Source organism: Chenopodium quinoa, unplaced genomic scaffold (assembly GCF_001683475.1).
Source record: "Chenopodium quinoa cultivar QQ74 unplaced genomic scaffold, ASM168347v1, whole genome shotgun sequence".
NCBI lineage: Eukaryota > Viridiplantae > Streptophyta > Magnoliopsida > Caryophyllales > Amaranthaceae > Chenopodium > Chenopodium quinoa.
In genome coordinates, this window is record NW_018743199.1 from 2405767 (window position 1) to 2534647 (window position 128881).

General features: G+C 36.6%; 10 protein-coding genes and 1 long non-coding RNA gene across 11 annotated transcripts; 7 read left to right on the top strand and 4 right to left on the bottom strand.

The window, feature by feature from the left end:
• Nucleotides 1–13862: 13862 nt before the first annotated feature.
• LOC110733459 (endoglucanase 13-like) lies at nucleotides 13863–21679 on the top strand. Its single transcript, XM_021913513.1, has 7 exons — nucleotides 13863–15004; nucleotides 19297–19422; nucleotides 19742–20155; nucleotides 20483–20569; nucleotides 20649–20801; nucleotides 20987–21250; nucleotides 21365–21679. The coding sequence occupies exons 1-7, from the start codon at nucleotides 14939–14941 to the stop codon at nucleotides 21677–21679; spliced, it is 1425 nt and encodes a 474-aa protein (XP_021769205.1). The 5' UTR covers nucleotides 13863–14938.
• On the top strand, nucleotides 14999–18117 carry LOC110733458 (protein ESKIMO 1-like). Its single transcript, XM_021913512.1, has 5 exons — nucleotides 14999–15634; nucleotides 15793–15964; nucleotides 16753–16952; nucleotides 17075–17233; nucleotides 17452–18117. Exons 1-5 carry the CDS (start codon nucleotides 15027–15029, stop codon nucleotides 17804–17806), a joined length of 1494 nt encoding a protein of 497 aa, XP_021769204.1. The 5' UTR covers nucleotides 14999–15026; the 3' UTR covers nucleotides 17807–18117.
• Nucleotides 21680–22140: 461 nt separating the features above from the next.
• LOC110733460 (anaphase-promoting complex subunit 1-like) lies at nucleotides 22141–46770 on the bottom strand. The gene is made up of 37 exons (XM_021913514.1): nucleotides 46416–46770; nucleotides 45625–45688; nucleotides 45050–45134; nucleotides 44495–44769; nucleotides 44160–44265; nucleotides 43903–44063; nucleotides 43442–43629; nucleotides 43300–43369; nucleotides 41560–41727; nucleotides 39820–40307; nucleotides 38161–38617; nucleotides 37655–37993; nucleotides 36622–36705; nucleotides 35852–35944; nucleotides 35609–35668; nucleotides 34811–34909; nucleotides 34558–34698; nucleotides 34226–34306; nucleotides 33230–33301; nucleotides 32603–32674; nucleotides 31806–31899; nucleotides 31650–31738; nucleotides 31494–31547; nucleotides 31294–31371; nucleotides 29278–29399; nucleotides 29033–29193; nucleotides 27724–27800; nucleotides 27539–27652; nucleotides 27358–27459; nucleotides 26140–26280; nucleotides 25239–25412; nucleotides 24976–25039; nucleotides 24734–24873; nucleotides 24492–24643; nucleotides 24156–24234; nucleotides 23867–23965; nucleotides 22141–23125 (listed from the first exon to the last, which is right to left on the bottom strand). Exons 1-37 carry the CDS (start codon nucleotides 46718–46720, stop codon nucleotides 22739–22741), a joined length of 5535 nt encoding a protein of 1844 aa, XP_021769206.1. The 5' UTR covers nucleotides 46721–46770; the 3' UTR covers nucleotides 22141–22738.
• Nucleotides 46771–53817: 7047 nt separating this feature from the next.
• LOC110733461 (clathrin heavy chain 1-like) lies at nucleotides 53818–69205 on the top strand. Its single transcript, XM_021913515.1, has 31 exons — nucleotides 53818–54315; nucleotides 54424–54510; nucleotides 54795–54999; nucleotides 57138–57226; nucleotides 57342–57420; nucleotides 57538–57665; nucleotides 58849–58947; nucleotides 59028–59136; nucleotides 59457–59536; nucleotides 59651–59878; nucleotides 59970–60035; nucleotides 60263–60379; nucleotides 61029–61226; nucleotides 61322–61438; nucleotides 61573–61632; nucleotides 61773–61859; nucleotides 62051–62134; nucleotides 62222–62356; nucleotides 62456–62518; nucleotides 62596–62700; nucleotides 63662–63774; nucleotides 63875–64127; nucleotides 64241–64377; nucleotides 64460–64738; nucleotides 64817–65819; nucleotides 66137–66622; nucleotides 66749–66919; nucleotides 67047–67232; nucleotides 67950–68072; nucleotides 68311–68421; nucleotides 68655–69205. Exons 2-31 carry the CDS (start codon nucleotides 54463–54465, stop codon nucleotides 68823–68825), a joined length of 5130 nt encoding a protein of 1709 aa, XP_021769207.1. The 5' UTR covers nucleotides 53818–54315; nucleotides 54424–54462; the 3' UTR covers nucleotides 68826–69205.
• A 920-nt stretch (nucleotides 69206–70125) lies between these two features.
• Nucleotides 70126–80984, top strand: LOC110733462 (GDP-Man:Man(3)GlcNAc(2)-PP-Dol alpha-1,2-mannosyltransferase-like). The gene is made up of 7 exons (XM_021913516.1): nucleotides 70126–70585; nucleotides 78504–78790; nucleotides 79069–79255; nucleotides 79566–79634; nucleotides 79748–79941; nucleotides 80264–80373; nucleotides 80468–80984. Exons 1-7 carry the CDS (start codon nucleotides 70295–70297, stop codon nucleotides 80707–80709), a joined length of 1380 nt encoding a protein of 459 aa, XP_021769208.1. The 5' UTR covers nucleotides 70126–70294; the 3' UTR covers nucleotides 80710–80984.
• A 795-nt stretch (nucleotides 80985–81779) lies between these two features.
• LOC110733464 lies at nucleotides 81780–84605 on the top strand. Its single transcript, XM_021913517.1, has 2 exons — nucleotides 81780–81944; nucleotides 83820–84605. Exons 1-2 carry the CDS (start codon nucleotides 81906–81908, stop codon nucleotides 84420–84422), a joined length of 642 nt encoding a protein of 213 aa, XP_021769209.1. The 5' UTR covers nucleotides 81780–81905; the 3' UTR covers nucleotides 84423–84605.
• Nucleotides 84606–87216: 2611 nt separating this feature from the next.
• LOC110733465 (transcription factor bHLH51-like) lies at nucleotides 87217–90771 on the top strand. Its single transcript, XM_021913518.1, has 2 exons — nucleotides 87217–89026; nucleotides 90136–90771. The coding sequence occupies exons 1-2, from the start codon at nucleotides 88760–88762 to the stop codon at nucleotides 90655–90657; spliced, it is 789 nt and encodes a 262-aa protein (XP_021769210.1). The 5' UTR covers nucleotides 87217–88759; the 3' UTR covers nucleotides 90658–90771.
• Nucleotides 90772–94760: 3989 nt separating this feature from the next.
• Nucleotides 94761–95465, top strand: LOC110733697 (myb protein-like). The gene is made up of 2 exons (XM_021913783.1): nucleotides 94761–94858; nucleotides 94973–95465. The coding sequence occupies exons 1-2, from the start codon at nucleotides 94761–94763 to the stop codon at nucleotides 95463–95465; spliced, it is 591 nt and encodes a 196-aa protein (XP_021769475.1).
• A 1401-nt stretch (nucleotides 95466–96866) lies between these two features.
• Nucleotides 96867–97408, bottom strand: LOC110733466. Its single transcript, XR_002513634.1, has 2 exons — nucleotides 97280–97408; nucleotides 96867–97142 (listed from the first exon to the last, which is right to left on the bottom strand). It is a non-coding gene; the product is annotated as an uncharacterized LOC110733466 (long non-coding RNA).
• Nucleotides 97409–98715: 1307 nt separating this feature from the next.
• LOC110733467 (RING-H2 finger protein ATL66-like) lies at nucleotides 98716–100808 on the bottom strand. The gene has a single exon (XM_021913520.1). It carries the CDS (start codon nucleotides 100532–100534, stop codon nucleotides 99992–99994), a length of 543 nt encoding a protein of 180 aa, XP_021769212.1. The 5' UTR covers nucleotides 100535–100808; the 3' UTR covers nucleotides 98716–99991.
• Nucleotides 100809–115743: 14935 nt separating this feature from the next.
• On the bottom strand, nucleotides 115744–118253 carry LOC110733264 (ethylene-responsive transcription factor ABI4-like). The gene has a single exon (XM_021913280.1). The coding sequence runs from the start codon at nucleotides 117857–117859 to the stop codon at nucleotides 116657–116659; it is 1203 nt and encodes a 400-aa protein (XP_021768972.1). The 5' UTR covers nucleotides 117860–118253; the 3' UTR covers nucleotides 115744–116656.
• Between the last annotated feature and the right edge of the window lie 10628 nt (nucleotides 118254–128881).

Below are 128881 nucleotides of genomic sequence, written 5' to 3' on the forward strand. Positions count from 1 at the left end.
AAAACACTTGTTGTCAAAAGCATTGTCGCCAAACTTTTCTAAAGGAAAAACATGTCTGAATCTATGAAACTGAGTAATTCTAGTGATATAAGAAAAAATAAGTTACAACTATGAAATGGTTAGTGTTTAGGGTAATTCTACCCTGCCACGTGGCCCAATCAGAATGTGACACGTGTCAGCCCCAGATTGGTTTAAAATGGACCAATCTCTGCTCGACACGTGACACTCCAGAAAATAAGGGAAAAAAGGGCGGCCTTTAGGCCCAAATCCCGAGAAAGCCGCAAAGCGGCGCAACCCACCACTGATTAGGGTACAGTGACCTAATCAGGGGCTCAAATCCCAAAGACCCTATAAATAGGGAGATGACCCTCTTTTTGGGGGCACGTTTTTCACCATTTATTACACATTTTACTCTTTGATAGAGACATCCTGAGCTAGGAATCCGAGCGGATCCCCACCTAAATTTACGCACCTTTTTCTCCCTTCAAGTTTCTAACTTGTGCGTCGGAGGCGGAGCACCACCCAACTGGTGTCTCCGTTTGTTTTGCAGGTACAACTCACCCAGGATCAGTCTTCGTGTTGTAACTCTCCCGAGGGACAAAAACACCCAAAACATTTGGCGCCGTCTGTGGAGAGAGTACCTCGAAGATGGTTCAAGAGTCTGTACCACCCCCTAACCGTCTGGGCGAAGACCCAGAAGTCTTTACAGACCATGAGGAGGATGAGGATCCTCAGGTCGAAACCTCTACAGCCGAGGACGGCTCTCTCAGAGTCAAGCGCATCCGGCCCAGAGAGACTCTGGAGCGGGGCGCCTCCCAGGCAGGTTCGAGCAGACCTACTGGCAGCCAGAAGGGGCAACCCAAACGGCAGCTGGATCGGCCCCTGTCACCCGAGACGAACTCATGAGGTTCATGACGAGTTTCAAGGGTGAAATTACAAAGCTGATCACCAAAAGCCAGGCTGGCCCAAGTAAAGGTCAGTCGGCGAAGAAGACTCCTCCAGAGAAGGGGAAGTCAGTCAGAAATCGGCAGCCCACTCCTCACCCAAAGGAGAAGGCAGCCGGGACCATCGATTGGTCGAAAATTCTCCTTCATGGGGGGAACACCAATAACCCTCGCCGACCTCATCAGCCGGTGAGAAGTAAAAAATCAACTCTCGATGCCCGAGAGATCATCAACCGGAAGAGAAATCAATGGCTGTCTGAGTCGGCTTCAACGTCGAACTTTCCAGACAGCTTCAACAATATTTCTGCAGGGAGTGCACCCTCCTTGCATGAGAGTCAGACAGGCGGTAATACCGTCCATTCTGGCCCCCATATGATTGGAAATGTACCGTATGTGCCTACTCAGGCTTACAGACAGTATCCTCCTCACTTCATGCAGCCGACCTTCTTTGGGGGTCAGGCGGCATATCCAAATGTCCAGCCATTGGACTGGGAGCTTCGTCTGCTGCGCCAGGGTGAACAACCTTCTGCGTTCACTCGGGAGATAACCGAGGCGACACAGCCGACCAAGGTTAAGAATGTGTTGGTTGGTACCTATGATGGTACCACCAATCCGGAAGATCACCTCATGGCTTACACCAACCTCATGTATCTGCAGGGTTTGGATGATGCCAGTTGGTGTCGATGCTTCCCGACTACATTGAAGGGCATTGCCCAACAATGGTTTGGAAATCTTCCAGCCGGGTCCATAGATAGCTTCAGGAAGCTTGCCTTCCTGTTTGCTTCCAACTTCTCAATGAACATCCCTGCTAAGAAAACAAGCCTTGATTTGAGCACTGTTAAGCAGGGAGAGAGAGAAGGGTTGCGCTCATATGTCAGGCGGTTCAACCTGATCAGAATTCAGATTCAGGGGCTGTCTGATGAGGTAGCCTTTACAGACTTTTTTAAAGGTCTGAGAGACGGGTCGAACTTTAAGTTCGACCTAGTCAGAAAAGGGGCTTTCACCCTACAGGCGGCCCTGAGGGAGGCGGAAAACTACATTCAAGCTACCGACCTCTGCTCGCCTGGTAGCCAGTCGGACTCCAAGAAGTCTGACAAACAGAAAGACAGCCGGTCAGCTCAGCCGGCTAAAAACAAAGAAGAGAGCAAGAAAAGAAAAGAAGTCTGGGCGGTTACTGACTTTGACCAGTCGTCCCAGAAGAAAAAGAAAGAATTTAAACTGTACGTCCCCAAGTACGAGTTTAATAAAGACTACAACTCCATCTTCATGGAGGTAAAGGACCGGCTGTCCATTGAGAAGCCGAATCCTATGAAGAGTTCTGTTCAGACACGGAACAAGAATAAATTCTGTCAGTTCCATGAGGAGGTCGGCCATGACACCAACGACTGCTTCAGTCTTCAGCGTACGTTGGACCGTCTGGCTGACAAAGGGCTGTTGAAGTCCTACATTTCTAAGTCCCCAGCCGGGGAAAAAAAGAAAAACAAGGGTCAGTCCTCCAAGACTACCCCCCAGCCTGCTAGTAGCTCGGATACCGATAAGGAGCCGGTCTACACTTTAGCAGGCGGGTTCTCATGTGGTGGCCCTACCATCCGGGGCACCAAGAGCCATCTTCGAAAGATGGACAAAGATGATGATGAACAGGCGGAAGCCAGCTCCTCCTTCCCAGACGTCTTGATCACTGAGAAGGATAGGGGCAGCGTTTGCCGCCCGCATGATGACCCGGTGGTCATTGAATGTAAGGTTGCCAATCAGCTGGTTGGACAGATCCTTATAAACACCGGCAGCTCATCAAACATCATCAGTCTCCGGTGCCTGCAAAAGCTGAAATACAACGTCAGCAGCATGCATCCGGTCACCCACCCCTTGGTTGGTTTTGGGGGTGGGATGGTCTACCCAGCCGGGAGAATTGACTTACCCATCCGGCTGGGAGAGAAAGGCCAGGGACGACATATTGTCGTCAGATTCTTGGTCGTTGAGGAGTTGACCGCCTATAACATCATTCTTGGCAGGCCAACCCTCAACGTAGCCAAGGCAGTAATCATCCCTTTCCTCATGCTCATCAAGTATGAGAGGGATGACGGCTCTGTTGGTTCCTTGAATGGGGATCAGAAGACGGCCCGAGAATGTTATCTCTCAGCCGTCCGAGATACCGTGGCCCCAGGCGGTCAGGAACCAATAGACCTTGACAACGTCAAGGATGCCGACCCAGCTCCTGCCCCATCAGCAGCCGGAAAGAAAAGAAAGGTTCCTCTGCTGGTGGAGGTGAAAAAAGAGAAAAAATAGCAATCACTGGCCGGTGAACGGTCAGATGAGCTCCGTCCCCAACCGGCTGGCGAAAGCATTGATCTCGTACTGGACGACAGCCGTCCAGAACGCACTGTTAAGGTTGGGACGGTTGCTCATGCTACCTTGGGTGCAAGCTTGCACCTTCTGCTGAAAGAATTCAAAGACATTTTTGCCTTTGAAGTGGAAGAGATGTCAGGCGTCAGCCCGGATCTTGTTGTCCACAAACTCGCCGTGGACCCCAAAAAGAAGCTCATCCGGCAAAAGAAAAGAAACCACGGTGAGGAAAGAAGTCAGGCGGCAGCTGCCGAAGTCAAAAAGCTGCTAGACGCCAGGTTCATTCGGCCTTGTAAATTCCCCGACTGGGTGGCCAATGTGGTCCTTGTGAAGAAACCGAATGGGACCTGGTGCATGTGTGTTGATTACACAGACCTCAACAAGGCGTGTCCAAAGGACAGTTATCCGCTTCCAAAGATCGACAGTCTGGTCGATTCTACAGCCGGTCACGCCTTGATGAGCTTTATGGATGCCTACTCCGGCTTCCATCAGATACCCCTGTGGAAGAAAGATCAAGAGAAGACGACATTTGTCACTGATCAGGGGCTATTCTGTTATACTGTGATGCCGTTTGGCTTGAAAAATGCGCCTGCCACTTTCCAACGGATGATTAATACGGTCTTCATTAATCAGATTGGGAGGAATGTGGAGGCGTACATTGATGACATGATAGTCAAATCCAAGCTACAGACGGATCACCTTGCTGATCTCCGAGAAACATTCACATCAGGCGGCATAAGGTTATGTTAAATCCTAAGAAATGCGTCTTTGGTGTTGAGTCTGGGAAGTTTCTCGGATTCCTGATTGATCAAAGGGGGATAGAGGCTAACCCCGAAAAGATACAGGCGGTGATTGACATGAAGTCACCCCGCTCTGTTAAGGAAGTTCAGAGACTCACCGGTTGTCTGGCCGCCCTGGGGAGGTTCCTCAACCGGTCAGGTGACAAATGTCTCTACTTCTTCCAAGCAATCAGGAAGAAGACCAGATTTGAATGGGGGGATGATGCTGAGGCGGCGTTCCAGAGGTTGAAAGAGCATTTACATTCTCTGCCTAGATTGGTCAGTCCTTTGCCTAGGGAGACGTTGTACATGTATTTAGCCGTCTCAGACCATGCCCTCAGTGCCGTTCTCCTTGCTGAGCGAGACGGCGTGTAGCTCCCGGTTTACTTCATTAGCCATGTTCTTAAAAATGCTGAACTCCGGTACCCAATGGTTGAAAAATTTGGCCTCGCTTTGTATATGGCATTCAAAAAATTGAAGCCTTACTTTTTGGCACATCCGGTGGTGATTTGCACGGACCAGCCACTCAAGCGGCCAATGTCTACCTTGGACTCATCCGGGAGAATGTTGAAATGGGCTATTGAAATGCAGAGCCTTGAAATCACTTACGAACCAAGAAAGGCAGTGAAAGGTCAGGCGTTTGCCGACTTCATTGTGGAAATGACTTGTCCGGTGGCTCCGGATAATCTTGATCAGGTTTGGAAAGTGTACGTAAACGAGAGCTCTACAAAGAACGGCTGTGGATTACTTCACAAAGTGGGTTGAGGCTGAGGCGGTTAAAAACATCAAGACCTCAGACGTAATTTCCTTCATCTGGAAGAACATTATCACCCGGTACGGGGTACCCATGTCTATGGTTTTTGATAATGGTCCTCAGTTTGAGACGCCTCAACTAAAAACTTGGTTGGGAGATCAGGGGATCTCAAGCTATTTCGCATCTGTTGGCCGGCCCCAAGCAAACGGCCAAGTTGAAGCTTTCAACAAACTCATCTCAGACGACATTAAAAAGAAAATAAAAAGAGCTGGTGGCTTATGGGCAGAAGAATTAATCCATGTCCTGTGGGCCATCCGGACAACAGCGAAAGGGGCAACCGGTGAAACCCCATTTCTCATGGTTTACGGTGCTGAAGCCATCTTGCCCATCGAACATTACGAGCCGACTCTCAGAGTCATGCTGTATGATGAAGAGGCAAACTGGGAAGCAATGCGCTTAGCATTGGATTCACTCCCAGAACGCAGGGGCAATGCCGCCTTGCGTCATGAGATTTACCGTCTGAGAATGACGAGAGCCTACAACAAAAAAGTACACAAGCGTCCCTTGAAAGTTGACGACTTAGTGTTACGAAAAATGGAGGCAACCGGTAGGGCCAATGAGCTGGGAAAGCTAACCCCAAATTGGGAAGGCCCCTACCGTATCTATGAAGAAGTAAGAGACGGCACCTACCGCCTGGAAACTCCAGACGGCAGGCGCTGCCTAGAACTTGGAATGTAGACAATCTAAAAAAGTACTACTTCTGAGAATGTAAACTTTTTGTAAACAGTGAGTCAGTTAATGAAGATTCAGACTTTGTTTGAAAAATTATCGTTTGATTATCCATCCGGGTAATATCCAGGCGGATTCCTCATTTACCTAACTAAGTTCGATACTTAGTGAAGGTTTCATTTGTTAGTCCGCCTGGGTAATACTCGGATCTCTTGTTTTTTAAGTTTGATACTTTGTTTATTCAACTGCTTGACTATCCGCCTGGGTAATACTCAGACGGATTCTCCATTTATCTAACTAAGTTTGATACTTAGTATGATCAAATATTTGTCTGTCCGTCTGGATATTACCCAGACAAACTCGTATGCTTAAAAAATTAAGTTCGATACTTAGTGTAAATTCAACACTGATTAAGAAACTAAGCACAAAAACGTTTAGTGGCTACACAACCGGTCTCAAACAGGACCAGAGGCTAAAATGGTCGGATGGTTGCTATTTTTATAAAATCGCCTGTCCCAACATGGACAAAGGCGTCCGGCGACACCCCTCCGGGTGCAATAGTCGCAGAGAACAGATTCTGTCGGTTCTACGTATCCATGCAGACGGCAAAAATTGAACAACCAAATTGGTCAACTCATAGCCGTCTGACTAAAATAACCTACGAAGAACGAATAAGTCCCTAAATACCGGATGCCCATAGGCATTAGTCGGTAACCGGCTGAAGTTCTCACTTAGGTTATTTATTTTAAAATTGCACCTCACCCCAATTGGGGCAAGAGTTCAATGGCTATGAAATCTCTACCAAGACGGGCATAAGCCGTCTATGTAGTGACTGAAACGCCTGTTGGTGTACGGCTGTGCACTTGGTTTGGGGCAATCACTACTGTGATTGATTGACTTACAAACATATCATGCTCTTTGCAGCATCAGACGTTTTCAAGTCAATCAACCAGCTCCAATTGAAACCAATCACACAGCCGTCCAGGGGCATGGACAGCCGGACTACTGATTAGTTAGGCAAGAAATCGCCGCATGCTTTTGATAAGTTAGGCAAAAATTAAAATTTGCAAAAAACAAAAATTCAAATGCTAAATGATCAAAACCGACTTAGTCGGTGCAATTCATAAAAGTCCATCCAACCAAACGGTTGTAATGGATCAAATGTTAACCGGACCCCGTCAAGGAGAAAGAAATTGTTAATTAACCCGGCTCCATAGCCGGTAAAAACACAAATACTCGGCACGCAGGCCGGAAAAAGCAAGTTTTGGCATACAGCCGCTGAATAAAAATTAAAAAAGCAAAGACTGGCATACTGCCGCTGAGGGGTCACTTCTGGCCTGCAGACGGAGCCTCCTGGTTCTCCCCCTTCTCCTCATCATCTGAGGGAATTTGATGCGCTTCGTTGGGACCAGGAAGCTCAGGCGCGGTTGGCTCATTGTTGCTGAGCCAGGCTTCAAAGGAGGCAGGCTCTGGCTCACCTTGCTCTCTCAAGTACACCACGTACTCGGCATAGCTGTGTGCCATTGCCCAGATGCTATAATCAACGTCTGGGTACAAGGCAGCCCAAGCAATTTTCATACGGGCGTCGTTGTCAGCATCACTCTCAGCAACAAGGCGGTTTTGCTCCGCCTCCAGGGTTGCTGCAAAGTTTTTCTGAGCTTGAGCAGCATCCTTCTCCAGCCTCTCAACCTTGGATTTCAGTTTGCCAAGGTCCGCCTGGGTCTTCTTGAGCGCCTTTTCAGCCTGTTTGGCGCTCTCGTCTGCTTTCTTCTAAGCCTCTTCCGCTCCCTTCTTGGCCGTCTCAGCATCCGTTACCCGCTGGTCGGCCGCCTTCAGATCTAGCTCCAGCTGCTGGATTTTAGACGCCTGTGTCATAATTATTGCTTTAGTTTCAAGTTCATTTACGATAGTTGAGTGTAAAGCAATATTATCAGCGTCTATGGTGGACTTCTTGACCCTTTTTACCTCTTCCCGTTTGCGGGAATAAGGACGTTTGTGCCCGTCCACCCGCAGCATGGCCTGCAAAAAGTAGGCGGTATAAGAATTACAGGCGGGATAACTACTTGGAAAAAATAACATTGAATTGACAAGTTTCTTACCTCAGCCAGAAGGGATAGAATGCGTTCAAGATTGAACGTCTCTATCCCAGGGATATTGTCCTTATCCCTCTTCCGGACGGTATCCAGCATGGCCTTGGTGTGCATCTGGACGTCTGGCCAGCGGGGAGATTGATCTGCACCACAATCAACATGTGATGAGTGCGAAACTAAGGCAGCACCTATCTGTTGGCGACCGTCTGAGGATGACGTCTGTTTGGAGTGGGATTTCACCCGTAAAGGCCACCCCAGCTCAAGCGGGGATTCAAAAGGGTTCTTATCTTCAGAGCCGGCCAAGCGGGAACCGCTTGCAGGCGTGGTGAATCCCGCGGCTGCTGATAAAGGGTTGTTGAGATCAAGGCATACGCTGCCGCCTACCTTCTCGAGTCGCCCCGCTATCCGCATCGTCTTAGCCCCAACTGAGGCGCCAGGAGTTGACGCAGAGGCGGACTTTTTTATTTTATTGAGAACGGCTGGGGCCTCCTCTCTAGCCCGTTTGAGATTCTTCTCAAACTATTTCCCAACTTCTCCCTCCTGTGAAAATACATAAGTAAAGGTTAGTATCTGGGCAAGAAAGTTTATAAAATAAACTTAAGAAAGGGTCAGGCGCTCAATACCTTGGCCCTGAGCTCGGCCGCAGCTTTCTCCGCAAGATCTTTGCGGATGGTCGCCGAAGACCGCTTGGGAGTTTTCTCCGACTGCAACATGTTTAGCGCTTCTTCTGCAAAAAAGAAAGAAATTGATCAGAATCATAAATCAATTCCGATAGAAAAATACTACAGACGGTGTAAACCTGATAACTTGTCATTTGGCATGATTTTAGGGTACTTTTGAACCTTGTTTTCGTTATTAATCGACATCAAAGTTCATTTTTTATCCTATTTTTATGCAAATTTTGTACCATCCATGCTTCACCGGTTGTTTGTATATTTGATGTAATGTAGCTATTTTTAGCACTATGGACATGATCAAGCATGAGTGAGCAAGGATAAGGGCAAGCTTGGTTGATAGAGCCATGGAGAAAGAAGGAGGAATGCCTTAAAGGGAAATGAAAAGCTTTTGGAGAACCTTGAAAGGTCGTTTGCGTAAGCGTCAACTTCAACCAACCATAACTTTTGATCTTATCAACCTTTTGAAGCCATTCAAATTGGAGATTAAAGTTCGTCTCAAGAGCTTTCCAACGACTGGTCACAAGTCCATTTCCGACAAGAAACGTAGAAGTTACAGCTTCCCAAAGTTAAGAAGTCTAGGCAGGGCATCCTGCACGGACGTGCAAGATGATAGCACGTCCGTGCAAGTCTGCACGTCCGTGCCAAAAGCTCCACGTCCGTGCAGACCTTGGCAGAATCTTCTGCCTCCATTTTGGCCCTCCTGCACGTCCGTGCCAAACTTGGCACGACCGTGCTTAGCCTTGCACGTCCGTGCCAAATCTGGCACGTCCGTGCAGACCTGCAGTCGAACTCCTTCCTTGTTTTCTCCGTCCTTTTTATTTGGGGGTCATATAAATACCCCTTTAGAGCTCATTTGTACGGGGATGCAGTTTTTTAGAGCTTTCCTCTTAGTTTGTAGTCTTAGAACATTAAATTCTCAAATCACTAGTTAGTTCTCAATTATTAGCTTGGAAACATTCAAATTCAATCATTGTGGAAGACAAAATCCACCATTGTTGCTCACTTTGAAGCTTCATAGTAACCATTTCTTACTCATCTTTTCTACTTCTCTTTACTTTGTTGTTAATTATTTGCTAGTTCTTGCATGTTTTGGATTGTTAATTAGCTTAATCCTTAGTTTGAACTTGTTCATGAATTGCTTGAAATCTTTAATTGCTTTAACCCCCATGGATTGTGAGTAGTATAAATTCTAGGGTTTGGGCAAAACCCTCAATGTAGTCACTAATTACTTGTTGCATGTGCTAATTTGGTTGTTGTGGGATGTTAATTAGTTGAGCTTAAGTGGTTTAATTGCTTAGTTCTTGTATATGGCCATTGCTAGAACTATTTATCCAAGCTTTCTCAACGAAGGATCGAGAGATGAACTTGAGTTAGCTCCCTTATGCTTGATTGACCCGAAATGCCATGAGAATAGGGATTACCGGTCAAGGGAATGTTTATGTCATCGTGATTATGCTTTAACACTTGTTTTATGCTATGTAACCACGAGAGTAGGTTGTATTCATGATTCAAGTAATCCCTCTAGCTTGAGAGAGTAGTTGGGTGCTTTAGATGACTTCCCCTAATTTATCCCATTAATTTACCTTGATTGTTGCATGCTAATTGTGATTTGTGATGAAATTGAGTGGTATAACCCAAGCCCTAGATTCCTCTTAATATTGTTAATCTCCTCTTAGCTTTAGTTGAGTTGATTTAGAAGAAGTTACTCAAAACCAACCCAATTTAGAATTCATTTAGCTTATTTAAACGGTAGTACTCGGTGGTTGATTCAACGCCTCTCTTGGGTTCGACCCTTTCTTACCCTTACTATTGTTAGTGAGACCAAGATAGGAATCATTATCTTTGGTAGGCTCGACGACGGCCTATCAAAACCCAGGCGCATACGTTTATTAAACATGTGCCCTAGCCCGCAGGCGGCTAGGAAACATTCATCCCTGAACCAGGCGCTCTTGGGAATCCAATTCTTAGGGACTTTTATTGTTTCCCCGGTTGACAGAGTTGCGTCTGTGAGGCCGAAAAAGTCTGCCTTGATTATTTTGTCAAAGTCTTCCTCTGGGATCCGGGGAAGAGCGCACTTCCTACCCAACAAGTCGGGCTTCTTATTGTACAGACGGAATTCATAATTTTCCCGTCTGGTTGGGGCAGACATCAGGTAGAACCTGTGCTTCCAGCCATCGAACTTGGAGACCTTGTCCAAGGTCATCATGTATTGCGGTTGTGTGGTTAGAGTATACCACGCCCTCCAGCCGCCTGGGTTTCTGCTGAGATAATGCATGCTTGCAAAGGCCTCCCAGCCGGGGTTAATCCCTTGGAACTCGCAGGCGACAACATACCCCAGAATGTTGGTCCAGGAGTTGGGGGTAAGTTGCCAGACCCCAAGGCCGTAGCCTCTCAAAATTGCCTTCACCTCCTGGTGAAGGGGGAAGCGAAGACCGGCTTTGAACGCCGCCTCATAACAGCCAAAATAGTTGTTGGCGTTCTCTTGATCATCCCCCCAAGCGATGGTGCCCAGCTCAGGCGGCACCCGGATCTTATACCCGTCTCCAAGCGGGTGCATTTTCTTAAAGTTCTCTAAGTTCTCCCCCATCTGGATTCGGTCCTTGGAGGAGACGTGGATGCTGAAGGGATCGTCCTTCTCATTCCACTTTTTCCTTTTTTCCTCCTCGCTATCCGGAAGAGGGGGCAAGTCATCGCTGCTCTCGGAGGTAGAGGCGGAGCTGTCGCTCTCCGTCTCCCCCTCGCTTTGGTCCATGGGGGCAGAGGCGGCCTCGTCGCCGCCTTAGTCACACTCTTCCAAGAAAGAGTCAGCAGGGGTTGAAGGGGCGCGCGGAGGGGATCTCTCCAGAGCCGTCTGGTCTCCCTGACCAGACGATTCTCCCTCAGGCGTTTGGTCGCCTGAGCCTTCGCTTCTATAATTCGGATCAGTGGCCGTCTGCATTGTCCGAGCCATGGTGTCCTGCACAGACACATAACTGGTCGGAATCCATGGCAAAGGGTGGTCCCAACACCCCGAGCCGGCACTCCCAGTCCTAGACTCAGCCGTCCCTGGTGACCGGCTGGACTCTAACCTAGGCTATGCCGTGTGTGTTGGTGATGCATCCATTTATTGCAAGAAATATGTACAAGCGGTGAAAAAAAGAAAAGAGCTGAAAGAGACAGAGACGGTACCTTTGGATTTGATATCTGAAGGAAGGCGGGTCCGGCTGGGTTGCGGAAGAACAAAGTTTCTTGCTCGCGCCTGACTCAAACTGATGACTTCTGCTCTCTCGAAGTTTTTCTCTCTAGAAAATTTTTGTAAACGTACAAAATTATGAGGGTAAAACGGCTATATATAGAGGGTAAATTTGGGGGCATTTCCGTAGTTTACCCGGAAGATGAACGGTTACTCTGTAACGGTAAAATTACCGCCAGCCGGAGCGTGACATGTGTCACAGATGCCACGTGGCGTGCCACATCACATCTGTGAGGGGAAAATGTTTAGGGTAATTCTACCCTGCCACGTGGCCCAATCAGAAGGTGACACGTGTCAGCCCCAGATTGGTCTAAAATGGACCAATCCCTGCTCGACACGTGACACTCCAGAAAATAAGGGAAAAAAGGGCGGCCTTCAGGCCCAAATCCCGAGAAAGCCGCAAAGCGGCGCAACCCACCACTGATTAGGGTACAGTGACCTAATCAGGGGCTCAAATCCCAAAGACCCTATAAATAGGGAGATGACCCTCTTTTTGGGGGCACGTTTTTCACCATTTATTACACATTTTACTCTTTGATAGAGACATCCTGAGCTAGGAATCCGTGCGGATCCCCACCTAAATTTCCGCACCTTTTTCTCCCTTCAAGTTTCTAACTTGTGCGTCGGAGGCGGAGCACCACCCAACTGGTGTCTCCGTTTGTTTTGCAGGTACAGCTCACCCAGGATCAGTTTTCGTGTTGTAACTCTCCTGAGGGACAAAAACACCCAAAACAGTTAGTATAGTTTAGTCTCCAACTAAAATACTTATTGATAATTCCTATCATGGTTAATAAATTCATTTATAGGTGAAAAGAATGGATTGTATTTTTTATTCATTTTTTTTTTCACTTTCTCAATTTATTTGAACTTTTTTTTTAGCATATAATCTTATTGAACTAAAACTGGTAAAAACTTATTTTGATTATAGTTGAAGTTTTGTAGCCTTTTATTAACCTTTATCTAAATGTTTTTTTTTTTCATGAACTTATCAACCCCAATTGATTTTATATATTTTAAAATAAGGGTCTATTCTCTTCAACTTAGTTTCATTTCAGTTTGATTCAATCAGTTCAGTTCTTAATTTTCTTCTCTCATAAAATATTTATTTTAATTTAGTTTAGTTCAGTAAATCAGAACAGATCTTAAGTGAATAATTTAAGGCAAATTATATAAGGCTTATAATGTATGTTACCCTTAATTTGGAAAAGGATGTTTCATATATGTTAATGAACTATTTTCCCTATCAAAACTCCCATTAAGTAATTCAACCATGTAATTAATCCTAGGAATTGAATCCAATAATAGTTAATGACTTAATTTCTTCATTTACCTAAATCTAGCAACCACTAATCTGGTGATTGATTTAACATACAACTAACTATATTCTCTTTATATATAATGGATTTTCAATGTACAAATAATTTGCTTGCCTTGGAATAAAAGAGATGCAATACTCATCCTTAAAAAATTGAGAGTGAACCAAGTATATGAGGGAGTAAACAATAAATTAAAGTAGGCAAATGGTCGAAGTATAAGAAGAAGACATTTGTTGGTGTACTACTAGACTACGCATAGTTTTGATAAAGGTGTGGGGTTTTAACTTAGTTTCTACTTTTCTCAAATAGAAAGCTACTCATTATTAATTAGTATTAAACTTATTAAGTTTGGTTAATTAGTTCATCAACCTAATCATTTCTCAAAGCTTCAACTAGTGCTTTTGACTAATGATGCCTCAACTAGCAATTAATAACGTTGTTTGATCTAATTAGTCTGTTTAGAATGTACTCTTTACTACTTATGGTATAAGTTGCTAGCTACTTGTGTACACTCTAAGCATAGTGTTGTAGTGGTAGAAGACAAGTACAATGTACAAGTAACCAAGTAGTACTTGGTAGGAGTTCTATATTATACCGTTAAGAAGGTTTGATCTATACTAATGATGGTTTTTGGGATGACGATTTTTCATACCATCAAGAACTCCCATGTCCCTTAAGTCTTAAGAGTTATTAATCCACTAGAATATATATATATATATATATATATATATATATATATATATATATATATATATATATAAAATATCATAACGATAAAAGATCAGACATGCTGTACAGATAACCACTATTTTATACTTCGTAATTATTTCTTCCTCTTCATTGGTAAAATAAAAATAGCTACAAATCACTTAGCAGAAGCATAATAAATTAATTATCAATGCACTTATAATTAGCAATGAATACTTATTGGAATAACATTATCATTGCAATATATTTCAAGTACTTTGTGCTTTGTAATTCCTAGTTTCCTACTAGTAGAAATCAACACACATGTACTCTTTCTATATAATTAGACGACACTTGCCGAAAATTTTGACAACTCATTGATCTAATTACAGACACAAAAGATGTGATGCATTCAGGGTTTTAGTTCTTAATCCCCATGCATATACACAATAAAATCAGTAATAAGAAGGATGATTTAAATATGAGCATTTCATCCACTTCTATGTTGGCTCTAACTTTGATATATATAATTAAACAAACATTTAATGAATTACTTTCACTTATTTAATGATCTATCACAAAAAAAAAAAAAAAAAAAAAAAAAAAAAAAAAAAAAAACCATAACTTGAGTCATTTTCAAATAAAGGAAAGATAAAATAAAATTCCTAACATTACTTATCTTGGAAATAAGGGTACTTTTCTATTTTATTTTTACACATGAAGAAGGAGGAAGGGTGCTTTTCTTTATCAATTTGGTGGCTCACAAATTTTTTAGAAATTTGAAAATTTATTATTTGATCATAAAAAATGCTCGTACTCACATATTTTATTGCCTTGAATAAAATTTAAACAGTAATGTTACCTAAAACATAAGGCCATCCAAGAAAACAAAATTACAATGCAAGGCCCACAGTCTTGTCTTGTGCTATGCTTCACTTGTCATACCAAGCTAGGCTCCTAATTTATGAAGGCCCACAATCTTTACTATTCATTACCTCATAATCTTTTAACCACAAATTTCAATATTTATAAAAAATTTTAATTTTAAATTTCTATCACCCTTTTAAATTATTTTCATAACAAACCAAACTTATTTAATTCTCATAATTTGGTGAAAAGAATTTCATAGAAAATGACCATAATGCTGTCAAAGATGAAGCTTCAAACAAACACAATTGTCCCCCTTTTTATTTTTATAATTTAATTTATTAAACTATTTATAATTATATATATATTTTTGAGTTAGTGCAAAGTAGTTAAGCAATGGAGTAGAAATAAGCATTGAGAAAGACAACTCTCCCAATAGTTGGTTCCTTCAAGACAAACCCTTCTCACCAAACAAAACCCTTAAACAAATTTTTACAACAAAATCTTCATCATAAAATCATAAATGATGCTCTGTTTTTCCCCTGTTTCTTTATATTTCCTCTGTTTTCCACTGTTTTTTTCAACTCACCATTTCTTCTCCTTTCAATCCCATGCGTCGAAAATCATCACTCCTTCTTCTCTCCTCTGACAATCCAATGAAGCAGAAGAAGAACAACAACCTCTCTGTTTTCGTCGTCGTGTTTTCGATACTTCTTTTCGGGTTTTTCATGTACAATGAGGATGTCAAATCGATTGCAGAATTCCCATTTTCTAAGCAAAAAGTTCAAGAAATGCAAGAAAACAAACCAATTGACATAAACCCAGTTCAAATAATGGAAAACCCAGAAATTTCAGCTAAAATTGGGGCCAAAACAGAGGATGTTTCGATCGAAACAAGAACAGAGCAAGAAACAGGGGAACTGAATTCTGAGGATAATGATGATGTAAAGAAGACAGTTTTAGAGAAAGAAAGTATTAAGGAAGAGAGAGAAAGTGAAACTGTAGTTGAAGAAGAAGAAGATGATGAAGAGATTGAATTACCTCCAAAAGAATGTGATTTATTTACAGGACAATGGGTTTTTGATAATGTTACACACCCGTTATATAAGGAACATGAATGCGAATTTCTCACTGAACAAGTTACTTGTATGAGAAATGGAAGAAAAGATTCAACTTACCAAAATTGGAGATGGCAACCTAAAGATTGCAATTTGCCAAAGTAAGAATTAATTTCTTTTTAATTACTCAATTAATTATATGATTTTTGTATTGTTTTTGGTATGTTTATATTATAATATATGAATATGGCTTGTTTGTATTTAAATAATTAAATTTATGATCATTTATTGAATTTTTATGGTTGGTGGATTGTGACAGATTCAAGCCAAAATTATTGCTAGAGAAGTTAAGAAATAAAAGATTGATGTTTGTGGGTGACTCATTAAATAGAAATCAATGGGAATCAATGGTGTGCTTTGTTCAATCGGTTGTTCCTTCTAGGAGGAAGAGTTTGGTCAAGACTGGATCGTTTAACATCTTCAGGGTCGAGGTTTGTCTCTTAATTTTCCTTGTTCGATTGTTGTCACGTCGATAGTGTAATTTGAATGACTAGTGATGCAAAATGTTATTCCGGACTAAGGTAGTATAAATGAGTCATTATCATGTTGAATAAGCTCAAGTCGGTGGTCTCAAAATATCATAATAATGTGATTTTGGTGGTTAGTTTTTTCAGCTTTATTTATAATGCAAGTCAAACAATAATCAAATCATATTCATAATTTTTTGTTTTTATGGTTAGTTGGCTATTTATAATGAAGGGAAACAGTATGTATCATTATTAAGGTAATATAAGAAAATTATTGAGATTTCTGTTTGATTAATTTGATTAGTGGTAAGTTTTACTGTTAAATGTAATGATGCAAATTAGCAAAATTAGGGATCCAAAGATCATAATTGGAACAACTTTTAAACAAAGTATTAAAAAAGAATTGGTTAAATTACTTTTAAAAGTTTATAATATTCCAATCAATTGTAATCAACATTTCTTTTCAAACCAAAACCAACACTTTTTTTGTTACATATTTTTTTTTTCTTTAACATATTGTAAGAATTTGGTCACCCACTATGAATAAAAGTGCAATTTTGTGGGCCATATGGCATGCAATTTATCATATGATATGATGAAATAATGTATATAAACCATAGTCTTAAATCATTTTGGTTGAGGATATCATATGTTATGTGTATATTCCTACTACTGTACAACTTTGCTTGAAATTTAAGATAAGAATTTTTAATTTATTTTATTTGTAACATTTGTTATTGGGTGTAATGCAGGACTACAATGCTACGGTAGAATTCTATTGGGCACCATTCTTAGTAGAATCAAATTCTGATGATCCAAAAATGCACAGCATTTTAGACAGAATCATCATGCCTAAATCAATCAAAAAACATGGTGTAAATTGGAAGGATGCAGATTATCTAATCTTCAACACTTACATTTGGTGGATGAACACTTTTAACATGAAAGTTTTGTAAGTAACTATTTAGCTAGCTAGCTAGCTAGTATTGTTTGGTTTAATTCATTGATTAATACTGTATTGAGTAATGCTTTGAATGATTAGTAATGATGGTGGTTTATTGATTAATCGAGCAGGCGAGGATCGTTCGATGAAGGGGCAACCGAGTACGATGAGGTTGAGAGGCCGGTGGCTTATGCAAAGGTGTTGAAGACATGGTCTAAGTGGGTGGATAAAAACATTGATCCTAATCGTACAACGGTTTTCTTCATGAGCATGTCTCCTCTTCATATCAAGTAAATTTCTATCTTATTCTGTTTAATCTGTTATACACAAACTAAACTAATTAGTACTTGTATAGTGAAGTATTTGTTTCGTGTTTGATTTATATTCGTATGCACAATTCATACGCACATGTCATATTCTTACGTGTATAGTGGTAGCATGGACTAATCGATAAGATGACTTAATTATATGTAGATTTTTAATGAGTACTTGTCATTTTTTCTTGTAGGAGTTTGGACTGGGACAACCCTGATGGTATAAAATGTGCCCTAGAGACGACACCAATCTTGAACACATCGATGCCAATAAACGTAGGCACGGACAAGAGACTATTTAGGATTGCACACAACATAACACAGTCGATGAAGAGGGTTCCGGTGAGCTTCCTCAACATAACGTCGTTGTCGGAGTATCGAAAAGAAGCTCACACATCGGTACATACCATTAAGCAAGGGAAATTGTTAACACCAGAACAACAAGCAGACCCTGAAACGTTTGCTGATTGCATTCACTGGTGCCTTCCTGGTCTTCCTGATACATGGAATGAGTTCCTTTACACTAGAATTATCTCTAGCCACACGTGACCTCTTATATTACACGTGACATGACCATTTTTATAGTTTTTTTTTTTTTTTTCTTTTTTTTTTTAAGTCCAATTTTTGTGAGTCGTCGATTATTGAAAATTGATGTCTAGGATTGCAACATTGCTGCACTCCAATGGTGTAGAAAGGGAAAAAAAAATGTTTAAATTTTTTTTATTTTTATTTGTTATTAAGATTAGGGCGAAAATCGCCTGCATGCAAAGAAAGAAATTTGAGAATGTAACATATGATTCAATGAAGAAGCAATAAGAAAAAGTGGTAAAGAGAAATGTATAGAGGAGTGTTTGCTCCAAGAAATCAATGAAATTTCCATGACTGGATTCAGTATGCTCCTAACTTTTTGCGTTGTATGTAAAGTTTATAGGGCTATATATATATACACGGAATACTCACTTTGTTCCTAAAACTCTAATCTCTTTGACTTACACAATATCTGTTGTGCATATTTAACCATTAATAGGTTTAAATTGTTATAAAAAAAAGTTTAAATCTTAAAAATTTACATTAAGAACAAGGTCTTGCATGCTAATTTGTTTATTTATACGTGAATGAATCATAAAATACGGTACAAGTTATTTTATTTTGACCTCGTCGTGAAGGTGAGTGAGTTTAATATTCTTTAAGAATGGAGAAGTTTGACTAAATTAAATTCTTTAAGAATGGAGAAGTTTGACTAAATCAAATTAGTGTACAATCATTGCATATAATCAAAGCCAAGGCTATACTCCTAACATATTTGGCTTGTAATAATTGTAATCTTTTGGATTCCCTTTTATGATCCATATATATATATCGATCAATTAACCAGGGAAAGACATTAATAATTTATTAAATACTTTTTCTGTTATTTTTTACTTGACCTGTTTCTTTTATCATGCTTGTCAATGCAAAACTTTAACAATCAACAACTTAAATTCTCCATAAATAAAAATTATAAAAGTTATATATTATGATAGTACTTATTGAGATGAATCCAAAAATATCATACATGAATATATTTTTCCTTACATATTATTCACAAAAGAAGGTCAAAGAAGGGGTGATGAATAGTGTAAAAGTCAAAGCAGATCAAGTAATAAAGAACGGAGGAAGTATATCTTTTAAGAAGCAGAAAATTAAATTGTGAAATTATATGATCTTCATTAAGAATATCAAATAATAAGAGCCAAAAATAGTATGATATAACAAAAATAAAAACTTTACATATATATGCATGCATGAAATCTTTTTGAAAAGGAAAAAAATATCGCACAAAATCAGTGGAGGTACAATTTATCATCACAATAAATATCTATAAGAGTTTTGAGAATGCATTGCATTTTGTAATTCATTTGTATTTCTAACACCAATTTTCTCCTTAGTAATAATTAATAATTGTTACAAAAAAAAAAATGGCATCAACTAGAAATAAATTCAGCTTATTACCACTAGTTGTGCTAATGTCTTTTCTAGTTAATGGTGTTTTATCTTTAGATTATAAACAAGCTCTAACTAATTCTTTGCTATACTATGAAGCTCAAAGATCAGGCCAATTGCCTGCTCAACAACGTGTTACATGGCGTGGTGACTCGGGTTTGAAGGATGGCCAGGATGCTGGTGTATGTAGTAGCTAGTATTGATACATCTATGCCATCTTTATTCCCTTCTCAATCTTCATTGCATGCATATACATACATTTGACTAAATTTTGTTGCTTATAAAAATATAAATTGTTCTACTCCTAAGCGAATCTAAGATTTATTAAAATTGCAAATGTAACGTACGTATAGTCATGTTAATATGTTTATTTCTTTATGAAATAATTGATTATTGTACGTGGTACATACCCTTTAAAGTCTGTAATCTTTATATTTTTTTGTTCTGTTTATGTCTTTTGTTGTTAATTTTGGGTTGAAATATTTATGATTAAATTAACAGGTTGATCTAGTAGGAGGATACTATGATGCAGGAGACAATGTAAAATTTGGACTCCCAATGGCATTTACAGTAACACTACTAGCATGGAGTGTAGTTGAGTTTGGCTCCCAACTTGAGGCCCAAAATGAGCTCCAAAATGCATTGGCTGCTGTCAAATGGGGCACTGACTATTTCATCAAAGCACACCCTCAGCCCAACCTCCTCTACGCTGGTGTTGGAGACGGGGACTCCGATCATCAGTGTTGGCAGAGGCCTGAGGATATGACCACACCAAGGACGGTCTACAAGATCGACGAGTCTAGCCCTGGCTCTGACTTGGCTGGTGAAACCTCGGCTGCTCTCGCCGCTGCTTCCATTGCCTTCCAGCATGTTGATCCTAAATATTCATCTTTGCTTGTTACTCATGCCAAACAGGTACTATGATACCAAAGTACTATATAGTATATAGCACATATGTGCCTAGATTTATTTGATTATATGGCTTGATCAATTTTATATGACATAAGTTTGTTAAAACACGCCGGGATATAATAGTGCTATACTCCTTCCGTCCCAATTTAAGTGTCACAAATTATGTATCAACCAAATTTTTTTTGTGCCTTAAAATTTGTGGCTGGAAAACTCATTTAATTTGTGACCTAATGGATCACTGTCGTGTTGTTATTATTATTTTAATTGGAGGGGTTAGAAAATTACAAGAATTATTTTTAATTTCATGATAAATAATTGTTTTGTGAACAGTTATTTGATTTTGCAAAAAGTCACCAAGGAAAATATTCGGATAGTATTCCATCAGTAGGACAATTCTACTCAAGCACTGGTTTTCAGGTATTAAAGAAATAATTGGTATATATTTACAAAACAAAAATAATAGGAGTGAAATTAACTGAAACAAAATGTTATGCAGGATGAATTATTATGGGCAGCTGCATGGCTACAAAGAGCCACTGGAGATAAAATCTACCAGGACTTCCTTGAGAGCTTTCAGGGTAATGGTGGTACTAGATCCATGTTCTCGTGGGATGACAAATTCGTCGGTGCTCAAATTCTTGTCGCCAAGGTACTCAAATTTACGCGATATAGTTATATTAAGAATATATGCACACCGTACAATTATTGTATGTTATACTACGTATATGGTTCCACACGTCCTAGGTACGTGACTCGATTGACTTAAAAATATATTTAATGTGACTTGATATCAATTGTGTTATACTTCGTATGCAGCAAATTTTGGAAGGGAAGTTTCCAAGCAGTGGGAATTTGGGAGCAAACAAAGATGAAGCAGAGCAATTCCTGTGTAATTGTATACAGAAAGGAAGCAGCAACATTTACAAGACAAGTGGTGGATTATTATGGTTTAATGAATGGGATAATCTCCAATATACAATTTCTGCTTCTTTGGCCATCACAGTTTATGCTGATTATCTCTCTGCCACGGGAAAATCACTAACATGCTCATCTTCCTTGGTTAATCCTCCTGAACTCATTGCTTTTGCTCGATCACAGGTATGATTCACCACATAACTTAGACGAGTTTTGATTCTAGATCTTGGGTATCGCCCTCTAAGACTTTAACCAACTTACCTTTAAGTCTTTAATCCTTTGTTTCGTGGTTACTAGGTTGACTACATATTAGGAGCCAACCCAAAGAGCACAAGCTACATGGTGGGTTATGGGTCAAACTTCCCACAAAAGGTGCATCATAGAGGTGCCTCAATTGTGTCTATCAAGAAGGATCCAACACCAGTTGGGTGTAAAGATGGGTTGGATTGGTTTCACAAGGATCAGCCTAACCCGAATGTTTTAGTCGGGGCGATTGTAGGTGGTCCAGATAAAAATGATAACTATGGTGATGATAGAAGTGATTTTCAGCAGGCTGAAGCAGCCACTGCGAACTCTGCTGGCCTTGTTGGGGTGCTTGCTAGGATCAGCTAAAATAGTATACGAATAGGAGCTTTTTTAAGCCTATGCTCATCGCATGCAACACTTTTAAAGATATTTATAATGTCATAAAAAATCGTCCACATTTTAAACAAAAGCTTGAGCCATTTTTATTAGATGGAAATAAGAGCTTAACTATCTATCATAATTCATAAACAAACATTAAGATATTTAAGTCTTCCGCTGTTCTTAGTCTATTACAACCATAAGAGTAGTTTTTTTTTTTTTCCCTTTGTATTAATGACAAACATGAAAGTCCAAATCTTATAATAATAAAGGAGGAAGTTTTATATTTTAGTCTTCACTGATAATGATAACTAAAGCTGTTAGTATTGACTATTAGGGAATAGGTAAGCCACATACCTTCTAGTTTTCTGATAAATCCTACAAAACTGTAAGAACGAAAGATAGCAAAAGGATTACAGTATTGCTCAGAAAATAAAAGTCCTCATTCATTTGATTGAATTGACTTTTTTTTATTAATAGATTATCGTAATTAAATATACGAGCAGTCAAAACAAATGCTAAAATTCACAATTAATTAATACAGTAGAGAAAAGTAGACTAGTACTCTAGTAGTAGACAAATATTTCAACCAAAAATGTAAATAACATTTTTTTTTTTCTTTCTAACTTCCTAGCTTCTTTTTGAAGAGTTGAATTACATTAGTCTCCACTTCTGGAGACAGAAGTCCTAAAATCATCAACTCCTACTTCCTAGAATACATCGGCAGCATTGGCCCTTGAATACAATGCACAACCTAAACTACACTCGAAGATACATCAGGGTTATGTACATTGTCAGGCTCTTGATCCCGGTCACCCGGAAATAGAAGGCATGCAGTTTGAGTCAACAACAAATTCGTCATTGTTTCAAACAGAAAATTTACCTTAAGCCTAACAAACTATACATATTTTACAAGCATATGTATTGCCTGTACAGAGGACAGCTCAGCCCCCAATAATGCTTTGGAACTTTGGAAGAGCCCATCTTAGGCTCACCACTTACAGTGACTAACTTAGTACGACATGGGAATACCTTGAAAGCCATGACCTAACCAGAAATTAATAATTTATCTATCTCAGAAATCACCCGGATATGAATCCGAGGAAATACTAACCTCAACAGAGGAGCTGCAGAGGATGTCTTGAGCTTAGGCTTCAATCTCTCCATAGTTGTTTGGATTACAGATGGGGACGGTACACAAAACCACTGAAGGTACCAAGATAAAAGTATTGAACATTTTTTACCCCAGAGCTTGTCATCTGGCCATTTTCCAGAAGTCAAATAATTATGTAAATCAGTTTGCATTTCATGGGAACAGCTGAAGAGCTCCTCTACGCGCTTCCTCAGAGACCCAAGAAAACTTGATTGAACAATGCCATCTCTTGAAGAGGATAATCTTCCTCTTAGCAAGGCCTCATTGTAAGCTACTACAAGCTGCATTGATAAGAAATTCGTATAAGTATTACATGATGAAGTATAAAGATCCATATTCCATACCATAGCCTAGTAGGCCTTAATATAAGTACTCTTGACAAGTTAGAGTGCCTCCAGGTTTAAAAGAGAAATAATATGTTCCCTCATCCACTGACAGCTCAGGGTGGACGAGAATATGGAAGATTAAAGATGAATAGTAGACAATATGTAAGAAAGGCTTATAAGTGGAAATAATGCCAGGGTAATGTGCAAGAATGAGCAGTTATTGGGCATATGGGCTGTGTAAGTGTGTAACAGGTACTCATTATCCAAGTTGCTGTACATAAGAGGACTCCAAACCAGGGAGAAGCTGTGCAGGATAGGGATTTTGCTCCCAGGAAACAGTCATAAGCACCTAATTATAATAGACAATTTGCTTTAACAGTGTCTAGGCATCAAATTTCCTACAGCAGGCTGAGCTATTATTTTGATCTTGTACAGGAAGAAGAGATGCATATGATTTATGTTCAAGAAGCACGGTTGCAGCCGTGGTCTATGCTATTTGGCAAGTCCAAAATGTAGCTCCTTGGAATGAGAAAGTAGACAGAGTAGAGAAAGTGATAATACACTATGAAATCCAGAACTGATTATCTCTTAGCAAAGTAAATCAGTAGAATGGGTTGGACGTGGCTATGAACAATCCCATAATGTATAAATAGTAGACACTGAGCGATAAACTGCAGTATCTGGTGAAGAGATTACCTTTAAGCTAGATATGAAGAGGGAATCAAAAAAGGTGACGATGTTGCCTGAAACCTGGTCAGTCATTGCTCTAATCATTGTATACAAAGACATGTAGACCTGCATAGTGTTCAGCTTAACTGATTAAAATACAACACACAACCAAAAAAAAAAAAAACTGCAACTATTCCTAGTACCCTGCCAGCTATAATAGTAGAGGTAATGGAAATATAAGCTGCAAATCCAAACAAAGTTTATTGTACTACAACTGTGATTTATAGTATGGAAAAAAATAGCAGACAAACTATACCTGCAAAAGAGCTGGTCTGTCCTTGCTAACACACTCAAATAAAACTTGCAAACAAAATTCCTGGAAATCAACATCTGACCTGTTGCCCAGACAAACAAGCAGTTAAATACCAATAACACATATTCCCAACTAAGACAAGGAAATAGGGACCTGAGAGAGACAGTCTTTCAGCCATCATAAGAGCAAGGTTAAGCATATTTACCCCAATAAAGAATAAACCAAATAGAGAAAGAAAAAAAAAAAAAAAAAAAGAAAAAAAAAAGGGATGATTTTGACAGATTAAATAAACGGTACCATGTACACACACTGTTACATCATTCACATGTACACATTTACCTTCTGTTCCAGGAAGAGTCACAGCAAAGCTGAGCAAAAGCAATTAAGCTTGGATCAGATGAAAATGTGCTGACCAGGTGATCAACATTGCTGGAACTTGGCTCACTATTGATTTTGGGAGTGTAACCTCTCATGCTTGTCAAACTAAATGCCTGCACAAGGATAAAGAAGCAAATGTCGAGAGTTGAGATGGGCTGATAAGGAGAAGTTTTTTTTTTTCCCCTCTCCCCAAAGAAAAATACCTTGTTCATGGCTCGTGATATTAAGGACTGACATCCAACAGGATCATCCACATAGGAACATGCTCCAACCTTTCTTTTGATATAAAGAACACCGGAATTAAATGGGTGATTTTTGTCACCAGAAAGCCACCAAGGTTTATCTGTGTGAAAAAAACACCAGCTACAAATTAAATTATTATTATTGAAATTATTTCAATAAATTCAATGTTTGAAAAAACTAAGCAAAAAAGCATACATACTACCTTCAGGAGTAAGCTCTATTACTAGGGGCCAGTACCGTGGACCACAAACACGAACACTTTTAAGCTGAAAGCAACAGAACCCTGAGGTCAAACTTGGGGCTTTCTAGGAATATTGTGATGATGAATTAGAATTAGTTAACTACAGAAGAATATTAACTCTAAAATGAACTTGCTTTTTTGAAGTTTTCCTTGTCTTGTTCAACAGCATCATTATTATTATTTACCAAGTTGTTAATAGCTAAGAATGATACTTGTAAACTTACAATGACACGTTCTGGAAGAAGGCAAGGCGTGACTTCACAAAAACTTGTCTCTGCATTATGTTCAGTTTCTTTAACAGTAATTTCAAGAGGGGCATAGACTGGTAAGCCAGTGTCAACATCAACTGTTTGAATCCAGCGAGCTTCAGTTGCAAGTACATAGAAATGCCTGTATGCCTGAGAGAAAGCAAGTGCAATATCTCAGATGAGCAATAATCTTGTTGAACAAATGCCAAAAATAATCAAGTAATACAAAATAATATAGTATTTTATTTTTTTGGTAAAAAAAGGAAAATAAAAAAAAAAATCAATAGTTGCATTGCATGCTGATCTGTAAGGTAGACAAATTGTGCCAATGAATCACAATATGGTTTCAGTTGAGTCACGCACATCTGATATGGAGAAATCAATGGAAATCCTATGAATGAAGGCATGAAGCTAAGGATCCTGAAGCCCAGGTTTATTTTTAACTTATGGCTGAACTGCTTAAAGATAAATTCTTAACGAACAAATCAGATGAGGAGGCAGTAAATGACACAGGAGCTAATACAATGAAGGGAATTATCTCTGGCAGAAATAGAGAGAAGAGGACAAAAAAGAGTTGCTACAGCTGAGCATAATGAGGATTGAGGTAAGGACAGAAGAGTGTTATTTTAGAACCCATTGACTGTCATTAAATGTATGTTTCAGGAATTTAAACATTCCAAATATGGCTGCAAATCAAAGATGGCAGACAACATGGTCTTTTCCTTTTCAGCAGATATAACTATTAACCTAGTAAAGAGTGAAGATTTTTCCAAGGCAATAGTTTGTGGTAGGAATATACTGCTCCTTTGTATTAGCCTGGACAGCATCAACCATTGCCATTGCAAAATTTTCATCCTAACTAAACCAACAAATTTACCTGGAGGTGGCAGCGATTGTCATTTGTTCCAATAGGAAATCGAGGATAGAGAGTAATCAATAAAGCTGCAATAGCACTCTTACTAGAAGAAAACGAGCGCATTCCTCCTCCAAGAAACAAAAAGCCAATTGCCAAGCTTACCTATATCAAGGCAGTGGAATAAGTATAATTAGTTTGAATATCTCGAAGACTACAACCACATCAAAAATATCTATCCCTGAATTATTTTTCAGATGATTAGCAGGAAGATACAACAATAAATCTATTTGGAGACCAATTCTTTAAATAACAAGATATTAAAGGAAGAAACATTTAGAGGACTATATAAAAAGGAGTGCCATTTACAGTGTCGACCAAGTTCATGGAACAGTACAAACTCAGGGCTTTAAGTGGCACTATTGCAAAGGTGCAAACCCCTCATGATAACTACACATAGTTTACTGAAAGTGTTTTACGGAGTCTCTAGCTGTACCATGAAATTTTTAAAAACATAGCATTTAGATCATGTAGAAAGGCATAAGATATAAATACCCCATTTTGAAAATACTGGCAAGTTTTTAATAGCCATTAATATACCCTTTCAAAACAAACAGTATGCAGTTGGCATACCTCAAAGGTAAAGATCATTTTTTTACAAAATCATATAGCTGCCACAATATGTTAAGATATGTCAGACTGATATGAGGCCAGAATTACTTTAAATGCTAATTGTCTAGTAATACAAATTGTCAATTTTAGTGATCGTACAGGCAAGAATGAAATGATCATTAGTCCTTGGGCATACAAGACCGTTGCAATACAAACACCGACCCTGCCTTTCACCCCTGAATAAAATCCCCAGAAAAAAGCTCAGAGAACAGAGCTCTAGCATGTCGAGTTAACTTACATTTTCATAACACACTAAGAAGTATCACTAAGAAGTATGAAGTAACAAGCAGAACATCTTATCCAGAAACGCTCCCCGACCGGTTGTGATGCATTGTTTTAGTTGTTTTCTATGAAGTATGTTTCTAAATTCTCATTGAACAGCTAAAATAACCGGCAAAGGCTAAAAATAAAAAGAGAGAAAAAAAGTGACAGACACAGATTCTCCAACAGGAGTGGCACTGAGAATGCAAACTCAGCAAATACAACAGCAAGAGGCCAAGAGCAACAAACGAGATACGTAGAGTCTACAAATATCAGAACATCAACTGCCAACAAACAAATAACACTTACAGCCATTTGAGTCCCAAAATTAGCTTGTCCATCAGAAGAATTTCGACTGCGCAGAAACCTGAGCAATCTAAATGTCTGCAGGTGCCCAGAACCAGCCATAACCTGCTTCAAAAAGACAGTATCACATTGCATGTAAAAGTAGGCAATACTGCAATCTCAATATAGAAAGTAAAATTGTTACCAAAGCCAAGGAAAGGACAGCAAGGTGGAGGCATATTTCTAATGTGCTCCGGTCAACAAACTTTAACAACCCTCTGGGAAACATACTTCCAGCTGTACCAGAAACAGACTTAATCTGCAAAATTTAAACACATGACTTAGAATGAGCTGAAAGGCACAGTAAAATATGAGAAATAAGATAAAGACCTCATTCAGGAAGTAAATAGCGTAGCTGTATAGCAACTCCTGAGCGTTGGCATTTCTTGATCCAGCGTACTTCAAACCTGCCATAAAAATAGGGAATTGATTTTACAGAGGGGAAAAAAAAAAGAAAAAAGAAAAAAGAAAGCAAACAAACAAACATCCCCCAGGAAAGGATATGACCAATTGACAATATAAGACATATTGGATAGAGTTAGAAATATCTTCGTGTGTCCAGGCAAGTATCAGAATATAGAATTCTAACATCTCGACAAGTCTTCATAACCTTAATTCACTTCTTCATTTCATATGGAAACTGCAGAAGTGCAGATAGTTTACTGTTCTTTTTACTGAGTCATTGCTGCAACACAAGTTCACATCAAGCCATTTTCATGAAGGATTTGGCAAATACTAGTTCCCTAAGATCTAGTGTAAAATTTCACTGATATTTCAAGAAGTGCTCCACGTACAAAAGTACTCCCTGTGTTCTTTTTTACTTATTTTTTATTATGCAACACTTCCCTTATATATATATATATATATATATATATATATATATATATATATATATATATATATATATATATACACTCATACTTTATTGATATACACTCATACTTTATTGATATTTGTGCTCTCACATCCGTTACTTTTAAATAAATTATCACCCACTATCTCTTATTTATGTAAAATTCTCCAACAAACCCCACTTACAAAAAAAATTTAATAAATTCAACTAAACCACAAAAAATTCCACGTAGATCAAAGTATTGCATTTAAAAATAAAAAATAAATAAATAGGAGTATACCACTATTGAGAGATACTGCAGATATTTAATATAAAGATGGGGCACAGCTGAGATAACTGGAGGGGTGAGACAGAAAAAGTTGAAACCATATTACGATACAGTTATAGATCATATGCATCCTATAAGATAAACTGATACAATAAAAAAAATATGCAGTGGCTCCAAGCTGACATGTTTAGCATCAGGTTTGTTCTTTTAATTTATTTTGTATCTTCACAAATAAATGAGCCCTGGTAGCATAGCCAGAAAAAATATAAACGACAAGATGAAGAAAGGCAACCAAAAAAAGCTAGAAAAATAGACACCCAAAGTTGATGTTAGTTTAAGAAAAAATAAATAAATAAATAAAAATTTACAGCATCATCAGAAAAAGGAGATGCAAAATATAGTTTACACCACCACAAGGTTAAGTGCAAGAATATGCCACAATTAAATAAGAAGTAATTTACAGCATGATATTCAGTTCCATATTAAAAAGGGAAGAAAGGATCATCAACCTAACTTACCAAGAGATATACATGATCCGGCTACAATATTCACGTATGCTTGGACTATTGCTTCTTCATCCACCTCATCCATATCATTCCGTTCATCACCAAGAGCCCCTATACCTTCTTTCACGATCTGAGGAATCTGAGACTCAACCCATTCTTTGGTCGGGTTAACCCTGCATGTGTTCAGAAAGACAGCTTGTTAAGTTTAAATGTATGATCAATCCTCCCATTCAAAAGATTCTTTTGTAGCATCAAACCTGCTCCACATTATCAAATTGTGAGCAATAACACGAAGCATAATGAAGTCAGGCCTCAGATACTGCAGCTCAAAATTTGTACAGGGAACGGAAAGTCTGGAAACTATCACTTCTGATTCAGTCTGAAAGAAGAAAAATTCAAGCCAAGTTATATGGTGTGGCAAGTTTGCAGATCATATGAGCAATTTTAGATTTTTCGACATATCATGTCATATATGTAAAAAAAAAAAAAAGTCGGTGTAATAGCTCCATTGCCTCCATACATATCTCCACCACAGGAAATAAAAACAAGATATACACACACAATCAGGGTCGCTACTAAAGCATCATCCTGAATGGAAATATCTTGAGCAACAGCAAAGAAAGGAAATTTTAAAATATTAATCGGCTTGGTCAAGTGTAAGATGAATCTATTGGCATTTTGGTGGTGCAATTGGAAAGACAGAAACCAAAGGAGCTTTCTAGACAAGGTTCTGAGAGATACTTGATATTTTTTTTAGGAAAAATTAGAAATAATAATCCCAACTTTCATCGATTTTGTTCAAACAATCCCAACTTTGGATTATTCCAGAATAATCCGAACTTTGGGGGTTCCTCTTTTTCTTCAATCCCAAACCGGTCAACGAAAGTCATTGACCTATTATTTCAGGTCACTTGACACATGTCAAGTCTTGATTGGTCAAAAACTTAAAAAAAAAAAAAAAAAAAAACAAATACAAAAAAACAAAAAATAAAAAAAAAACCAACAGCCTCCCATTCCCCCACCAGCCTATGCCGCCTTCGCCACCACTTCCCCCACCAGTCGTACGCCGTCGCGTCTCCCCTCCCACACAGAACCGCCGCATCACCCCTTGCCACCTAGGACCGCCGAATCGACATTTTCCCCCCTCCCCGAAACCCCCTCTCACAACCCCACATAACCACCAATGAAACCCTTCCCCACTGCCAAAAATCCCAAATTGCTCCTCCCACCACCTCGAAACCCTAGCGGCTAGAGTTTTCGATGGTGGGGGATGGGTTTTTGGTGATTTTCGAGGGTAGGGGAGGTGGTTTGAAGGGGTTTTCGAATAGAGGAGGAAGAAATTTAATTTCAAGGGAAAGAGTGGTTGCCAGAAAACGAGAAAGGGAGAAGGAGGGAGGTTGGGGGATCGCAACACCGGCTCATAAGGAAGGGAAACCGGCGGAAAGGAGGGGAATCAGCGGCGGAGGGGGGTGGGTAATAGCAGCAGCCGGTGGTTTTTGGGGTTTAGCTGGTGGCTGAATCTGGGTTTGGGTTTTCAGGGAGGAGTTTTATTGGTAGTTGCGTAGGGTTTTGGGGACGGTGGTGTAGAGCGGACGCCGGGGCGGCTACTCTGCTGGTGGGGGAGATACGGCTGTCGGCGAGGGAGGTGGCTGGCTGGGCGGGTTGCTGAACTGGCTGGGTTTCAAAATGGGTGGGTTTTTTTTTTGGTATTTTAACCAATTAAATCGCGACACGTGTCAGTTAAACACACACAAAAAAAATTCAACCCATTCAACCGGTAACCGGTATTTGGGATTGAAGAAAAAAGAAGACCCCCAAAGTTCGGATTATTTCAGAATAATCGAAAGTTGGGATTATTCTTCCAAAATCGATGAAAGTTGGGATTATTATTTCTAATTTTTCCTTTTTTTTATCAGTTAAATTGGTTAACTGCATATAGTTTTTGTCCTTACTCTCCTTAGCCTTCCTCTGGTATATGGGACACTTCATTGGTCTCTCTCAGATGGAATTCTTAAAATCCATGCACCCCCTGTGTGTTGCAACATTATGGAACAGAAGTATATGTTGTCCTCGCAAGTAACTAGTTTACATTATATCTAACGACAAATACAGCTCAAAATATTATCTGCAAATGAACGGAGTTGCAGGATATCGTAGGTTGTTCTCAATCAACTTGTAGAAAGCGAGATGCATTTCATGCATGATCATAATAAGACAATTTATCAAGACAGTAATTAATCTGGCTCACTAGATTGAGTTTGCGAAATTCATACCTTCAAAAACAACAACGCTAAAGCAATTATAGCCCCAGGTGCAGTGACATCTACATTGACAGGAACACCATCCAACATCTGCTTAGATAACCCAAAGAGGAAAATTTAGCGTATACCTCAAATGTCAAGGCATGTACAGTTAAACAATGAAAAATCCCACAATTATGCCATCGCATCCAACGCCTTTTTTTTTTAATTACCTGTCCCATACCCCTGCCATGCTCATCTGTCACTGATGTCAAAAGAGACTTTTCCTGAAAAAATAGATTGGTAGCAAATCAAAGGATTAAAAAGGTTCAAGCTGCATCAGGTTTAGTAAATAAAGATAGAAAATCAATGTGGCATAAGAGGATTACCTGACGAGATACATCAAATTTTTCTCCAGCATAGTGGAACAATCGATCGACCAACGTATCCATGCAAGCGAATTTATCCTCTCCACGACCTAGAATTGGACAGCACACATAAGCAGGAATAGGTGATAAAAGAGAGCTCGGTCTAATTATTCATACCCAAAGCAACAAGTCCAAGTGCAAATCCAGCAGAAACAGCATAGCCTTCCCTCTCAAGCACATTATCACCGCCACTTCTACGGCCTATTTCAGCCTGCAAAAGAACCAATTAGTTATGGACAATAATATGGTTCTTTTGTGTTGGAGATGCATGCTTTTAGTGGTTCTTTGCAATTAAGAGGACTGGCTATAGGATGCAGCAAAGGCTCAAAATGTAAAAACAACCTTAAGTTACACTTCATATTTGAATCAAAAGAATTATCTCACTCTTCCCACCCCAAAGAAAAACACTCAGGACTTCCCTGACTCCCTGAGGTAGATCTAGGGACCTCCAAATTTAAGCAAGCTTACCCTAGCTGTTTGATTACAGTTAGAGATGCAAAGGACTAATCATCAACAGACACGAGCACGTACAGAAAACAAACAATAAGCACTTTTAAAAAATAGCAGTTCTGCAGTTGCAACAAAATTTGTGGAACCAATAAACACGACACTTTAGTCAAAAGGAGCCTTTGGTCAGTCCAGACAGAATTGGAACCAAAGGAAAGCGAGAACAAAATTACACTCAGTTAATGTTCTTATAACAAGAAGAGTAACAAACTTGAGGAAGATATTGTAACCTACTCTGGGAGCCGCGGCATGGTTAGTAAAGATTGGAAATGCATGCTACCTCAAAAGGGCGAAATAAGATCTTTAAGTAATCATGCCTCAACTGAATAGTTATACATATATACATATATATATATATATATATATATATATATATATATATATATATATAAAGATGATGTAATTACCAGAAGAAATTGCATAGTCTGAGGATGAGCAGATCCTTCAAAAAGGAGGCCGAGAGACATCAATGCAGCTGACTGTGAAACCATATGAAGAAAAGAAATGAGGAAGCAAAAAACTAAGGACCCACCAAAAATATTAGCAACTACATCATTCAGGAACCACCTAAGCTTGGTATATGCAACTATAGTACTATTTGTGGAAAGAATATAATACACAAGCAACAGATATCAGACACATGTCTGTAGTGCAGTACATAAAGAATTTGTATTTTCAGCAACCTAAATGTTGTACTCTATAAGCTAGTTGCACTATGTCAAATATAACTATCAAGGTTTTTTTTTCACCCACAAGAATAAAACAAAATAACTATTAACTCATCTACTTTTTTTTCAAAAATATCAAGGAGCAGCCTCATAACAAACTTAAAGGACGCAATCAGGGATGCACCAACTATTGTAAACAGATTTATTTCATCTATGATCTTACTATATACATTTTATTGTTTAAATCAAATGCTTCAAAGGGTCATGATACCACATCAAATTTCCAGAAATATAGGTCCACCAGCTACAAACTGTAGAAGAATGACATATATCCTGCAAAGCATAATATAATGACAAGAAAAATACCTGCAGAACTGTAGGAACTTCTAGCTCTGGAAAGGAAGACGGATGACGGGCAGGTAAGTGAACGTAGAAGGACTGCGAAAAACATATAAGTAGCACCATAAGTCCATAACATAATAAGATTGTTCAACGTCTATACATTCAGATGCAGATACAACAGCACAATTCAAGATGGGGAAACCACAGAAGAAGATGGCGTAAGAGATTTAAAATGTTAACTTAAGAGTTAAATAGCAATAAACTTATTGAAGTAGAGTCCATACTAATCTAAAGTATGTCAGTATATGCAAATGCAGTTGTACTTTCGATTCTGCAAATTCTAGAAGGGATGATTAATGTTTCAGATGAGAACAACAAAAATGAGTATTTAACATCATTAACTAATTACAAGCATCATGATTAAATTAGCATGGATTAAAGAATAAAAAAACTCGTTAGAAATGTATTGATTAGGAAGATGTCAAAGGAACGTATATGAAACATCTGGATGGAAACACTTGGATATTTCAGAAATTTTACACCTTCATGGATGCTACAGAAGGTGGCTTTTGCATTAGGGATCTATCTGGTGTCTTTGCTTCTAACTTCTTTTAAAAAGATATTTGTATATAGATGCAATGCACATTTTTTCCTTTTTAAGAGCTACATAAGGGGATTTGAACATCCTGAACAAGTCATCCATGTCACTTAAAGAGGTTCACTTCTCTAAATTCTAGTTATTCTACCACTCCACTGGGCTCATTCTAGAAACAGACTAAGGGGCAAGGGCTCTGCACTAGGATTCATTTTTTGTGACTAGTGAGCATCAGACCTTGTGCTTCTAAGGCATCTTAATAAAATATTTTATTGCATGCAGGGTAGTATATAATTTGTTTTACTATGACTTTCTTTACTGGGGGAGGTGAGTTATGAATCAGTGAATTCAGAAGATCAACAGAAGCATAAAATGCATATGAATAAAGAGTCCATTAAATTAATTTATTAGTTAAAATGTATCACCTTTGACATTGTTGGCTCCATAGTGCCCCTGTATGATGCTGCAAGGCCAAGCATTAGCCCCACAGTTGTGCTTTCATGTCCCTAACATGAAGCAAAATTGTGGTTAGTAAAAATACTGTACGGTTCAAGCCGTTCAACCATCAACCTGGTTTATATTCTACAGCAGGCAAAATCCTCAGGAGCTTAGGCCCACAAGTCATACTTATTGGATACTTGCCTCATGCTGCCTGAGCATGGCCTAGTTTTGACATAATAATATTGAGTAACATTTTTATAGTACAAAAATAAAATAATATTGCTAGTGATTTAAAAAATTTACCTACATAACATACCTTATTATAGTACTGAAATATGTCATTTATTGTTAAAACAGTTAAGTGTCCATGCAACCCCAGTGCAAAAAGAAGACCTGCATGGATAGCATTTGGCTCCTCGGGCCTGTTATATATAATCCAAGTCCTAGACACTCTGCCCTGCAATAAGAAGTTTATTATATCTATATTCGTACTGCATTTTATAAGACCCGTACATCAGATATAAGTGATGAGGAAAAGACATCTCAGGGAAGGAAAATCTCAAACATACCTGAAATGGTGCAAGCCTTAAACCAGCAGCAACTGCATTGTGAAACTCAGGCCAAGCTCGAAGTTCTTGCAAATTCCGTATGTTTGGATCTAAATTGACCTGACAAAAAAAGGTTTTTTTGTAAAAAAAAATAGGGTAATTAAGAAAGCCAAGATTTGCACAAAATTTAGGGAAAATAAGAGCCAACTCATTAAGGGGGCAGCACTTAAAGACAACAATTCCAATATTTCATGCTTCTAGCAAAAATTTGCAAAACGTGAAGAAAAAAAAAAGAAGGGTGACAGAGAAATGAATATGAACCTATGATGACCACCCAATGCTAAAAGATGTATATAATTTCAGATTAAATAAGCCAAACATATAATGAATCAATATCAAAGATCCTTAAGAATACAAGTATCACATTTATGCGAAAATATTTATTTATAACAGAAAAATTGGGCCATATGGCCCAGATGGGCCAGATCAGTCATTGTTATTTTGGAACAAATGATGACCTGCTTCAATTGAAGTTCCAAAGCTTTTTAAACAGTAACATGGCAATTAGAAGAGCAATCATGTAATTGATAAGCAAAGCCTTGCAAGAAACATGAAAAGTTATATCGCTAAGTGAGGCAAAGACATGGCTGCCAATGGATTAAAAAGCAGCTAATCACATTTTCATGGAAATCACCACAGAGAACACATCTGGAAAGAGGTATATTTGAAATTAAATCCTCTTCAAAAGAAAAATAAATGAATCAGCTTGCCAACAAGAGTTTGGAAAAAATTATCAAATTTAGTTTCATCACAGCATACAGTGGCATTCTGCTGAGCAGGCAACCGTCCAGCCAAAACAAGCTTTGGTACTGTGAGTGCCTGCAAAAGAATTTGGAAAGTCATAAACAAGCAACATCTACCACAAAAGAAGGGAGTAACCAATAACTACAAAAACTAAGTATTAAAAATATATACTAATTCAAAAATAGAAGAAAAAAAAAATGAAGACTTGAAAACTATAACTACAGCTTTTATTGATCTTCAGCATATAAACATAAGTACCTCGGTCAAAAGGGTGCATGAAGTTGCCAAAGTAAATGCTCCACGTCCAAGTGGAAGTGCAGTCGTCCTTTGGGAAAACTGCCATAGCTGAGCCTTAACAAGGATAATGAATAAATCAGTCTTTCTGAATATATCTTAACAATATAATAATTTTAGAAAGAAAGGTTGTGAATTGTGTAGAAGCCATTGTTTTTATGAGAGAGAGAGTATGCACAATGCATTAAACAAATTTGACCAGTGTTGTTATAGTGTTAGAAAAGCACTTTTTTTAATATACATGTGACACTAACAAGATTCTACATGACTTATTTCCTTGTATAAAATTACTTAATACGGTCAGTTAGAAATTTTTGACATGATCAAATGGAACTAACAAAAAAACTATGTTCCAATGTCACCTTAGATACAGCACCTTGCTCCCTAAATAATGCATCAAGAAAGGAAACTTAAAATAATACCCAATAAGCTTAGCCTCAGCATTCAAAAAATATAATTCTTAGCAAACAGTAAATGGTGTGCCCATAAGAGAAACATACCACCCCACTTATACATTACCAGAACCCTTTTGATTCCAAAACCACTCTACCTAAAAAAGAACTGGAAGTTGGCACAGAAAGACTACATTAAAGGATATCCCGAGAGTTCCTCTATCCTTTTCAAGGTTACCATTTACTGGTATTTTGAAATATACTCCTTCAAAGATTTGAGTATTTGGAACAGCATATGTGTTTAATAGAGGGAATATGTATTATATGCTAGTATAACCTTACCTGTTGAAGCTCTTGGTCTGATGCAGTGGGATTAATAGATGTTTGAATCGCAACAGGTCTTGCAGAGCACAGAAGACGTCTGACCTGGAAGAGATGATTCATAATTAAACATATCATCACATCTGAAGGGAAAACAGTAAAAGGACTGCATAAGCATATACTACTTCCATTGTTTCACTATGCATCTCATATATTCCTATTTGTTGTTTCAACTTGTAATGTGATGGATGTAGTTACTATTTTCTTTATGCTTTTAAAGCACGACTCCATTGAAACATATTCCTTATGTTCCTTGTTCACTTCCGTATTATATGTCAACTACTAGAATAATAGTGAAGCCAGAGAGTATATAGGAAAAATACCAGTTTTTCTAAAAAAAATAACAATTAAATAATTACCAGAAGGTGATAGGGATAAAGAGGATAGTTCCCAACATGCAAAATTAGTTCACATGTTTCACCTTCTTTAAGCAAAAAATTAACATAATCAGACCTTAATCTCCATTGAAATTATTCACTAAAATGCACATCCCTAAACCTTCAGATCTCCTGAAAGAGTATGTAAAAGTGTGAAAACTCCGAATCGTTGTAGGAATCTCCCGTGTGCGTACTAACCCAGTCCCTATGACTATCATCATAGGAAGAAAATGAACAACTTCAAAAAGAGAGGAGAATTACTAGTAGCCTGTAGGCAATCTACATTGAAGAGTTGTCAATTATGGGAATAAAAAAAAAAAAAAAAAAAAAAAGACCATAATGGACAGCAACCTTATAGATCAAGTATTGAAGGTTCAAGTAATACTGTGGCAATCCTAAGGTTAACTATCTTCATGAAGACTATAAACTCAGTAATATAGCAAGAAAAGATAGAGATCATGGCACGGTCAGAAAGGATTCACATCAAATTACTTTCCGGTTACGCAGATAACTAAAGCCATCTATTCTGTGCAATAGAATTAGAGCCAGTTCTCATAACCCCAACACAACGGTCAAAAGCCATGTCCAACCACATTGCAGAAATTTAGATAACTGACCTCATTTAAGCGTAGGTCCCTACCATACCGCAGCTGAGTGCTAGAGTTAAACAAATGCTCCATGCCATCTATTGGACAATCATCAGAAGAATCTATGTTGTCAAATTTGGAAGTATCCATCGCAATTGTGTCTAAGACGGTTGAGGGAATTGTCACAGGCTGTAGATGAAGCATATAAGGTGCAGACATTGAAATCAAATGCCTATTAGATAGAGTCTCAAGCTGTTCAGATTTCTTCAAGTTAGCAACGCAAGACAAAGCTAAATCTTCTCGACCAAGAAGAACGTACGCAGTTGCTGGCCACCCAGTAGGAGGAGACTCCTGGCACTTATCAATAGCCTACAGATATGACATATAAGTAAAACCATGTCAGTAAATTGGAGAGCATGAGAAAACCTAAGATGATATTAGAAGTGCACAACCGCATTAAATACTGTGGTCTCAATGTAAACTAGAAAATAGAATGAAGAAGATTTCAGCATTATTTCTTAACAATACAGACATACATGTCTTAATGGTAATGAGACTCCAATAGGCAATAAATCAAGCTGTTGCAAACCAAATCCTTCAGCAACCATTGCAAGGACCATCTTCTCCTCGAGAGTAGATGATGAACCTGAAGCAATCTTACAAGATACACCAGAAGAGAGCTTCCCTTCCATGCTTTCTGCACCAGATAATAAGCTATAAAATGAAACCACTTTACGAGACCAGCTGACAGCAGAGCTTCCATCCTTACGAGCCAGAGGTGGAATGTCATCACGATTAGCAAAGTTAAGTCCATGAAGCAAACAACTTTCAAGCCATCTATACAAAGATGGGGGGGATCTTGGTGAAGAAGTCCGATTTCCCCTTACTATCTTGGAAAGAAAAGGAAAATCACGTACATAGTGATCAATATAACTCTCCTCTCCCAAAATATTAGCGATTTCACATAGAAGAACAGAAAGGTGCTCCAAATCTCTGCAAGAAATGGCTAAAGATTAATAAAGAATGCCACACTCCTGGTGACAACAAAGAAGGTAACCATCACACATAACTAGAAGCCAATATGTAAAGAAAATTCCACAATCCAACATTTAGCACTCAGTCTCACAGGCGATTTAGAATCAAGTATAAAAAATTTCCCACAATTAAGGTACATGATAGCCACTAAATCACAAACGCTAGGAACTTCTCGAGATTTTGTACACTTGGCAAATTTCTCAAGATTTTATACACTTGGCAAACTTCTCAAAGATTTTATACACTTAGCAAACTTATCAACGGAAATGCCTGCTTTAAACAAAGTCACTGCTCATTTGCTGAACAGAGACTTATCACAGTTGCAGTCATGAAAGCGGTAGCAGTAAAGCATCAAATGTATATTGTTACGATTACTCATACAGGTCACAGCAAAATTTTATAAAGCCTTGATAGGCCTTTTATTGGATAGTATTGACCAGTAACTGGCCTTTAGGAGTCAAACATCAATAGGCAAGCTAAAAACAACCTTACACTCTCACAGCGTGAAATACGCAATGAACATTACCTACCTCATAACAAAATAAGAAGTTCATACAGATTACAGAAAGTGAACATATAACTTAGTTTAAACATTATTTACCTGAATTAAAGTGGGTATTTATATACATTAGAGTGCAAGATGAACCCATCTGATACTCAAGACACAATTCCACCTTTGAGACTAAAATATAGGAAGTAATTCTTTGAGATCACTTTTCTTATTAAAATAGACTACGGCCTTATTCTTTTCACCTTCAAAAATATTTTCAGGAAACTAAGTTCAGATAAGTAGAGATTGCAATTGGTACTATGCGACAGATCCAGGTCGAATCAATTTGGGTGATGAACTATTCATTCGGCTTCAGATCAGCACATATTTGGCTTTATTGTCAATTAGCTTATTATGATAATATATAATTAATAGAGCAACAGACATTATTTTTACATTACATAAGCCGCAAGTATGCAGAAGTACCTCAATAATGCGCAGAGTATCTCTCTGTCCCTAATTGTTTGCTCTATTTGCTTTTTCCTGGACATGAATAGTGACTACAAAAAAGGAAATTGAGCAAACAATTACGGACAGAAGGTGTAGTTCACAAAAGACCTCAAGTCACAGAACACAAAAGGGTTGAGAAAGTTAAGAATTCAGAGTTTACCGCTTTCGAAGATTGATAAGTTTAAGATTTTCATATACTGCATGCAAAGAATCCAGGCATTCAATTTGAAACTTGAAAGAGAAAAGTCCATCTGGGCTGTGCACTTCTTCCCTCTTTGAAGAAGAAACATGATCTTCCAATCTGTCATCCAACCCCTCAGTTGAGATTCCAAGGAAGAAATTACGATTGCAATAATTCTTATGAAATTCACTTTTGACCAGAAACTCCCATGATGAACCGGACACAAGAACAGATTTCGGCTGTGAAGTTGACTGAGACTTCCTGTAAATTTGCATTATGACGCTCTCAAATGATTTCCACTCATCAGCACCAGAATTAGCCTTTGATAAATCAGCAGTCTCAGAATTACCCCAAAAAAACTGCAGGAATAGATTGTAGAAGGAAAAATTAAGGCCTTCAGCCATTGCTGTGATGCAATCATTTGCCAAGGAACTCGAAGGGCTTCTTCGCAGCGCACATCTAAGCATCTGAAGAAATTGGTACACGGTAAAATATCACTTAGAAACTTTAAGAAAGCCAATGTGAACTGAGAAAAAGAATAGACCAGAAGAAACAGGCAATTCTGATACTGCAGAACTGGACATAACAGACACCAGTAAGTTAATAGTTCTCACTGCCACCATGTAGTTTAGATTCTTATTCATGAAAATCTAAGTCTCTTAGTAAGAAAGAAATTATTCTTGCAGAAAGTCTTGCCTCAAAGATCTCAAACAAAAATATAAATTTACATCATTCCATGAGGTTGTAATTTGTAAACAAGCAAAACTGCGAAGAACACAAACTAAAGAAATAAAAACTACCAATCGAAATAAGTAAATTAGATTGTATAGATGATGGTTGTGATCTTAGCTCTAGTAAAATCCACTCATTCTTCGATAGGTGAAAATGTGAAATTCTTGATCAGCTTTTTTCTCTCTAATCTCTATTATTATCACAATGAATTTCTCTGTTAAGCATTCACTCTATTTATTACATCATAAACACATCTTAATTGCTAGAGTTGCTACCCAATGCATCCTCTAACTAACTTTCTATTAAAAGACCCTTCTGCCCTTCCCCTAAATTCTGTATATAGCTTTCATGCAGGATTGACTGCCTTCTCGAATAGGTGAGCTCTTTGCAAAGACCTTATTACGTTCTCAGACATTAGAGCTGCCTCATACATAAATATAAAAAATAAAAAAAAAAATAAAAAAAAAGGTTGGTATCAGCTTCAGGAGTTCATCAACGGATATTTTGATATGAAAAAAAATAAATAAAAAAATAAATAAATAAAAAAATGAAGTAACCTAAGAAAAATGTAATCAGAGAAGCACAACAAATTATCTGTAAAAATCCCATTAATTAACTGACTTTCCATGATAAATAATAAGAACTTTTGAAAAATAAAAACTATCTGCCACAACGTGAATTCTGGAATCCGGAGAAAGACACGTGAGCTTTTTCTGTTCATTTTCCACATATATATAGACTCCGCCAATGACAATATAAGACTTCAATGCCCTTCTAACACTACACAATATGCGTTGTTACTAGTTAACTTCAGCTTTAGCAGAAAAAAGCATGTGCATAACTCCAAAATAGATAGTATCCTATGACCATGCATTCACAAAATAGTAGAATGTTCTAATGTTCTATGCATATTCACTATTCAGAGATTCCATCTGTGGAAAGATATTAGCATATGAAAATACTTTAACATAACAAACTTCTGCATACCTGTCCATTGCTTAAGATCACATTTACTCTTGCCCCAACTCCATCAGCCAATCCTATAATCTTCACATTGTGAATAAATCTTCTCTTTGGAGGATTAATAGTTTCTTTAAGCTGATGATTGCCTAGAAAGAGAGGAAGTGTATATTTACAAAGGCACTGCTTCCCTGACTGCCATTGCAAAAAACAGTAATACATCATAGAGCGCAAAGTAATAATAAGAAAGGATGTAAAACATACAGGATCGAAAATGTCCCTCATAAAAGAAAAGTAACCACAACAAGAAGTCCTAATTTTATTTAACCATCAGTCAAGGACTCAAGGACCCTAAAAAGAAAATTTTGTTTCCCAAAAAATATAGAGGAATTTATACAACAGAAACTCAGGAACAGATCCATTTCAAAATACTCTGCTGTTCAAAAAGCATCTGGAAGAAACAAAACCAGACCAGAACAGCAAACGTTATTTACAGAAAGGCTCGAATAAGCAATTTGTCAGCTAAAGCAGAGAGGAATGTTCTGACCCTGTAGAAGTCCAGAACAAAAAAGTCCTCCACCCTCAGATTAAGTAGTTGTGTTACTTGTCTATATCACATAGTTTTCTAAAGGTCTTACAAATTCTCTTTGTAGATGTAATATGGAGAAAACCTCCATCTAGAACATCAAAAGAATTTTCCAAAGTTAAACTCTTCTAATTCTCACCTCCCTTAATCTTCTCCTGTCAAAATGATATGATATACCAAGCTTGGCATTTAATACATCCTCTTTTCTTTCTAATCCATTGGTATACTCCCCACAATTCCCCTCTTTGGTGTCATTCTTTGTCTGTATAGGGATAATGTATTAGCTGAAGAACTTTTAGTTAAAAATGGAGCACTTAAAGCTTGAATGTTCCCATTACAGGGATGCTTCGTACCAACTCAGTAGCAGCAATGCAATGCATTGAGTGCATATCAAACCATAACACAAGAAATCTTCACTGATCTAAAGACGATGGACTCTAAATGATACAAAATGGGTTATACCAGGTGAATTTGCTCCCACACTACCCCATCTATTTCGTTCTACTCTATGAATACATTGCACTACAGCAGTCGATGAAATGAGACAATGACCATTTGCTATCACCTCATAGATCAGACTCTTAATCCCATGGAGTACATATTCATAATAAATGTGTCATTTCTTCTCTTGCTCCCGTACCTTTCCTTAGCACATTCATCTCAAGCTCCTTGACAGTGAATTGAAAGTTGAAAGTTTGAAACTAGTACAGCCACTATACTGTTTTATTCCAATGGATCTAAATTGTCTAACATCTATTTCTAGAATGCCTTCTACAATAATCCATACATGTTAAACAGTTAAATAGTTATTCAATTTAACTGCTCATCAGAAACTCGGCTTTCAGTCTGTCTGAGGACACATCTTCTCTATGCTTTAAACTGACAACTATCTCATCATTCAACATTTCAACCTCTTTAATAACACAGCAAATTTATAGTACTAATGTCCTTCATGTGGACGCAACCAGCCAGAGTTGAAGTTCACACTTCCACAACTAATCAAAATGACCATATGCAATTGAAAAACAAAGTAATTGTTTCATAAAACAGATCACAAAACCAGAATCATTGAAAGCCAAGAATTACAGGAAACCCAAAAGCGATAATGATGCCAACAAGCATATACTACAATAAAAGTAAATAATAATACTTGAAGGCACACCAAAATACAAGCAACTTACATAAAGAAAAATACTGTTGTCTGAATCCAGAACAAGAATGTCCATTAAAGGAAGCAGCCCGACCTTTGCCCTAGAAAAGACTTGCAATCAAAATACAATACAATATTTAAAATGAACTCATTAGTGTTAGGATATAAACTACCTTGGGCGGGTGACAGCAACAGGTTCGGCTGCAACTGCTTGTATGCTCCAACTCATGTCTGCTTTGACGTCAAAGAGTATATCATCATTAATTTGAACAGTGTGAAGCCTTATGGATAATAACCTTTTCTGTTCTTGGAGAAGGAAACAAATAATAGGTGCTGCATCATCATCGGTGGCTAAAAAGACCTAAAGATGACAAAGATTTAGTTTGCAGGAAAACATAAGATAAGAAATTCTTAACTTCTTCATTCTCGACTGGTGTATATCATTCTATGCTTTTTTGCTGGAAGACCAAAAAATTATCAAGGCAATAAGCAGCATGGTAGATGTATATATTACACAAAGAAGGAAAAGAATCTCTGTGGTGACCATTTTTGCATTCTTTCTTTGTTTTTCATAATGATTAGCTGCACTCAGTTCAAAAGAGCATTTAGAATGGAGAATCAACAAATAAGCAACCTTGGTAGCAGCTGCCTGGTAGCCTTTTGCTTGCCAAATTCTTCGGAATGAGAATTGACATGGGAACACTTCAGTGTGGGCTTCCTGAGAACTAGAAATTACATGCTCTCCAACACAAGTACTGACACTTTCTGCTACCCAAAGAGAGTGTTGTGTCTTCTCTGCAAACAATAGAGTAAAGTCAGAAAACCAGCGAGGTGAAAGCTATTGTTTGTTTATAAATTTAGGAATAAATGAAGAGGCACAAGAATAGAAACCTCTATTATAGGAGGCAATAAGAGGAACACGGTCACTAGTCCAGATTGTTCTCTCATCAAAATCCTTCAATATCTTCAATCCACCTCTTTCATCAACATACACCGGCTGGGTAGTATAAAGAGAATATATTAACAAATATATTACGAATGCATACATGAGGAAGAATCTTCCAGCTTATGAATCACATCACTTAGCCGATAACAAGAAAAGAAAAAGGATAAGCAGGAAAAACAAAAAGGCAGACACAATTAAAAAATATATATATGTTAAAAAAAATAAAAATAAAAACTATATATAATATTAAATGCCAAGGGGTGTTGCCCATAATGCACACCTGGGGTTCTTCAAGTGGATCATTCAATATTAAATGAGAAGACACTGAAGCTGAATTCCCTTGGTCATCAGAGCTAGAAAAGCCAACGATCTGTTGAGGACTTTGTCGGACTTCTCTTTTTAAAAATGTATCCCTGGAACTTAATAAAGGAGCAGAAGATGAGAGAGGCACATAAGTTGGACGATTCCCTTCTGCCGCTTGCTGCACAAGCAGCCCAAATGGAAGCGGCCATATTGAAGTAACTATGCCCGGAAGTGGGACTGATGTCAGCTCCCCTGCAGATAGAGATGTACAGTTAATTCAATTTTCCTTTTCATGTTCAGCTGGAAAACAACAGTTATTTTTCTCACTATTTTTGAAAATCTCATTCAATCCAAGACAGAATGCTTTACTCAGAATCCAGAAGCGCAGTACCAATTTGTTTTGTTGAATTAGTAAGGCTATCATATGAACCAGCTTAATGCTATCCGTAACAATCACATGACTACTTTCCAGATGAAGGCTGTATAATATAGATATAACTTTGAACAGCTAGCTTGGTTTAACAACTCTTACCAGCTGTATTGAAGATTGTCAAGACATCAACTTGCAAAATACACAGTACAGCCTCAGATGAATGAGCCATATGACACCAGCAAGCCTGAGCAATCAGTTTGGACGTCAATTCAAACAGATGTCAGTCCTCCACAAACACACACAAATGAGAGGGGGGTGTGGAAGAGAGAAGAGTAGGAGATGTGAAGTACAAGACTAGTGAAAACTAAGATGTCATACAGCATTGACTGATAAAAAGATCAATGCATCCCAATTCTTAATACTAAAGTCAATGTCCATGTCTCCACGATATACAAGTATACAACATGTAGAAAACAAAGGATTTCAAAGGAATACCTCCATATATATACTCAGCCAGCAATACAGCGTCTTGCAACAAACAAGATAAGACTTTATACCAGACCAATTTGAACATCAGAAAACTTCTAAGCTCTTGCGCTTATATTATCATGTGCTTAATTACAGATGGCTTTGTGAAGCTAAAAAATTTTGCATCCCACTTAAACTAAGAAAGAGTGTTTGCTTTGGTTTAATATTTTAAACAAATTTATAGGAACAGAGAATAGAAAAAATACCATGATTACGGAAGAACTTAGGGTGAATCTCTTGTACACTCGTGAACCCGTAATCCACATTATCCTGTACCCAATAAGATGATTCATTCAGTTACTGCAAAAGGCATGTTTCCAATAATAGATCCGTTGAATCATATGATCAAATGAACGTACAAACCAAACAAAGCAATAAAACTTCTTATTCAGCAAAGGAGATTGTTGTCCACTTTTACTTCCCAAATCATAGCTAATTGTGTCATTCTTCCCCGCTCCTTAACCCCTCTTAACACTCCACCTTTAAGTCACTTTAGTTACATCAAGAGCGAAAAAAAAAGAAGATTACCATCCAATAACAAGCTTCCAATTAACAATTGTTTCAAAATTCTGCTCAACATCATAACCCCTTCCTCTCATAAGTACACCATGAGCTCCCCGAACGACATCAATTGAAGATACTAAGTAAACTTAACAACATTTTCACCAAAACCTTACATTCTATAATTATGAATAGAGAAGTCACTTTTGTTGACAGCTCTACAAATCATCAATGTTATCGTCAAGATTGTTTTTTATGCAAATTGAAATACACCTCGGGTTCACGCTAATTCTAAAGACAACAAATGTTAGCTACTCCTCTTCCTCTGACTTATCCAGTCATCCTACACTCTCTACCATTTATTAATTGGCAAACAATTTGAAACAAAATTACACAAAAACATCTGAATTTTAAATACATTGCAATAAATCAAAGAAACAATAAACCTAACTAAAACCAAAATTAAAATTAATTGCAATAATCTGATTGAAAATACCTATTTCCGCGGATGAAAATCTCATGATCACAACCATCAACCGAAATCGAAGACGAAGCGGAGGAATCGATACCATCGAATTGGTCTCTCTCCCTAGTAACTTCTGGATCGAAGAGGAAGTAATCATACTTATCAGATACATTATCAATTGGCTTGCCATCGAGAGATTCGGCGATTAAGCCAAATGGTTTGAATTCTCCGAGCATAGTGAGTTCTCGAACTCCTTCCGCCAATAATGGTGAGCTCTCCTGCTTGCTCTCCATCTCTCTCTTTCTCTTTCTGCCTCCGTCTTCTTGCTTCAGCATAAATTTTTCGGTGTATATGCTCCCGCTCTTTTTCTCAGTTTTGATTTTTTTGCGTAAAACCCTAATGTTGTGGGTTTATGACTTTTTTTTTTTTTTTTTTTTTGGTGGGGGGGAGGAAGAGACCAAATTATCTCAAATGCAATTTTGACCATCTTATTATTGTTGATCAAAGCATTTTGTTTAGGGAGATTAAGTCGGTCCAGGCCAACAAAAGAAAGGAGCATCATCCTCAAATTTAAGATTAAATATGGTATACATTTGTTGTATGGTCAAAGGAGATAATTATCTTCCTAAATTATACACTATAGTTTCCTAGTATATTGCCATATATATTATAGTCAAAGAAACTAATTAGCTTGATAAAAATGATAATTACCTATTTATAGTTAGTTGAATTCGAATATGACCTGGCTTGGAAATGACCCGACCTAATTGCAATCTGCAAATTATTGACTTGAACATAACCCGACTTGAATCCGAGAATGACCCGACTTGAAAATGACCCAACTTGATTATAACCCGCAAATTATTGACTTGAACCGAACCCAATAATTACGCTAACTCGTTTTAACCCGTGAAAATCCGAATTAAATCCGACCTATTGTTCACCCGACCAGAATGTAACCCGACCTGTATTAACCCGACCCTAACTCGATAACAAGTATGACCTGACATGACGCGACTCAAACATGACCCAACCCAAACTCGACCAGCATAGACTGTGGAATTAATCTGAATTGACCCGAACCGAGTTGACCCGACCCACTCTTACCGACCCAAACCCGACTCGTTGACCCGAGTAGCTCTACCCGAAACCTCCAAAATTTCTCAAAAAACATGGATATTAACCTTCAATTTTGGATTTTTTACTTTTTTTTCACCCGGACATAAAAATTCACGAAATGTTTACCATGGTCCCTAATACCCTCCGAGAGTCCAATTGCGTTGGTGGAACAATACAATTTGTCTTTATACGACCAATTTACAGGCTTACAACTTGCACGGATTTCATTAATTCAACCCTACTACGAACACTTATGACAACATATAATGATCATATATGGTCCCAAACGATATTATATGGCCCCGAGATGTATCCCTAAAATATCAAGACTTTTCTACACCGGGCTCTGAAATCTCCAAAATTTCTCAAAAAGCGTGCATATAAGCCTTCAATTTAGAATTTTTTTGACTTTTTTCGCTTGGAAATAAAAAATTGCCGAAATGTTTACCATGGTCCTAATACCCCCCGGGAGTCCAATTGGATGGGTGGAACCTATAGGTGGGACTTTTCAAACCGAACCGTGAAACCGTCCGTTACCGAACCGAATCATCACGGAGCGAACCGTTTATAACCCGCTAATTTTAAACCGAAAACCGAACTGAACCGTATAATGTCAAACCGAAACCGAACCGAACCAATTAATGTTAACCCGTTACGAACCGTAAACCAATAACAAACCAAACCGTTTATAAACCGAAACCGTTTGAACCGATTAATGTTAACCCGCTAACTGTTTAAACCGAACCGTTTATAAACCGAAATCGTTTAAACCGTAGGAAAAAACTGTTTAAATCGAACCATTTACAACCCGCTAACCGTTTAAACCGAACTGTTATAACCCATTAAACCGATTAAACAAAACTATTTTCAAACCGCAACCCGTTTAAACCGATCCGATTACAAACTATTTAAACCGAACCGTTTACAACCCGTTCCATTCAAATTGAACTATTTACAGCCTTTAACAATTTGTTAGAATTCCACACCCACCACCGTCACCGTAACACACCCCACCCCACCCCATACAAAAAAATTGAAAAAAAAACCCAAACCCACCGTAACCCCACCCACCCACCCCCACGAAACCCAACATCCTCGAAACCCCCCAACTCACTCTAATTGCTCACCCACCATAAAACTCCCTCCCTCCCTCGAAAAATCCTCCCTCCCCACCCACCCGAACCCAGTCTAACCGCCGCCGCACCCACCCTAACTCGGCCCCCTCCGTTGCCCACAACTTGAAAAAAAATTAAAAAGAAAAACAGAAAATAAAAAAAGGAAGAACGAAAACACCTTATATATTAATCCTGAATTTGGCCTCGAATTTGGTTTTAAAAGGCCAAATTCGATCATGAAACAACTAGATTTAGAGTTTCGTGGTCGAATTTGACCATAAAAACCGTCGTGCGTGGTGCCGGTGGACGAAGACGGAGAAACGAGATGGAAGAAAGGAGAACATAGACGGAAGAGGGGAGAAGAAGGAAGAAGAAGAAAGGAAGAAGGAAGAGGAGATGAGAGAGAAAACGAGAGAGCAGTGAGCATATTAGCAGCCATGGCTTCAAAAAATTGATAATATTACAGAAGAGGATTTAGAAAACGAGAGAGAAATCAAAAAGAGTACTAAAGAGACGATGGTAAGAGTGATCTGATTGGTGGAAAAGAAAACACACAGATCGTGAATTGGAATGTGTGCGATGATAGGCCGTTAGATGACATGCAAATCAATGGCTGATATTTAATATAAGACGGTGACACGGATCATGGGATAATGGATTTGGATAGTATGTTTTTTTTTTATTCATAGCTACGTACTAATAAAAACACTACTGTACTCTTAACTTTATGTAACTTATAAATTGTAAGAAACACAAATGTTTGGAAATTGGAATTGATTCAATATGACATATTTAATGTATATTAGTTATATGTATATGTAATAAATAATAATGTATGGTACGATTGGTATCATACTATCATTGGTATGTATAGATAATCGATAAATGTATCTGATTATTAAAACTTAAAACAGTTGATGATCGATCTAATTGAATACTTCTACTTTCCCACCCGTTTTCTTTAAATTGCAAGTTGCAACATATATATGTTGCAGCCTTGTAGGCACGTAATCTTAAAAGGTGATTAGAGAGGGTAAGACGACAAAGTAATTCAGCAATATAACTTTAACACCAAAATTATGGAATAGTTACAAACAATTGTCAATTATTACTTTATTAGACTAATGGGAAATTGAATAATCGTGATTTTAATTAAACATCCAAATATGGTTCCGTAACATTAAATTATTAGTTTATTACAATATCAATTATCGATTTATCGTATTCAAAGTACCAATTCATCAAATCATGGTTATGACGCGATCTTTAAAACAATTAAAACAAGAAGCTGATAGCCTGATAATATTTGATAATGAAACAATAATACATTAATACTTATAAATTTGTAATAGACTAATATTTAATAAACAACAACAAGACTATAACCAAATTTGAAACATAACACATTAACATGATATAGAATGAATGAGAATTTCTGTAATTCTATATAATCTGATATCTGAATCGATTTATCGTATTCAAAGTAGCAACTCATCAAAACATGGTCATGACACGATATCTAAAACAATCCAACAAGAAGCTGATAACCTAATAATATATATTTAATAATGAAACAATAATACATTAATACATTATAAATTTGTAATAGACTAATATGATAATATCGAATAAACAACAACAAGAGTATAACCAAACTTGAAACATAACATATTAACATGATATAGAATAATTGAATAAATGAAGATTTGTGTAATTGTATATAATCCGATGTCTGAAAATAAAGTGACGAAGTCCCAACTTTATATAAAACGAAAATAGCTAACCGGTCAAAAATCTCTTAAAACCCAATTTCTACTCGATCCATTATTTTTTTTACCAACCTATGCCGACCCGCTAATGAAATGGAAATACTAGTCCCAACTTGATATAAAACAAAACGCGCTAACTGGTCAAAATCACTTTTTAGAACTCGATTTCAACCCGATCCAATTTAACCAATTACCAAACTAACCCGAACGATTTTAGCACCAAACCGAGTATAAACCGAACCGATATGAATCGAACTAGCATTAACCCGGGTAAACCCGCCACTGAACCGACCCATTTCAAAATAATTCGTTCATGACCCGAACCGATATGAACCCGGACCGACGTTGACCCGATAAAACCGCCCCTGAACCGATCCGTTTCAAACCGGTCAGATCATGACCCGAACCGTTTATAAACCGAACGGGCATTGACCCGGGTAAACCCGCCCCTGAACCGACCTGTTTCAAACCGACCCGATTATTAACCGAACCGTTTAAAAATCGAACCGGCATTGACCCGAGTAAATCCGCCCCTGAAGCGACCCGTTTCTAACCGATCTGATTATGACCCGAACTGTTTATAAACCGAACCGTTTATGACCCGAACCGAATTTAAATCGTACAAAAATAAACCAAAACCGAACCGACCTGTGACTAATCAAAACCGAACAGAACCGACCCGCCGTCTAAATGAAACCGTTTTAACCCGAACCGTTTCAAACCGAAACCGTTTCAAACTGAGGTCAAACCGAACTGTCAGACCGAAATCCCACCCCTAGTGGAACCATCCAATTTACCTTTAAACAACCAATTTAGCGGTTTACAACTTGCACCGATTTCATTAATTCAGGCCTACCGCGTACATTTATGACAACGAATAATGATCATATATGTTTCCAAACGACATTGTATGACCTCGAGATGTGTCCCATAGAATTTCAAGACTTTTCGACACCGGGCATCGAAACCTCCAAAAATTTTCAAAAAACTTGGATATTATCCTTCAATTTTTGACTTTTTTTTTGTAAAATAAAAATTGTCGAAATGTTTACCATGGTCCCTAATATCATCCGGGAGTCCAATTGGGTTGGTGGAATCATCCAATTTGCCTTTATACGGTCAATTTACCGATTTACAACTTGCACGGATTTCATTAATTCAAGCCTACTACGAATATTTATGACAACATATAATGATCATATATGGTTCCAAACGACATTATATGACCCCGAGATGTATCCCCTAAAATATCAAAACTTTTCTACACCGGACCCCGAAATCTCCAAATTTCTCAAAAAGCGTGCATATTAGCCTTTAATTTAGAAATTTTTGTCTCTTTTCGCCCGGAAATAAAATTGCCGAAATGTTTACCATTGTCCCTAATAACCTCCAGGAGTCCAATTGATGGGTGGAACCATCCAATTTGCCTTTAAACAACCCCAAACCCGACCCGTTTACCCAAATTAACAGTTGTAGAAGTAGGGAACTAAAGGAAGTTTGAATGGTTTCTATTTTTCTAATGAAAGACGAGTTGAGTTTAATTGTATATTCTTACAGTACTACACTCCTACAGTCCTACTCCATATAAGTGCTTTACATTTAAAGAGATAATTGAGAGAATTAAGGTTAGCCTAATAGTTGGAGACCCCCTTCCTATACTTTATTTGGCGAAGTCATTGGAGGACAAACTTTTTTTTTTTCTAGTTTGTTTAGTGACAATTGATAATTCCATTTAAGTGATGATATATTGATGATTAGGCCACTTATATGGATTTATATATCTCTCTTCTTAAAATTCATGTTTCATGACTCACATCCCCATATTGCAATATTTAAGGTCTGTTCTATTGACTGGACTGAGTTGAACTTAATATTTTATATACAAAGGAAATTAACAATTGAACTAAATTAAACTGAATTAAAAATAATCTGAAGAGAAAAGATCCTAAGAAAACGAAAGAAAGTCTTTGGTAAGTTAAAAGGATTGTTTACATCACACAAGTAACTCAATCCTTTCTTCTCAGGCTTAACTAACTAATTACACAATATTACTAGACTTCATAGTACCATTAATATCTATTATCTAATAATAGCTCAGTGATACAAAGTACTCCGCAATACATTATACATATCTACATTTTAAGGCAATCTACGGAACGTGATCTCATCAATGGGGAATCCTTCATTCTTCTTATCTCTCTCGGCACCGGACTTGTTATCGCCGGTATCTATATGCTCCTTACGAGTATTGCCTTGGACTCCCCGACTACGGCCGCCTTCAGCAAGGCTATCTTGACGATTCCTAGTGTCACCGCCAGCTATTACAGTATCTCCACCCCCTAGTAGCCTATCCTCCAGCGCCTTCCTCTCTTGTTCCGTTGACATCTCCACTCAATAACTAACAAAAGTGCTATATTGGTTGTGTAGTAATAAACGTGTGTAGATATTAGGTTGAGTAGTTGATGACGTTTAATTTAGTGGTTATTGCTGTGTTTATATTAAAAGGATTGTTTACATTACACAAGAAAACGAGCAGTTTTTGATTTTTAACGAAGTTTTTTTTTTTATGCTTTAAATTTTATCTTTGAGTTTAAAAGGGGTAAGAGATAATTTAATGTTTTTATGGATAATTTAAGTATAAAGATGTATTTTGATGAAGTTTTAAGGGATTTTTGATTAGTTTAAAATGTTGGAATTTTATTTAAAGTAGTATAATTGTGATTTTTAATAAAAGGGTGTGATTATCTATTAAAAAGAAGTTTAACTAGGGGTTTTTAAATAATTTTCAGATTATTATAAGTTATTTAAAGTGATTTTAAGTTGCTAGAAATTGTGTATACAAGGGTAATTAATATAGTATTATTGTCCCTTTATGTAAGAGACTTGGTTCGAGAATTGTTGTAGAGTACTCGGTTATTTTAAGAGCTTATTTGAGGTACGTTCGCGTACTTAACATATTTTGATGATGTAGAATCATGCTAGGCTTGATTTCAATCAATTACAAGTAGTATCATGCTAAGATTTATCTATGGAATTGTGAATTAATGGTGTTGGTCACTGAATGGTGAAGCATGAATTATTTGTGATGGTTTATGGATTGGGAAATTATATTTTTGGCATATTGTGTTTGAACCACATTTTTATTTATGGCATGTTAAAAGGCATGATTAATTAAACTACATGTTTAATTATGTTTGGAATATTGAAAAGGAATTTTATTATGGTTCAAATAATTTTTATTGATGCTTAAAGCATGAGGAAGGAGCTATATAAGTGTCTATGTACACAAGGAATAAATTGTATGTTGGTTCAAATAATTGTATGTTGGTGCCAGCTGTATCGTACACCCAACTAACTAATGTTAGTTTTTGCTCCTTATTTTGATGATTAAATGAAGAATAATCATCAAAATGAGTAGAAAATACCCATAAATGTACGGTACACTCGAATATTTAAAACAATCTCTCCCTTGTAGTAGATCTCTAAACAAAGAATAATGTATCATTTGGCTTTTCTTTTCTACCATTCTCTCAATTTCTCTTTATCCATCCACATAATGTTCTATTTTGAGAAAATGAAAAAAAAAAGCAAATACGGATACAAGTATACAACATACAGGTCTATACACAGGCCCGTTGGGCTATGTGCCTATGAGTACCTTCACCTCCAGTGCTTAGATCTCAGCCCAAAAGAGAATAAATAAATAAATAAAATAAAAATAAAACAGGAAAATAAAAAAGAATTTTTTTTTAACGAAATATAGCGCAGTTGCACTAATGAAGCACATTTTAACACGATCTCTCAATTTATTTTTTCCATTTCTCCTCTTCACTTCTCTCCCTTCGTAAAATTCTTCAGATTTGCCAACTCAAATTTGAATCGCCATTGTTGATCTTCATTAAGCTTTCTCTCTCCTCTTTTTGGCAAGTAAGGCCTGCGATCAACTCTTCTACTTGACTTTCAACGCTTTCTCTCTCTAATTCAATTCAATTTTCCACATTCAAATCAACATTTTTCCTTTTTTTTTTTTTGCAGAATCTTTTGATTTTTTTTCGACATTTCGATCTCGTAACAATGGCGGCGGCGGCGAATGCGCCGATCGTGATGAAGGAAGTTCTCACGGTTAGTTTTTTCTCAATTTATTTACGGATCCATGCTTTGATTTTGATTTCATGCTGTGATATTTGGTGATTTGATGATTTTGTGAAGTTTGGATTGAGTAATGTTTATACATTTTGAAAACTTAATCGGATCTGAATTGAATGTCATTTTATGATTGTGTGATTTGACGATTTGATGAAATGCGAGTTTTAGACTGCAAATTATGGATCAGTGAGATTGATTTTGTTGTAATTTGAAATGAGAGGATTGATCGAAGTGGTAATTTTGTTGTTTCGTCGATGCAGTTGCCTAGCATTGGAATTAATCAACAATTCATCACATTTAACAATGTGACCATGGAATCAGAGAAGTATATATGTGTGCGGGAAACATCTCCGCAAAATAGTGTTGTAATTGTTGATATGAGCATGCCAATGCAACCTTTAAGAAGGCCTATCACCGCGGATTCTGCTCTCATGAATCCGAATACTCGAATCCTTGCTTTGAAAGGTAGGAGAGATGTTTAATTATCTATGCAATGAGTAACTTTTGCATTATTGTGAATTTGTAGCTAGTATATTTGTTTAGTGGTCACCAAAGCGATTGTTCCTCTATATTGTTGATTTTTTTCATGGTGGGTGAAATTTTTAAAGGGGTCGACCAATGATGATGCTCACTCCTTTAAACTATAAAAATTTTCCTTTCTCTATTTCTAATATGGTTTGAAATTGTAGGCCATTGCCCCACTTTCTAAATGTACTAAGTTGAACGTTGAACTATCTTATTCTTGATGTTAACCTTAACCAAGAATGTCACGTCAAAAAATATAAAATATTATTCGAAGATGCATGTATGTGTATGTGCACCTCATAATTCGTATAATAGTTTTTCTTGTTGCTTTGAGGATGATATTATGAGATTTTTGATTTGTCATAAACGTTTCATCTATTTTATTATATTCATATTCTAGAAAAGTACTACTAGCCAACTCATGAGGCATGGGTGGGGTAAAGTACTTCTTCCATTTCATTTCGTCCACTTAAGATTTGGCACATATTTTATGAAAACCAGTAGAGGGTGGGCCATTTGAATGTTAGACACTACTTATACATGAATGAAATTGTTGGAATCAGACAGAGAAAGAAACAGTATTAAGAGATTGTGTAGGAATAGGAATCCTCAAGGAAAGGTTTTGATCTAATTGAGAGGAAGAAAAGAGAAGGTGGAGCCCAAGTTTATGTGTTGGGGATTGAGGAGGAGTTTTATCCTTCTATTGATAAAAAAATAATAATAATAAATTGGGATGAGCCAAAATGGTTGAGTGGAAGATAATTGGAGGGATCGAGGTAGTAGTATTGACATATGGTGCATTAACTCTTACTGCGAACTTGTTTAGAGAGTTAAGATAGGTGAGACCCTTTAGTGGCTTATTTGACTTTGTGTACTAAACAATTTCGAACCCATGCTCTATGGTGTTGACACTTCAACCGTGACAAAATAATATGGTTTTGTTTTTTGTATAATTGGCAAAATGCGGTTCATGGAGATGTACCTTTGCTAGATACTTCAAGCTTTTAACCATTCCCTATTAGCATATGTTTTTTGTTTTATTTCTTTATTTTTTATTATTATTATTTTTAAAAAAATAAATCTAGTCATCCCATATTTGATTCCCAATTTCTCATTTAGCTATACCAAAAGGGTTGTTTAGCTATATTGTGAATTTGTGATCCTAAGACTGCTTCATAATTTTTGGAAGCTTAGTAAGACTAACATCTCATACTGTCATACCTGCAAACGGAAAGACTTTGGCTTAATATGAATGATGAATGGTGTTAGGAAGGATTGGCTATGAATAGGAGATTCTTTATAGTCAGGAACATGTGGCTCTGTGCCTAACTGGGCTTATTAACGAAATCCTCAAGTTTATTTTTAGGATTTTTCTTTAATTAAGGTATATTTGAGTGTAAAATCTGAGCTAAGTTTCTGATGATTTAAAGAGTTGGCTCAAGGATATAGGTTTGTGATATTCCCATGTGAGGACTCAAATGTACAGTCAATGCTGAAGTGTATATTGATCTCAAGAGTGGTTATGTTGTTACCTCCGTGCTTCAATGTGCACTCTCATTGTAATTAAAATGAGTTTCTTGGATAGTCTTTGTGAATCTATGAAAAGGAGTTTTTGAGTGCTGGAAATTGCTGTTATGAGGTGACTGAGGAAGTAATGAATGAGACGAGGAAGTAGTTATTTTGTTTTTGCAAATATGTCTTAATATGAAGGCATGGGGATGTAGGTTCTTCATGAGTATAATGTGGTGCTTTTTATATTTGAACAAAGACTTAATGATTTTAGTTTGAGTTATTTTTTCAGCAACAAGTCTGTGGCAAGGTTTGGGAACTGTTGCGAAGACTTAAAAACATGCCTGGGTCTTAATTTGGTCTTATCTGTTATTTACAGCAGCTAATACAACAATCAGCTCATGTTTTTAGTCTTAATATGACAAGTATAGTTGACTAATCTCGTGAAACAAGAAATTTAAAATGGCTTACTTTAAAATTTTACTGTAGCCAAATGAGCTGGGCTAATAGCTGTTTGATCACCTTTGATGGATGATGAAATTTATGATTTTTCATGGTTTTTTGTGTAGCCCTACTTCCTGGGACCACCCAAGACCACTTGCAGATATTTAACATTGAAACAAAAACGAAGGTGAAATCACACCAAATGCCTGAGCAGGTAAATTCCTAAAACCACAATTAGGGAGTAATGCCTGGTTATATTGGGCTACACTGCATTTCCCTTTTTTTCTATTCATTGTTTCATTGGACCCATAATCTTTGCTTTTGTGTAGGTTGTCTTTTGGAAGTGGATTTCTGCAAAAATGCTTGGACTCGTGACTCAGACGTCAGTTTATCATTGGTCAATTGAAGGTGGGATGTAGTTTGCATGTTTGATCTACTTACCCTTGCTTTCCTAGCAAACATGTGCACTTCTGTTGTGGTTTATCTTGCCCTTTTAACAACCTTACTGTGACTTTTGAAATGCAGGGGATTCTCAACCTGTAAAAATGTTTGAAAGGACTGCTAACTTGGCAAACAATCAAATAATCAACTATAAATGTGACCCATCTGAAAAGTGGTTGGTCTTGATTGGTATTGCACCTGGTTCCCCTGAGGTAAGAAACTCATCTGGTCATATCTGTTGCACAAATATTGCATCTGCTAATTGCTGATTTTTGAATGCTTGTGAGTATCAACCAAAGCTGGTATTGGGCAGTGCCAGCAAGGATGGCCCAGCTCAGGCACGGTGAGGGCATGGCCTTGCTGATGCAATCTTGTTTTGTGTTGTGTCTTGGCCGTGTTTAAAGAGGTTACATGATTCTGGATTTTGTTGGTGGATTGGCAGTCGGCCCCTATATCTTAGTAGTATGTAGTATATGATTTCTGAAAATCCCCAATTTACTACATACTACATATCTTAGTAGTATGTAGTAGATGGTTTGATTAGCGTATCCTTTTAGTTATGGTCCACATGCTGTGTCAAATATGGTCTGATAGTATAGCCTTTCCGTGATGTGCCTTTTGTTGAGCCGTTGGCATATCATGTGGCCTCACCCAGCATGATTTGGTTTCAGCCTTATACTCATCCTCCCTTTTAAAATTGCAATAGGTCATAATTATCGTAACGCCCCGCATCATGATCCCTTGTTCTTAGTTTGTAACCTGAAACTTTAATATCTTGTATTGTAACTGCGCATGTAATAGTGTAATTTTACAAAATTGTTGTACCCTGTGAGAATGAGCTGTTTAAAGTATTGAAATCCATTTTGAAGTGAATAGCAGACTCTTCTTTTTTAGTAATCAGATTCTACTTTTTCCGTACTTGTAGATCATTGAGAGAAATCATGAAGCTCTGAGCTCTGTCGAGCTTATAGACAGTATTCCCCCCCTCATCTTTTTAGGTGTTGATGATTTAATGTACGCTAAAATTTGTGTTTATCAACTTAAAACTATGTTAAATACTTGATTTGGACTGGGCTTCTGGAAGTTGTTTTTTCAGGTCTTGGATTTACACAGTCTGCTGTTCTTTCCTACACTTTGAGTTCTGTACAAACTAAATTAGGTTTGCTAATCTGTCTCAATGGGTTTTCATGTCATGTAGTTGTTGTGTGCTGGTTTTGTTTGTTATCTTCTTTTGGTATAGTTATGCTATGTTAAGGATTGGCACTTTGGTAGTGGTGTGTTTAAATTTCTTGCCTGCATTAATTTATTTAATTATGGAGACGCATTAGTTTCTGAATGCTTCTCTGTTTTATCTCTGACATCATAGTTTTCTGATATAATTTATTCCTATTATAGAGGCCTCAACTTGTGAAAGGAAGTATGCAGCTCTATTCTCTGGATCAGCAGCGCAGTCAAGCTCTTGAAGCTCATGCTGCGTCATTTGCCTCATATAAAGTGTGATATTTCCCCTTCTTGACTTTCTTGGATATCTATTTTGCATTCAAAATTCTTTAATACTCCCTTATTTTTCATAGGTCCCTGGCAATGAGAACCCTTCTACTCTTATTGTGTTTGCTACGAAGTCCATGAATGCTGGCCAGGTTACTTCAAAGTTGCATATCATAGAACTTGGTGCCCAGCCAGGTTTGTACTTTTTTTTTGGTTGTTGTTCTTATCCCCCAATTCCTTTCTTAGTGAGCTTGTATGTGTTGTCATATCGATTTTGTTCTTGCTAGTATCTTTATGCCAAATTCAGGTCATTACTATTACATTTCATATAATATGTTACTAGAAATAATATCTTATATAGTTGTTCTCTGTTAAAGGCATCATTATTTCCTGAAATAATTCGGACCTAAGTCATTAGTGCATTAGCGCATGTAATCAGTTGTATTTCCTTGCCTTTGGTATGAGTATGGTGTGTAGTATGTTTCATCTGTTTTGACATAGTGCTAAATTGACAGGAAAGCCAGGCTTTACAAAGAAGCAAGCTGATCTATTCTTCCCTCCTGATTTTGCTGATGATTTTCCAGTTGCTATGCAGGTAGTTCCTAGATTATATTCTCATTTTGTGCAGGCACATTAAAGTACATGCTGCGTCTTTAGTTACTATTATCCACCACTTTTTGTTGATTAAATTCATTTATTGCTTCTGCAGATGTCCCAAAAGTATGGTTTAATTTATGTTGTTACCAAGCTTGGACTGCTATTTGTGTATGACCTTGAGACTGCCAGTGCTGTTTATCGGAATCGAATCAGTCCAGATCCAATTTTTTTGACATCAGAAGCCGCATCAGCTGGAGGTTTCTATGCCATCAACCGAAGGGGCCAGGTTCTTCTTGCCACTGTCAATGAGGCTACTATTGTTCCTTTTGTCAGCGGGCAGGTGTGTTTATAATAAAATTCTTTTCTAGATTTGGAATAAATTAATGAGCTGTTATTGAGTATTATAATCTTTATGGATCTGGTTGTTGCAGTTGAACAATTTGGAGCTTGCTGTTAATCTTGCCAAAAGGGGTAATCTCCCTGGTGCAGAAAATCTGGTATGTTGATTTTTATTTTCCCAGTGGTTCTTTGATTTGAGGTCATGCTTTATCATGGTTATGATTCTTATGAATCTGGTGTTGGCTGACTTGGAATAACTGATAAATAACCTGCCTAAGCCCTAAAGGATTATAAAAAAAATAAATCATATTTATATCATGCACTTTTCCTGTTGCTATTTTGATGATTGTTTATTTGCTAAATTGCCATCTTCTACTTATTTCAGGTTGTCCAGCGTTTCCAAGAGTTGTTCTCCCAAACTAAGTATAAGGAAGCTGCAGAGCTTGCTGCTGAATCCCCACAAGGGATCCTGCGTACTCCTGACACTGTTGCAAAATTTCAGGTTTTCCCCATGTGCATTTTTTTCATGTCAAATTGATGCCTTTTATCATATGTGCTATTTGGCTTCGTCCGGTTCATAGCTGTTCCTTTTAGCATTGATTGTTGTTAATTAGCATATGAATGGACAATTGCAGTTCTTATTTAGCTTGTATTGCTTCAGCTTCCACCTTTCATCTCCTCTCTTCTTTCATTTGTTTTGATCTAGTTATTATTTATATTCAAACTCTTTTTATGGCACACATCAGTTATAATGAGCTTAGAGTTAAACACGAGTAGGCCACTGTTGCATATGAGTAAGTTACGAGTTCTCTTATTCCTTGAAAATCATGTCAATTATATCTTAATGTTATCTTGGTAGATTTTATCAATCATGCTTCATAAGAGTAGAAATCAGACTCCTTTTTATCTTGGGGGCAAGTTTTAGATGCATTGGATATCTGGACACAGCTACATGCCTACATCTCATATTGTCTAAAACAGAGGCTTCATTAAATCATTATGCTCAATTTCTTTTCAGATGAACTGTATTCCACAACATGTGAAAAACATAGAAATGATTGTTATAAATGAAGGCCATGGAGCATGAAGCTATTTTGTGTATTGGTTTTCTGTAAAGCAGAATTTCATTTTCTGGTGGTTTGTTATTGCAGAGTGTTCCCGTTCAGTCAGGGCAGACACCGCCTCTGTTGCAATACTTTGGGACACTTTTAACTAGAGGAAAGCTCAATGCATTTGAATCTTTGGAACTATCCCGCCTTGTTGTGAATCAGAACAAGAAAAATCTGTTAGAGAACTGGCTAGCAGAGGACAAATTGGAGTGCACTGAGGAACTTGGAGACCTAGTGAAGGTATATTGATAGTTATTTTATGGTTATCTTTATAATTCATTTGCTTGTGACTGTTGAATGTTATTTGATGTTCCGTATACCTTTTGATTTTGCAGACTGTTGACACAGACCTTGCTTTGAAAATATATATTAAAGCTAGAGCAACTCCGAAGGTTGTTGCTGCCTTTGCTGAGCGTAGGGAGTTTGATAAAATTCTCATTTATTCTAAGCAGGTAAAGATAGATCTTCATTTTACTATATTCTATTTCTATATGCTGTTATGCTATAAGTTAGCTCTATTCACATTCGTTTTTTTACTCTCACTATTACATGTGCTGTAGTTGTTTACATTTTTCTTTTGATGTAGGTCGGTTACACACCAGATTACTTGTTCCTCCTTCAAACCATTCTTCGAACAGATCCTCAGGTATGTTTTCTGACAATTTTTTTTTTTTTCATTTAAAAAGACAGGTAAAAAGCCATGGTATACTTTATTCCATTAACTGTGTAGTAGGTCATTGAAGAATATGTTGTAATCTGTGCTTATTTGTCAAATGCTCATTACAGGGTGCTGTCAATTTTGCGTTGATGATGTCCCAAATGGAGGGAGGGTGTCCTGTTGATTATAACACAGTAACTGATCTTTTTCTCCAGGTGTGGATGTTTTCCTTCTTTACACTGTTGCTAGTTTTTTTGTTATATTTTCGCGTGGAACCTGTAAAATTTGAAGAATTGTATACCTATTACCTTCTTGCTATTTCATTTAAAGAAAGTGAAATTCTGTGGTTGCTGTGTTTGTTTGTCAAAACATATGAACCCTTTTTCTCTCTCTTTGTGTATCTCAGAGGAACTTGATACGGGAAGCAACCGCATTTCTGCTAGATGTTTTAAAGCCAAATTTGCCTGAACATGGTTTTTTGCAAACTAAGGTATGGCATCAACTGATTTAATGAATGGTAGAGGTATCTTTATAATCATCAACAATACTTGAGCATTTTGACTTGTGAATGATGCAGGTTTTGGAAATCAATCTTGTTACCTTCCCTAATGTGGCTGATGCCATTTTGGCTAATGGAATGTTTAGTCACTATGATCGTTCTAGAGTTGCTCAGCTTTGTGAGAAAGCTGGTTTATACATCCAAGCTCTTCGGGTAATTGGGCTCAAATTCTGTTCTTATTGATCCTTTTCAACCTTGTTATGAATTGAGGTCCCTTACTGACATATATATATATTTCAATAATTTTTGCAGCATTATACTGATTTACCAGATATAAAACGTGTTATCGTGAACACTCATGCAATAGAACCACAGGTTAAATTTTATCCGGTTGGTTTTATTTTATTTACTTAAATTGATTGGCTTGTTGCTAACTATTTGGACATGTGCAGGCACTTGTTGAGTTCTTTGGGACTCTATCACGTGAGTGGGCATTGGAGTGCATGAAGGACCTTTTACTTGTCAATCTCAGGGGCAACCTTCAGATTATTGTTCAGGTATTCTCACAATTGCTCTCTATTGACTTCTAAGCAAATATGAAGTAATTTTAATTTATACAAATGCAGATGTTATACCTCTTGACTTTAGTCCAAATATAGGATCATGTCCTTGTGTCTTAAATTTGTGTACATGTTCAATATTTGAGCACATATTATGGATATAGGCAATGACTCAAGGCTAATGAGATTGGACCATAGATGTCAAAAGTGGTCTATTATCATAGGGTGGTTTGATTACTGCTATTGCTTTAATAAACAAGTATTTTTCGTAGAATTATGGAAATTGAATTGGATATTATTACAGGGTGGTCTATAGTAGCTAGTGTGGAATACACCATTGAAAGTGGTTGGATAGAGATAAAATTGTATTGTAAAAAAGAGGTTGAAAGTTTGATAGGATGCAGAGAGAAATAGGAAAAGAACGTATGATGAAGATTCTAGGACACCACAAAATGGAATGTTGAGATGGATTTGGATGGAGGGGATGTGATTAATGAATGTAACTTAGTATGAGAAAATTATGAATGTTACACTAGATAATTATTATTATCATGTATTGAAATTGTATTGAAAATTAAAATAAAGGAAACTAGTACCTTTATACATGAATATAACTTTGGACACCACAAAATGGAAGTGTTGAGATGAATTTGGATGGAAGGGGTATAATTTAAGTATATAACTTAGTCTTAGCATATTATGGATGTTACACTGGATATTAATCTTACCATGTGTCCAACTTATATTAAAATAAGTAAGGGAATTTAACCTTTTTCAAGATTTTTTTAATCTGTATACATTTATAGAGATAACAGACTTAAATTGAACGTATCATTTTTCCTTTAACTTGAGCATGTCATGTCAAAATCTAGTTATTGCTTTCACCAGTACTATTAGTATGCTAGCAATCAAGTATATTGCCACTTAATTGGATGTTTATGCTGTGTGATATTTGCAGGCTGCTAAGGAGTACAGTGAGCAGTTAGGAGTAGATTCATGCATTAAGCTGTTTGAGCAATTTAAGTCATATGAAGGGCTATACTTTTTCCTTGGATCATATTTGAGCTCCAGGTAATATTCTACAAAGTGAAGGCCTGTTTAACTCGTTTATAAAATTTTCTTTGTTATTATCTTTATCCAATTGTAAACCTCAATTAATTTTTCTATGTAGTGAGGATCCTGAAATTCACTTTAAATATATCGAATCAGCTGCCAAAACCGGACAGTTGAAAGAAGTAGAAAGAGTGACTAGAGAATCCAACTTTTATGATGCTGAGAAGACGAAAAATTTCTTGATGGAAGCTAAACTTCCTGATGCACGTCCTCTGATTAATGTCTGTGATCGTTTTGGCTATGTTCCAGATCTCACACACTACCTATATGTAAACAACATGCTTCGTTATATAGAAGGTTATGTTCAGAAGGTATGACCACCATATAGATGTGTTTCTTTCTGTTGGAGCACGTATAGTTTAGATCCTTGAATTTTGATACTGTATTATAATATTGCTGACAAGGACTCATCTGGATGTGTTAGGTTAATCCGGGAAATGCTCCACTAGTTGTTGGGCAGCTGCTTGATGATGAATGCCCTGAAGATTTTATCAAGGGTCTGATACTCTCTGTTCGCTCTCTTCTTCCAGTTGAGCCACTAGTGGAGGAATGTGAGAAGAGGTGCTGACATGTGATGAATACTTTTACTTCTTGTTCTCTATTTTCATGATCTGCTTTGTCATTTTTTTCTTTTATATTTCAGGAATCGACTTCGCCTGCTCACTCAATTTCTTGAGCATCTTGTTAGTGAAGGAAGCCAAGATGTGCATGTGCACAATGCACTGGGAAAAATTATCATTGAGAGTAACAATAATCCAGAGCACTTTCTCACTACTAACCCATACTATGATTCACGTGTTGTGGGTAAATATTGTGAGAAGCGTGACCCCACCCTTGCAGTAGTTGCATATAGGAGAGGACAATGTGACGATGAGCTTATCAATGTCACAAATAAGAATTCTTTGTTCAAGCTACAAGCAAGGTTGGTGAATACCTAAGCATTTTTATCGTTGCGATGTAATTATTTAAAAGTGCTTATTGATTTATCCTTCTATTCCAGATATGTTGTTGAAAGAATGGATGGTGATCTTTGGGAGAAAGTCCTCAATCCTGAGAATGAGTATAGGAGGCAGATCATTGATCAAGTTGTGTCCACTGCTTTGCCTGAAAGCAAGAGTCCAGAACAAGTTTCTGCTGCAGTCAAAGCTTTTATGACAGCTGATCTCCCTCATGAATTAATTGAACTTCTTGAAAAGATTGTTTTACAGAACTCTGCTTTTAGTGGGAATTCAAATCTGCAAAATCTTCTCATATTGACAGCCATTAAAGCAGATTCATCTAGAGTCATGGATTATGTCAACAGGCTGGATAATTTTGATGGACCTGCAGTTGGAGAAGTGGCGGTTGAGGCCCAACTCTATGAAGAAGCATTTGCAATTTTCAAGAAATTCAATCTGAACGTGCAGGCAGTTAATGTACTGTTGGATAATATTGAAAGCATTGACCGGGCTGTGGAGTTTGCATTCCGGGTTGAAGAAGATGCTGTTTGGAGCCAAGTTGCAAAGGCGCAGTTGAGAGCAGGGTTGGTCAGTGATGCAATAGAGTCATTTATACGTGCAGAGGATTCCACTCAATTTTTGGATGTGATTCGTGCTTCTGAAGATGCAGATGTCTATCATGACCTGGTGAAGTATCTTCTTATGGTTAGGCAGCAAACAAAGGAGCCTAGGGTGGATAGTGAACTCATATATGCTTATGCCAAGATCGATAGGTTGAGTGACATTGAGGAATTTATTCTCATGCCAAATGTTGCCAACCTCCAAAATGTTGGTGATCGCTTATTTGATGAAGCTTTATATGAAGCTGCAAAGATAATATATGCTTTTATCTCTAACTGGGCGAAGCTAGCTGTTACCCTAGTGAGGCTTAAGCAATTCCAAAGTGCTGTTGATGCGGCACGGAAAGCTAATAGCGCAAAGACATGGAAGGAAGTTTGTTTTGCTTGTGTTGATGCTGAAGAGTTCAGATTAGCTCAGATTTGTGGTCTCAACATCATTATACAGGTACTTGGAAATAAATAATTATGGAAGTATGATTTATCTGTTTGTTTATATTCTTTATGCAGGGGTGAGGTGCTGTTTTTGTTAGATTTTACATTGATTACCTGCTTGATAATGACTGTTTACATGCCTGAAAATTGGTCTGATATGCTGAGAAGGGTTATATTCTTTTGTTTTTGGTTTAAGCATGTCACAGGTTTCTATAAGCTACTTCCTTATGCTTTAACCTTGATATGCTGTGTTTAGGCTAGCGATATGTATATTATCTGTTTGTGGAAGACTGATAGTTTGATATTGTCTTATACGTGTCAAAATTTTAGGTGGATGACATGGAAGAGGTCAGTCAGTATTACCAGAACAGGGGCTGTTTCAACGAGATAATCTCCTTGATGGAAAGTGGTCTGGGATTGGAACGTGCACATATGGGCATCTTTACTGAACTGGGGATACTTTATGCTAGATATCGCTCTGAGAAGCTTATGGAGCACATCAAGCTGTTCGCTACTCGTCTAAACATTCCTAAGGTTATCAGAGCATGCGATGAACAGCAGCACTGGAAAGAACTCACATATTTGTACATTCAATATGATGAATTTGATAATGCTGCTGTGACTGTAATGAATCATTCTCCCGAGGCTTGGGATCACATGCAATTCAAAGATGTCGTGGCTAAAGTTGCCAGTGTAGAGCTGTACTACAAAGCTGTGCATTTCTACCTACAGGAGCATCCTGATCTAATAAATGATATGCTTAATGTGCTGGCACTTCGTTTGGACCATACACGTGTGGTTGATATAATGAGAAAGGTTGGTTATTTATCCTTTTCTTATAAATATATTTCCTTTGATGCCTCAAAATGATTGTTGTCTGAATTAGTTTAGGCAATCTTTTCTTTTTGGCAATCTTTTCACTTAGTATCTCTTGTTTTGTAGGCGGGTCACCTGTATCTTGTGAAGCCATACATGATTGCTGTTCAGAGCAATAATGTCTCTGCTGTAAATGAGGCCCTGAATGAAATATATGTTGAGGAGGAAGACTATGATAGATTGCGAGAGTCAATTGATTTACATGATAACTTTGATCAGATAGGACTTGCACAAAAGGTGATTGCATTATCTCCTGTTTTTTCTATTATTTTGGTGGCAGCTTTGTTGTTTTCTTCAATTGACGGACGTTGATAAAGAGGGGCATACAATTTCTCTCATACTTACATAGTAATGTTGATGACAGATTGAGAAACATGAGCTTCTTGAGATGAGACGTGTTGCTGCTTATATCTATAAGAAGGCAGGTCGATGGAAGCAATCTATTGCACTGTCTAAGAAAGATAAACATTATAGAGATGCGATGGAAACGTGTTCACAATCTGGTGACCGTGAACTGGCAGAGGAGTTGTTGGTTTATTTCATACAGGAGGTACATTTTTTTCCTTGTCTTTCAATAATGGCCTGCGTTGTTGGCATGGGTTAGCTAAAGATATTCTCCTTGTGCCTCCGTTTTGGCATTATATGCCTTATTCTTTTCACTTATTATATACAGACTTAAATTATTTTTGCTGTATTTAAATTGTTTTTACTGATATATAAATAATTTTGTTGAACATATATTTAATTTTGCTGATTAAAGCTTATCTTTACTAATTTGTTATTATGTTTGTTCTTTGAAGTAATTGATTTTCACAGGGCCTTGTTAGTGCTTACGTTTTTTTTTTTTTTTTTTTTTTTTTTTTTTTTTTTTTGGGGGGGGGGGGGGGAGGGGGTACATGATGGAACACGGGATATATTGAAAAAGCAGTAAATATGATGTTTATTATTTTGTAACAATTCTTCTTTTTTCAAGATACTTGTGAAATACCCTGGTTTCTGTTGGAGTATTGATGTTGTTTTAAAAACCCATGTACTCATGACTGCATGAGCAACCTGATAGGCTGATATTATTCTCAACTGGTTAGACGTAATGCTATGTACATATCTGAACCTATTTGGAGCCTGTTAACTGTAAAAATCCAAACTAGGTTGCTACTGTTATGTCAGATGAGGCTTATTTAATCTATAATACGGGGATTGTCATCTTTTGTACACTGACAAGTACCATTTTTTTTGGGGCTAACTTTCATTGAATTTACTTTTGCAGGGGAAGAAAGAGTGCTTTGCTTCATGTCTTTTTGTTTGTTATGATGTGATACGGCCAGATGTTGCCCTTGAGCTTGCCTGGATGAACAATATGATCGATTTTGCCTTCCCATACTTATTGCAGGTAACAAATGTGGTTCTCATTGTAAGAAAGGATTGTAAGTGGGTTTTTTTTAAAAAAAACCTTTTCTAGTTCAAGTTTACCAGTATGCCAGTATACTAACTGGTTGCTGGGAGTTTGAGACTGACTATTGGTCATTGAATACACAAATCACAATAAGTTCAGAACATTTTAAAGCAAAGTTTTGTACTGCCGCATTTTGCATTAGAAGTAAATTTCTCATATCTGATCTCTCTTGCAGTTTATCCGTGAGTACACAGGCAAGGTTGATGAACTTATCAAGGACAAAATTGAAGCCCAGAAGGAAGTGAAGGCTAAAGAGCAGGACGAGAAGGACGTAATTGCTCAACAGGTATTTACCTATGGTCTTTATGTTTCTATCATATTTTACAACTTCCGTGTTTCTTATTTTTTAGTGTCCACATATAACTGGCTGCTGAACTCCCTTTTCACACGTCCGAATCTAATCTTTTAGAGGAAGTGCTTTGATATCATCATCTTTGCATGTCTCCTCTGTCTTGCGCACATGATCCTTCTACACTTTTTCCATTCCTGAATAGAAACTAATCTATACCTTTGATGCAGAATATGTATGCTCAGTTGCTGCCTCTGGCTTTGCCTGCTCCTCCAATGCCAGGTTCTGTACCTATGGGAGGAATGGGAGGTTATGGACCTCCTCCCCCTATGGGAGGAATGGGCGGTATGGGAATGCCTCCTATGCCTGCTTATGGAATGCCACCTATGGGAAGCTATTAGTTTGCATAGTTCGGGGAATTCGTTCTATCCTGAGCTTGCTTCTCATCATGCTGTTGAGCTGCAGTTTGAAATTTTGCTGTGCTAATTATTCTGACGGGAGCTTCAACACTTTCTTATGTGCTATACTCGAACTGGACAATGAAAGGTCAATCTGAGAATAATGTTGAATTTTTGCATTCTTTTTAGGGGATATATGGTTTATGTACATTTTTGTATCTTCATTCTTTTGACACAAACTTATTCTTTTTGGCTGCTGCTGCTTGTAAGCCAGCTGAAGTCCGTTTTGAGTTGCAAATTGATTTTGAACGGCCGTATTAAATCTTCCACTAATTTCCCAGTTCAATTTATTAATTGATTCCATCTAGAGCAATATTTTTCTCCGAATTGTTTGCCCTTTTGATTCTCTCTCTATTTCTTTTTGTTTATCCATTTTGACTATGTATGTTATTTAAAATGCTTCTTTGACCATTAATATCTTTGATTATATATTACTTGTATTGAATATAAAATCTTGCCATTATAAAACTATACATTGAAACTATTCTAACGATATATTACATGACTTCCCAACTCACATGAAAGAAAGACAAAGAGAGTGCATTTTTGTATAGGGCTAATAAAAAAACCGTGTTAAACCGGCAAAGTAGATTTGATCAATTCGAAATTGAAGATGAATTTCTTTCGGGTTTCAATTTGGTTTCGTTGAAGTCTAAAAAAAAGGTTGGGATCGGTCTGGACCTAATTTTGATTTTTGAACTCTCATTAATTAAGTACTACTTCTTTACTAATTTCCACTCTAAACATCTCTAATGCTTTTAATTGACTTTTTTAAACGAGAAGCTTTACAAAATGAGGAGAAATGTTTATCGACATTTGGTGGCACATTTAAATACTTTATAGGAGTATGTATGTAGGAAATTAACTTTAAATCTTACGTAATGAGGCAAACTAATTTTACATTTTGTGTCATTCAATTTGCTGGTTCATAAATAAAATTGATGAGACGAAAAATTTGCACTCTCAAAACATAGAGTACATGAATCATCACAATCTAGAATTGTAGACCAAAGTCTTATTTTTGTTGTTAAGAGAAGAGCCTTATGAAATAAAAACACGATTTTTTAATTGATAAGGAAAATTGTTTTAGTGGGCTGGAACCTCTCATATCCCATATCATAGCGGCTCAAATGTTGAGAAACCAAAGCCTAATTACTCCGTTCTGAAAGTTCTCATGTATATTAGTACTACCTCCGTCGTTGCATATAAACTGTAACGGAGGTAATATGAGAATAATATTCTTTGCAAAAGAGTTCGTAGACTCGGCCGGATCTAAGAAGTAAGAAAAAGCGGGTAAATCCATCTCACTTTTCTTCTCACCCTCTCTACCCACTGTTGTCTTTGTATCCCCTCTTTCCTCGCAAAAATCAACTCCCCAACTTTTGGGCAACAATTTAATTACAATCATACTAATGAAGATAATCTACCTATTAATCTCAACTTTACTATCAATTTTCCTGAAATTTCCAATTGGTGTTATAAATGGAAGAAAAAACAGGAAAAATGCAGTTGGGTTTTTCCATCCATACACCAACGATGGAGGTGGAGGAGAGAGAGTGTTATGGTGCGCAGTTAAAGCCATTCAAGATGAAAGATCAGACCTTGATTGCGTAATATACACGGGTGATCATGATGCTTCACCTCAGAGTCTTATGGCTCGAGCCACTGATCGTTTTGGGGTTCATTTGGCTAACCCACCTAAGGTTTGTTCAATCTATACTCTAGAAATTCCCTTTTTTTAATTGGTTTTGTTTAGCTGTTGTTGCTTTTTTATTTATTGATTGTTTTTGTTTTGAATTGGGTTTGTGTTGTTTGGTGATTTGCATTTGGTGCTCTTTAAGCAATTAGGGTTGTGATGAACTGATGTAGAAGAGATTTAATCACGGTTGTAAGTACAATCTGCAATACTATACCAACTTGGCCTATTTTGCTGGGATTTGCCAGAATTATATAAAGAATTTACACTGTTATGTTGATGTTTTTGGACCTTTTATAAGGGCAATGACGTAGACGAAATGCAATCCGTGTATCAATTACACTTTTATTTAGAGCCGACAATTCGGGTAAACGGGTCGGGTTTTGGTCGGGTAAGAGCGGGTCAGGTCAACTCGGTTCGGGTCAATTCAGATTAATTCCATAACCTATGCGGGTCGGGTTTGGGTTGGGTCATGCTTGAGTTGGGTCATACTTCTTATCGGGTTTGGGTCGGGTTTAGGCCGGGTTAACAACAGGTTGGGTTACATTTGGGTCGGGTGAACAATAGGTCGGGATTAATTCGGGTTTTCACGGGTTAAAACGTGTTAGGGTAATTTTCGAGTTCGAGTTGGGTTCGGTTCAAGTCAATAATTTGCAGGTTAGAATCATGTCGGGTCATTCTCGGATTTGATTTGTATTCTGTTCAAGTCAATAATTTGCGGTTTATAATCAGGTCGGGTCATTTTCAAGTCGTGTCATTCTCGGGTTCAGTTCAAGTCAATAATTTGCGGCTTATAATCAGGTTGGGTCATTTTCAAGTCGGGTCATTCTCGTATTCAAGTCGGATTAAGTTCAAGTCAATAATTTGCAGGTTACAATCAGGTTGGGTCATTTCCAAGTCAGGTCATATTCGGGTTCAATAAACTATAAATAGATAATTATCATTTTTATCAATCTAATTATTTCCTTTGATTATAATATATATGACAATATACTTGGGAACTATATTCTATAATTTAGGAAGATAATTATCTCCTTTGACCGTACAACAAATATATACTGTATTTAATTCTTAAATTTGAGGATGATGATTCTTTCTTTTGCTGCCTGGACCGACTTGGTCTCCCAAGACAAAATGCTTTGATCAACGATAATAAGGTTGTCTAAATTGCATAAAAGGTGATTTGAAATCGCGTCAGGATCAATTTGGGTTGAATTTAGGTGGGTTAATAACAAGTCGTGTTGATTTCGAGTCGGGTTAGTAACAAATCGGGTTGAATTTTTTGGTAGGGTTAGTAATAGGTCTGGTAAAATTCGGGTGGGGTCAACAACAAGTTGGGTTGAATTGGTTTATTTGAGGTCGGGTTTGTAACAGGTAAGGTTAAATTCGAGTTGGGTTAGGAAAGGGTCGGGTTAAATTCGGGTTTTGACTGGTTAAAACGGGTTTGGGTCAATTTCGGTTCAAGTCGAGTTCGGTGCAAGTTAATTAAATTGGCCGTTGTAAACCGGTGCAAGTTGTAAACTGGTAAAATGGTCGTTTAAAGGCAAATTGGATGGTTCCACCCACCAAATTGGACTCCCGGAGGGTATTAGTGACAATGATAAACATTTCGACAATTTTTATCGCGGGCGGAAAAAAGTCTAAAATCTCCAAAATTGAAGGCTAATGTCCACGCTTTTTGAGAAATTTTAGAGGTTTCGAGGCACGTTGTCGCAAAGTCTTGAGATTTTAGGAAATACATGTAGAGCTCATAAAATGCAGTTTGGAACCATATATGATCATTATATGTTGTCATAGATGTTCGTGGTAGGCTTGATTTAATGAAATCGGTGCAATTGTAAACCGGTAAATTGGGCGTATAAAGGCAAATTGGATGGTTACACCCACCCAAATGGACTCTCGAAGGATATTAGGGATCATGGTAAACATTTAGGCAATTTTTATTTCCACGCAAAATAAAGTCAAAAATTCCAAAATTAAAGGCTAATATCCACGCTTTTTGAGAAATTTTGGAAGTTTTAGGGACCGATGTTTAAAACCTTAAAATTTTAGGAGATATATCTCAGGGTCATATAATGCCGTTTGGAACCATATATGATCATTATATGTTGTCATAAATGTTCGTGGTAGCCTTGATTTAATGAAATCGGTACAATTTGTAAACCGGTAAATTGACCGTTATAAGACGCATTGGATAGTTCCACCCACCCAATTGAACTCCCGGAGGGTATCAAGAACCATGAAAAACATTTCGGCAATTTTTATTCGGAGCAAAAATAAGTCAAAAAATTCGAAAATTGAAGGCTTAAAATCCATTCTCTTTGAGAAATTTTGGAGGTTTCGGGGCCCGGTGTCGAAAAGCCTTGAGATTTTAGAGAAAACATCTCGGGGTCATATAATGCCGCTTGGAACCATATATGATCATTATATGTTGTCATACATGTTCGTGGTAGGCTTGAGTTAATGAAATCAGTGCAAATTGTAAATCGGTAAATTGGCCATTTAAAAGAGAATTGGATGGTTCCACTCTGCCAATTGAACTTTCGGAGGGTATTAGGGACCATGGTTAATTTTTCGGCAATTTTTATTTACGAGCAATAAAAAAGTCAAAAAATTCCAAAATTGAAGGATAATATCCACGCTTTTTGAGAAATTTTGGAGGTTTCGAGGCCGGGTGTCCAAAAGGCTTGAGATATTAGGGGATAAATCTCGGGGTCACATAATGCCGTTTGGAACCATATATGATCATTATATGTTGTCATTAATGTTCGTAGTAAGCTTGAGTTAATGAAATCGGTGCAAGATGTAAATCGGTAAATTGACCGTTTAAAAGGAAATTGGATGATTCCACCCACCTATCTGGACTCACGGAGTGTATTAGGGACCATGGAAACATTTCGGTAATTTTTATTTACAGGCGAAAAAAAGTCGAAAAATTCCCAAATTGTAGGCTAATATTCACGTTTTTTGAGAAATTTTTAAGGTTCGGGGGCCTGGTGTCGAAAAGACTTGAAATTTAAGGGAATACATCTCGGGGTCATATAATGTCGTTTGGAATCATATATGATGATTATTTGTTGTCATAAATGTTCGTGGTAGACTTTAGTTAATGAAACCGGTGCAAGTTGTAAACTGTTAAATTGGCCGGTGCAAGTTGTAAACTGTAAAATTGGCCGTTTAAAGGCAAATTGGATGGTTCCACCATCCCAATTGGACTACCGGAGGGTATTAGAAACTATGGTAAACATTTCGGCATTTTTCATTTTCGGGCGAAAAAAAGTAAAAAAATTCCAAAATTGAAGGCTAATATCCACGTTTTTTAAGAAAATTTGGAGGTTTCGGGGCCCTATGTCGAAAAGTTTTGAGATTTTAGGGGATACATTTCGGGGTCATATAATACTGTTTGAAACCATTAATGATCATTATATGTTGTCATAAATAATTATGGTAGCCTTGAGTAAATGAAATCCATGCAAGTTCTAAACTGGTAAATTTGCCATTTAAAGGCAAATTGGATGGTTTAATCCACCTAATTAGACTCACAGAGGGTATTAGAAACCATGAGTACATTTCGACAATTTTTATTTACAAGCGAAATACAGTCAAAAAATTCCAAAATTAAGGCTAATATCCACGCTTTTTGAGAAATTTTGGAGGTTTCAAGGCCCGGTGTCGTAAATCCTTGAGATTTTAGGGAATATATCTCGAGGTCATATAATGTCGTTTGGAACTATATATGATCATTATATGTTGTTATAAATATTCGTGGTAGGCTTGAGTTAATGAAATCGGTGCAAGTTGTAAATCGGTAAATTGACCATTTAAAGGCAAATTGGATGGTTTCACTCAGCCAATTGAACTCGCGGAGGTATTAGGGACCATGGTAAACCTTTCGGCAATTTTTATTTACGGGCAAAAAAAAGTCTAAAAATTCCAAAATTGAAGGCTAATATCCACGGTTTTTGAGAAATTTTGGAGGTTTCGAAGCCAGGTAAAAGGCTTGAGATATTAGGGGATAATTCTCGGGGTCATATAATGCCGTTTGGAATCATATAAGATCATTATATGTTGTCATATATGTTCGTAGTAAGCTTGAGTTAATGAAATCGGTGCAAGATGTAAATCGGTAAATTGACCGTTTAACAGCAAATTGGATGATTCCACCCACATAATTGGACTCACGGAGTGTATTAGGGACCATGGTAAACATTTTGGCAATTTTTATTACGGGGGAAAGAAAGTCGAAAAATTTCCAAATTGTAGGCTAATATTCACGCTTTTTATGAAATTTTTGAGGTTTCGGGGCATGGTGTCAAAAAACCTTACTATTTTTGGAGATACATCTCGGAGTCATATAATGCCGTTTGGAATCATATATGATCATTATATGTTGTCATATATGTTCGTGGTAGGCTTGATTTAATGGAATCGATGTAAGTTGTAAAGCGATAAATTGACCTTTTAAAGGGAAAATTGGATGGTTCCACCCACCCAATTAGACTTCCGGATGGTATTAGAGACCTTGGTAAACATTTCGGCAATTCTTATTTTCGGGCAAAAAAAAGTCAAAATATTCCAAAATAAAAGGCTAATATCCATGCTTTTTGAGAAAATTTTGAGATTTCGAGGCCCGGTTGAACATTTAAGGGATTTATTTCGGGGTCATATAATGCCGTTTTGAATCTTATATAATCATTATCTGTTATCTTAAATGTTCGTGGTTGGCTTGAGTTAATGAAATCGATGCAAGTTATAAACCGGTAAATTGGCCGTTTGAAGGCAAATTGGATGATTCCATCCACCCCATTGGACTTTTAGAGGGCATTAGAGACCATGGTAAACATTTCGGCAGTTATTATTTATGGGTGAAAAAAAGTCAAAAAATTCTAAATTGAAGGCTATATGCCTATATCCACGCTTTTGAGAATTTTTGTAGTCTTCGAGGCCTTGTTTTGAAAAGTCTTAAAATTTTAGGGAATACATCTCGGGGTCATATAATGTCGTTTGGAACCATATATGATCATTATTTGTTGTCATAAATGTTCATGGTAGGCTTGAATTAATGAAATCGGTGCAAGTTGTAAACCGATAAATTGGTCGTTTAAAGGCAAGTTGGATGGTTCCACCCACCCAATTGGACTCTCAGAGAGTATTAGGGACCGTGGTAAACATTTCAGAAATTTTTATGTCCGGGCGAAAAGAAGTCAAAATTTTCCAAAATTGAAGGCTAATATCCACGTTTTTTTAAGAAATTTCGATTGTTTTGGGTCCCGGTCTCGAAAAGGATTGAGATTTTAGGGGATATATCTCGGGGTCATATAATGCCGTTTGGAACCATATATGATCATTATATGTTGTCATAAATGTTCGTGGTAGGTTTGAATTAATGAAATCGGTGCAAGTTGTAAACGACCAAGCCAATTGGACTCTTATGGGGTATTAGGGACCATAGTAAACATTTCGGCAATTTTTATTTACAGGTGAAAAAAAGTCAAAATTTTCAAAATTGGAGGCTAATATTTGTGTTTTTTGAGAAATTTTGGAGGTTTCGGGTAGAACTATCAATTCAGGTAAATGGGTCGGGTTTAGGTTGGTAAGAGTGGGTTGGGTCAACTTGGGTCGGGTCAATTCAGATTAATTCCATAGCCTATGTGGGTTGGGATTGGGTTGGGTCATGCTTGAGTCGGATCACGTCGGGTCATACTTCTTATCGGGATTTGGATGGGTTTAGGTCGGGTTAATAACAGGTTACATTCGGGTCGGGTGAACAATAGGTCGGGTTTAATTCGGGTTTTCACGGGTTAAAACGGGTTATGGTAATTCTCGGGTTCGAGTCGAGTTCGGTTCAAGTCAATAATTTGCGGATTAGAATCAGGTCTGGTCATTCTCGGGTTTGAGTCGGGTTCGGTTCAAGTTAATAATTTGCGGGTTATAATGAGGTTATTTTCAAGTCATGTCATTCTTGGGTTCAAGTCGGGTTCGGTTCAAGTCAATAATTTGCGGGTTATAATTAGGTTGGGTCATTTCCGAGTGGGGTCATTCTCGGTGTCAAGTCGGGTTATGTTCAAGTCAATATTTTGCAGGTTACAATCAGGTCGGGTCATTTCCAAGTCAGGTTATATTCGGGTTTAACAAATTAATAGATAATTATCATTTTTATCAAGCTAATTATTTCCTTTGACTATAATATATATGGGAATATACTAGGGAACTATAGTTTATAATTTAGGAAGGTAATTATCTCTTTTGACCATACCACAAATATATACTTCCTCCGTTCTATTAATATTGCAACAATGAACTTTTTGCACTATTCATCACTCTTGTTTGACCATATAATATGAGTTATACGTTAAGCAAAATATAGTCAAATGGGATCTTGTTGGATCCGTCTCATATAATACTTTCACAATATCAACTTTTCATAATTTTTACTCTTACACAATTATAGGTATTTTGCATATAAAATGTGTTTTGGGATGCGTAATTTCCTCCTTGTTGCAATATTAATAGAACGGAGGAAATACTATATTTAATTCTTAAATTTGAGGATGATGCTCCTTTCTTTTGCTGGCCTTGACCGACTTGGTCTCCCTACACAAAATACTTTGATCAACAATAATAAGGTTGTCTAAATTGCATTTAAGGTGATTTGAAATCGGGTCAGGAACAATTTGTGTTGAATTTAGGTCGGGTCAATAACAAGTCGTGTTGATTTCGAGTCGGGTTAGTAACAGATCGGGTTTTATGGTCGGGTTAGTAATAGGTCTGGTAAAATTTGAGTCGGGTCAATAACAAGTCGAGTTGAATTTGGGTCAGGTTAATAACAAGTCGGGTTGATTTCGGGTCGGGTTTGTAACAGGTTGGGTTAGGAACGGGTCGGGTTGAATTCAGGTCAGGTTAGTAACAAGTCGAGTTAAATTCGGGTATTGACGGGTTAAAATGGTTTGGGTCGATTTCGGTTCAAGTCACGTTTGGTTTAGGTCAATAATTTACGGGTTACATTCGGGTCGGGTCATCTCCTCAGTTCATGTTTGGGTTCGGGTCTCACATACTCGGGTCAACTCGGATCTAGGGTTGGTTTTAGGTCGGGTCAGGTCGGGTTTGGGTCACCATTTTTTTAGGTTCAGGTGGTTTGGTTAATAATCGGGTTTGAGTCGGTATTTCGGGTCGGGTCAACTTTTGACAGCTCTACTTTTATTTGCCTGAATGGCTGAATTGTAGTGGGATTTTGAAGTTTTTGGTAGTGCTAGTGCATTGTGCAAGTGTAGCTGTGTATCTCCCCAATTTGCAATTCTGTTGTTTTGTGGTTTTTGTAAGGTTTTGCGTGATTTCTGATTTTGAGAGTTTATTATGAGAATTTTTTTAGGAGATGATTCATGTTATCTTATGGGAAGTGGATGTTATAGTTGAAGTTCGTTTTCTTGGTTATACCTTCACTATTTTCTTTATTGGCTTGACTGAAGTGCAATCAGCCAATTACAATAGAATATGACTGGTGTTATAAAGTTATGAATTTGATAGGTTTCATGTGGTTGACTGCACTCTAGTAGTCCATCTAGGGAGCTAGTATCCGCTGCTATGCCATGCAATGACTGCATTGAACTGAAATGATTAGTTCAAGCTGTAACAGCTGCAATCCATCTGCATTATTCCAGGTTGTCACTTTGATTATTCAACTCATTGCCATCAATTAGTTTGTCACTGTCTTTCCATTTTTTAGCTTATGATGTACCAAACTGAGGGTATTGAATCGTAAAGATCCAACCTGACTATATTATCTTTTTTTGGCTTGTTCTTTTTGATTGGCTTATTCTTTTTGATATCTTGCTCTCTTTGTGGCCTTGTAGTAGTTAGCAGTTGTAGAACATAGAAATCATTGGTAGTGTTCATCATTCCTGAATTAGTTGTGGCTTGGTTATCAGGTGGTGCATCTAAACAAAAGGAAGTGGATTGAGGAGACAACATATCCTCGCTTCACTATGATTGGTCAGAGTCTTGGTTCAGTCTACCTCTCTTGGGAAGCTCTGTGCAAGTTCACACCTATGTATTATTTTGATACCAGTGGTTATGCTTTTACATATCCACTGGCTAGGATTTTTGGCTGCAAAGTTTTCAGCTATACTCATTATCCAACCATCAGTTCAGATATGATCTCTCGGGTTCGTGCAAGGAGTGCTTTGTATAACAATAAGGACTTAATTGCCAAAAGGTTGGATTTCCTGCATTTGATTTGTATTTTCAGTCTCAATAAAGATTTGCCAAAGGAAACAGCGCATGGAAGACTTGGTTTTTTGAGATCCTTTATGTTTGCGATTGATCATTTTTACTAGAATCTCCATTGTAGGATGCTTGTTTGCTGCTCTTCATAAAGATTGCATAATTTTGAAATCTAGTTATTTGCTGGTAAAAAAGGAGGTTCCATATGATGGCATTTCTGAAACTCCTCTAGAGTTATGTTAATATCCTCAATTGTTCGTTCTGTGGCAGTGTTTGGCTATCACGGTGCAAGATAATTTACTATTCAATCTTCAGCTGGTTGTATGGCTTTGTTGGCTCATATGCTCACACAGTCATGGTGAATTCATCCTGGACTCAATCACATATTGTGAAACTTTGGAGAATTCCTGAGCTTACTAAGAGGGTCTATCCACCTTGTGATACTTCGGGCCTGCAGGTAACTGAAATGAAATTTTCTAGTCACAGTGCCCGTTATTCTTTGATGATGTATCTAACAACAAGTTAACTCTTCTTAAGTTGCTTGAGTAGGCGAATAGCAGAAGGCAAACAGTATAATCTGGTCTTATCAATTAAATAATGAAAAACAATACCATTATTACTTTTACTTTTAGATTTGACTAGCTGACAATCTGGCATCATATTAATTCAATATTTTTTGCTGGCTAGCTGATTTACCTATTACCTTTCATGTTTTTTTAGTATCTTTGATTTCATCTTGTTCTTACATCAATCTTTAACTCAACCAGGCTCTGCCTTTGGAAAGACCCACAGATGTGCCAACTATAATATCAGTGGCTCAATTTCGTCCTGAGAAGGTGGGCATTTCTATGTGTAATTCTGACGCAAGGTATTGTAGTTGTGGTTGACATCTTCAGGCCTTTGATGCCCACTAAAGCTCTTATTAAGATTATTTCTGTGCTTGTCATAGGCACATCCTCTTCAACTCCAGGCATTTGCAAAAGCCATTAGTAAGTTGGATGCAGGCTTGCCTAAGCCTAAGCTCCAGCTCGTGGGTAGTTGTCGCAATGAGGCAGATGAAGATAGACTACAAAAGCTGAAAGAGATGGCTGTTAAGCTGAAGGTGGAAAATGATGTGGAATTCCATGAAAATATCCTATACAAGTATGCAATTTAAGTAACTTTGTCAAAATGTCAGCGTTCTTATTTAAGTAACTTTGTCAAAATGTCCTATACAAGTTCATGACAGTTATAAGAAGAACAAAAAATTTAATTATCCTCTGATTAACTTTCACCCAAAATCTCAAAAGCACCCAGTTATCTTTCTCCCCCTGGCTCCTAAATTTATACCTGTTATATGCTCCATTTGAGCTCTTATTGATGCTGGATCGTTTTAGCTAACTCATGCTATACATGATGTGACATGACACTGACATCACAAGTGATGAATGATTGCTAGTTAGCTTATGTCTGACTGAATGTGCAGGGATTTAGTCAAGCTTTTGGGAGCTGCCATTGCAGGGATCCATACCATGACAGATGAGCATTTTGGCATAAGCGTTGTGGAATTTATGGCTGCCGGTGCAGTTCCAATTGGTAAGCAATATAAGGAACAATAGCTTTATTTAATTTTGCAAGTGCGATAAAACACCTAATGCATACTTGCTGTTGAATTACTTCATCTACCCAGCCCACAATTCAGCTGGTCCAAAGATGGACATTGTGTTGGAAGAAGATGGACATAAAACAGGATTTCTTGCACAATCTGAGGATGAGTATGCAGAAGCTATTTTGGAAGTTTTGTTAATGCCAGAGACAAAAAGACTTGAGATGGCTGCCGCTGCAAGGAAGCGAGCAGGCAGGTTTTCAGAGCAGAGGTTTTACGAGGATTTCAAGGCCTCAGTTCGACCAGTTTTATGCCAAACTTCCTGAGTAAACAAAATTAGTGAACCACACATTTGAGTTTTTGTTTCTTCTTACCATACACTGATTCAGATAGAGGAGTAAGCACTTCATAGTTGGTAAAATTAGTCTAATCTTGAGTTACATAGGGGACAGCAGATTTGTCTTACAGAATATGTTTTTAAATCTCATTACCAAGTGTTAGCAGTTTTTGATTTGGTTACATGTCTAGTTTTTATGGTTGAACGCTTTACATGAATTGGCACAGCCATGAACCAAGAGTATTGATCACGATTACTGCGTTATTGTGAGTGTGGCTTCATTGTTTTCAAAAGGGGAAAAAAATGATAAAAGAAAGAAGCTCAACTCAGAAACTTGAGTTTGGGTCACTTCAGCATGTGGGTCATTTGACTAATTTCATTCTACTAGAACATTGGGAGAGGATGAGATAAAAAAATAGAATAAAATAAAAATCACATGCTTCCTTCTTTATAAATATCTTTAGGGCTTGTTCATATTTACTGAATTAAAGCTAAACTGAACTTAATTGATTGAAGCTAAAATGAACTAAACTGATTGGAGCTGAACTGAGCTGGGCTGAAATGAATATTTTATGAGAGAGGGAAATTAGGAGCTGAACTGAACTGATTAGAGCTGAACTGAAATTAAGAAAATATGAACAGACCCTTAATTTGCACTTCGAAAATTTATGTTGCTAGCGTTTAATCACTGATATACTACGTATTTAACTATTTCTAAATTGAAAATTTAAAAAAGTTATATCAAGATGAATTTAACAAAATTTAAGATGAATTTAACCGCTGTAAAAAAAAGGTATGTAATGTTTGTACAAATAGGTCAAAATGACCCAATAACATTTGACTATACGTATCTTCCGTTTAAAATTAATTGTTCTTTTATTCTATACTCCGTAGTAACAATTACGGAGTATTATTGTCAAAGTTTTTGAACTTTGACTATGAAAAATAAAAATATGGAGCAAGTAATTTGAGACGGAAATAATACTAATACAAAAGAGAAAAAAAAAAAAAAAAAAAGTGATAATCACGCGCAATAGAAGTCGAGTAGTGGGAAGTGAGTGAAAAAAAAAAAGAATTTGATTCTATCAATAAGCTGAGAGAAGTTTGGTGCCACAAACACCATCACTACTCACTAGCTTCGAGAGCTCTTATGGTTCATCTTCAACCTCCGTCCACCTCCTAATCATGGCGGTTTCACTCAATTCCGTCGTCTCCTTTAACTCTGTAAGTTTTCTCTTTTCTGAAAACTTTTTTGAGTAATTTGTTCTTTGATTAATAATCTTGAAGAAAGGTTTCATTTTTATGTATAAATCTCATTCTTTTGGTAGTTTGGTAAATTGTTGTATAAATTTTGCGTATGTCTGGATATCTAATGTAGCTTTGTTTCAAATTATGGTTTATTGAGATTTTGAACTATTAGTAAATGCATAAAAAAAATTATGTGATGAGAATTCTTACATTTCCTTACCCTTAATTTTTGTATGTTGTTGGATAAGGTATAGTGTTATGAGTCCTAATTGGATTGATAGACCTTAAATAAAAAACAATAAAAGGTTAATGATAATTGATAGATTTATAATCTAATTAAGCTATTGCAAATTTGATTTACTTTCCAAGCATGATAGTGAAAATTATATAATGTGCATCAAGGGATGTTCTTAACTTGTGTATTCGAAGAACAGAACATCGTTTATGGATTGGTGTCACATTAGTAGGGAGTGTGTGCTCTAGGATGCCATGTACCTAATAGGAGCCATTACTTGTGGTTGAAATAAGTGAATTCTTCTAGGGTTGAAGGTTGATCCATCGGTCCATCCGTTTTTTTTTGCTGGTCATTGGTTTGTTTCATTGCCCTTTTGTGATGAAGATATACTTCTTCAAGCTTTAAGTGCAGCTAATAGAATTATAGAATTGGAATCTAGATAAAACCTGAAATTCTTTTTCATAGACTTCTATCATGAAGCATGTCAATTTATTGCGCCGTTTCAACTGGCCATGGATTGATGATTATCTGAGCCTGGATTATTGGTTAGTTTTTGTGGAACTTACTGATGGCTGGCTGGTCATCATTTCAAGAGTTCCAAACATTAGGTGGCTTTTATGATGTATTCTCTCCTAGATTGCTTAAGATTTGTGTGTGGATTTGCTTAGTGAACTGTCCTCATTCTATGATATTGCATCCTTCTACCTTCGGCTTTCCATATTAAAGGCTTATATCAAAGTATGATGACAGACACAGACACTCTTTATGATCCCTTGAGATTTTACTTTAGACATTAACATTATGTGATAGTCTCTAGTCACACTTTTTTGTAGTCACAATCACAACAATCACACTACTGATATTAGTTCGATTTCAACCCTGAAACTAAGCTATAAAGAATCATATATCTTGTAATTGCTATTGTCTTTAATTTCCCTCTATTGGATGCACTAGTTTCAACTGCTCAAAGACTCCCTACACTTTGTGTGACTGTGTGGTCTCACTGTCTGTTTCAGGACTTTTGTCTTCAGGATATATGTTTACTCTACTGTCAAAGTGAGTTTATCCGTAGTTCCCTGTACCAATTGTCCTACAAAGATCTTTAGTGGCAAATTCCAAATATATTATTATCCTGCTTCTTCATCAAAGTTGATTTATGACCTTCTGAGCCTCGACTTTAATTTTCAATGAGACTAAAGTTCCTTGATTTGATTTATGAACTTGGTGATGTGAAATAAAATCTACACGGTCTGAGCTTCAGCAAAAAGCCAAAAACTTCCATGCATTTATTTTATGCATTGTTTTGCAAATTCATGTTCTATGTTTATGTTGGTCACATTGCATAAGAGGTAAATCTCAGAAACACAGAACACTTCATGTCCTTAGTTGCAATTTAGTATTGCTAAACTTTAGCATAACAGGAAGAGAGATCAACACTTTAGGTTATAGGATGTTATCAGATGAATGCGTCAATTGCATGTTCTGGTAATCCTGTCTATATAGTTGTGGGAGTAGACTTTAAAAAATTAACCACCTTATCTGATGGCCTGCGAAACTTTTGGATGTAGTTTTAATTATGATAATTTCTGATGTCCTTTTCACAATCAACTATGCAGGTCTCTGGATCCTCCATTAGATATCCTGTTCCGAAAATTGGCCATGTTTCAGCTCCCTTTTCCCTTATCAAATCAAGGCAAACCATTAGTTTAAACAGAAGGCACCTACATCTATCAGTTGCAGAGAGTGACCGTATAGTTACAGATCGCGGTGAGAGTTCAAATCCTGAAGATTCTTCTCCTAATCCTGCTCAATCAGAAATAAGTGTTGCGGATGACTCAAAACAGGAAAACAAGATACCCTCATCTGCTGATGTGCAATCAATACAGAAGAAAGCACCACTAACTGCAAGAGAAAGACTGAGGGCGGCAAGGGTTCTGAGCCGTTATTCAGATTCCAAGCCTGCTAAATCAGAAATTGGGCGCAGTGTATTGGATGCTTTGAGAGAGAGTGAGAAAGGAAAGAAGGGTCTTCCACAAGCCCCTACTAACCTGTTTGATGACAGTAAGCGGGGAATGCCTAAGGCAGGCCTGACGTTCGACTTCCCTGGAGGTCTCGATTTGTTTCTGATTGCCTTCTCTTTTATTTTTATCAGCTCAGTTATGTTTGCAACCACATACATTGTTTGGAAAGTCGGCGCTATACATTACAATGAATTCTGATACACTATAACCGCCATCAAGGAGTATTACTTCGGTAATCTTTTATTGTATACTGGGAATGCAGAAATCATAGTTAAATGAGGCTCTTTACTACTGTATTTAGGTACTGAATACATACAGATGTATATGATTCTACAATGCTTTAAGTAGAACTCGAAACCAACTAGTACTTCTCGCTTGCTAGGCTTCATTTGCACCTATCAATCAGATTGGCTAACAACTGATTCAAATAGACTAAGCCAAAAATTGCTAGGTTGAGGAAGAGAGAATTAACATATTATGTGTAAGATAGATTATCCAGAAGAGAGATGCTCAACTTCCTTAAAATATCGATGGCATGGGATCACTAGGTCCGAGAGTAACATCATCTATCCTCATCAAATTACTATTTAATTGACGATCAAGCATGGATATCAACTAACTTAAGTGTTTACTCCATATATAAAGTCTTAAAAGACGATACCCCATATCTAATAATTAAATTATGTGGTGCCATTTTATATTAATTCACAAAATAAAAATTGAGTGGATGAACCAATCAAGTGTTTGTTGAATGGTACAGGAACACATTCTTGCAATAATCTTATGATACAATGATATCCCTATTTCCTCTATTATTCAGTAGCTCCTTTTTACTCCCTGAGGCCAACTAATTTAGCACCATATTACTGTATAAAAATGAGCAATCAAGGACCTGCTCTCTGCCGACAATATGGACTTTAAATTTTCTACAAGTGTCCTTTCAATTATGATAAAAGAAATTGTCAGAACAAATACATAATTATTTGGCCTAAGCTAGCTAGTCTAACAGAGATTGAGCACTAAAGAGCAAGAGGGCTTTATAACTTGTCTATTTCACCTCTTCATTTGCCTCTATGACCCATCATTTTTCATCACCAATTAAGACCATTTAATTGTGCTAAAATTTATTGATACCTTGGGCCTTTGGCTCAAAAAAAAAAAATAAAAAAAATAAATAATAAATGTTGTTTGGTTTTGGAATACAAAAAAGTTTGCAAGTTTAACTTTAACCTTCATGTTAGATAAAAGTTTTCTTAAAAAATATTCATGAACATGATACAATGCAGATGACATATATACAAGCACGTCAAACACAATTTAATACCCAACTTTTTTAATTTCTGATGTTAGATGAACTAGCATTTTAATCCGTTTAAGACCAGCTGTGTTAATTAAGGGATAAAGACATTTTAAAAAATCGAGAGAAATTAATTGCAACAATACATATATGTATTTTCAATTTGTGTTTTCGTAGATATTATATATTTCAATGTTGCACTGCTACAATTACATGCATGATGCATTCATTCACAAGTCACAAGATAGACTAGCTTACAACCATATTGTCCTTCTAATTCAGTTTCATTTATATTAAACAGTATAAATTTGGACGTAAATAGTGTACATATTAGATTAAGAATTATCATTTTCATGTACGCCAATCATTGAGATGAAGGACAAGTAAAGTGAGTAATTTGCATGTCCTCTGCCTTGCATGTGTCTTATTAGATAACTTCATTGTGTATTTCTTGTAATATTTGCATTCATCTATCTCGATCGATCTTACTTGTCAATAATTTAATGTGTACTTCTATATTACACGGTTTAGGTCTCTTTACAAACTTAGAATATGTCTTCACATGAAAGATTGGAAGCACCTCATTAATCTTCTTTCAACCTGAGCTGATTTCTCCTTTGCAATAATTGAAATGGGGTTGGATTTAACAATGTCATGAAAAGTTCTACATAGCTTGTTGAATTACATGCTTCATGAAATCTAGTTGGTGGTCAATTTGTCACTAGTAGTAGGTATTCGATCACTTTATCGTAATACTCTTCATCTCATGGAATTGTTTAGCTAAGCCTAGTGTATGACGAGACCAGAAAATCTGGACTCCATTCTAATCGACTTATTTTGTCTGAACTTATTCAAAATTATTTTTATTGTACCAAAACTTAAAAAAAAATTGTCGAATTTGAAGCTATCCCTAAAAATCTAATACATTATCATGTAATCTATATATTGGAGTATTGGATGGACCGACCAACATAAGAATTCAATCAAATGTTTGTATGAAATTTTTGCATGACACCACAATCGTATTAAGTGTTTAACCTTTATTCCCGCCCACAATTGTAAGAGCAATAAGATTAGCAAGTTGACACATAAAAAGACAAAACATCACATAGGATGCGTTGCCAATCAGAGTAATACTGTATCTTTGATGAACATCTAAAATCTGAGTAGATAAGTATGCATAAATTTTGTGGGCTCATTTTTGCTTTGTTTTCTTTTTTTTGTGGGGTGACGATCCGATTGTTTGTCCTCACTTCCTATCTATTCATATTTGTAATATCACCAAAGACATCTCCTATGTTGATTTGCGATGCTGGTGCTTTCAAATCCAACATCTTTGATTATGTTACATCCTAATTAAGATGGTTTGTTTAATAATGAGACGGTCTAATCGAATGTTTAGAGATATTATAATAGATTCGAAAAGACAAATTGAATTTATAAACTGTACCCTAAATTTACATGATTCTCTAATTATGCCTTAGCTACCTCCATAGTGTATTAAATAGATCAATTTTTATTGAATGCAAGAGGAAATTTTTACAAATCTTTTGTAGTACATATCAATAAATTGGGCGGCTACGTTAATAATTAAGAGGTGCATAAACGAACTACAAGAAATGATGTTTATACACCCCATGTACAATTCAAATGAATACACTTTTTTTTTATTATTACAAGAGTAGAGTGAGTTTGGACTACAAGAAATGATGTTTATTGGTGATGAACTAAAAATAATACTTCGTTTTAGATACTTATTCATTGCGGGTAAGGTTTTGTTCATTTCAGTTAAGTTGATGCTTTATTTGGAGTCTAATAACACATATGCATGGGTTGTAATGAGTAAAATCTACTAAATCCTTTTCTTTTTTTTTAAAGGAATATTGTGTGTGATGTATATTTGAATAAGTGTGGAAAAAAATCACCAAAAGTTTAGTTACTTCAAACATCAATGAATTTGTGTTTGATAGATGCTATAACTTATTAGCTTATTAAGTTACTTCAAACATTATTAAATAATAAGTTTTTTTTAAAAAAACAAAAAAAAAAAGACAATAAGTGATAAGATTGATAATTCTTGTGTTTAAATTTCCATAGTATAGTATAATTATCAGCAAGGACAACAACTAACACCTTGATCTAGCAATTTCACATATTCTTCTCACGAATCTCACTTACAAATAATGTCATCCTTGATCAAGCATTGTAAAAAATATATATTTTCTTTTCACTTAAATATAATTCAGGAAAATATAATTTGATAGCTGATAGGATTATTTCAATTCACAACTAATATTAAATGAATTGAAGCATTAGAGCTTTCAAAAATAATAAAATAAAAATAAAATCAAATAAAAAATTGAAAGACAAAAAATTAAAAAAAAAAAAATTGAAGCATTAGAAAAGTTTGTTTCATGTGCAAGAAAATACTCTATAACTATACAAAGCTCTTGATTAGATCAAATCTTATCCCTTTATAAATTAGAACCATATAATGTTGTCCTCATTTAACTTATGAAACAAATCTTTCACACACTTTGAAAGTAAATTAATTGCTTGATTACTACCAAGCTAACCATGGGCCAATATAGTGGAGACTGGAGAGTGACAAAGTCCAATTTAGTTACATTCACAAAATACATAGAGAGATTTCAAAAATCTGCTATTTTGTATTCAATGATGAGGTAAGATATATATATTTATAGTTTATATCTATCAATCCTAGAAAGATTTTCATTGGACTAGTTTAGTAGGAATACTCCAAAAAGCAAATTAGCTTAGGCATAGACAAATATGGCCCCCAATCACTAACAAAGAACCATGATCACAAATTGGCAAAATTTTAGAATAGTACACCAATTAAGTAAAAGTAATCCAACTATATTTATCTACCTATTATTATGTGGTCCAAAATCATCAATTATTTGTCATTTTAGTCAATAATAAATTGATAAATCTAATACACCATGGATTTTGAGTGGAAAATATAAATTTCGACAAAATATTATTCTCGTCACTTTATGGATAATTTATAATTTGTTCAGAACCATATATATGACATGGAAATCTCGAATCACTTAAGAATAAAGTTTTCAACATAGTAGATGACTATATATATATATGTAGATTTTAGACCAAGCAAAAAGAAAATCCTTTTTTTTATTAAGTCATATGTAATCTTCATATATATATATATATACACACATACATATATATTCTCACAAAAAGGTTTTATAAAATGGCCCAAAATAGCTTTAGCTATCCTAGATTACCAGAAGAGGAAACTATGAGTCATCATTTTCATGGTACTACTGCAACAAGAAGCATGCAGTTTTTGCAAGAATTACCTACAAATTATGGCTTTGAATTTGAAGGAAATGCAGAATTAGAAGATAAAACTGCTGCTAATTCCTCTCATAGCCACAGGCAAGCTGAGAAGCGCCGTCGCGATCGGATTAATGGGCAGCTTGCTAGGCTTAGAAGGCTTGTACCCAAGTCAGATAAGGTATGCAATAATTAATTAAGCCTCCTTAATCTAGATTTTATTAACATAATAATGTACTGTTTGTTATATATGTTTAAGTTTGTTTAAACACATTGTATATTTGTATGTATAAGAGATGATATATAAAGCAATGATCATTATCATCATCATATGTTATTAACCATCAATAGTTTTAATTTGGCCTAATTGATATAAAATTTAATAGTGTCCATAAAATAGTTTTATTACTTAATTTGATGATTTCATCTTGGTGCAAGATCGTGACTTTTCATATTTTGGAAAATGTTTTAGGCCCCAATGAAAGAATTGTTATTATAGTCCTAACTTCCAACCATTCAACTAATTTATCATTATCTTTTAATTTGTTATCGAATCGGGCCCTCTTACATGTTAGTCAGTACAAAACAAACAAAAAAAGGATCACTTTGTTGGTTATGGATGACAGTATTGTGGTACTCCCTAGTTCCCTATAGCCTAAGTACTCATGTTTATCAAGTTATTAGTGGATTCTTAAATTCTTATTCCCATTGATTAGTCTAATTAGTTGAGTCATTTATGCTTGTTTTCATCATAACCTCGAGCATTAAGATATATATCAATGAAGTCAAAGTAGGTCCAAAAACTTATTAAGATGTCTAGGGAGCTAATTTAGAGCAGTATCATTGCTTACATTATGTTTCATTTGAAAGATTCTCCATGTATCTTTAAAGGTGCTACTTTTACAAACATAATTCACATGATTAAATTTCTGATATAAAAAAAAAAAAACAAAAACAAAAACAAAAAAAAAATATAATTGTTGTGTTTCACAATGTGAGCAATGATTTTGCTTCTTCATCAAATTGCTTTAAACACATTGTGACATTATCTACCATATTATAGAATAAGGGAAAATAATATAACCAGATGTTATACTTTCTAAAATTCGAATGATATTGGATAGTCTCCTTCTTGAATTACTAAAATGCCCTTATTTTTTCAGTAATCTTATAGAAAGAATAATTGTCTATGTGTGTTATGAAAATAAAGTATATATTATCACGTGCATTTAGAATTTGTTTTGCAATATTTAAAAAACATCATGACGGTTTTCTAACTTTGTAAAACAGATGGACAAGGCAGCTCTCCTAGAAAGAGTAGTAGAGCAAGTTAAAGACCTAAAAAGAAAAGCATCAGAAATCAGCAAACTCTTTACAATCCCAACAGAAATTGATGACATTACTATTGAATGTCACACAAATAATATGCAAGGAGGCTTTCCAACGATTGCTCGTAATCAGAAAGAAAATCATCCCAACAACAACAACAACAACAACAACAACAACAACATAATGTTTTTGAAGGCTACATTATGCTGCGAAGACCGGCCCGACTTAATCCCTGAGCTAATCCGGGCACTTAAAGACCTCAACTTGACCATAATTGGAGCTGAAATTGGTTGTTTAGGAGGAAGATTGAAAAGCATTCTATTACTTTACTATAAATTAGATAATAATGATGGTGTTTGTAATGTTAGTGCAATTAAGCAGTCTTTAATGGGTGTTTTGACTAGAATTATATCATGGTCTAGTGCTAGTACTTCAAATTTTCGTGTCACAAGTAAGAGGCAACGCTTCTTTTTTTCCTCTTAGTTAATAAATAGGTATAACATTATTGAGTTTTACATTATTATATATATATAATACGTGGAAGTATATATATGAAATAATCACGTCATGTGAAGTCCAATGATAATGCATGCTTTTTCGAGGTTATAAAACATGATTTGATTTTATTATGGATCACGATGAAATATTTAATATACACCATGGGACATTGCCTAGATGTAATTTACATTTTTTTTGAACAATAGATGTAATTTACATTAATCACAAATATATATACCTTTTTTTATAAATACAATAAGGTACATACTTAATTGAAATAGTCACGTGGTACATTGTACCATGACTTGGTGCAATAGACAATATAATATATATGTCGATATATGACAAAATATGAGTGGGAAAGAAGCATAAAAACATACAAACAAAATGACATGAATGTAATGTTGGAGTGTAACTAAGTTTTAGCGCGTAAAAACAGTTGTAGCAAATGTTAGGAGTTGATAAGTGTTTACGGGTGAAAGCTGAAGCAATGCCTCCTACATGTTTCCTTATAACGCAACCACAATTCCAATCCACAAGTTTACTGTGACTAGTTTACTCTTTACCTACCTTAATTTTTCTCATTAACCTTTGTTATACTACTAACTTTTAATACTCTACCATTATAATAATTCATGTGTTGCTTGCATTATATTACCTACCTTTAGTTAACATTTATTATTAACATGCATGCCTTATTTATTTACCTAAAACCTTTGTATTTAAATAGGTTGAGAAATAATTTGGACTATGCAATATAAACAATTCAACATGGATAATCTAATCAGAATAGTTACAATTTTAGATTAAAAAATACAAAAGAGAATAATCTATCATTTATTGGACTATCCTACTAATTACAAAGTATTAAAAAAATTTAGAATGAAACTTTTTCCAAAAGTTTAAACTTCGTAGAATAATTAAGCTCTCCTATAACTGTCCATGGTTAAGGTTGCATTTTGCACTGCAGACCGAAACCTCCAAAATTTTTCAAAAAGTGTGGATATTAGCCTTTAATTTTAGAGTTTTTTTACTTTTTCACCCGAAAATAAAAATTGCCGAAATGTTTACCATGGTCCCTAATATCATCCGCGAGTCCAATTGGCTGGGTGGAAACATCCAATTTGTCTTTAAACGACCAATTTACCGGTTTACAACTTGCACCGATTTCATTAACTCAAGCCTACCACAAACATTTATGACAACATATAATGATCAATATATGGTTCCAAACGACATATATGACCCCGAGATGTATCCCCTAAAATCTCAATGTTTTTCGATACCGGGCCTCGTAACATTCTAAATTTCTCAAAAAGCATGGATATTAGCCTTTAATTTTGGAATTTTTTTACTTTTTGTCACCCGGAAATAAAAATTGCCGAAATATTTACCATGATCCCTAATACCCTCTGGGATTCCAATTGGATTGGTGGAACCATCCTATTTGCCTTTAAACGACCAATTTACCGGTTTACAACTTGCACCGATTTTATTAACTTAAGCCTACCACTAACATTTATGACAACATATAATGATTATTTATGGTTCCAAACGGTATTATATGATCTCGAGATTTATCCTCTAAAATCTCATTTCTTTTTGACAACAGGCCCCGAACCCTTCTAAATTTCTCAAAAAACATGGATATTAGCCTTCAATTTTGGAATTTTTTGACTTTTTTCGCCCGGAATATAAATTGCCGAAATGTTTACCGTGGTCCATTTTACCCTCCGAGAGTCCAATTGGGTGGGTGGAACTATCCAATTTGCCTTTAAACGACCAATTTTACGGTTTACAACTTGCACCGATTTCATTAACTCAACCTTACCACGAACATTTATGACAACAAATAATGATTAAATATGGTTTCAAACGACATTATATGACCCTGGGATTTATTCCCTAAAATTTTAAGACTTTTAGACACCGGACTCTGAAGACTCCAAAATTTCTCAAATAGGTAGATTATAGCCTTCAATTTTGAAATTTTTAGACTTTTTTCGCCTAAAAAAAAAATTTGCCGAAATGTTTACCTCTCCGGGAGTCTAATTGGGTGGGTGCAACCACCCAATTTGCCTTTAAACGGCCAATTTACCGGTTTACAACTTACACCGTTTTCATTAAATCAAGCCTACCACGATCATTTATGACAGCATATAATGATCATATATGGTTTCAAACGGCATTATATGACCCCGAAATTTATGCCCTAAAATTTCAAGGATTTTCGACATCGGGCCTCGAAACCTCCAAAATTTCTCAAAAAGTGTGGATCTTAGCCTTCATTTTTGAATTTTTTGACTTTTTTTCGCTCATAAATAAAAATTGCCGAAATTTTTACCATGATCCCTAATACCCTCTAAGAGTCCAATTGGATGGGTGGAACCATCCAATTTGCCTTTAAACGGCCAATTTACCGATTTATAACTTTCATCGATTTCATTAAATCAAGCCTACCACGAACATTTATGGCAATATATAATGATCACATATGGTTCCAAACAGAATTATATGACCCCGAGATGTATCCCCTAAAATCTCAAGTCTTTTCGACACCGGACCCTAAAACCTGCAAAATTTCTCAAAAAAGTGGATAACCCGACCTGATTGTAACCTGCAAATTATTGACTAAAACATAACACGACTTGTATCCAAGAATGATCCAACTAGGTTATAACCAGCAAATTATTGACTTGAACCAAACCCGACTTGAACCCGAGAATGACCCGACTTGAAAATGACCCGACCTGATTATAATCCTCAAATTATTGACTTGAACCAAACCCGAATCAAACCCGAGAATGACCCGACCTGATTCTACCGCAAATAATTGATTTGAACCGAACCCTACTCGAACCCGAGAATTACTCTAACCCGTGAAAACCCGAATTAAATCCAACTTATTGTTCACCCGACCCGAATGTAACCCGACTTATTATCTACCCGACCCAATTCGATAAGAAGTATGACCCGACGTGACCCAACTCAAGCATGACCTAACCTAAACCGGATCTGCATAGGTTATGGAATTAATCCGAGTTGACCTGACCCACTCTTACCCGATCTAAACCCGACTCGTTTACCCGAATTGACAGCTCTAACTACCATACACATAATAAGTAGGTGTCACAAATTGTATACGTGAACAGAAAGGCAGAAATTTACTCAACAAAATGTAAAATTTTATGCCAAGATTTTACAATAAAAATAATTGAAGTAAATCATCTAGAAGAAATAATATCTCCATAGTAAATCTGCATCAGCCTTACAAACAAGATTACAAATGTATATGTATGATTCGTTTATTTGACTTCAAACATTTGATTTGGTCCAACACTTCTGTTAGATAAGTAGGATTGGAACTTGTAACAGAATATAACAACGTAACCACTAATCTATCAAACGTTGTAAGTTTAAGAGTATTAATCCCATCCGAAACAAAATATAGACTTACAAATCCACAATTTTCCTCATAACTGATTCTAATCTACAATTTTGTTATACCAAACTTTTTAGACTTAAATTAAAAGGACAGCTATAATCTACCCTTAAATAGTATTTACACAACACCAATGCAATTTCACAATACGTCTCATAAACGTGTTTTTTACTCCATATCCAGCCTCAACGCTTAATCATCTCAAATCACATAAAAGTCATAATCTTACAAAGTTGACTAAAATGTCGTAAACGTTTGCGACATTCTTAAAAAGAAGAAAGAAAGAGAGAGAAATACTTCCCAACTGCCATAGTTTCGGAGTTTGGTGAAAACAGTCGTTGAATAACGTAAATTAGTAAATAAAATTAAAAAGATAAAATAGCTTAACTAACCCATAAAATTTGCCGTTAATGCAAAAAATAAAAATCAGTTACACCAAAAAATTTGTAACCTCCCACACCAGCAGCAAGGCAGTTATAACTTACTCCTTCTCTCTCCTCAATATAAACCTCTTTCTCATCCATTTTTTCTTCTTCATTAAAAAAAATTAAATTAACAAAAACCTCCATAAAATTTGAGAGTTTCAGAAAAATCTTCAACCAATGGGAACACAGAACGACGTCGTAAAGGATCGGGTGAAGGGATCATGGACCCCACAAGAGGATGCAACGTTGAAAAGGCTAGTGGATCAACATGGGCCGAGGAATTGGACTTTGATAAGCGAAGGAATTCCAGGGAGGTCCGGTAAATCATGCAGGCTAAGGTGGTGTAATCAGCTAAGCCCAGATGTTCAACACCGGGCTTTCAGCCCAACAGAGGATGAGATTTAATCCAGGCCCATAAGGCCCACGGTAATAGATGGGCCACAATCGCTAAGCTTCTTCCTGGGCGTACGGATAATGCGATTAAGAATCATTGGAATAGTACACTTAGGAGGAAACGGGACCCACAAGTGGGGGCGGAGTCGAAACGGCAGCGAGTTGAGGTGGCGGTTTCGAGTGAGTCTGAATCGGGGGTGATTAAGAAGGAGGTGAGTTCTGGTGTGGTGTCGGAGCAGGAAGAGGATGGTGGGGTTGAGACGGTTTTGACGCTTTTGCCACCTGGGAAGGTTATGGATGTGCCACGTGGAGGAGAGAGAGAAGGGGAGGATCAGGTGAGGAAGGGTGATGATGAGGGTGAGATTAAGAAATTGATGAGATGTACGGTGGGGAGAGATGACACGTGTTTGATAAATGTGATGCAGAATATGATTGCAGCGGAGGTTAAGAGTTATATTGATCGTCTTGTTCTTCAGCCCAAAAGTGGTGATGAGAATGCGCCTAAATCGGATTCAGCCCGTCATAGTAAATAATTATAGGTTTTTTTTTTTTTTTTTTTTTTTTTAAACTGGGGTGAGGGTTTTGCAGTTTATTTAGGGAAGAAGAGAACGTAAAGAATCTTCTGTTTCAGGGATAAGTGAAGTAATAATAAATAAGAGTTGGTTGTTTATCCTCCATATTGGTAAAGAAATGAAAAGTACCAGTAGGGAATAAATTCGATGTACATTTGTGTAATTAATAGAGTAATATTCCTAAGTCCTAACTTTGCCTAATGATCTGTTTTTGCGAAAGGTTAAACAAGGCATTCTGAGTAATCAAGCTTATCCGTAATTTACAGTTTTTTAAAAAAGTTTTGGTTGCATCAATTACGCCCTTGATAAAATTAGCGCCAACAGGTACTCATTAGATACGCTATTTATACTTACTTCATGCACAACGCTACTAACTAGTTTGTGTACCAACTCTCTCTTATGAAAAGGTCTGCTTGGGTTAAGGAACAATCGTGGCATAGCTTTGACAGTTTTTGAACTCAGGGAAATTAGAGGGATAGGCAGCTGAAAAAATATAAGATATGAAGTTTTGAATTGTTGCCACTTGATAATATTATAGTTTTATGATGATGGGTTGATAGTAAATTCACACAAAGAGTATACATTAACGACTCTTCAAGGAGAAAAAGATAAAACCTACACCAATATCAAAATCAGCACAAGTAATGATCACCAAAAAAAATCATGCCCTTTAAAAAAGATGATGTAAATTTTAAAAAGAATGACATGAATTATGTATTCATCGAATCATCATCACTGGACTACAAGTCTACAATAGAAAATAAAAATAACGGTAGCATCAAAAGAGCTTCCCATACCAGTATACCACTACCTAAAAAAAATACAGGTCAAATCATACGCAGGGGAGCAATGTTTACAAGTCCCCAGCACCAAACAACCTCCAAATTCATCATCACTCTTTACTTACATGGCTATAAATTACACGCAAAGGAAAGCAATGTTTAAAATACGAGCACAGGATAACCTTCCCAATTCATAATAGTATTAGTAAACCATAGGCTCCAAAATTTCCATTCGAATAACATTCATCATCTAATTGTTGCCACAAATCATTTCACCCATCATCAAACAAACCATGATAATTACAGTAGTTGACAATTTAAGATTAAGGCATCAAAATGTTCCGAACAAGTAACACAATTTCTTCATTGTATTTGGGAAAATTACTATACTAATCATTCCAGCATTTCCTACAGCTATGAATTTATCTTTATACAAAAGCATCCAAAATTAAAATTCGTTCTTAATCTTCAATTACTTCTGCATTTATCCTCAACAACATAGATCCAGCAATAATATTAATGAAATGCAAACAATATATATTGAATTCAGTGAAGTAGAAAGATAAGAAGACTAAAGAGATTCAGGTAAAAAGGTAGAAAAAACTCTTGAGTTACATTACTCCAAAATTCATGTTTATCAAAATGTATCAATTACATGACACGAAAAAACTTAGTACCTAAATCACTTCGATTGCCATAGAAACAGCTAATCGATCGACGAACTAAGATTTAACAATACGAAACAAAATTAAAAACTAAAGGAGTAACCATGAAAGCTGTAGATCCTCTTCTACTTAGATCTCTGTCTCATCTTTCGGCGCTTCCTCTTCAATCTCCTCATACGCTTCTTCTTCCACTGCAAAAATCAATCAAATCAACAAGTCGAACATTAACAATGGCGGAAAAACATTATTTCTATTGAATCGAACATATCAATGAATTTAAGAAAGAAACTTAAGTTAATCGATTGATTAATGAAGAAATTCAAAGTACCTTGGCCCTCATGATGAAAGGATGAAGAAAGTCGGCAACCTCAAAACCCTAATCGACGGATGTAGCAGCCGATGAGAGAAAAAGGGGGAGTCAACAGTTAGGAAAGGAAAGGATGAGGGTTTTGGGATAATATATAGCGAAACCCTATCGATGTTTATGGATTTATGGGCTTTTACTAGAAAATGTTGGGGTTTGGGCCTTATTCGTAAATTATGGGCTAAACTACAAGTTTACTATTCTGAATCGTTCTTTTATTTACGAAGGAAATGGGTGTGTCAATGTGTCATGTATCCATTTGTGGACTTGTGGTAGACTCCAATTATTGGTGCACCTAATAGTCAAGACTCAATGATATATTCTTTTTTTAACACATAAAAGACGATTTATTAATTAATTATAATGTTTACAACCCAAACAGACAAACCTAACAACTAAAGTCTCAATGATATATTCTATGCTTAATTTTATGACTCTTGTTCATTTGAAATATGTTTAAAAAAATAATAAAATAAATTATAACACGTTTGATTATAATAAGTGCGAGTGTGTATGTAAGAACATTCACATCAGTATAAGCATGCCTGACTGTTTGTTATAGATATTTCGTGTAAAACATGTGAGTGATATTTGACCTCATGAATTGGCTGCTAATGTACCACTTCTCCGAGAGTTTGACCAACTGAGTAAGTAACTTTTACTTGCTATGTATGAACCAACTCTGCATTCATAACATTATGGAGTGAAAATTATAACTGTGAAAATCAATGGCATAGTAATTTGTTTATAGTTTTAACTTTTTATTGTGGTGTAAAAAGGGATAGTATAATAATTGGTTTATTGTGGAGTGAAAATTGTGGTTGTAAAAAGGGATAGTATAATAATTGGTTTGTAGTTTAATTTTGTATATTGTGAAGACAATGGCTTTTAGTGTGATATAGATGGTGCACAAGGCTACAAGTGAAAGAAAGATGACTTTTTTCTACTTATGATTGGCTTTCACCTTCGTTATGAGACAACCTATCCCATTCTTACTCATAACAAAATGAGAATTTAGTTCGCATTTGTTGCTAACTATCTGAGAGACATCAAGCATTTCTCTTCCTTGCCATGCTCATTTTCAATTGAAAATCGAGATGGTCACTAAAACATAAAGAGGCTCAACACAACATGACTTACATGAGTGGTAGAACAAGGGAATATAAACTACGTTTGCAAAAAAACTGGCATGTCAAGAGTCGAGACACAATTTAAATGGCTCTATCTTTACCCCCTGCAGCCATGTCGTGCAGTTGTGCCATGAGGCATGAGCTGCTAGGCTCAACCTCTATGGCCTACCAACTTAGCCCATTGCCACCCTAAGTTAAAAGGTGCTCAAATCAGGTGCTATCTTGACAATCTAGTAGTTTTGCAGATGTACTTGCCAATATACACTTTACTGGAGTCTAAAATATCACTGGAAAAAACAGCATATCTAACACCTCTCCACATCTACAAATGTGATGGATTACATGGATAAGCGCTAATTGACATAAATTAGTACATTGAACATAACATTTCCCTTATTTGGTATGCAAAATTGATCTATCAGTATCACTTTTCCACAATAATGCAATTTGCAATTCTATCACCTAATAATTCATCATAAGCTAATATCAGTAGGATCTTTTAATAATATCTCTGTCGTAATCAGCCTACAAAATCGAAACCTTCTGCATTCACATCTAATATCTCTGTCGTAATCTCCCTGCTACAAAATTGTAACCTTCCGCATTCACATCAACACCCCGGAACACATCTATTCACGTCAACACCTAAGAATGAATATACTTTCAAAAATACTAGAATTCAATATAAGAAACCTTGCACTTCATTTTCAATTTCACATTGAACAAATTGGTTCAAGTATCGTACCAAAGAAACTAGCAATACAAATTATCCAAATGTGAAATGTCATATCATAAACCTTATCCAGCCGTCCGAAGTTAGTATGATACAACAACTTTTGAGTTGGGAAATTAAGTGTCTCGAGTCGTAAAATTAAGTCAATTTTCAAGAATCAATTCATAAATGTGACCCCTTTCCACTTATATACAACAAGTGGATTGTCAAGATACGGTCTTTGATCTGCATTTCAGCTTATCTATCTATCTTAGATGGGAATTTAAACAACAAAATATTAGTTGTACACCATTTTCCCATCTAATAATTCCAAATTCCCCATAACTTTTTTTTTTTTTTTTTTATTTATCCAGAACTTTCTTGTTCCCAATTATAATTATGCAAAAAAAATAAATAAATAAAACATTCAATATTTATATTGAGATCCCAAAATTAGGATTACAAACTACAAAGGGTTGATTTTTACAATTTAAAAGAACTGGAAAAAATTTCTGGTTCTCCATAATATACAACCAAATAATTTAATACAGTTCTGTCGTCTAAGTGACGCTGTCACACACTCAATTGATGGTACGACTGTCACACTTATTTACATTTTACAAAATATTGAAAAAAATATATATATATTAATAATCATAATAATAATTAAAAAAGAGAAAAATTCAACAAATCCGCTGAATCACGATTATGTGATTTTTGGGTTGTTGCATCAAAATCTTCCTCTCTAATTAACCAACTAACCCACAAAAAAAATAGAAGTGGGTAAATTTCGATCTGGTATTAAACAAATCAAAAAAAAATAATGAAAAAAAATCATACAGCTAATATTACCGACGGGTCAGAAGGCGGGTCAACTCGGAGAGAGAGTCGACAAAGTGGGCAACTGGATTGAGTACAAAGCCAACGATCTACACAATCTGAGTGAAATCGATGATCACACTTAGGCAACACTTTGACTTTATCACCATCTTCGAAAACACCTAAACAAATACAACATTCCATTTCATCTTCCCTTCCAACGGATGACCGTTGGTGGAGGAGTATGGGCATGGCCTTGATGACAATCGGATCTAGACCGTGGCATATGGCCGGGTCTGCCGACGTGTGTGATACGTGCGCTTGTGAGTTGTGGTAGTGCGCGTGGTGGGCGTGGCGAAAGCGGAAGTACCACCGCGCGTAGAGTAATAAGAGGGTGACGAGGAGGATGATGGAGAAGAGGATGAAGAGGTAAAAGAGGGTTTGGCCGTGGATTTGGAAATTGTGGTCGTCGAATTCGGAGTAATGCCAGTGGAGTAAGCGGGAGTTTTCGTCGGTTGTGAGTTGGGAGAGGTGGTTCAGGAGGTGGCGACTCGACATGGCGGCGGCGCGTGCGGTGGAGAGAGAAAGAGGGAGTAGGAGAGAGAAAGAGAGTGAGTTTTTTGTGTGTTTGGATTTTGAATTGACGAATTTGACTTAAGAAGAGTGTTTGTTGAAGGGGGGTTTATAGTGTAGTGAGAAAAGGGAAGAGGGAGATGTGGTGGGGGTAAAATGGGGATTGTGACCACGTCGATGGTGGGGAAGAAAAAATAAAATGATTTTTTTTTTTTTTTTTTTTTTTGGAAAAGGTGAGAAAAATAAAATGGGAATTATGGGAATGGGGTGTTTTTTTAGGTGATTGTGATTTATGTGAATAGTGATTGATTTGATTTGATTTGGGAAAAAGGAAATTATAATGGGGGGTTTTTGGTATTGGTTGTTGTTGTTTTAGCTTATGGGTTAAGGCTCAAAGACAAAGTGGTATGAGTTGGTAATAAGGAAGGGAAAGGAGGAAGCAAGGGGGTGTGTTGTTACTTGTTAGTTAGGTGTTACTTAGGTTTAAATGATTGTAAAGAAGCATTGTATTTTTCATTAATCGATTAATGAGGATGAGGTATTTAAATCATATTTGATAAAAGGTATGCAAATGAGAATACGTTTATGCATTTAGCTTATTATAGAGTCTAGACAGAAAAGATGAGCTTAAACAAAATACGATTATATTATGATTATATATTGAAAATAAACTCAAAGCTTTTAACAAAAATAAAGAAAATGTTCGCGGAAAATAAGTTCAAAAAATAAATTCAAAACAAAACGAAATCATATACTAGTAATATAATGTAAAATTCAAACAAAATAAATTTATTTGTGGATTGACTACGCATTACTTTGAAAGTTAATATAATACAACAAAAATAAAGAAAATGTTCGCGGATTAAATCGGTCAATTTCACCACTTCTTAAACTTGTTTGGTCCAATTTGGAATCAAAGCCCTTAAAAAACCTTTACCAAGAACATGCATCTTGTAGATTTGTACTCTTGTTTGCAATTTGGCATCCCAAGTCAGCATTCTCTCTTTCAATGGTCTCACTTCTTAGGCTCGAATGGTGGCCAAAGACAAAGCTTAATTGGGACCCTTTTGCAATTTTGTTTAAAATACTGTATACTAGGCCCATTTGAATTACATTGTACATAATTAATTAGTAACCATGACCATTCTCTTTGTGTCAAATAAACTTCTCAAATTTGCAAATTAGTTCTATCACATCAAATGCCTTTGAAGAAACATCTCACATAAATACTACTCCGTAAATAATCTCTCTCTCTCTCTCTTTTCTCTCTCTCTCTCTCTTTTTTTTTTTTTTTTTTGAGGATTCATTCTTTTTTAATTGGATCCACTAAGATTGATCTATTTCCTTTAACTAAGTCATTAATTCCCATATTCTCTCATTTATACTTCTTATAACATAAAAAATTAAAAGAAGATAACTTTATGTAATTAAAAACAATTTGGATTTTATAAGATTAATGTCCCCTTTAACTGAAATGAGCTAAGATGAAATGAATATTTTATGAGAGAAAAAAATTAGGAACTAAATTGAACTAAACTGATTGGAGCTGAATTGAACTGAATTGAAATTAAGCTGAAGTTAACAGGTCCTAAGTAAATGATCGAACAAAAATTGAGTGAATTTGTAATACCGGCAGTATCATGCAAGCTAATTTGATTTGGTGATAAACAACTTCTAATAATACTACACTTTTTTATTATATTCTATTTACAGGAATGGGTATATATTGAACTTATTTTATTTTATTTTATTTTTTGGTGAAAATATAGACTGAAATTAGTACTGGATTAACAAGAAGAGTATGGAATGAAACTAACAAGAATGAGAAAAAAAAAAAAAAAAAAAAAAAAAAAAAAAAAAAAAAAGAGAAAAATACTCAAAGTCGAGAATAGAATGGTCGAATAAGACTATAAGAGAGGATTTATAGGCAATGGTCCATGAGTCAAATAATGATAGGACAATAAGCAATATATATGTCCTTGGACGCTTCAATGATGATCTTTTTTATTTTTGGTAATTTGCTTTAATTTACTTTTGTTGTCACTTTGCTGTTTGCAAGTTTCCATGACTATAATTAGCTTTTTTTCACAACAACAATAATAATATAAAAAAGGAAAAATTGATTCTAATAATTCCACCTTTAGTCGGTTCGCTGTTAATAATCCCACCTTTAGATTATTATTTAATAATCCCACCTTTATAGGGGATCTTATTCTGTTGGTCACTAACCTGTTGATAACCGGTTTTTACAGGTTGATATGCATTGTGTCGTGTTTTAATTGGTTGAAAAAAAAAACCTAAAAAAAACTGAAAAAATAAAAAACAAAACTGAAAAAAAAAAGAATAAAAAACCCACCAGCCACCTCCTCAGCTCCACCCACCAGCCACCTAACCTTACCTCAGCCCCACAAAAACCGGCAGGCCGCCACCCGTACCCTTGAAAATGGCCGGACGGAACCCCCCATTACCGAAAACCACCCCGCCGAAACCACCACAGCCACCACCGACCAAAATCATCCCTAACCCGAATCCCATCCCCCGAAACCACCACAGCCACCACCTTAAAATCCCACCCAACCGCCGAAACCCCCTCTACTCACTGACTATCGCCTAAACCGCCGAAAACCACCGGAAATCCCTGAAACTCTTACCCAAATTCAACCTCAAGCCATCCCTTGAAATAAATTCATTGTTTTTTTTTTAAATTCCTTGAAATTAAGGGCTTTGATGGTTTCCATGGGTGAGGGTTGGAATCGGGCCAGTTTTTGTCGGGGAAAGGTGGGAACGGGGTTCAGGTGGTGGGGATGGGGGTTCGACGGTGGAGGAGGGGCTGCCGGAGGTCGGGTTAGGGACCTTAGGGTGTTCGTTGGGGCTGGCTTGGTTTTAAAAAAAAGTTATTTTTTTACCAATAATTTAGTGACACGTGTCACTCAATTTTTTTTTAAAAAAAGTTTACCCGTTGTTCAGGTTACCGGTCATGAGGGACCAATAGAAGAAGATCCTCTATAAAGGTGGGATTATTAAATAATAATCTAAAGGTGGGATTATTAACAGCGAACCGGTTAAAGGTGGGATTGTTAGAATCAATTTTTCCTATAAAAAATTACTATTATAGGAATAATTCTTGTATTAACTTGATGAGGATAATGGATCTAAGGGCTACTCAATTTTGTATGAGCACTTCACTCTAATTGAAAGGTGAATATGAAACCTACAATATAAGGTTTGAAGTGTATTTAAGATAACATAATTTAGGTTTAATAACATAATTAGGCTTGAAATTTAATAAGAACTTGATAACAAGGATAATGGATCTAAGGGCTACTCAATTTTGTACGAGCACTTCACTCTCAATTGAAGGTGAATATGAAACTTGAAGTGTATTTAAGATAACATAATTTAGGTTTAATAACATAATTAGGCTTGAAATTTAATAAGAACTTGATAACAAGGATAATGGATCTAAGGGCTACTCAATTTTGTACGAGCACTTCACTCTCAATTGAAGGTGAATATGAAACTTGAAGTGTATTTAAGATAACATAATTTAGGTTTAATAACATAATTAGGCTTGAAATTTAATAAGAACTTGATAACAATAAAAAGTATAAGGACTGTAACTACACCAACCTACTAAATCAGACCATTTTCAAATCAAAATCGAATAGGAGCTACACTTTTGTATTTGACTTGTTTCAATTGATCAAAAAAACGAATAACACAACTTCTCTAATCACCATGCATTTTGTCTACTCCCATTGTTTTTTAAATTCATTTATTGTACTATATTGATCAATCTCTGAGTATATGTTACAAGTTAGTACAACATTGATCTAAGTCATGCATGTACCTTAAAACCCCTTATTCCAACAACCAATGATACTCATACTACCAAAGCCATAATTTTTCTTTTCATTCTCTAATAAATTAACGTGATGTAATTATAAAATTAATTAGAAATTGTACGTCAGTTGTTATTGTCCATTACATTTTCATTGAGGTAAAATCAATTGACAATCCAAATGAGCTTTAAAACTTGAAATAAGGTGAATCACAAGATGTGACTTTCAACAACATGACTCGGTTAACTACATGATCATTGTTGCCATAATCTTGATTAATTAACAAAGGCATTATCCTTTACAGTACAAGTAGTAATTAAAAATAATCCTCCAATCATTCCAATGTAAAACAAACAACATGTGCACAACATTTGCATATCAACCAACAATTTCCAAGGTTGATTCCCCTTAAATGAAACCCACGGTTCTTGAAGTATTAAATTGCATAGTTTAAAACTTTGGTAATAGATATTTATATAATCACCATCACACATGCAAAACAAAAAAAGTTACCCAAATGGACCCATAATCTTGAACAAGATATATAGTTCATCCATGCATGTGATGATACTTTTCTAAGGCTGCATGCATGTTAAGGAAATTTAAATTCATAAAGGATGATGGAAGCATTCTTGATAAAATCCCAACATGCATCCTACTAGCTAGGCTACTATCAACTCTTCAATTCTTCATGTGCAAAGGGTTCTTGATGAAAAGACTATTTAGTCATGGAGTTGATATAGACCTCTTGCTACAAAGGAGCTATTGGTCATCACTCGGATACACCAAACTCGGATTTATGGTCTGAATTCAAATCTCATCAGCTGGCTGAATTTGTAAATATACTTCCGTCCCCCACATTGGACCCTTAACTTTATTGCTAAAAGAACCACCCTTGACTCTCGCAACTAACTTTTTTGAACCTATCCATAAATACATGTATATAGCTATAAACTTTGGGAGAAGTTTGTAGATTTTGGAAGAAAAATACATCTCTTAACATTGACAAGACGAGCCTTAACAAATATTCGTAACCCTTTATATAATGCTTTAATTTGAGAATCCTTAGTGACAATTGATTCATCTTTTGTACTACTACTACTACAAGCAATGTAGCAATAGGTCGACAATACAAAAAAAAACTAAAACAAAAAAGTGATAACTACATAAAGTTTTGTAGACAGCATAAGAGTAGTGGAATTAACTAGACATTTATTTGTTGCCTTCTTTTTTGACTAAAAAGACATAAACCAAACTGAATGGGAAAATATGTATTATTGGGTTGGAGAACACGTCGAATGTGGGGCTTAAAAAGAATAGTTCGTTGATGGTGCTTTCTATGACAACATTTATTTTGGAAGGAAAATTTAAAATGGTTAACTTATAGGTTAAGGAGCGAGGGTCGTCATGTATGTATTAATTTATTGGAAATGATATAGGCCAAGTATGAAATGTTATAATAAGATGTTGTAAGTGGTGCAACAAGGATTAATGAAGAAACAATATAGAGCACACATAATCTTAGTGGTTCACAATCCAAAAGCATGCAATCAATAGAAAGTTTTATAAATCTTGACAAATTACATATAATAAGGGCTTAGCTTGTTTGTTTTATCATATTTGAACTTAGTTTTATTGTATTATTTTAGGACAAATAAGTTTAGAAAATTAAATTTACAACTAATAAATAACTCCACATAAAATAAGTTTTTTTTTTCTTTCAAAAAACATCACACACAATTTCAGATAATTTAAGTCCAAACATAGGGATGGAGGTACTACGGAGTACTTGGTCATATAATACTTCCAAACACAATTAAACAAAAAAAAACAAAAAAATTAATAAAACAAAAGAGAGAAAGGTCCTAACAATAGGCCAGAAAATTGTACCAAGTAACTCAACATACCATATACAAGTACTATATATTGATATCGGAGATAATTATTGTAAAAAAATATCGTAAACACATTATGACAGGTTGTTTATGTGGGACAAATTAATTCAAGTCATATTCAAACCGAAAAAGAGAGTGAGGCATAGCTCAAATGATTAGAGCTCTCCTCCCGATTCCAAGAGATCTTTGGATCGATTCTCATCCCCCGTCCTTGTGGCTCTCTAAACACCAAAAAAAAAAATTAAATTGAATAAATAATATAGTTTAACTAAATGTTGAGTCGACCATGAAATCGTCATTAATCACATTAGTATAGTGAGTATTATTATTAAAATCATATGTAATGCTTGTACTTAGATTTCAAGGTAGTTGATTTCGATATTTATTTATTGATCAAAAAGACAAAAAGCAAAAAAAGTAGAAAAAAAAAAAAGTTAATGATTTTTATTGTCTTCTTGTTAGTGAGATGATCTGGAAAGGTTGAAAATCTACGTGGTTTTATAATGCTTTATTTAAAAATTAGACATTTAGGAAAGACACGAGTCAGTGTATTATATGCAAAGGCACCTTATGGCTTCGACCTAAGATTGCTTTTGTCACATGATTTTGCTTGCGTTAAGGAAGACAATTGTGCTATACTAGCATTATATCTAACTAACCAACCTAGTTCACGCTCTAATTCAGGCTATTCTACCAATAATTGAGGTTAGTTATTAGGGACTACTTACACAATTAAACCTTTACTAGATTAATTATATTATAGCTTATATATATAGACTTTAATTTTGCTCTCCATATTGTATGTTTTTTTAAAAAAAAAAAGTGATTTGGACCTCAAAATGTGCTTCTTTGAATTTCATATATTGATAAATAATTGAGCTAGTGTACCACCACTTATAAGAGGGTTTGATCAATGTATTTAGACTTTTAATATTTTTTAATCAAATGAGGACATACAAAATATTCAATATTTGCAACTTAATTTTGCTATTTTCAAATACTTGTATAGTTGTATTCATTTGACTTCCACTCTACTAAGTGCATCATTGCTATGTAAATCATATTTTCAGTACAATGATAGAATTTTTTTTTAATGGATACTATGAAAATGATTTTATGGAGTATATATTAAGACTAATACGACAACTATTAAAGCAATGTAATTAAAAGTTTTCATATTACGGGTAGAATAAAAAAGCATGTTTTCAAAGTTAATATATGTATGTGTAATGCAAAAAAATGAAATTGTACAAGTATTATTGTATTACTTTGTACTTGTATTAACTAACAAAATTGAAGTACATTGTATCAATTTGGCATAAAGTATCCAAATCTTAATCAACCTTTTATATTCCGTAGAAAAATGCAAAACCACCATTCCAAGTTTAAAGTGTTTAAAATCATCAAATTTTAGTCTTTCCTTTTTATTTGTAATCATAAGATATAGTTAGTTTGGAAATAAAATATATCATGCTTACTAAAACATGAAAAATATAAACATTCAAACTTTTGAAGAGCAAAAAAAAGTTGAAGAAAGTGAAACATACTAGGAAATGTGCTTTATCCATACCAGGCGAAGGTTAAATTATGTTCGTTAATTAATTCCATGTGATGATTTGAAGCCGTGAAGATTTCGGTACCTATAAAAGGGTTAATTACTTGTTTAGTAAAAGCAAAGGATAAATGCATATAAAATTAGTAAACTTATAAGCATGCTAGTATTACAAAACTTTTATTTTTTTTCTTTTTTTTATTTTTTTTTCTTTTTTTTTTATTTTTAATTCTTTTCTTTATTCATTTATTTATATTTTTTATACTCTCTTTGTCTCTAACGATTTTTATACAAGTTAAAATGTCATAATTATCCTTTTTGTATACGTTAATTTTTTTAAAAAATTGTACTTGGGTTTTACGCATCATTATGAATTAGACAATTAATTACCATGCATGTCTAAAAGTAATATTTCCTTCTTTTTTTTTTGGGTTTGTCTCTCTCAATACACCTTAGTTCTTAGACTAAAAGGCCATTTAAACTCGAATCTTAAATTCTAAATTAATTTAATTGCTTCAATCCTCAAAATTGAGAGATACAAGGTAAATACAAAGTAGAAAAATATGACGTATTATTTTAATTAAAGGTTATTATGAGTTTACAATTTGCTCACAAGCACAAGCCTGAGAAGGTTTGTAAAAATTTGATCTTTTCCGTCGGGTAATGTAATCTTTGTTTACAGTTTGACCTAAAGTTATAATCGATGATTTCTCAAACAAAATAAAAATAAAAATGAATAAATAAAGTTTCTTCCCAAGCGAACACGTGTAAGATACCTATTTATAGAATAACTAGGTTAATTCCCGTGTCATGCACGGTCATTATTAAATTTTACAATAAATAAATATGGTGTTAATTCAACAATAATTTATCCAAAAAATTAATTTGTAACAAAATAACTTAATTTAAATGTAAAGATTATTGAATTGGATTGTATAAAAAAATATATAGTAATGGAAACTTAGAAGATTTAACGTTTGGATAAGAAAATTAAATTATTAGCTTAGGTAATTAGGTTAGTACCCATATACGAACTCATATACATACATTTGTCCTTAAATTTTTGACACACTTTGATCGGCATAATATGAAAATTTATTTGAGTTCATTTTACTTGAGGATAATTAGTATTCCGTAATCAACTTTTTAAATATATTTTAGTTTGCGGATAATTAGAACAATTAGATTTAATTTTCCAGTATATGTTATATACGAAGTATACTATAACAAAATTATTTTATTCTTATAAACGTTATGTATAGTTTTAAGATTAATACTCCGTAAAAAGTATGCTACCAAAATAATTTTTCTTTAAAATTGATATTGATAATATTATAATAATCTTGGAAAACAATATATTCCAATATAATTTTTTTTAAACCTATGTTAGTATTTTTGTAATTAAAAGTTTCCTAGTATATATAAATATATGTAAAAATTTAATTGAGTAATATTGGATTAAATATGTTGTCAAAATGGAAATCACTATTATTATAGGTTATAAAGTATATAGATGTCATTAAAATATGGCAAAAAAATAAAAAAGGAAAGGAAAAAAAAAGGCGGGAAAATTTTTAACCGGGAAATGAAAAGTGTCATTCCTGATTTCGCCTTTAGTATAAGTTATTAAAAGTTTCCTAGTATATATAAATATATGTAAAAATTTAATTGAGTAATATTGGTTTAAATATGTTGTCAAAATGGAAATCACTATTATTATAGGTTATAAAGTATATAAATGTCATTAAAATATGGCAAAAAAATAAAAAGGAAAGGAAAAAAAAAGCGGGAAATTTTTTAACCAGTAAATGACAAGTGTCATTCCTGATTTCGCCTTTGGTATAAGTTATTGATGGGACATATAAGATGCCATCAAAAACATTGGGGCCATATTAACAGGCCAACACCCTTGGCCCAGGGAAGGTTATAATAGATTCCTTGAAGAATTGCAAGAAACTAGAAACACAACAAAGATTGCAATTGTATTATTGTAAACATCATGATTGATTGATTATACTTATTTATACATGTATGTCGAAAGACTTGAAAACCATTGTAGACCCAGTAGTGATGGCCCCATCGTAGAAAAAAATAAAATTGTTCTATTTTATAAGGTAAAAGAGTTACAGTTAGTCCCATCATCATCAAGTTGTTTATAGTATGAAACCTCTTTTAATCTTGTTTGGAATCGAACTCACTCCACCTCCTTAGTTAATTTTATACTCTTTAAAAGGAGAAACAAAATCTTGTATTTCAGAAAACCTTTATTTATTTATTTTAGATAGAAAATGAGTTAATATAAACCTAAATAAATAAAAAATAAAAAATTACAATAAAAACTCGTTAAAAAAAAAACACTCCAAAATTCATTAATAAATGGGCTATTGGGTGCCAATTATATCTGATTCATGCATTGGTCCAAAAACAATCTTGATTATGCATTTATGCGGTTATGCCTATTCTAGTGACATGCTTGTGATCAGACTAGTTTTTCAGGCCATAAAATCATTATCAAACTCCTCCGTATTCAAATCTCGGCCCATTTAAAAACAGTAACAAGAAGTTATGGGTAATTCAATAGACAACGCAGTGAATGTATTAACCTAAGGCCCGAAACTTCATTTTTCTAATTTGATTTTTTATAGCAGAAATTAGTGTTGGCAAATGTATTGATTGCTTGTAAATTTTTTAAACTAGACTATATTCGCGCTAACACATGAGATATACATACGATTAAATGTAGTATGTATATTTATTAAAAAGAAAAAATAATACGGAGTAGAAGTGAAAGTTATAGAAAACATTTTTATTTTATTTATTTTACTCGTATTTTTTTGTGAAAATTGGGGATTTTAAGGTTTGTGGTTGAATGTTGAAAAACAACTCTTAAATTATACTTCATACAAAAGATTCAATTCCATCAAACTATCTACTGGCATATGGAACACAATTAATTAGCAAATTACGGAGTAGTGTGTTAACATGTTGTATTAGCTAACTACTACTATGGAGGAAATTTAATAAAAAGAAAATTAGCTTAAAAATATTACTTTCTTTATTTCAATATATTGCAACAAGAATGTCATTATGCATCTTAAAACACATTTATATGTTAAATATTTATAATTGTATAACAATAATTTACCTGAAAAATAGTACTTCGTATAATAATCCCATTATTACAATAGTGATAAATAGTAATAATCCCACTATTGTAACTATTTACTAATTCCATCAAATAGTATAATAATCCCATTATTACAATATATAGTATAGTATAGAAATGGAGGAAGTATTATACGGGGCAAGGCAACATGCAAGCTAGCCTTTGGAGATAAGCAAGGTAAGTATATAAAAATAATGAAATATATTTTTATACTGGACAGATTAGGTTTCTTGAATTGAGGAGCATTAGCTACAAACTCATATTTCCAAGATAAGGTTTACAATTAGGAAGGGGAATAAAAACCTGTGTGAGAAGGAAAAGAAATTATTGGTTTAAGAGAAAGAATTAAAGTAATACGAGTACTCCATAGCACATTGACATATAAATATAGTCATATATACTCGTTAAATAATTGAGGGTAATGCTATACATTGTCCTCATAAACATGAAAAAAACTCTTGAAAATTATACGTATAAATTTATAAATTTATGACAAAATCACGCATAGATTATTATAATAAGTGTGTTTTTGTAAGATTTTTTAAATTTAAACAATTTTTAAGAATATTTTTTTAATACTTATATGTAGCCCTTTATAAGGGCTATGTATAGCATTTTTCAATTACGGAGTATGGTACTTTTTTCCTGCTCCTTCCGTCCCTAAATTACATTCCTACTTCTCTCTATTGTGTGAGAAATAAATGCTAGGAGTAAGAATGTAATTTAGAAGTAATATATTTATTCTAAGTCAAATTGAAAGAACTCTATCTGAGTTCAGGAGAAAAAGATGAGTTTGGGTGGAAGGAATTGAAGAAACCTGAACACAGAACAATAGATACGGTCATATGGAGTACAGTACTAATTTAAAGGAATACAAGTATAACGAGTAACATATACTCAGCACCCTTACCCATCACCCAAATGTCAAAGTGCCTAACTCGTTAACTCAAATCGGGAGGACTTGTGAGAGATTCCGACCAGGTAGTATATTTTAAATAAAAAGTATTGTAAAACGAGAAAAATAGGTTTTTTTGTGTGTGTGTGTGTGTGTGTTTAGAAAGTCATAAAGGTGAGGGGAGAATCAATCATATCCCAAGATCTCTTGAAATCGAAAGGAAAACACTAACCTCTTGAGTTATCTCTCACTCTCACGAGAACAATAGTGAAGTACAGCTGTTTCAGAAGAAGTATAAAGGCACATTTGTCGAAGCAAAAATTTGACCAATAATTTCTTTACCAACGAGTATCAAATATCAATAGAAGGAGAAAGTTAAATTTTAGTGGAGGACCTTATACTAAGGATGGCAATTTTATATGGATATCCATTAACCCGCTCTACCCGCTTAAATTAAATGGATGAAAACCCGACTTAAATGGATGAAAGGCGGGTGGTGGATGAAACGGGTGACGGATCGGATCGGATTCGGGTGGAGCTTTAAGTCATCCGTCACCCGATCCATCACCCGCTTATCATCCACCCATTTATTTTTATATAAAAAAAATACAAAACTTTTTAAAAAAACCTTAATCTAATGTACATACTACATACAGCTAGCCGCACATATCCATTCTCAACTCTCAAGTCCTCCTAACAGTCTCTCTCCTTCTTTAGTTCCTCACACTTAGGGATGGAAACGGGTCGGATTCGGATTGGGTGGAGCTTCACCCGCATCCATCCGCTACCTCCATCCACTCCACCCGATCCACCCACCACCCGCTAACCCCATCATCCACATCCGATCCACCCATCATCCGCGGGTGAAACGGGTGGATCGGATGATAAACGGGTGAAGATTAAACTTGTGTTATGAAATTAAACAAAAAAAATGATGCTAAGTAATTCCTACTGTGCCATCTAAATCGGCATTGCAAAAATTAAAAAAAATATAGCACTAGCAATTTAGCATTACAAGATCAATTACTAGTACCACCAACTATGAAATACATGAACTATTGATATGATTAAGTTAAATAAGTGATCTATGATGCCATTTTCCCTTCAAAAATTCATGAAATTAATGAGCTTAATTGCGTAAGAGGAGTCGCCGCCTCGCCCAAGAGGAGTGTGAGACGTTCTGGTGAGAAGTTGCCGGTAAAAATGGAATATTTGGTGGTGAGTAGAGAGTGTGAGGAACTAAAGAAGGAGAGAGACTGTTAGGAGGACTTGAGAGTTGAGAATGGATATGTGCGGCTAGCTGTATGTAGTATGTACATTAGATTAGGGTTTTTTTTAAAAAAGTTTTGTATTTTTTTTTATATAAAAATAAATGGGTGGATGATAAGCGGGTGATGGATCGGGTGACGGTGACGGATGACTTAAAGCTCCACCCGAATCCGATCCGATCCGTCACCCGTTTCATCCACCACCCGCCTTTCATCCATTTAAGTCGGGTTTTCATCCATTTAATTTAAGCGGGTGGAGCGGGTTAATGGATATCCATATAAAATTGCCATCCTTACTCACACTCTCTACTCACCACCAAATATTCCATTTTTACCGGCAACTTCTCACCAGAACGTCTCACACTCCTCTTGGGCGAGGCGGCGACTCCTCTTACGCGATTAAGTTCATTAATTTCATGAATTTTTGAAGGGAAAATGGCATCACAGATCACTTATTTAACTTAATCATATCAATAGTTCATGTATTTCATAGTTGGTGGTACTAGTAATTGATCTTGTAATGCTAAATTGCTAGTGCTATATTTTTTTTTAATTTTTGCAATGCCGATTTAGATGGCACAGTAGGAATTACTTAGCATCATTTTTTTTTTTGTTTAATTTCATAACACAAGTTTAATCTTCACCCGTTTATCATCCGATCCACCCGTTTCACCCGCGGATGATGGGTGGATCGGATGTGGATGATGGGGTTAGCGGGTGGTGGGTGGATCGGGTGGAGTGGATGGAGGTAGCGGATGGATGCGGGTGAAGCTCCACCCGATCCGAATCCGACCCGTTGCCATCCCTACCTTATACATTCATAAGAAGAGTGTGGTCTGTGTGACGTAAAAGGTAGTAATAGGTTCTACATAAAGAGTATTCATGGCATGGGTGCATGATTTGGGTGAGAAATTTTATCCATTTAAGATTACATGACACATATTTGAAGACTAACCAAAATTGTATGTACCACAATTATATGAGGACGACTAAGGTAGCTTACTAGCTTAGTATTATTTACTTGCCCTAGTGGAATTGTTACTGGATTAACCTAAAAAGCAAGATCTTCATAGGATTTTAAAGCAATTTACACTAAATGAACCAAATAGATTAAACAACACCTATAATAGCTAGAAAATAAAGAAAATTTCGGTGTCGATTTTATAACCACATTATATATAATTTGACAACAGTTAGGGGTGAGCAAATCGGGTACCCGGTCAAAATTTTAGGACCCGGACTTGGACTTGATTTGAACCGGATCCTAAAATTCGGATCCGGAATTGGAATTGGTTCAACCAGGTCCTAAAATTTAGGAATTGGTATTGGAACCACCGGGCACCGGTTCCGAGTACCCACTTATGTATGTAATTGTTAAAATATAATACAAATTATAATTCTTATTTTAGTAAGATTCATTTTTAGCGTTTAATATTTATATTTTTAGGAAATTTTGACAATTACCACCTTCTGTTATGTCTATTTTAGCAATTACCACCTTCTATTTTTTTTTTGAAAATTACCACCTTCTATTTTCAAAAACATCAAAAGTTACCACCTTCTTGCCCCCCAACTACCACGTGACGTCATTTTGGGCCCATTCTTTCCCTTCCCTCTCTATTTCCCTCACATTTCTCATTCCTAACTCGATTCTCTTCTCCCCTTTCACTTTTTCCCCCAAACAATAAAAAACACTTCAATTCACTCCTCCAAATCAAAATTGACGAACAATTATTGGTGGTTTGGGGGAAAAAAAGTGAAAGGGGAGATGAGAATTCACATAGGAATGAGAATTATGAGGGAAATAGAGAGGGAAGGGAAAGAATGGGCCCAAAATGACGTCACGTGATAGTTGGGGGGGCAAGAAGGTGGTAACTTTTGATGTTTTTGAAAATAGAAGGTGGTAATTTTCAAAAAAAAAAATAGAAGGTGGTAATTGCTAAAATAGACATAACAGAAGGTGGTAATTATCAAAATTTCCATATTTTTATATGCATGAAGCTATTAGTATTTATATAAGGTATTAATATTACTTTTTTAATTTACAAATTAGATACATTCAACATATTTTTATTATTTAAAATTTATTTAGTTTAGCATATATTAGATAACCAGATACCCAACCGGTTCCGATTCTAAAAAGTTGAGAATAGGAATTGGTTATAACTGGGTCCTTAATTTATTACCCGGAATTGGAACCACCAAGTCCAATTCCGGTTCCGGACCCGCCGGTTCCTAACCGATTCCGGTTTCAATTTCGGGTATCCGGAATTTTTGCTCACCCCTAGATAATATAACACTATCTTCACCTTGTGTAAGAAGGATAAAAGACATACATTAGGACAATGAACGGAAAGCTACATAACTTGACAACCTAATACGCGATACAATCTTTTCCTTGTGTAAGAATTCAAAGGATAATGAGGAGAAATGTAAGGTATACCCGAGTGTAGAATGCAAATTGTAAGAAAATATCGAAATTGAGTCTACGTAACTCAACTATCTTAGCTTGGATATACCGAGTACATACATAAACGATTTCGGTCTATGTTTAAGTTAGTACTCAATTTGATAAACTCATTTTCAATGTAAATATCCAGTGTTGATACAAAACAAGCTTTATGTGTCTACTAAGCTTATTCATCGATTTGATTCCATTCAGAATAACTTATGTACATTAGCTAAGCTCAATCACAATCATATGAAAAAAACAAGTCCAAATTAACATTATCATTGTAGATGCAGAGAAATAAAATTAAATAAATGGAATAATATTGGATTACCAATTTCCCATTTACAAAATAAAGGCAAGAAAACAAAAATTCGGTGTAGTGAAAGGATGATTCACCAATATATTGATAAATATATAATCCAAAAAAAACAAAAAATATTCATTAAATATCTTATTCAACAAAATCCTGCTTCCTTCTTTGAGACAAACGATTCCCAACTCAAAACCCTAACCCTAATTATCCTTTTCTTGGTTATTTCATCAATGAATACCAAGAACTAGAATAGAAAAATAATAAAAATATATATTAATAATACGGAGTAATAGTAGCTAGTAATAATACTCCTAATAATAATAATAATATATGTATAAACAAAACCAACAAAAAATTACTTCTAATTACTAGTCTAATACTATACCTTAGGCAAATACAAAATATTGTAAAAAAAAAAAAAAAAAACTTAATTATAATTGAAAGATCAATAACTATAATACTGTATGAGATAATTGCAATTAATTGTCCATTAATTGCAATTCTCAATATAATTAACCAACCTCCTTTGGGAATTCAAATTTTAGTTTTTGGGACATGGTGCAATTCATTCTGCATGTTGATTTTTTTCCCTTCTTTTTTTGACCATAATTCTTGAAAAAATCCCACCAAATTCCCAAGTAATTAATTAATTAATGAAGACCTTAATTAATCATGCTTACCTTGTAGATAGCTCAGATGCATGCAAAATGAAACACCAAATTAATTAAATTTGATGATGTTCATTATCAGAGAAGAACAAGAAAGGATCAGTACCATAATCCCAAAGACTGGTTGTATGATGCATTTGATACTCCTCTAACTCACCACTTAACGGCGTCGGCCATAACGGTGACCCGGGTAATAAGTTTATTAGACCCGGATCCGAATGCCCGATTACTTGCGACCCTAATGATAAACTTGAATCAACTGATCCAACCAACGAACTTATCTCGTCACAAAAACTCTTGTGATGATAATCTTGAGTACAAAACCCATTATTGTTGTTATTATTATTACTTTGTTGGTGATATTGCTGTCCTTGTACAAGGATTTGATCCTGTGTTACCCGATCCACTTCATCTTCCTGCACCCGAATCTGTTGAAGGGTCGGGTCATGATCCACCTCGTTACTATTAGTAGTAGTAGTACTACTACTAGTATTATTAATCAAATTAATACTATCAGTAGTATTATTATTTTCAACAAGAGGAGGTTGTGAGAAGGGTAAAGATGAAGTAGTACCGGCCCATTGGACCGGCCCATGAACGATATTCGGACAATACGGGTACTGCAAAACTGACGCCGACGAAGAGGTTAACCCGGACCCGGCCCCAAACCCGCCATAGGGAAAAGTGGAGAACGTAAACCCGAACCCATTAGCAGGCTTAGGGAGGATAGGACGGAGAGAGTGGGTGGTTCCGGAAGAAGAAGACGAAGATCCACGAGAAGATGAGGAGTTGGTAGTGGGTCCCCCGGTAGAAGGAGGAGGAGAAGGTTGTAGATTGAGTTGAGCCCTAGAGCCGTAGAGAATAATAGCAGCGCGGTCATAAGCACGAGCAGCATCTTCCGCTGTAGCGAAAGTACCCAACCATTTCCGAGTCCGTTTACGAGGCTCGCGGATCTCGGCGACCCATTTCCCCCAGCTCCGCTGCCGAACACCTCGGTAGCGGAACTTGTTGTTGTCGGGGCCGCCCTTGCCGCGGCCCCGCTTGTTGGAGGTAGCAGGAGAAGGAGAAGCAGTAGATGGAGAGATTGAAAGGTTGTTGTTGTTGTTGTTGTTGTTGAAAGTGGTGGAGGAGGAGGAAGAGGAGTTGTTGCTAGTAGGAGAGTCAAGAGAAGGGGGTTGTTGTTGTTGTTGTTGTTGAAGAATGAGGTTTTGTTGAGGTTTGATGATCATTTGATGATGTTGTTGTTGATGTTGTTGCATGGTAAAGTAATTGAGAGTGCCTCGGAGGGTGGAGTGGAGAGGGGAGAGGTGGGTTGGTTGCAAAGTGGTGAACAAAGGAGGTGGCGAGGAGGGTGAAATTCAGAAGCGTGGATGGGGTGTAAATGGTGGGAATAGGCGGTGAGATACTGTACTCTCTTCTGTTTATGCTTTTTTCATTTTTTGTTTTTAAATTAAATAGAGATAGATAGATTGTATTTATATTTATATATTGAATTGAATAATGTATGAGTCTGTGTGTTTGTATTGAGTATTGACATATTGTAAAGGGTGCATGAAAGAGGAGAGAGAAAGTTATTGCAGTGTCAAGGAAGTAATGGAAACAGGCCTCAGATCAACCTTATTACTCATTGGCTTTGGGGGCTACTTTTCTTTCAATTTAGACTTCTGTTTCCAATGCCTTTTTTTTGTTTTTTTTGGCTATAGATTACTAACATTACTTTGTTTTGGTACAACAATTTACTTCGTGTATCATATTACGAGTGGTAATTATTTTGATTGGTTTTTGGTTAGAATCAGGAATTATTATTTAGTATTCAAAGTTGGGAAATAAAATATTAACGTCCAATCCTAGGTAATTTGGAAAGAAGCTAAGCTTTCCTACAAAGGATGATATATTGTATAGAGTCTCTTACTCCGTATTAGATATGAAGTAATAAAGTATGTTGCATTATGTCTTGATATTTAACTATCTAACACAAACCATCAAGTTTGTAATTAATGATTTTGTAAGGTTATGCACACAAATTCTATTCCATGTATTATAATTTTGAATTGCTATTAAACTATTGAAATGAAATGAAGGACATATATACCAGTAATTTAATTTGAATTGATTTTTTGAGAGCATTTTATCAAATAAACAACAACAAAGTACTCATAACTTATATCTTCAAATTCTTTGATTGAACGTATATTATTAAAAAAAAAAGTTCAACATTCTCCAATAATAATACAATTGGGAAAAAAAAAAGTTAATTAGATCGAGATTGTCAAAGAGGGAAAAATCAAATTCCAAAATCAAAACTACTAGAACATTAAATTTCAACTTGAGTCAAAGATAAAGAATTAAAGATCATAAGTCATTTATGAGTTTCAAATGCCAAATAATTTTAAACTACTTTCTCCAATATTACCCTGATAAATCAAAGCATAACCTTAAGAAATTAACGATGGAGTAAATTGTTACACATTTTGTGGAAAGCCAGCTTTTCAAATCGACTGCAGTGCTACTTAAGAGTGGAAGACTTTACAAACTACGAGTACTATTGAATTAGAGATCCTGAACAAAAGACTTGCTTATTATTATATTACTCCATATTAATCAACGTATACATACTTGTGTATTTAGATTTTGATGTGGCAAACAAGGAAGTTGAGTAATAGAAGGATAATTAACATAACATCTAATTTATATTTTATTAGTAGAAAACGTTAATAAAAGTATGTTGAAACCCTAATTCTGGACCCAACCTATTCAACCCTTAGATTTAATTCAAAGAAACGTAGTAACTTACAACTAAAAAGGAGTTGACCTTTTGATGGCATACATATCCGGACGTTACTAGTGCAAATGATGTAACTAAGGAGTACAATTAGCGCTAAATAAAGTGCGCAGGAACTAAAGAAAGGCCTGAAATGAAACCACTGGAAATGCAGCAGAGGTGAATAGAGAGAGCAGTGCAGTGCAAAGAAGAAGACATAGATATTAGATATAGGAGCCTAAAATAGCGCACCAATGCAACATCGAATTACAATGGCAGATATGATCGATTTATTTAGTTTAATGGTAATGTGAGCATGATCATTATTGGTTATAATGGCTGCAACATCTAGCCATCTGAGTCAAGGGACCACCTGTTATTGCAATGGTGGGCTCCAATTAATGGTGCTTCAGAGATCAAAGGGATGCATGGAACTGCGCTATTATGGATATTGTTCAACCCTAATTTCTAATTCTGTGCTAGTCGGCACAAAACTTACAAATAATATCCTATTGTTAATTTGGATAACACTTTATCAGTTTTCCACATTTACGGAATATACAGAAACACAATATGTATTATGTAGAGTTATTGTAGACAAGAGTTTAATTTCAAGGCACCGAGCATGCATAGATTTTTTATTAATCAATTTTATGTATTCCGTACTATATATGTTATGGTAAACCAAAAAAAAAAAAACACTATATAGGTTAGGGAGTTTTTGTTGTTCCTATGGTTCATTGTCTATTTTCAAAATTTAAACATTTGTATTTGATTCAAATATTTGTCCAATATTTATGCATAGACAGTTTTGCAGCTTTTGAAGATCATCTTTATTTATATATATACTTCTATTATGTCAAAGCAAATTTCTCGTATATATACAAGATACAACTAGGTTATACATGTGTCCTCAGACATTGCATAAATGCATATTACTCATATTTGGCTACATAAGGCTATCTAATTACCGATTAATTAGCGAGTAAACTTAGTATGTAGTATGCCCGGCCCACTGAGATATCGGAGTTTCAATCATATACTATCAATCCAATGTAAGGTTAAGAGTGAGGGGTGAGCTCTCCTCCTGATTCTAAGAGATTTTGGGATCGATTCTCATCACTTACCCTTGTGCCTCGTTTAACCCCCCCAAAAAAAAAAAAAAAAAAAAAAACTATCTTCATCCATAGCCATTAGGCTCGATATGATTCTTTGTAACATGACCTCTAGTCCTCTACCATCACAGCCTCACAGGCCACCACATTCTGGTAGTACGTTAACTGTACCACCTACAACAATACAACATGGTACTAATTTATTAATAAATAAATCTTGTGTATTATGTGAAATTAAAACTACCTAGGAATTAAGATCTCATCACTGTACTAATTTAAGGTTAGCTTAATCTCATCTTAAATTAATAATACTACTTTCCACTGGATTAGAAACATTACTTTGAACATTAATAACAGCTTACAAGTGGGCTGATTAAAAGCAAATTTATCAAGTGGCATATATAGTTTACATCGTACGTGATAAATTTGTCAAGAAGACTGTGAACGGATAATATTACCAGCTGTTTCGGGTGAAAACAATGGGACCTTGTCGAAGGTCCGATGAAGTGGAGAAGACTGGATTCGGTCCAAGTGATGTTGGGCCGAAGGTTTCCTGCACAGTAAACACACATAAACTAGCCTCGGGGGTGTTGCCGAGGAAGGCCCCTCCGATGCTAAAGTCAGTACAGTGTGTAGAAAGAGAACACTATGCAAGAGAATTAATTGCTTGAGGCTTTGCTTGAATGAATGTACAAATGTAATATTGATGGCTTTTATACCTTTACATATATGGAGAAGTTGGGCCTTAGCCCAATTGGCTTGCCTTGAGGACTGATCTTTGACTTTAGCACAATTGGAGAGATGAACCTTGACCTTGGGCTTTTAATTGGATCATTTAACGCCTAGGCCCAATTGGACTAAATTGGACCCAAACAACTTGCCCCCCAGACCCGATTTGGAAGGATGACGGGTCGGGTTTGATTTAATCAGAAAAGGAGGGAAGTGAATGATTTAATTAATCCAAAAATTTGAATTTAAACCGTAATTAAACCGTAATTAATGAGATAACAACAGTTAAGGCGGATAATTGTGGAAGTTGGACGGATAATGGGCAGTTTAATCGCAAGGTCGTGTGTTTAACGGTTACTTAGTGGGGTATTTAAGAGAAATTGAAACGCGGACTCCCCGTATTCCCATTTCTGGAGATATAATTAGAGGCGCGTCATCTCTCCTCACTTATTCACCAACACAAACCCAGAATTCTCGAGAGAACCCAAGAACCCGCATCAAAACTTCGCAAATTCCCCGAGCATTAAGCTTAGAAACTGAGACTCGCCACTACAAATTCGTAAATCGGCAACTTTCGCTTCAGATTAAGGTAAATTCCTTTGATTTTAGTTTATTTTTCTTCGAATTTGAACTCTTTCCCCTTTTTTCGACTTTTTTCTTCGAAATTATCAATGGCGGGAGGAGTTAGGGGTAGAGCCCGTGCTCCAAGAAGAGCAAGGCCAATTCCCGATCCCAGGAACAGGATTGGGACCTGGAATGGACAAAGAGCAGAGTCTGACCCTGCTGAAGGGATTAGGGCGACTCCAATTTCTTCGGCTCCTACTCAAAGAACGGAGGGTCCGAGCGCTTCTGGGCGGGACGATGAAGTTCCCGCTGTCCTTTGGGATATCCTTCCCGGGTTTTCAGAGTGGGAGGATGCCGAAGTAGCTTCGGCCATGATAAAGAACCGCCCCTACTCATGGTGGGTGGAGAATGTCGAACAGTATCGGTTTGCCGAACAAATTGAGTTGCATTACGGCATCCTTGAAGCTGATGGGTATTGGTGCCGAATGCCCGTGGCATCCGATAGAATCCATCGTCCACCCCCGGGGTATGTGGGGGTGTACACAAGACAACTTCAGTATGGGCTGAGGTTCCCTTTGGACGTATTCGTCCGAGACTTGCTGATCCATTACAATATTTCCCTATGTCAGCTAACTCCTATTAGCATCCGAAGGGTGATGACATACTTATGGGTCTGCAAGTTCTTCAGGTATGTGCCGAACCTGCACTGCTTCAAAAAGCTTCATCAGCTAGTGCCAAATATTCAAAGTGGGCACGGAAGTCATGGTTCTGGGTGGTACCGGATTGAGTCTCGGCCCCAGTACCTAACCATGTGGCCGAACGACTCTTCAGACAAGGACTGGACAGGTCAATGGATTTGGGTTAGGGCACCCACGGACTCGGGCCACCCTTGCGTCTTCAGCGCTCCCCGGTACCTTGCTGAGACTGATCCCGACATGGGAAGTTTAGGTCCCCCCGCAGATAACGGCCCAGATCCGAACCTTAATCAACAGAATATCTTCGGCAAGCTGCCGAACCGGGGGGGCAGCGGCCGAATGCAGCATATCCCGGAGACTTGGCTCCCCGATACACATTATGTTTTCCAAGAGAACATGCTAGCAGTTGTCGGCCTCAGCCGAAAGTTTAAGGATGGTAAGCTTCTTCGGCTGGGGCCGAGGCCTTTTAATTATCTCTTTTTCTCCTCTTTCACTTCGCTTTTTTATGCTGTGCCAACCTAACTGAACTGACCTTTCCCCTTTTCTTTTTCATAGCGGGACGAGACCAACGTCGGCATTAACTACGCTCGTCTTGGCGTCAACCGAGAACGAGTTGTAACTGATCGGGCCCCCTCTATCACTGAACCGAGGCATAGAGAAGTTCATCTAGACTCTTCCCACTTCCAAATTGAGGTTGTTGCTCTGTATCAGAGGTAGAAGCCTTGGTGGAAGAAGAGAGATCCCCGGTTTCAGCTGCTGGACGAAGAAGCTGAAGCTGCCCGTACGGCCGAAGAGGTTGCACGGGTTATTGAAGCTTGTGAAGGAGGAGAAGGGTCCTCCAGGGCTGCTGAAGAAGAAGCTGCAGCTAGGGCAGCTGAAGAAGACGAGGCTTTGCTGAAGACCTCGGTGAGCTTTCAGACTTAATTTTGTCTGTTTCTGTTTGTTGTTTTGTTGTTTTTTTTTTTTTTACTCACATTCTTCCTCCCCCCCTATCTTTTACAGTCTGAAGAGAGTAATAGACACAGAGAAGGGAAAGCCCCTGTTCGTCCCGAAGACCAGATACAAGAAGAGTCCTCAGACTCAAACATGGACGAGCAGCCGCTTCAGAAAAGGCGCCGAAGAATGGCCATCATCGGCCCCCATGACTTTCAGCGGAGGCCGATGACCATCGGCGTCGAAATAAGGGAACCCGAGGAAGGCAATGGATCGCCGAGGGTTCCCCGGCCACCACCTCAATCACCTCCAAAGACCCCTCCGCCACCTCCCGAGATGGAGGTGGATCAGAAAACTCCCGAACCTAAGGGAGGGGTCCAAGAAGACGTTCAAGAGAGTGCTGCTGAGCACAAGAATGAGGATGTCGTGATGCCTAGTGCTGAGGGTTTCACGGCAGACATTGCAAGAGAGGTTGAGGCCTTCGTCCTCACCCCTGAAGATGAAGAAGTCATAATAATTGACTCTTCTGAGAAGAAGGAGGATGCTGAGCCATCCAAAGTTAAAGAAGCTCCATCGTCATCCTTTCCTTCCTTCCAGACTCTGCAATCTGGAGAAATGGGTTTCTCGGCCCCCCGAATTCCAATCCCAGATCACATCTGGGACCTCATATGGGGTCAGAACCGAGAAGGTGCTGCAGCCTACTTCGGCGATTTTGCTGGCATGTCCGAAGTAGATAGGGCAAGAATCTGGTCGCTGAAGGCCACTGTTGGGATGGGCGAATCCAGCAGATCAGTTCCTGACCCAGCCAGGTCTAACCAACTGCTGATGATGCAGGTGATTTTCCTTGCCTTTATCTCCTTTAAAATTCAGCTCTTCACTTATCATTATTATTATTATTTTTTATTTTAACTTGTGCTCCTGTTTTCAGTTTGTGCAGAATCAGAATCTCACTGTAGAGCTGATAGATACCCTACAAGATAGGGTGGACGCTGCCGAGCACGATAAAAAGGTAGCCGAAGAGGTGTTAAAGCTTGCTAAGCTGAAGCAAGCAACAGCTGAAGAGAAGCAGCAGAAGGGTGAAGAATATGAGAAAAAAAACTGCTGAAGCCCTCAAAACCTACTGCGATGCTATGGAGAAGGAAGTTTTTCCCCCACTGATGGAAGGGGAAAAATTCCTCCAAGAGCACATGGGAGTGGACATCTCCAAATTCAAGGCTACCATTGAGAGCCGAATCCAGGAAGGAGCTGCTGCACAAGCTGAAGTGCAGCAACAACTAGAAGCTCTTGAAGCCAGCAGAATGGCTGCTGAAGAGATGCTCCAAGCCAGGGATGTCCAACTCTCAGAGGTTCCTGCTGCTGCTGAAGCTCAGAGAGCTAAGCTCCAAGAAGCTGAGGATCAGCTGATGGCCAAAAACGAAGAAGTGGCCCAGGCTCAGACAGAGGCTTCCCAAGTTCAGCAGGAGCTGAATGAGCTGAAAGGTTCCTCCTCCAAGCTCGCCGATGAGCTGAAGAAATCCAAGGAAGACTTGGAGGAGACAAAGAAGAAGTTGGCTGATGCTGAGGCTCTACTCAAAGTCCGTGTCTATACCCAGGAAGAATATGAAATGGGTTTCAGAAACGGGTTCAGAGTGTGCCGAAGAGTCTGCCTTCATGCTGAGCCGAAGTTGGACTGGTCCAAATGTGCTGAATGGGTCCAGGATCCCGAAGACCCTCATATGAAGTATGTAACTCCATTCGAAGCTGAAATCCTTAAGGCTGAGGAAGCCGAAGAAGAAGCTGAGAGAATGAAGTTGGAGGCTGAACAGAGGGAAAGGGAGGCTCGGCAGAGTGCAAAGCCTGCTTCTTCTGCTGCTGGGGCTGAGACCACCATGGGGCCCAACAATGCTGACCAGTCTGATCCTCGGGCTGAAGCATAGGAACTCGGGCAGTCGTCTTCAGAATCTTGCGGTTCATCATGCGCTCAACTTTAGATTTGCCGCTTTCTTAATTTTTTGCCTTGTTTGTTTTTTGCTTCAGCTTGCCTTGTCGTACAAAACAGTTTATTTTTTTGCCTCTGTACGTATTTCGGCAGCTGTTATTTTCCGCTTGTGGGCGGCTGCCGATATAGTTTTTTTAACTTATTTGAACTTGTAGCTCAATTTCTGAGCATGAATTATTAATTTGATGTTCTTTTCTTCAGCTGCTTTGTTTTTTAATGCTTTACTGTTTCTTCAATTCTGCTGAACATAAACTTGCACTGGTAGTGCTTCTTGCCCCCCCCAGAAATGGAAGTATGGCTTCAGCTGAATAAACAATTTCTTTATTTCTTAAAAATGGATATTCGAAACACAGGGCCAACTGAAGGCAATGATTCGGATAATGGCTTTCTGGGATACAAGGCTCAGTTAAGGCAATATCCCAGAATTGTCCATGGACTCATGCCTTTGGAGAACAAATCTTACTGAAGCTTGACTTCAGTTGAAAGACTAGAGTTCTTTAAAAAGACGAGTTTGTCAGCAATTTGAAACCCAGTTACCCGAAGGCGAAGGTTTCAGACGAGGCTGAATAAACAATTTCCAACAGTTGCTGTTATCCTTGATTTTCTGTCTATCATTGAAAAATGGATATCCGAAACACAGGGCCAACTGAAGGCAATGTTTCGGATAATGGCTTTCTGGGATACAAGGCTCAGTTAAGGCAATATCCCAGAATTGTCCATGGACTCATGTCTTTGGAGAACAAGTCTTACTAAAGTTTGACTTCAGCTGAAAGACCAGTGTTCTTTAAAAAGACGAGTTTTGTCAGCAATCTGAAACCCAGTTACCCGAAGGCGAAGGTTTCAGACAAGGCTGAATAAAAAACCCTTAAAGAGTAGATAGAACCAAGAAAACTTTGAAAGGATAAAAAGTTGCAAATATTTATATAAATGGCGGCTCCAAGGCCTTTCATTAGTTCAAAATGTACTTACAAAGATTGTTCTGCCCCGAAGGATTTACACTGATATTTTTTCAGTACATCACCGTTCCAGTGATTTTTCAACTCTGTTCCATCCAACTGCCGAAGTCGGTATGTCCCTGGCTGAAGCTCATCACAGATTTCATAAGGCCCTTCCCATGCAGCTGAGAGTTTCCCATGGATTCGGCCTTTCTGAACTGCAGCAGCATTCCGAAGGACAAGGTCTCCAATTTTAAGAGGCCTTGCATGGATCCTTCGGTTATAAATTTTGCTGATTCTCTGCTTATAAGCAGCCATTCAGTCTCGGGCTGAGTCTCTTACTTCGTCGAGGAAATCGAGAGATTCTCTCATTAGTCGCTCATTCTCAGCCGAGAAGTGGTGCACTCGTAGGCTCTCAGAGCCAATTTCCACTGGAAGAACGGCTTCGGCACCATACACCAGTTCAAAAGGTGAATAGCCCGTTGCCTCTTTTTCAGTTGTCCGAAGGGACCAAAGGTTCCAGGGAGCTCCTCCAGCCACTTGGACTTTTGATCTTCCACCCTCCTTTTGAGGGCATTTAGGATCTGTTTTATTTGCAGCTTCGGCTTTTCCGTTACTTTGCGGGTGGCATACCGCTGAATATGCCAGTTTAATGCCGAACTGATCTGTATACCGTTTCAGTGGTAAGTTATCAAATTGCCTCCCATGATCGAAGACAAATACTCTCGAGATGCCAAAACGAGTGATGATATTCTGCCGGATAAATTTTCTGACAGTTTGCTCTGTAATGTTCGAGGCTGCTTCGGCCTCGATCCATTTACTGAAGTAGTCAACACCAACTATCAGCCATTTTTTCTGGTACACAGCCTCTGGAAATGGTCCTAGTATATCCAGTCCCCATTGGGCAAACGGGAGTGGATTAAGGATCGGCTGAAGATCCCTTGCTGGCTGGTGGATAACTGGAGCGTATTTTTGACATTTTTCGCATTTCCGGACCAGCTCCTTAGCATCTGCGATCATGGTGGGCCAGCTCCTTGTGGGCTAAGGTCCTTCCCCCAATGTGGTTCCCACAGATGCCGAGGTGAATCTCCCGTAGGATATAATCTGCATCTGTTGGTCCCACGCATTTCAGCAATGGGGCTGAGAAGGACTTTTTCAGAAGTTCCCCCCTGAAGACAATGAACCTTGAGCTGGTTCTCTTCATCTTGGAGGCCAAAGCTTTATCTTCGGGAGTTTCTCCCCGAAGTTTGAAAGCTAGGATGGGTTCCATCCAACTAGGCTCTGGGTCAGCGCAACACACTTCAGGTGCTTCGTCGACACTTCTCTCTCGACGCACTTCTACATATACAGATCTGTTCAGCTCGGTAAGAATTGAACTGGCAAGTTTGGAGAGTGCATCGGCTTGAGTATTCTGACCCCTTGGGATCAGCTGAACCTCAAAAGTTTTCAGCTTTGCAATGACTGATTTGGTCTTGGCAAGATAAGCTATCATGGAGGGCTCTTTGGCCTCGTAGCTGCCGCTAATCTGATATGCAACTAGCTGAGAGTCTGTTTTTCAGGCAGACATGATCGGCTTCCAGGGAGATGCACAATTCTAGGCCGGCGATTGCTGCCTCATATTCGGCTTCGTTGTTCGAGGCCTTAAAAGAAAATTTTAGTGCATACTCGAAGGATTTGCCTTCGGGAGAAGTTATCACTACTCCTGCCCCCGAACCGTTTTCGGTGGAAGATCCATCCGTAAACACGGTCCAGACTTTCTTTTCATTGTCTAGCGCTTCTTGGTATGAGCATTCGGCCAAGAAATCCGCTAGAGCTTGAGCCTTAATGGCAGCCCTCGGACGGTAGCTGATGCTGAATTCGGTGAGCTCAAAAGCCCACTTGGCTAGCCTACCAGATTTTTCAACCTTGCCGAGAACTTTTTCCAACGGCTGATCAGTTAAGACCACTATCTGATGGCAATCAAAATAGGGCCTCAGCTTCCGAGCAGCTACTACTACCGCGAAAGCGACTTTCTCGAGTAGAGGGTAGCGAGTCTCGGCATCCGTCAGTGTATGACTGACAAAGTAGATCGGTTGTTGACTTTTACTTTCTTCCTTCAGCAGTACTGCACTGATGGTGGCTGGGCTAACGGCCACATACAGGTACAAAGTTTCTCCTTCTACTGGGCTAGCCAGCGTTGGGAGTTGAGCCAGATGCTCCCGAAGTTGTTTAAAGGCGTCTTTTTTGCTCTTCCTCCCAAACGAGCTCTTTTGTTTTCGGGAATTTCAGGGCTTTGAAGAAAGGTAACCCTTATCCGAAGCTCTGGAAATGAACCTCGAGAGGGCTGCCATTCTTCCGGTGAGCCGCTGAACATCCCGCTTTGTTTTTCGGCTCAGGAAGGTCGAGCGCTGCTTTGACTTTGGAGGGATTGGCATCAATCCCCTCTTGCTGACTATGAACCCAAGGAATTTCCTGACTTCACGCCGAAGACACACTTCTTCGAATTCAGCTTCATTTGATGCTTTCTTAAGGTGGCGAAAGTTTCAGCCAGGTCCTTACATGGTCCTCAGATTTTTTGCTCTTGACGATCGA

Excerpts from the sequence above, each read along its gene's own strand:
- LOC110733459 (XM_021913513.1), top strand. The coding sequence starts at position 14,939 with ATGATGCTCTGTTTTTCCCCTGTTTCTTTATATTTCCTCTGTTTTCCA. Across the intron at positions 19,423-19,741 it reads AGGATGGCCAGGATGCTGGT|GTTGATCTAGTAGGAGGATA; the intron begins GTATGTAGTAGC and ends TTAAATTAACAG. Across the intron at positions 20,570-20,648 it reads ACTCAAGCACTGGTTTTCAG|GATGAATTATTATGGGCAGC; the intron begins GTATTAAAGAAA and ends AATGTTATGCAG.
- LOC110733458 (XM_021913512.1), top strand. The coding sequence starts at position 15,027 with ATGCGTCGAAAATCATCACTCCTTCTTCTCTCCTCTGACAATCCAATG. Across the intron at positions 15,635-15,792 it reads AAAGATTGCAATTTGCCAAA|ATTCAAGCCAAAATTATTGC; the intron begins GTAAGAATTAAT and ends GGATTGTGACAG. Across the intron at positions 16,953-17,074 it reads ACTTTTAACATGAAAGTTTT|GCGAGGATCGTTCGATGAAG; the intron begins GTAAGTAACTAT and ends TTAATCGAGCAG.
- LOC110733460 (XM_021913514.1), bottom strand. The coding sequence starts at position 46,720 with ATGCTGAAGCAAGAAGACGGAGGCAGAAAGAGAAAGAGAGAGATGGAG. Across the intron at positions 45,689-46,415 it reads ATTTTCATCCGCGGAAATAG|GATAATGTGGATTACGGGTT; the intron begins GTATTTTCAATC and ends TATTGGGTACAG. Across the intron at positions 40,308-41,559 it reads TGATCTTAAGCAATGGACAG|ATGCTTAGATGTGCGCTGCG; the intron begins GTATGCAGAAGT and ends CAATTTCTTCAG.
- LOC110733461 (XM_021913515.1), top strand. The coding sequence starts at position 54,463 with ATGGCGGCGGCGGCGAATGCGCCGATCGTGATGAAGGAAGTTCTCACG. Across the intron at positions 57,227-57,341 it reads CACACCAAATGCCTGAGCAG|GTTGTCTTTTGGAAGTGGAT; the intron begins GTAAATTCCTAA and ends GCTTTTGTGTAG. Across the intron at positions 64,739-64,816 it reads TTGTTCAAGCTACAAGCAAG|ATATGTTGTTGAAAGAATGG; the intron begins GTTGGTGAATAC and ends CTTCTATTCCAG.
- LOC110733462 (XM_021913516.1), top strand. The coding sequence starts at position 70,295 with ATGAAGATAATCTACCTATTAATCTCAACTTTACTATCAATTTTCCTG. Across the intron at positions 78,791-79,068 it reads AAGGACTTAATTGCCAAAAG|TGTTTGGCTATCACGGTGCA; the intron begins GTTGGATTTCCT and ends GTTCTGTGGCAG. Across the intron at positions 79,942-80,263 it reads CATGAAAATATCCTATACAA|GGATTTAGTCAAGCTTTTGG; the intron begins GTATGCAATTTA and ends CTGAATGTGCAG.
- LOC110733464 (XM_021913517.1), top strand. The coding sequence starts at position 81,906 with ATGGCGGTTTCACTCAATTCCGTCGTCTCCTTTAACTCT. Across the intron at positions 81,945-83,819 it reads CCGTCGTCTCCTTTAACTCT|GTCTCTGGATCCTCCATTAG; the intron begins GTAAGTTTTCTC and ends TCAACTATGCAG.
- LOC110733465 (XM_021913518.1), top strand. The coding sequence starts at position 88,760 with ATGGCCCAAAATAGCTTTAGCTATCCTAGATTACCAGAAGAGGAAACT. Across the intron at positions 89,027-90,135 it reads TTGTACCCAAGTCAGATAAG|ATGGACAAGGCAGCTCTCCT; the intron begins GTATGCAATAAT and ends TTTGTAAAACAG.
- LOC110733697 (XM_021913783.1), top strand. The coding sequence starts at position 94,761 with ATGGACCCCACAAGAGGATGCAACGTTGAAAAGGCTAGTGGATCAACA. Across the intron at positions 94,859-94,972 it reads AGGAATTCCAGGGAGGTCCG|ATGGGCCACAATCGCTAAGC; the intron begins GTAAATCATGCA and ends CCACGGTAATAG.
- LOC110733467 (XM_021913520.1), bottom strand. The coding sequence starts at position 100,534 with ATGTCGAGTCGCCACCTCCTGAACCACCTCTCCCAACTCACAACCGAC.
- LOC110733264 (XM_021913280.1), bottom strand. The coding sequence starts at position 117,859 with ATGCAACAACATCAACAACAACATCATCAAATGATCATCAAACCTCAA.